Source organism: Nyctibius grandis, chromosome 2 (assembly GCF_013368605.1).
Source record: "Nyctibius grandis isolate bNycGra1 chromosome 2, bNycGra1.pri, whole genome shotgun sequence".
NCBI classification, from domain to species: Eukaryota; Metazoa; Chordata; class Aves; order Nyctibiiformes; family Nyctibiidae; genus Nyctibius; species Nyctibius grandis.
In genome coordinates this window covers 97162579-97306757 of record NC_090659.1, presented here as the reverse complement: position 1 = coordinate 97306757, position 144179 = coordinate 97162579, and the positions used below count along the sequence as shown (strand labels likewise).

The window sequence follows — 144179 nt, the reverse complement described above, 5'->3', positions numbered from 1 at the left end:
TGAACCAAGATAGCTAAGTTTTATTCTTCTGAATGGTCTTGACTTTGTGTAGTCATTCTACTGAATGAGGCATGAGGTCAATGCGATTGCATTTCAACTCTACTCTGAACCCTTACACTGAACTGAATTCAACAGTGTAGGCAATGCCCTAGCTGAGAGGTGACTGCTTAGAGAGATAGGGATCTTACTGAAAAATAAAACACTCAGGCCCTCCTTGGAGGAAAGCACTCCATCTTATGTTGCTGATGCCAGGGTCTCCTACGCTCTCAGTTTGCGTGCCATACTGACTAGGGCCTGGAGTAAAAGAGAGAGCAAGCCAGCCTGGCAGTCTGCTTGTACCCAGAGGTGGCTGTGGGAAGAAGTACGGGACTGTTCTGGTATTTTGGCTGTCCCATGCTGGACAAGCAGCAGCTCGAGACAGTGCTGGAAAAGGGAGCCAGGGGAGGGGACCTGCATGCTTGGACCTCAGGTGCTCTCGGGGAAAAGCCTGATGTGGAGCATGTTCCTCCCTGCTCCTGAATGGCATCCTCCCATCAGGCATGGGGACAGGCACCCACTACCTTCTGCAAAGTTAGTCTGTCAGGGCTGCCGCGTTTCATCCCACCCAGCATGCTGCCCAGGCTCAGGGCAACATTTTGTCATGTCTTTGGCACCAGTTCTGACGGAGGGATGGGATTCGTTTCACCTAACTGTAAACCTCTACAGAGTAGATGTTTCCAGCTGAAATAGTCACCCGAGGGCTGCCCTTGGTATGCACTGCAGAGAAACAAGCCTTTCTAAGGTGAGATTCACCTCACCTTAAAAGAGGTGTCTAAAACAGGTCAAGTGAGTCAGTCTCAACAAGTACCAATTGCTCTCCATTGCCTATTAAGGGAGCGTAGGTGTCTAGTTCAGGTGAGGGTATATGGTTATAGGAGGTTAATTCCATCCCTGGTGACCTCTGGCAAGTCTCCACTTCTGTTTCATCCTCAGACCAGCAATAATGATGCCTACTCTGCTCTGATACATCTTCTCTGAAGTACAATGCTATGTGAATACTGAGTTTTGATTACTAATATTGTTGTCCTTTAAGAAAATAGTAAAAGTCTCTCCCACTTCATGGTGGTGTTGGGCGGGATGTTTGTTTTAGCTGCATTTATTTTAGCTCCTTAATTTCCTGTGCACATATTCAGGGAATGTATTTATTTATATTTATTTTATTTTCATGGATAAAAGGAAGAGAGAGAGAGAACGCACACTCTCCTCAAGTGATGAGACCCACAGTTCATATTTGCCTTCCCTTCTAGCTCCCAAGCCTCTTTCCGTGTCCCTTTTTCCAACCTCAACCATCCCACAACCCCACCATCCTTTCAGCCATGCAGTGATTCCTCCTAAATCTCCCCTTTCCTCTTCCATCCCTTCCCACTGGCTATCCAGCCCACCCAGCCCAGCTCTCCCAAAACTTGCCCCTGCCCCTGCTCTCTCATTGCAAGAGCATTGAGACTGCAAGAGGAGTACAATCACTACTTCCAAAGTCTGTGTTTGGACATGGACATGGCAGGGGAGGCAGCAGTCAGGCTGTGGGGGAATCCATGTTCACTCAGTCACTCCCCTCAGTATGACCATGTGGAAAGGGGCAAAGCCTTTATGGATGTAAGTCACAAAGCCTCACCGAGCCTGCTATTTATAAAAGGATAAGAGTTTTGCAATCACCTTCAGATTTCCACACAGATACAAAGGTACATCCCTAATGCAAGACCACCATCCTGTCAAATTTTGAATCCATGTCACAGTGTGGGGGAGGTAAAAGTTCTCAGAGAAAAGGCCAACAGAGCTTTTTAATATTGATGAAATAATATTTATTTCCCCAGTGTTCCTCTTGGAAATGGATGAGTTTGGCTGGGTGTTTTGCCTTCCACACAACCCTCCACATCAATGTAAAACACTTGAGGCAGGTGAGGAAATTCTGACATGGTTATTAGGACTGTCTCCAGCAACTTCTGTAATAGTGAGGCTGTTCACACTGCTGTTCACAACTAATAAAACACAGCATAGCATCATTTACTCACAAATGTCATTCACCTCCAAAGCTTAGATGACTGCTTCTAAAACTTTCTACTGCTGCTTCCCAATAGGCAAATTCTGCTCTCACAATGAGATGGACTTTACAGCCACCCACACCAAATCTTACATAAATAAGGTCAAAAAATTGCCCACACTGGGTCTTCATCTGATTTATTCCTGGCCCTGGTTCAGCAGATGCGAGTAAGCTGAAACACCGGGTCCACACAACCCACATTTTGGGGAAGTTCAGCTCAGTACATACACACGGTGGCTTGCAACATGCCTTTTTCACAGAAGCCACAGTAGTGTTCCTAAAACTTGTTAGGAGTGCAAGGATGACATAAAGGAAAAGACTTTGAAAAGCTAGGGGGATATCCTCATATACCTTTAAAGAGCACTTCTTGCATGTGAGCATGTCAGTCTGCTTCCTGTGTTCTGGTGCACCACCCTGGCTCAGTTTCTGTTCACTTCCACACCCATGAAACCCTACACTCAGTGTCATATCAGCCATTTTTCTCACACAACATCACTGGGCCAGTCATCAAGTTTCTCCAAAGCAAGGTTACCCCTGTCTGCATACTTCTGAGTGTCCAATCTATGCCAAAAGTTGGGGATCCACAGTTTCCCCACACAACCTCCTGCAGTACTTCACTATCCCCACTGCTAATCTAACCTCAGCATTCCTTGCTGCTGTTTAAACCCAACCTATCATCTTCCCCACCATGGACATGGAAAACAGATGGCTTCGTTCCATTATGCATCACCACTCTTACAGATATCTGTCAGGCCAGACTTCTCCATGCATATCACAGAGTGGCATCATGTCTAGTTCATAGCATGTGTTCTGCCTTGAGGTCTGGGTTGTTACCATGACCGTTAGACCGTTACGGCTCTGTCAAGGCTGTATGGCAGACATAGTGTTATAATTTTAACTGAGGCACTTAGCTTTGTTCATGGCAAGACATGCCTCACCTGGTGGTGAGAGAAACAAGATATGCCTTTCAGGAGGGAATCAAGGAGGGCATGCAGAGTGCACCCTAGACCACCCTTGCAAGGAGCTGGCTAGGAGGCCCCAAGGTGTGACCTGTGATTAAATAGTTGGAGGACATTAGTTTTTTCTTCATGGCATGTAGAATGAGTGCCTTTCAGAGAGGATACTCGCCAGACCTCCCCAGGGAGCTGGTAATCCCCACCTGATGGCACCAGTCAGGCTCATGCATCTGGACCACAAACCATAGAACAGCAGTTTGCCAAGTGGTTCTTTCAGGGCATCGGCGTACGTGGCACGGCTACGCTTACGGGTTTTCTGCAGGCTTCGAGCCTTTCCTCACATCATCCTTTTCTCAAACCACAAGGCCTGGCATATCTCTGCTTCTGCTTATATAATACACCCAAATTGGCTTTCACATTCTCCCCGAACCACACACAAAACCTTTGCCTTACAGCAAAACACTCTTCTCAAGCAACGAGGAACCAGAGCAGGCAGAGGTTACAGGACCGGACTCCCACTGCTCAAGAAGGGCAGCCCCACGCCGCAGCATCCCCTGTGTGCAGGGGTTGGCGAGGTGCATGAGCGGAAGCAGCTCTTCCCAAAACACCTGCTGCTCACCCAGACTCCCCCGCCTCAACCTCAGCATGCATATAAATTGTTGCAACTATGTCAGAAGAGCAGGAATGCATCATGGAAACCCTTCCCCTGTAACCATAGCTGAGTGTAACATTTGCAAGTGTTAAGTGCTTATGTTTGTGCAACAGCGCTTCTGTACACTGTGTTCCACCTGGACCACAGGAAGAGGAGTTCACCATGACCCCATCACAGCATCATATTTAGGCACAGTCACACTCTCCTGCCATGAAGGAGATGAGGGAGGGAGTGAGGAGCTAAAAGCTCCAGCTTAGTGCCAGCTGAAGCAGTTAAGTTGAAGTGACAAAATTCAGGTTTCCACCCACTTTCTTCTAAATTTGACATTTTGCTGCTATAATTTTCCACAATTTATCTCAGGAAAATGTCATTTTATTGATAAATGTGACAAGCAGCAGTGCAGGCAGTTCAGAGGGGACATCAGTAAGAGGGACTTGGGCTGCCAGGACACTGTAGAGGTTGGTGTAGTGGGACTGCAGAACGGAACACATAGTGACTGCCACATTGTCAACAAAACCACTCAGATGCACCTCAGATTCCTTTGTTCAAGGGTGGAATCTGGTATTATTCCAATAAATATGGGATAAACTCTACTTAAGTAAGGGATAGATATACCTCTATTTAATCTCCACTTAAAAAGAGATGGAGAATGATATTATTAGATCAACTAATTGATCTTAAGTGTAGCTACTACATGGCATGTGGCAAAACAAATGGAGGAGAGACCAGGCAGAAAACAAGGCTGAGCACTTACCTATCATTTGTCAATGCTGTGAGACTCGTGGATTGTTTTTAGATAGCCAAAATATACTGGCAGAGTGACAGGGAGTTACTGAAACTAATGAAAATGCTGCACAGATGGAGTGACCTACAGCCAGGTGTTGTGTTGGGGTTTGGGGCCAGGACATGCACTGCAGCCCGAGGGTCCTGGGAGAGCTATGAGGAGGTCTCCCTCAGTCCCTGGCAGAGATGCTTCTCACTGTGAAACAGCTCAGTGCTCCATGGGAGGAAACAAGGCCCAGGAACCGACCCTACAGACTGAGTATCAGAGCGTTTAAGCAGGGATGGAGGGATCCAGATAGCCTTTACTGTTCCAGTTAATCATTCCATGCAAAGTGGAACAGCCTGAACATGAGAAATTGGGAAGAAACCATCCCAAAATGCTCAGCGACCTGGTGACTGGGGGAACATTCAGGTCCCATAAGAAAGCAGAGGGAGCAATAACCACAGCTACTGGATGAAGAGTGGCACATTGCTCCCCTCATCATTTCGTGTATCTCTCAAGAGAAAGTTTTCCATCACATCCGTTCCACTAACTTAAGTCAAATTTGAAGAATATTGGAGTTAGCTCAAAACTTCATTTCTCAATTGTTAAATTATCGGTCAAAAAAAAAAAAAAACGAGGAGGGGAAGGGAGAGGAAATGTGCAATCCCAACCTGCAGCTCTTGAAAACAAATGGAGCCGAAGATGACTTCAGAGAGCAGAATCAGACTCTTCTGCTCCTGGGGAGCTCAGGGAAGTGGAGGCATTGCAGCAGTGTCCTGCTGCTGCTGCTGCTTCACATGACAGCAAAGACAACAGCTTATGGTCCCCCTGCTCTGCTGCAGCTCCAGCTGCAAGGGTGGGTGATACTGGACATGTCTGCCAGGGCTCTGTCAACACTACCACACCTAGAGGTTGTGTGAAACCCTTTCCCATCCGTTCCAGAAGCATTTTGCAAAGGAACAGCTTGGAGTTTTGTTCTACACTTGGCACTTACCCTGCCTCCAGTGCAGTAAAATGTTTTTTAAGATGTAGCCCAGTTGAAAAAACATCATAATCAGAGTTTGTTACAAGCTTACGGATTTTGCCAAACAAAGCCTAAGCAAAGAACACAAGATTTCAGTAGCAGAAATCAGAATTTGCTGTTTGTCTACATAATACCCCATGCAGTGGGGTCCCAACCTATCTGGGGACTCCAGATGCTCTGAAAATAAAATAGGATACTTAAAATATTAATATATTTCAATAAAGCTACTAGTGTTACTGATTATACTGCTATTATATTGATACTCCTACTAATAGTTAGTACCAATAATTATAAGAGTAAAGTAATAATAAGCACAATGGAACTAAAACTGACTTTTTAAAATTGACGTTCCTGAAACCGCTTGCATTTTGAGCTGAAATTCAGGAAGCAGTCCCAGCATCTTTATTTGCTGAACAAATTGTTGTTAGCCTGTGAAGGAGCAGCTCATTTGTTAACAGGTCATCAGAAAGGCTGACAAAATCACTACACCAAGCATTAATATATTTGTAATACTGACAAAGGACAGTATCTGGATAGACAGGTTTAAAGCTATCCTTATACCACCTTTTTTCCTAAAAATAAATCAAAACTGTCTCCTTTGGTAACTAAAAATAGGTGCTCTCAATGGTTTAAAAATCTAGTATTGACCTAGACAGTCCAAATGCAAGAAAAAGTCAACACTGAGAGGGGCCCAAAGCAAAACCTCAGACCTGAATAACTCCAGTTTTAGGGAAGTTCTAAGTCTGGTTCATATAGATGTTTCCCATAAGAGAGAGGTTCTCTCTGAGCTTCCTTTGTCCTGAGGACTTCCGCAGCCCTGCCTACGGTGATGTTCAGGTTGCACCTATATAACAGGCAACTTTCCCAGGCACAGAAACTCCGTCACCTGCACCACAAGAATGGTTCCTGGTGTGCTTTTGGCTCTCAGCCAGCAGCACCCAGGACTGGCTCACATGCTGTCTGTGTTGTGGAGGTCTCTGAATAGGAAAGAGTGCTGCTCCTGGGGGTGGCCTTGCATGGCAGCCACCTGTGTTCCCCCCCACCTGTCTGCCACTGCAGAAATGAGCTCCATGATGTGAAGACCTGCTCAGACCTTCCCCTCACTTGCAGCCCCGATGCTCACTTCAACCTCCAGCTGTCTCCTGTTGTTGTTGTTGCTGCTTCTTTGGAGGATCACGGGAGATGTCACCACCCATGTATGAAAACAAAACTCACTTTATGTTACATCAGTAACCTATTGACATGGAACAGCACAGAAGCTTTCTTGCTGATAAATAAAAATTATTAGCCTAACTGGTTGTTGTATATTCATCATTCTTGATACCAAGCAAACATTCTGGTTGTCAAGCAGGTAATATCTCATACATCTGCCCTGTTGTTTATCTCTCAGGCTACACTAACTCAAGCACCCCGTCCTTGTCTTCATTCTTTGCCCGCTCTCTCAAAAGATCTGATTGAAAGTATGGCCGTATTTGCATATTTTAATGTATTTTTTTAAACTCTGACAGCACTAGGCTAATAGTGGACTTTTGAAAGCTTATAAAAACTGCAGCTCGTACTTAGTACCATTATTAATTCCAACCATTTGCTACCTGCTAATATAATAAACACTTGCTTAGGGCTATATTCAGTCTACCTAAAATAGCACCTAACGCTCCAGCTTTGGAGGCAAAGCTCAGGGGAGCAGGAGCAGTTTACGTTGGCTCTCCACAGAGCCTTTGGAAATAAATAGTCACAGTGTCCACATTAGGCATTTTATAAGTACTGGTTAGAAAACACAGCCCCTATATATCTGTTGGCTGGATAACAAGCCAGCCCTGCAGCCCTGGATAGCAAGCAGCTTGTTCAACTCTCAGCTCCCTTGAACTTACGGTTTGTAACTGGCATGTAAGCGTAGCTCATGTGAGGCTCTCTAAAAGGCAGACAGGATTCTGCTTGAAGGGCCACATTCAGATAAAGCAGAGTTTTAGCTAAGTTTGTATCTAGAATCAATAAAGTCTGACAGGCACTTACAAAACCTTTTCAGGGCAATTTAGAGAACTTACTCAAGGTGCTGAGTGCCATCTTGCTACATTATTGGCATAGATTCAGAAGGTAAATGGTTCTTACATGATCATGACCGTTTTTGATCAATTAAACTGTTCTGTACATCTAAAAATAAAGTAAACATGCCTCTCATCCCAGTTTTCTACTTTTACAATCAACAAAGACAAAATTGTGGTTCTTCACTCTTCCACTAAGATATAACGAATTTTCATTTGGAACTATTGAAAACAAGAACAGCAACAGAAATAACCTTAAAAGAAGACTGGTTTATACACTAATTACTTTAGTAACAACTGGAAAGGACACATGCAAAAATAGAGAAAATCTTCAGTGCTGGGTCTCACTTGGGACTGGGTCTCAGCCTCCCAAAATAGATGCAATGCCATATGCTTTGTCCTGGGATCACTAGTTTTCCAGTTCTTCCCTCAAAATTGCCAGAAGGTATAACATGGCCCCAACCTAAACATGCAAAGACAGAGACTAGGAGAACGCTGATATTTTCAGGTGATGAGCGGACAACGAGTTGTGCCATTCCAAAAGCAGCAGGGCTGCAGGGTAGGCAGGAATAGAGTAGACAGGGTTGTGGGACCAAGGGGAGACAGATGGTCCTTGCTTGCTCCCCGCAGAGGGGAGGCTCTGGGTAGCAGAGCAGAAGGAACAGCATTGTAATCAGCTGGGCTTTTTTGTTTCAGAAGTAGGAACTCTAACGCTATGTGATGCTTCACTGACCATACAACCCCTGACTCTGACATGGCTGGTTTCTGCAAGAAGAAAACATGCAGATGTGCATCCCTTTGGCTGAGCTCATGTCAGGCAGCCATTCTGCACGAACTCCACACTACACCAGGATCCTGAGCCTTTGCTTATAGCTCACCCAGATGGGTACAGATCACAAGGAATCCAGGGAGTCTGTGTAGCACTGGAACCCATGCGTGGTGTCAAACTCTCTTCTCTCGAGCAAAGGGGAGGATGGATTTTTTTACTTCACCTATTATTTTCTCCACTTTAAAAAGTCCTGCCCTTTCATTTGCAAGGCTGTATCAAACGTTCCCATGTCTTGATGACTGGAATGAGCAAGATGATAGAGAGACAGAAATTGAAAGTGTGTAGAAAAATAGGAAGGATAACTGGAAGCCAGAGAATGACAAAAAAGCCTGAGGCTGGAGAAAAAGATGGGGACAGCCCCTCACTTCCCATGACTGACTGTGAAATGGGTGTCTGAGGGAAAGGCAATGGACAACCTAACAAAGCTATGTTGCACATGAGAACTGAGCCTAACTGGGTAGATTCACACTGAGCAAAACACTGACATTAGACAAGCAGCCTCAGAGGGAGACCAGCCCATGGAGCTAATCTGGAGAGATGACCAGGAGCACAAGTGAAGATGGGGAATGACGAAAGGGAACAACTCAGCAGCAAAGAGAAACTGATGGCAAAATGAAAGTGCTACAGTGTCAAGCAGGAAAGACTAGTTCCAGTTAAAACCAACTGGGGAATTTGCAGAGGGAAGTCATTGGAGGACCTGCTGAATGAGGAAACTGGAACTTGAGATAGGAGAGCTGAAGATGAGAGAATGAAGCTGGCTGGACATGGAGAAAAGGATTGGAACAAGCAACCATATTTGGCACAGGACAAGGCAGAAGGATGTGTTGATCCTGTACACTAAAGTAAGCAGTGCTTCTGAGCCCTCCATCAGGAAGTTAAAGACTGTGCCAGGAGATAGACATAGGAAATTACGTTAAGATAAAAATCCAGAAAGAGTCTTCACTCTTGGTCTGACTTGGAAGAGCTGGATTTTGCATCCTTGAAGTTCTTGTAACATGCTTTGTGCGTGTATATGTTTGTACTTTATAGCACAGGATGGGTTCGGTCTATTCTATGCCAGAAGACAAAAGTGCGAAACTAGGGCTTTTCTTCGTGATTTATCGCTTCTGACTCTTTAGCTGGAAAAGTTCATTGGCCTGTCTTGTTTGTGCTCCACATTACAGTACCTAATCTCACATCTGATCAGTTGTCAGACAAGACTTGTCAGAGCTCTCTCATCTCCATTACCTGTCCCCCATCCTAGTTTTTCAAGCTTACTGCTCCACCAGTTTTTTCTTTCTGTGGGAGGAGACCTTACCTCACCTCTAGAGGACTGGCTTATTTTTACCTACATTGAATTTTACTGTGCTATGTTTTCCACATATTTTAAACACTAGTGTATCTCTTACTTATTGTTTTTCTTTTCTCAGTGAGGCTCAGATAATCTGTTTGGTTTCCCCTGGAGATGTCACCTTCAGCCACAAGCCACTATTCATCAGAGACCTTAGCAGACCACTCGTTGGGGGTGCAGGTCTTGGAGGCCACTGGATAGCCAGGTACTAATGCAGTGGCAGAAGAACAGACCTGACAGCAGTACTACAAAGAGGGCAACAGTACATAGAGGCCCAGCTTTCCAGTCCTGCTTCACAAGCAAGACCAAGCTCCTTGTACAGCACACAGTGGTGTGCAGACACATCCCAGGCTGGTCAGAGAACTTGCCCTGGGGCTCCAGGCAATTCCACACAGATCTAGCTATGGATTAGGGGTAGCCAAGCAGCCTCAATGTTGCCACCAAAATGCTCATGGGACAACAGCCTTTTCCTCTCTCCTGCCTATTCTGATGGAATAGCCCCCTTCTTAGCCCCCTTCAAAAGCCAGATCCCCAAGCTGGGACTCCCAGCCCATGCATAACAGGATTTCTGATTCTCTCATTTCCCAAACCCCTACTGCTTCACACACAGCCCCAGTTCCTTGATTCTTGCTTCCCAGCTATTCCTACAATTACTTCACTGAAGGAGCACTGACTGCAGACCTGTTCCATACCCCTTGTCCACAGCCCCTTTTCCTTACTTTCTGTGCCCATCCTCTCCCACATCCCCAGCTGAAAGCATTGACTCTAGCATTAACTGAATTCCTCCCCAAAGTGCTCCTGTCCTGGTTTGGCCTAAACCAGGCCGATTTTCCTTTCAGTGATTTTTACTTTCAGCTATAGAACAGATGTTAGAGCCAAATCTGTCACCTTACACAAGACCAAGTGACCATGTGTGAGATGATCCTTGCTCAGACATAACAGCTCCTTTGCTCACCCGCATTGTCACTGCACAAGAATTTCTTCTCTATCACTATCCTACCGTTGCTAAAGTCCACGCAGTCCCAAGAGAGTAGGCAGGAGCAGCTGATACCTCCTGGCCACCTCAAAACTAAGACATATGGAGAGAATCACTGATGAATTTTGCAATGTATCATGTGACAAGTGCTTTTGGCTCTGGTTGTCTGGAACAAGGGGGAAGAGGTGGAGAGGGTCTCAGATTGATAGTTTTCTAGTGGAGGTTTAAATATGCCTAGCCATGAATCATTCTTGTCTATGCTGACCACAGAGCATCACATCTGTTGTTTTTATGGTCAAAAAAATAAAAAAAGAAAATGACTAATACATCCTTATGTAGACAAGCCACTTGAGTCAAGCCTAAAGCAGAGTCTGCTAATTGGACAAAACCATGGCTCATAATAGCATTTTAACATTAATGTTTGTGTTTGGGTTAGTTACTGAAGGGTGTTAACCTAGAATTGGTCACCACAAGGGTTTGAAGTTACAGTAGCACCCCATTAAGCAGAACATGGCAAATTCATTTCACACCTGGCTTGCCAGTGGTAGCATTTCTCACTCCAAAGGCTGCCAGCCAAGCCAAACAGCAGCACAGGGATACATGCAATGACTGACACTTTTACAGCCAGGAAGGCAAGCAATGTTCTTCCATTTCTTGAAGAAAGCATGGGGGAATTCAGGCAAAGCCTGTGAATCAACCATGTCCATATCTGCAGCTCGGATAGGTCTTCTCTTGCCAGCATTCATTTTACAGGTACACGCACACATGTGCTTCCCGACGGGCAAAGCTGCCCGGTGCATGTGACAATAACAGCAGGGAGACAGTCTTCATACACCATCTGGAGCTCAGCACATAGATTCAAATCCCAACAGTGGTAAAAACACATGATAAAAGCACACAAATCACTGAAACTGGGGCAATAGGTCAAGTGAAAGTGTTGGCTTGTAGGACTCAGCCTCACTCTTCTTTTCTGTCACTGAGTTAGAGGTTTTGATCATGCTCTGGGCAATACTTCTGTGCACTCCAGAGCACTCTCCATGGCTGGGTCTGTAGTTTTGAGTCCTCTTTGCCCTCTTCCCTACTGGTACACTGAATAAATTACATCACTGTGGCCTCAAATCTCCTCTGCTGCCATTTGACCAATAAACATGCAGTAAGGGGGAAAAAAATCTTTCTGTATTCCTGTAGTTCCACAGACTCAGCTCTCAACCTTCCTCTGAAATAATGCCAGCTGCTTTACATAGGTGCTATTCATGTTTTTATTTATGCATGAAAATTTATTTAACCTACAGGGTGGGGTTTGCTTCTTGTCCACCGAATCGTGCCGCCTTCAAACATGCAAACTTGATGTTTGTGGCATCCAAAATAGAAACATTGCTCTAACAGTAATTAGATCAGAGTTTAAAAGGATCAGATACTCATTAAGGCTTTTCCTCAAAGACTTTACAAGCTTAGTGCTTGAAGCTAATCTTCAGTGTCAGCTGAAAGGGAAGCCAGGGGGGTTGAAAGAGGGGAGCAACCACCCTAACTTGCAGTGGTTGCTGTTCATGAAAAGAAACAAGGATTTAGTGCTGCAAATAAATAGTTAAATCCATAAGATCCTTGAGGGAGAGTCACAGCCTTGAGACTCTCTTAAGTATCCCTGCTTTCAAAAAGACTTCAGTGTATTACAAAGCAAAAGCAGAACTGCTGAGTGCCCTGACTTTCCCATCCTCCCTCTCCTCCCAAAGCAGCTGTCACTGCAGGCAGACACATTGAGCACGTGGAATATCTTTGGAAGAAAAATCCATAATAAGGGTGCTCAACCAGCCAGATTTTCCCTGATTTGGCTTAATTCAGTCTTCCAGAAGCTCATCCTCTCTTTTTTCTCTCTGTTTAGTCTTGGTTGTTTCTTCCCATCTTACTGCCACACTGGTGCCCCTTCTTCCACACCCTGTTTCTAAACAGCGCAAATGAGTCATGAAATAGCCTGGTGAGTTAGCGAGGGTTTTATCATTTTTGTTTTATAGATAGAAAACTGAGGGATAGAAATATTAGGTACCTGATCTAATCAGCTCTAGGAACTGTGTGGCAGGGCACAGACCCAATCTACAAAACCATCTTTCCTGTCTCTATCCATTCATTCACACACAACCCATGCACAATATGTTTCTTGTTTACTTTTCCATCCTTACCATTGACTTCCTTTCCTTGCCTCCTGTCTAAATCTTCAGTTTCATTACCCCTCTACTTCTTAATGTTCTTATTTCTTTCTTGATCTTCTACTACACTTCTCACTCCCATAGGTCTTTATTGGTACCCCAAAACATCCCCTTAGCAGGGTTCAGTAGATTTTCTTTGTGTCAAAGCTTTGCACACCCCAGGAAAGCCTTACATTTAAAAGGTATGAAAGGCAACAAGAAACCTAATAGACACTGGCAGATTTATTTCAAACTATAGGGATGTGTTTAAGATACAACTGATTCTTAGGGCCTGGGATTTAATATGGAAGATGAGATGGAGGAAGTAATCCAATTGATCTAAGCCTTAAATATGACCCAGCTCTGCTTGCTAATTAAAACCAATAATTATGCATAACCTATAAAAGCACTTGATTTCATTTTAACGGCCTTTGAAAATTGCATTACTGGATCATTTGTTTACAAGAGCAACAGATTGTAAAACAAATCTGTCACCTCTTACCCCTGTTATCACATTGATTACAATGAGTTGTGCAGGATATAAAACTGAGTGGAAACACATCCATATCTTTGATAACGCTGAACTTCAAATTTCCATCGTATAAAAAGAAGATCAGTTTACTCTTTAATGCCCAAGATGCTTCTGGTCTAAATCTTACAGTATTAAGAATTGTATTTGTACTAGATGAATAACATCAAAATGCTGGTACACAAATGAACTAATTACAAAGATTCATGAGGCAAAGTGCAGGCAATAATTAGGGGCCACTGGTCTACTATGAAGCCAGGATCAGAGCACCCTGCTCCTGAGCCACTGAGTACGTGTGATATTACCCCTTGTCTTACCTCTTGATATGCCTCAAATAAGAGGGAAGCACCTAAAATATTTGTTCAGTGTTGCAACAATGCTTCTTCCACATTACACTTCACTTCCATTTATTAAGATGGGTTATCCACTTCATGCTAAACCCTGACTTCTTTTTAGTCACTAATTAGCTAATTTCCCATCAGTCCTGCTGCTACACAGTTCTGAAATTTGTGTAGTCAGTTAGGCCTGGCCTAATCAGAGTGGTTTCATTGTACAATCAGTCCTCAAAGGTATAAAAGTTCATAAAAAGATTAGAAAGAAAAAACAGAGTGTTACCTCACATTGATTTCAGTGAGTCAATGGGAGGTCTGAATAAAGGCTGGGTAAGAGCCAAGGAAAGAACCTGATAAATCAATGCAATACAGATGACATTGTCAGTCTATAGAAACGCTTTTCCAATAAAATAAAACAAAGGTCTCCAACACGCTGGGAGAAATATTTTAAGTGCCTCCAACTTAAACAGAAGTTACAAATAAAAAGAGATTATGCATTCTGTACAGAAAGCCAAGGATCTTAGATGTCAAAGTGAAACAAAAACCACAGTGAAGGATTCTCTAGTTCATTGGTCCTCATAATGGAGAAGGAGGGGGAAGCAGAGCAGACTATCCAGACTTCACACCCCATCCCTTTTTCCCTCTCTCTGGCAGCCCCGTGAGGATCATAAGGGTTAGCTGAGCCACAGGGAGCTGGAGGCAAGCACGGTGTGGATGCTGCAGTCAGCCCATGGACCAGTCCCATCTCCCACCTTCCTGTGGGATCTGGGGCCAGGCCCACGTAGGGATTTGCCAGAACAGGAATCCAAGGATCACTTCAGGGAGAGAAGGCAGTGTGAGTAGATATTACTGACTGCTACACTCACGGAAAGGTAGAAAGTTTGGAGGGGAGGTTAGCAAGGCATTGTAGAGGTTATGTATCTGGGAAGATGGGGAATGGAGAGGGGGTAAGAGGAAGGAGGACAAATTATTGAAATGGAAATTATTATCCAATTGAATTATTACTGAATTGAAATAAATTCAATAATTCATTATTTTTTTAAATTATTGAAACCTATGTTGAGGAGTGGAAAAAGGAAACCCCAACAGAATTGCTGTTCTGCTTTACAGATGAGCCATTACACCTGTTGAGTGAAAACAAAAGGGATAGGACTGTCACCTCATGCAAGATAAAGAGATGCATCTGCTAAGTGAAATAGATGTTCTGCTCGCAGACCCCAGCTCTGGGCCCAGATCCAACTAGTAACAAAAATCATAACTTCTTTTTTTCTTCTGACTTCTTATTTCACTTTTAAATTATAAACAAAGGTTCACACATTTTGTTTTTTCACAGAATCATAGAAACATAGAATCATAGAACAGTTTTGGTTGGAAAAGACCTTTAAGATCATTGAGTCCAACCGTTAACCTAGCACTGCTAAGTCCACCACTAAACCATGTCCCTAAGCACCACATCTACTCGTCTTTTAAATACCTCCAGGGATGGTGACTCAACCACTTCCCTGGGCACCTGTTCCAATGTTTGAAAACACTTTCTGGGAAGAAATTTTTCCTAATATCCCATCTAAACCTCCCCTGGTGCAACTTGAGGCCATTTCCTCTCATCCTATCACTTCTTACTTGGGAGAAGAGACTAACACTCGCCTCGCTACAACCTCCTTTCAGGTAGTTGTATACAGCAATAAGGTCTCCCCTAAGCCTCCTCTTCTCTAGACTAAACAACCCCAGTTCCCTCAGCCGCTTGCTCTCCAGACCCTTCACGAGCTTCTTTGTCCTTCTTTGGACACCTAATTGGCCCCTAATTATTGCCTGCACCTCGATGTCTTTCTTATAGTGAGAGGCTCAAAACTGGACACTGTACTCAAGGTGTGGCCTCACCAGTACTGAGTACAGGGGGATGATCGCTTCCCTAGTCCTGCTGGCCACACTCTTTCTGATACAAGCCAGGATGCTGCTGGCCTTCTTGGCCACCTGAGCACACTGCTGGCTCATATTCATCCGGCCATCGATCAACACTCCCAGGTCCTTTTCCACCAGGCAACTTTCCAGCCACTCTTCCCCAAGCCTGTAGCAGTGCATGGGGTTGTTGTGCCTCAAGTGCAGGACCCAACACTTGGCCTTGTTGAGCCTCATACAGTTGGCCTCAGCCCATTGATCCAACCTGTTGAGATCCCTCTGCAGAGTCTTCCTACCCTCAAGCAGATCAACACTCCCACCCAACTTGGTGTCATCTGCAAACTTACTGAGGGTGCATTCGATCCCCTTGTCCAGATCATTGATGAAGATATTAAAGAGAAGTGGCACCAACAGTGAGCCCTGGGGAACACCACTCATGACCGGCCACCAACTGGATTTAACTCCATTTACCACAACTCTTTGGGCCTGGCCATCCAGCCAGTTTTTTACCCAGCGAAGGGTACACCCGTCCAAGCCATGAGCAGTCAGTTTCTCCAGGAGAATGCTGTGGGAAATGGTGCCAAAGGCTTTACTAAAGTCCAGTAGACAACATCCACAGCCTTTCCCTCATCCAGTAAGTGGGTCACCTTGTCATAGAAGGAGATCAGGTTAGTCAAGCAGGACCTGCCTTTCATAAACCCATGCTGACTGGGCCTGATTGCCTGGTTGTCCTGTACGTGCTGCTTGATGGCACTCAAGATGATCTGCTCCATAACCTTCCCTGGCACCGAGGTCAGACTGACAGGTCTGTAGTTCCCTGGATCCTCCTTCTGGCCCTTCTTGTAGATGGGTGTCACTTTTGCTAATTTCCAGTCAATTGGTATCTCCCCGGTTAGTCAGGACTGCTGATAAATGATGGAAAGTGGCTCTTGATGAGCACTTCCACCAGCTCTCTCACTACCCTTGGGTGGATTCCATCTGGCCCCATAAACTTGTGTGTGTCTAAGTGATGTAGCAGGTCACTAGCCATTTCCCCTTGGATTATGGTGGCTTCATTCTGCTCCCTGTCCCTGTCTTCCAGCTCAGGGGGCTGGGTACCCGGAGAACAACTGGTCTTACTATTAAAGACTGAGGCAAAGAAGGCATTAAGCATCAGCTTTTTCCTCATCCTTTGTCACTATGTTTCCCCCGGCATCCAATAAAGGATAGACATTCTTCTTGGCCCTCCTTGAATATGGCCCCTCAAAATGGGCCTTTTAGATTTAAAAACTTCTGGAATTTGTACCAAAAAAGAAAGCAGTGATACAAAAATGAATGAAGAATCTGCGCAATGAGACACCATCATCTCAGAAATGCTAGCAGAGAGCTTTTTGCCCGTGCTAATGAGTAGCAAACCAGATCATATTCCTATCTGCACTAGAATCGGGGTACTTTAATAAAATCTTTTCTGCTTGTTAAAAAACAAAAGTAAACAGTAGGGATGAAAGAGGCAGAGAAGTCTCATGGGCCAAAATCTGCTTTCTGAAGCAACCAATGGCTCATCTAGACTTCCACTGGACTCCTCAGAAACGTCTTAGCTCAGGCTGTGCCTGCAAGTGAGCAGGCCCTGTACCCAACATAAATATGCCATCCAGCCAGAATGAGACAGATACCTTTTTGCATGTCAAAACTTATTTAGTAACTAAACAGAAATATAGAGGTATTGTGGAGCACCTTTCATTAACTTCACAGAACCCCTCAGTGAGCACATGAAGAAGTTTGAAAGCAGTCAGATTTTACCTTTCTCTCCTCATGAGGTTTTGCCATCTTACTTCCCCAGCCATAAACACTGAATTTCATCCCTATTCTGGTTTGCTGGGATGCAGCCACCCTGCCACCCAAACGTCTCTTCAGCATCCTGCTGCTGTGACCTTCACACAAAACAAACAACAGCAGCTACCTAAAATAAAAAATGAACAAAATCTCCTCCTGAATTATGAAAACACATGTATTATACATACAACTCTTAAATTGTGGTGTTTAGCACATGACTGTCCTTCACTTTGTCTTCCCTTTGTGTCATTTACACCCATATGTCCCAACCCTGCTGCTGGATCAGCCTGGGAAGACATACACAAGTGAGGAACTCTAATGACACTAATGAGCCCTGGCTCGGTAATGGGAAAGCTGTCCTGAGAGTGTGAGACATAGCTCTTGCATCTTGGTAACATGTGGATTTGTGCTTTGCATGGGGCAGAAGGCCTGCTGAGGTGAATCAGGAGCAAGGAGAGATGGGTGAGAAGAAGCAGGACAAAACCATTCTGGTCACAGCTAACAATTTTAGTCAGGCAAGCAACGTAACAATTTTTAACAGGAAATTTAAGTTTGGAAACTCCTTATTTAGAGGTTACAAAAAAATACATGTACAGAGAGTGGAGTGAACCAAAAGAGGAAAAGTCCCTAAGCCGGGGAGTGCTTTCTGATTGCCCGTGATGGAAGAGGTCTGCACCTCCAAACTGCCTCAGTCCATCGTGGAGGTGCAACCTGCTCTAAAGGAGGGAGAGTGATGGGGATGGGCACCCATTTCTGCCTTCTCCACCTTGGTATTGCCATACACTCACTCCTGAGCACCCACACCCGCCCTGCCCCACTGGCAAAAGTTCACATGGCTCTCCTCTGTGCTGGGTCACTTTTCAGGACACTCAGGACCCCCCTTCCACTCAGGTGCTGTGATTTCTGTCCAGCACTGGTTAAAAGGAGAGATCTCACAGGCAGGTGGCCACACACAGGACTGAATGCCTTAAGTGCTCCACAGCCCTCTGCTTGGGTGTCCCACAGGAGTGTGGTGGGTTGACTATGGCCGACTGCCAGATTCCCCCAGCCACTCTGTCACTCCCCTTCCTCAACAAGATCAGGGGGAGAAAATCGGATGAAAAAGCTTGTGGGTCAAGATAAAGACAGGGAGATCACTCACCAATTGCCATCATAGGCAAAACAGGCTTGACTGGGGGAAAATTAGTTTAATTTATTGCCAGTTAAAACAGACTTGGCTGGGGTGAAACAAAGACAGAAGAGGGAAAATGAGAAAAGAAAGGAGAGAGGGAGAACAAAGGGGGAAAGGAAGAAAAGGGGAAGGGGAAAGGGAAGGGGAAGGGGAAGGGGAAGGGGAAGGGGAAGGGGAAGGGGAAGGGGAAGGGGAAGGGAGGAAAGAGAGAGATAAAAGAAAATGGAAAAAGGAAATGAGAGACAAGAAGAAAAGAGAAAAAATAAAAGAAGGGAAAATAAAAGGGAAGAAACAGAAAAGGGCAAGTAGGGACTAACTGTTGCCTCCGAATACCTTGCAGCAGTGCCAGGAGGGCCCTGTAGCTGGAGCCAGGGGAGGACAAGGAGCAGAGCAGGGCCTGATGGGGAAACTGAGGCACGGTGCTTAAGTTCATTTGGAGGTCTACTCTTCAGATAAGAGAAGAAATCTAATTCACTCTAAAGACTGTCATGATATATGGTTTACGATGATTGTCATTATGTGTTTTGAAATGTACTTTCTTCATTTTAATTTAAATTGATTTGTAGGTTGCAAAGCAAGGCACATTTATTGTTTATAGTATAAATGCAGTAATCTATGAAGATCTTCACCAACTGAACAATTAACATCAATTCTGGCTGCAGGACTAGTCCAGCGCTCGATGTTTATTACTAAAAACACTTTATTAATACACCATCCTGGAAATATGTCCAACATATTCCTGAACAAGACTTTAAGCCCACTGCCAAACATCTTACACATGCACATGGGACACGTGCACGGTGAGCCTGCATGCAAAGCTCTGCTGCCACGGGATAAAGGTGGGAGTTATCCTATACCCTGGGATCTGGAGAGGAAAATATTCTAGCACAAGAGACCACTGATTTTCTGCACAAAGTGAATTTTACCTCAATTGCCACATGAACAGCCTTGCTTCTATATTTCAATATTACACTTTGGTGCCCTTAAGTTGGCAGAGCCTCTTGGGATACAATAGTTCTTTCATATATTTTGAATGAGGAGCTCCTATATAGGAAGCTGTGAAATAAATTTCTGTGTCCGTCATGCTCTGTCTTAAATGATGGGTCTAAGACTCTCAACATGTAGCCCTCTACATCTGAAAGGTCTGGGTAAGAGGTGAAGTGCAGGTATCCCCATGTAACAAATATACTTTAACAGGCCTTCTCAAAATACATTCTCTGACTGCATATCTCTCCCATATGCCCTATAAATGAAACCTCTGGGCAGCAATTAGGCTTTCCCCAGTTTGTTTTTCTGGAATGTGGATTCTCCACATCTGCACCTAAATTCCTAGGTATGTATCTTTGTAGATGCCACTTTCTCTGATGATTCAGATATTTTTTTAAATGAAGTGTCATATACAAAGTGTGCTCTTTATTCTATTTGTACTTTTAACTCTTACAGGAACAAAAATTTGTTCCAATTCCCTGGTTGTGATTTCTTGTTGATTGGTTCATTGTTCAGCTCTAAGCTCTGTGATCAAAATATTCAAAGGGCTTTCAGAAGGTCATCTAGTGGTGCCCAAAGGCAGAATTGACTATACATCTACCGTTCTTGGCAGCTGCTTGTCTAACCTGTTCTTAAAAACCTCCAGTGACTGAGATTTCATCATCTCCCTAGGCAACCTGTGCCAGAGCATAACTATCCTTATCATTAGAAATTTTTTCTTCCCAGTATGTAGGATCATCTACTGGAAGACATATCAGTCACTGAGAAGTGCTTTGAGATAATACTGTGCTGTCATCCAAATCTACCAAGTGCTTACTTAGGCCTAACATTTGGTCAGGAATACACCATCCTTGAAAGATACAGAAATGTTTTTGAGCCACTCCCAAGACAACAACTGATAGCAACCAATTCAGATTCAGTTAGCTATTGGCTCCTTAGGGGCAATAAATATCTCAGTGGCTGCTCCTGGGTATCTTCCACACAATGAATAGGAATGAACTGGGACCAACACTTCTCCAAAATACTTAATTCTTAAAGAATAGCCATTAAGCAGGGTGGGGGAAGTGCTTGGATCAAACACTGAAAGCATCCAGCCCCTGACGAGATCCAGATGGCATTCTGAAACAGATCAGATTGAACTGGATTTGGCCAAATATATATTCCAAGTTCTTTTGCCAATGAGCAGAAAGAAGCAGCTTCCAAGAAGGCCTGCTGAGTCTGCAATTTAAACTGGCACTCCCTGCAACATAATCAAATCAATTTAGTGACAGTCAGCCTCGTGAATGCATGCTTATTTCATGCATGGCTGTTCTAATGCAAAAAAAAAAATAGAGCAGGTTTTTAAATGGCGCAAGGGAAAAGGCAATTCCAACAGTCTTCTGACCAGCAGCTCTTCTTTGGTGTGCACATTTCAAGAAGGAAAATGGAGGCCTGGAGAAACCGATCACTCAATCCATTTTGGCTAATTCAATTTCCCTTGCCTGAAATTCCTGTCTTTAAAAGAAAGAGAGGGAGATGCATCTCATTTCTTCATTAACTTTTGTAAGAAAAATATTGAAGCTGTTCTCCTGCTCTATTGAAAAGGCTTTCCATGGAAACCAGATAATGAGAGTTAAAAAAGAAAAAGAAAAAGAAAAAAAATCACAAACAGAAACTCCAAGTTTCAATCACAAGCCCTCCATTAAAATTTTATTCTATTCAGATCCTAGCACTCACTTGGTCCTTGTCCAAATGACAGCTGAGAGATCCCACTGAGCCATCTACTTTTTTGCTTCCATTATCTGGCAAGAAAATCAGCAAGCTCTGTACTTGTGTGAAGGCTCAAACACGTGCAGGGAGGCTATAATATACAGGAAAATCCTACGACCCCAAGAACAAACCAGATGGCACATGAAACAAGCCAGATGTGAAAGCAGATGAACACTGCCATAGTTTTCAGTGGTCCCACACTGGACTTCCAGAGCACTTGTGCCTGAATTCACCTCCTCTAACTCAGGCACGTAACTGAAGTGCCTCTTCACCCTTGGTGACCTCATTAGTCAGTGGAGTGAGACAGATATTTCCAGCCCACCCACGACCTGCATTGCTCTCAGAGGTCTCACTCTTCTACCACTGTTGACAGTAGAAGTTTGGAGCATTCAGGCTCCTAAATTAGATGTTTCCTTTAAGTGTCCAAAATTAGATAGGATGCAATCAGGGCTTACTGCATGGTGGGATGCAAACAGGGCATCTTAGACAGGCAACTTAATGCCTTGTGTAATGTACGATGGCGACTGGGGGACACAGGAACCTATGAAAGAGTGGGGAGGCCCATAAGCTGTTCTAAGAAATAACCTCTAAGAAAATTTAGAGCTTGACTCCAGAGTACAGAAAGGGCTTTTCACCCCTTTGAGATTCTTCAAGCCTTGGACAACATGGCAATCCTGTCTCCTCAAGACTCAGTTGGAGAAGGGCAATGCAAGAGCCCCCTGACCAGGGTACTCCCTGTGGACACAAGAACCTCTGGGCAAGCCTTCCTCCTGCCTGAGGGCATTTCAGACCACTTCTCCTACAAGACAGCTGTAACTACAAAGGCATGGAGCATTCGGAGGAGCTCCGTCTGGTTTTGGCCATATAGTCCCCATCTTGGCCAGCCAGGTGATCAGTCAATTTCCGTAGCTGTGATCAGAATATGTCAATACGGTAGGTCCTAGAGCAAAACTGAACTAATACCTAGCTAAGGGTCTACTTTCTGGCTCTGTGTGTGTTTGCGCACATATGCTGTCTGCATGTGACTTTCCCTGTGGATTCCTCACTAAGAACCTAAAATACTGAAGTCAAGACTGTCCCCAGATAATGCATCACAGGTTTTAGATTGAACCTCTCATTTTCTGGCAGTAGGAACTTAGTCAGCATTTTGGTAGTGTTCACACATTGCAGACATGATCATTAAAAAAGGCTTACGGTTGGCTGCAGCCAAGACTCCTTGTTAGACCCCTTCATTTTGCAGCGCTGAGGCTGTGTCCTGGTGAGACTGTGGCAGCATCCACTAATCCTCTAAACTCAACCTTTTCAGGCTATCGAGGACAAGCTGTCACAGGACTGGTATGGTTCAGCCTGTGTTTTTTCAGTTGCATGTTGGTCTACCTCTTTTTCACTGTCCCCAGCCCAAGGCTGATATTTCAGTCTGCAGAGGCTCTGGTGTTTACCTCACAGAGCAGTGCCAAGAGGGCAGCTGCTGGCGTGCCCCAGGGCAGTGTCGCCTGGGAGGAAGCACAGCCCTGGGTGCAGGAGAGCCACTCTCTGGGTGAGCAGGATCTGCTGCCACAGCTGAGCAGCCTGGTCTTGAAGCAGCCCCTGGCCGGGTGGGGAGTGAGCACCCAGCTGAGCCAAAGGGCTTTTCCCCTCAGGCACCGGGGCCCGCACCAGCCCTGTAGGTCTGGAGCACCTTACCCATCATCTCCATCCTTCATCCCATCTCAGCCACCGCTTTTAACCCAAAAAGGAACAGCAACTAGATGTGAATGTAGGGAAAGCAGAGGGTCCTCACCTCTCCACAGATGTTATTTTGCCCAAACCATTGAGTCTGTCAGAAGGAAAAAAATTAGAAAGAAGAATTATTTAATCTCAGCTTGGGCATGACTAGTAATTAAGAAAAGCTTTGTATTACCAATCCGTACATTTTCATGAGATCCTATTTCTCAACGATAAACAGAACTAGAATTATGGTTAGACAGGGATATTAAATTTTATTGATTGAAAATATAACTAAATATTATAAGCCTAGAGCTGCCAATTGGTCTGTCTTCCATGTACTGAACAGCAAAAATTGCCCTGGCACTAATAGCTGGGAAAAGAAGAAAAAGAAACAACTAAAGTTGTGTCTCTTTTTCCTTCCCACCATGAAGTCATCCAGAGCCATTTCCTTATCCCAATAAGGACTAGTTAAGAACTCATTTTAGAAAGAAAAAGTATGTATGCTTTCACCTTGTGCCATGATTACTTGCTAATGATAAAAATAAAGTTGTTCAGGAACTTAGGAGGGTTGAGAGTGGCCAAAAAAGTCACAATTTCCCAAAAGGGTATAATGAACAACCGACATAAAATTATTTTCCTATATCCTTGGTGAAAACCAGCACAGCTGCAGGTCTGACACTTTGAAGTGAGTCAGAGCTGTATCATCCCCTATGAGTTCAGCCAAAAACGAATTACAAAAGGTGCATCCAAAGCGAAGCCAGTCAAGTGGGACCTCAAAGATTAATTAATGGGTCTGGTAACTCTCAGCCTCCAGATTCTTCTCCTGCAGATACCAAAGCTGTACAGAGCAAAAATTCGCTTCAGTATTCCTTTCTCCCTTTGCTCCTCACTGAAGGCAGGTCAGATAAGCTTGTTCCATGGAAGGCTGCTTTCCCTGTTTGATGTAAGGTGCTTGTTTCAGTATCACTGAAGCAGGAACTAGTATTAATCATTCATTGCCACCGCAATCTTGACTCATCCAAAACTGCAGGGGTAGGTTTTCTTTACAGCTCAAATTAAAAATAGATGTAGCTTTATCCTTCTAAAAAGGAATCTTCCACCATTCCCTGCTGCGAAGTTCAAAAGGCCAGCAGGTTCCTGACAAAAATGTATTCAAACACAGACACCTGCTAAGATTGGCTTTCAGCTACTATAAAAAGTTTATTTATTTCTTAATGATCAAACTGCTGTTATGATTGGCTGGAATTTGTGTGTTTCCAAAATAAATGACTGGCTACAGGGGATGATCTAATGGGTGGGGGCTGGTATCTAGCCATAAAGGAGTATCCATTTTAAAATAAAATTATATAATTGTAATTGCATTTTGGCTCTTATTCGCAATGGACCAAACCACAATAATTTCTCAACAAGAAACTCAACTATCAACTACCAAGCCCCAAACTTGGACCGACAAATGAATTTGCCCTGAAGGATTAAAGTCAGGAGATCACTTCTGCTAAGATGTGGTGATATGAAGTGTTTCAAAATACAAGCACTGGGACATAAGGTTGGCTTTGGGGCAATTTGCCAAGCAGCCTTTTTTTTCAAAGCCTCACTTCCCACTCACCAGGGCAGGGAGGATCTGATTTGGTGTAAATGTCACAGTTTATGCAATATCACCAGCAGAAAACTAGAATGCACGTGTTCCACACTGACTCAGCAGAATGGGCTTATAGGGTCTGGTGAGGAGGGATCACGCACAAGCTTGGGTCACTGGTTCATGGCCTTCCTCCTCCCAGGCAAACACCCCGCAAGCTGGCAGATACTCAAGGTGCCACATAACCTACAGCCAGGGCAGCACAGCAGATGTACGAGCACTCAGCCACTACTGCCCCCAAAATCTGCCCGTGGGTATGAGACCAACAGCTCAGACAACAGAGACCCTCTTTGTGAGCTCAGAGATGCTGACACATGTGAATCATCCTCCTTCCCTCTTTGTGGGTTATTCCTTCCCTCCCCTGAAACCACTGTCCCTCTGCCTTCCCCCTGCACCCTGCTCCCACCAGATCCATGTCACGAGTGGCACTTCTTAATCCTTTCTCAAGGCCCCACTTCCCACACCTCCCAACCATGAGCTGTTATGTGTGAGTGCAAACTTTGGCTTTTCTTGTGTGTTATGAATTCATGCTCCTCTCTTCCTGAACGTGAGCTCAAAACTCAGCTCGTGGGGACAGCTGTCGTCTTTTTTCATTTTGGTTGCTTGCCAAGGGACCACCCTTCGTGTCTGACTCACCACCTTGCAGGCAGGCCCAGAAGGAGTTAACTTCCTTGTCACCCCGCTTTGAGGTTTCCTGCTTTGATACTGCAAAGATTCTTCATATAGCAACGAAAAGGAAAAGGAGGGGGGAAAGCCCTTCTGATTGTAACACCTGGTCACAATCTGCTTGCATGAATAAAAATTACACTCCCCTTTCTCTCGAGTTGAAGACAATCAGGACTACTTCCCCACAACCAGAATTATATAAGCATACAGCCAGGCTGACTGGGGAATGGGGAACTGCACATCAGTCAGTGTCTGAAACACAAGCCCCCTCAGCTGCTATCATCTTCAGCAGCTCTGTCTATACTGCTGCAGTGGAGGGATGTACAGACCAGCCCACCCTCACAATGCTTTGGGACTAGCCCCTCAATGGCATACAGGTTATGTCTGTACTATACAGAACATGACTCTGGATCTCTGTCACTGTGGTCTCCTATAACAGTATCATAGACTCACAGAATATCTCAGGTTGGAAGGGACCCATAAGGATCACCAAGTCCAACTCCCTGCTCCTTGCAGGGTTACCTAAAACTAAACCATATGACCAAGAGTGTCATACAGACACTCCTTGAACTCTGACACACTTGGTGCCATGACCATTTCCCTGGGGAACCTGTTCCATTGCATAAGTATTATTATTTTTCATGCTTTTCTTAACTGAAAATGTCTGAAGTAGTGAGGATGTGGCTCCACCCCAGGGGCATAGTGTTATGGCACCAAGAGTCCATGTTGCACACTACTGGGGTGGCAAGAAGGTATGTGGGCATGTTTGAGGATACATAACCCTCTGACATAGCACTGGATGACTGTGTAGGGTGAAGGCACGCACACCTGGTGCTCTCCCAGTGGGCAATATGAGCTATTCCCAGGACTCCGTTGGGGCTATGTCTTAGAGGCAGATCATTGAAAGAGTTCAAAAGAGACCCAGGGAATGAGTTAAGCTGTAGAGTCAGTCATGGCTTCAGTGCTCAGGATTCTTTCCCAGTCTTTTCTATTTAACACTATGGACGTGCCCTATGAGGCTGAGGGTGCGGCATGCCATGCGGACACACACCCTCTCCGGGAATGTCCACAGTGACATGCCTGCAAGGCTGTTGTCACTGGGAAAGTGGAGATAGCAAGGATGTAGGTTCCACTTAACCCAAATGAGCTGATCCATGGCAGTTATATATGAGTCTGCTTTCTCTCTGTAGTAAATGCAAAGAGGGCCTGGCTAAACCTCAGTGATAAGGGGGTTAAGATGGGTCAGATTTCCTCCCATGTGCCATAGGGTAGGAGCATGCATTCAACTACCGTGTCCTAGCTGACACTCAATTATTGTGCTACAATATGCTGATCATATGTCTGAGCCTCAAGAAATCATTAACATTTCTGGTTTGATTAAGTGAAGGTCCCTTTTGAAGCTGCAAATGATGCCGCTACAATCTATCAAGCAAATATGTATTTATGAATATTTAAAAATGCTAGTTATGCAAATGTGCACTTAGGGAATTTAAAAATACATGTAATTAATCTCTCTGGGGTTGCTGTGATCTGTTGAGTGAATACATATCTAAGGAGAATAATCAAGCCAATAAGCCAGCAATGACTGTTGCAGAAGTATACTCAGTTGTATCACCTCCCTTCTCCCCAGGTGATGGTAACACACAGTGTCTCTGGAGTAGACAGTTATCTTGTGTCTTCAGTCATTTCTCTTCTGGGCTGCAATAGCTCAGGCTGGCTGATGAAGCATTCCCTGCCACAGCCACAGCTAATCAGGGCATTAAGACCATTACGAAATCATTGCTGAAAAAAAAAAAAAAAAAGAAAAAGAGGATGCAGCATCTTTTCTAGATTAAATACTTGTGTTCACATCCTTCATCCCACCATTCACTTCATACTATGGACTCAAAGGTACTCAGTGTTTATTTTTGTAATGTCTGACCCCACAGCACCCCACTCTCTAGTGGAATCCTCATCCCCAAGCGCATGCACTGCCCAAGGAGTGTGGATTGTCTAAAGAAAGAGGCCCTGGAAACCAGCCAAGTTGGAATTCACTTAAGTTAGCAAAGGCATAAAGGAAAGAGATGGTGCTTAAGGTATATAAGGGTTATTTCCATTATCTAATAGCTTAGCTCCCATGCTTACTCCTGCATCTTGGTCCCCTTGCCACCCATACTGCATGTATATTACTTCACACCCAGGATCTTTTTTGTAGAAGTCAACAAGATAAAACATGAACATAGTAATGGCAGGACAGACATAGCCTAAGAGACTAAATGGACCAGCAGTGTGTGTCTGCTGGCCAGTTAGCATTCACATGCTCACTCGCTGTCCAGCTGCTCTCTCGTGACTTCCACCTAAGCATATCAGCCTGTTCTTCTGGAGCAAACAAATGGCTCTAGGAGCCACACATGGTCTCCAGGCTATACAGTGTAAAGGCCCATTGAAGAAATCTGGTACCTTTGAGACTTCTTTGCATTTGATGAATTTAATTGAAATTCGATAATGGATTTAAAAATTATTAGGGGGCTGGGGGGGGAGAGCTAGCAAGAACATACATGCAGAATATATTCTCAGAAGACTTTTGTATAATTTTCTCAGAAGGCAGCATTTTAAAAACTACATTGCACGTAAATCTTCTTTGTTACTTACCTGGTGATCTGTAGGAGACTCTTCTACCTGAGCTGGAGCAGACTAAACACATCTTCCCTTAAGCTTTCAGACATTCTGGGGTGGGCTTCTAGCTAGAGCTATGTCACTTCTTCCCTTATTCCATGTCAATTGGTGATTTGCTCTATAATCTGCTCAACAGGGCTTTCATCTGAGATGCAAGAGATTGAGGATCAGATCCTCCTCATAACCCATTTGTACAGTGTTCAACAGGCAAGATTAAGAAAGCCTTACCCCATAATTCCCCACAGAAAACAGTCCACCTTGTTACTTAGATGGAAGAGAATGATTTGAACCTGAGGGAGGATGGTTTTGACTGCCAGGGTTCCATTCTTCCTGCCTGCTGGACGAGTAGCCTTCACCAAGATATGGTCTGAGCACACACTTAAGGTTTGACTGGAGACCTGCTGGCCCATGACTGGAGCCAGCTCAGCACCCATCCTGTGTGCACGCTTAGGGTTTGATTTTCTGGATTCGGTAGCCATGATTTTCAAGACACCAGGAAAACTTTGTTGACATATCTTTAGATTCAAAACCTCATGCATAATTGCAGTAATGGTGGGAAAGGCACCATGGCAAGTACTGTTCTCCTATCTCCATGGCTTTCATGCCATGCCTTGCCTGCTTATCCGGTGACAGACTGGTCCATATAGGTCCCTTCCTTGGAATAATCTCCCATGAAAACTCTGAGCTCATGTTCACAGGAGCTCTCACTTGTCCTGGCATTAGTAGCATGTCCCTGCCACACGGCTTGCAGAGGATTCAGCCTGCAGCAGGCCAGCATCCCTGGGGGTCACTGACATCTACCACTGGCCTGTCCATGAAGCCCATCAGCCTGCACTGCCCACACACCCCAGTGGTTAGGATCCTGCATAGGAACCCAAGAAAATTAACTATTTAGTCAGCACTGACTCACACTTGGAGGATAACACTAAGCCCTAAATATTACACACTGTCAGCTCTGTATAAGCAGCATAGCTAATTTTTTATTTATTTCACTTATCAGCTAAGACAACTAGTCAATTTCCAACTCCAGACTTGCCAGAATAAAACAGAAAGCAGAAAAGAACCAGCTAAATTTTCAGTGACAAAACTGAGAATGCAGTACAGGCACTTCAAATAATTGCTTTGAAAGCATGGGGGCTGGGTCCATTCTTCCTGGAAGTGAGGAGAGTATCAGGATCCTCAAAGAGGCATTTAAACAGGCTACAGACCTGGGATACAGAGAGTAAGGGCAAAATTCATCCTCATGCAGATGTCTATGGCAAGTTTGGGCTGCACTGAAGCCACAGTCCACGTAGTCCTGAGTACTCTCCATCACACATGTTGTAACCCTAGCACTCTGCACTTGTGGTAGCCACCCCACACAGGCACAGTGCTGGTCCCAGAGTAGGTTCAGGAAATGTAAGGGCAGCTGGGTACCAATGCTATGCAACAGACGATGCTGTGGATGGTTATACTCACTTAGCGATTCCTTTCTGAAAGCAAGTAAAGGCAGAACAGCCTTTCACAAAACAGTTGGTGAAATCTAGACCTAGGGCCAGGCTTGTGCAGAGAGGTGAAGTTCAGCCTACAGGGAACAGGCACTAGCTTCACAGGTACCTTTATTAGCTGCATCTGAGTCCACTACTACCACACTTGTGACCTCTAACACTTGTGACCTCTAGCAACAATTGCACCTCTAAACCCTGCCTGGAAATCTGATCAGTGTGAAAGGGACCAATGAACTTCCCCACAGTTCAGTAGAACTGACTAAAGTTTAGGAAACATCAGCCTGTTTCTAATTTCAGACATCTGTGAGAAAAGGCAAAATCAGGACAATTATGTTCAGCAGTGCACTGACTGACATTTTCATACGCTAAGTTTCAGTCACAAAACCACTTATCTCTAGTGGAAATATTGACACAGATATGAACAGCAACACTAAATACTTTTGGAAAGGCATTTTATTCCTGAGTTTAAGACCTACTGTTTCAAGAGGCCACAACTAGTAGTTCTCTTAAGCAAATTAAGTCAAATTATCCGATGTCTAAATTATAATCCTCTCCCTCCTCAGCTCCATTTGCAGCAATTTTTAGCACAAGAGCAATAACAGTTATGCACACTTACCTAATTATAGATAATGATCTTTATAAAGAGCTGCTAGAATATGCTAAGCATCTTAGCATAAACATACCCATTCATTCCTACAGCAAGAGTATGGTAAAGCCTAGTGATCATGGCAAATAGTAGCCCCGTGGAAGCAATCTGCTCAGTACAAAACACTCTGTTAGTCAAATGACCTACCTCTTCCCTTTCTTCCATCCCATAAGCTGCAGGTGTTTGTTCCCAGCTCAGAGAGAAGATCTCAGTCCATCCCTCACATCAGCAGTTTTTAGGAAAACGTCCTTTATTGCCTCTGATTTGTGATGCTTTTTCTCTTTGTTGCCATGAGGCAGGCCAGTATGAAGACCCATTTTGTCCCAGACTCCACACTGCTCACACTGTTAGATATACATTAACGACCAGATTCTTCTGCCAGGGCAGATTAAAGGCATCACTTGATTAAAGGCACCACTTGTTACAAAAGGGCCAGATTTCCTCATTATGATTGGGACAGACAACATAATAAACCTCTAGTCCTGCCCACTACTCTTCCTTGTCTTCCTCGATCTTTGTAGTCTGATTCTGGACACTGATATCACATAAAAATTAAATAATAGGTGAACAAATCCTTTTGGTACCCAATGATTGTGGGTGAAACTATATCTGCACCATACCCCATATGCTGAAATTTACCCTGCACATTATAGATTTTTCCCCACGGAAGGGTTCTTCCTGCTAGGGACAGGTAAAAGGAAGAGATCTCCTATCCGCTTGTAAAAGTAGGAGCCTGAGCCCAAATGTGGTGCTTGTGGACCTGTGGGAGACCATGGTCACATGAAGAAAAGCCCTACCTCCAAGCAGCCCTATGTCCCAACAGTGCTCAAGGCACAGCCCTATATCCCTGTGATCACAGAATCACGGAATGATTTGGGTTGGAAGGGACCTTAAAGATCATCTAGTTCCAACCCCCTGCCACAGGCAGGGACACCTTCCACTAGATCAGGTTGCTCAAAGCCCCATCCAGCCTGGCCTTGAACACTGCGAGGGAGGGGGCATCCAGAACTTCTCTGGGCAACCTGTGCCAGTGTCTCACCACCCTCACAGTAAATAATTTCTTCCTAATATCTAATCTAAATCGACCCTCTTTCAGTTTAAAACCATTACCCCTTGTCCTATCACTACATGCCTTTTTGCAAAGTCCCTCTCCAGCTTTCCTGTAGGCCCCCTTCAGGTACTGGAAGGCTGCTAGAAGGTCTCCCCAGAGCCTTCTCTTCTCCAGCCTGAAAAATCCCTTTGGTCCTGATGTCCAGAACCCCTCATCTGGTTCTGCTCCCCAACCCTCAGCAACCCCACAGTTAAAGCAAAAGGCTCCCCAGGCAGCAGTAAGCTTTCCAGGTAACTTCAGGGAGTTGGAAAGGGAGAGGATAAATGCATTGTAAATACAGATTCCCTAGCATCTGGGCAGTGGAGCAGGAGGCTATCCTGACATTAAGATCATGCCTTTGGTTCTCCTGGCATTACATCCTAGGACTTCAAGAGCAAATGCTGTCAGTTGCCAGAATGGTCTGTGCCACACTTTCTAGCCCTCCCTGCATGACAAAACCAGCTTCATCTCACAAAGGGCAGCTACTGGAAAGACAAGCTCTCCTCTTACCACCATGAACTCCCATTGGCATGTCTCTGAAAATACAGAGCTAAAAGGAGCTGAAATACAGCCCCTGCATGAGCAGGAGCTGCCACCAGGGGGCTTGGGGGGTCCTTTGGCCAGTTTTGGAGGACCCAGCCCCTAATGTGCCGTCTGGAGCACACACACTTTTTCACATCTGAGGACCAGGTCTACAAGCTCTGGGGAGGCAGGCTGAGCAGCAAGTGCATTTCCTCCTCTTGCTGCCAGCAGACCTGAAAAACCACAAACCACAGGGCTGGGAGGGGCTGTGGGAGCAACCTCTTCACAACAGAGTGGTCCAGCATCTGCGCCTGATGCAAGAGCCTTCTGAGAGAGATTGTACTGGCCAAAAATTTTCTGCCAGAGTGGTCTGTGCTCTTGCACCTTTGACAGCACTGGCCTCACCCCTGTGAGAAATTCTTCCTACTTTGTGTTGCTGTGAAATAACAAAAGAGAGGAAGCCTAGTGCAAATTCCAGTTCCCAGTCCTGTGCTCCAGCCCATCAAATTGCCAGCGGCTGCCTTGTGGTTTTAGGCAATGGGGGCATGACAGCAGCCTGCGGTAGCAGATTTTGCTACCCTAGTCATCCAGTAGAAACAGAAATTCCTGCACAGGGCGTTGTGAGAACCATCACATAGGACACTTAAAAGATGTATTTCCATGAGTTGTTGAGGGTCTGTATCTCTTGAGAATACAAATAAGCCACTTCTATCACAGGAAACACACGAGGGAAGCACCTTTGCTGCTGTCAGGCGCAAAAAGAGATGCAGCAATAAGAGGAAATTAGAAAATGGCCCCATTAAGGCCTCAGCTGTTTGATGCTGCCAAATTAAAATGTCTAGTCAGAGAAAGGCGTGATGCTGTAACAAAACTGCTTTGAGAGGCCAATCCCACACTTGGGAAAAGCAGTAGAGATGAGGCTGTTACAAAAGAAGTATGTCTGGTGAAGGACCTGCTTCTGCGTGTGGTACGCTATCTGTGTGAATATCAGCTCCAATGCAAACTCATATGACAAGTTACTGCACAAAACCTTTCATAACTTAGAGGTGAGTTTGCAAGACTGCTAACCTCACTGGTGCAAACCTCAACGGTGTGGACAAGCCCATCTCACGGCTGCTGTTTGTAGCCTACAGTCAGACCCTCCCCACTGTCTCCGTACAAAACAACTGTACAAAGTGTTTTTAGGAAAGTCACACTAATAGTGTGCAGAACGGATGAGCATGTAGCTGGTGTGCTGGGTTATGAAGACTTCCTGCCTCTTACCCAGGAAGGGCATGGTCTGCAGGTGTCATCTGGGGTGAAAAATAAAGTGCAGCTCCCAGTGATTTATTCCTAGTTACTGCTTTGACTTTCAAGGTTTGCGTTAGTGAGAGAAGCCACGTTGTATTTATATGGAAATATATATGTCTAGAGAACATGTGATAGTAAGAAAAAGAAGTATCATACCATTTTGAGCAGACAGAGTGCAACTGAAGCTACACACACACAAAATCCCACTCCTTGCAGTGACAGAGGAATGGACAGGCCTGTTTCCAGTGCTGCTGGAAACAACTCTTGAAGATGTGTCTGCAGTACCTTTGCATGACCGACCTTTGCATGCCCCAGGCATGCAGAAATCAGAGATCCCAGGGCTGAGGGAGGCTTTTCACCTCAGCCAGCTGCTCACCATAGCAGCTCTGTGAGAATCACCCAAGAATGGCCTCACCTGGATAGATTTAACTGTCAAGAAAAAAGTCATTTCCTGCTGGTATGAGCAACAGCACTAACTCTCTCCTGCACAGAAATTTATTTGTGCCATTTTACAAATTAAGAAACAAAGAAACAGAAAAGGGCTGTGATTCACCTGACATAGAGTCAGGCCTAGCACCCATCCAAATTGGCCAAGAGTTGCACTATCCACTTCCATGATTCAAGACTTTCTCTTCAAGGGAGTACATCAGCAGAATCAACTTTAATAGTGTCAACGAGGAGCTATTGTCTGGTGAATGCATACAGACGGACATTTTTCAGTACCTGTAATTGCAGATTTTCTACCAAATGAGCTCTGCTAAGTGATCTGAAATACTCAATCAAATAAAATCTTGATTAAATGAAGCTTTCCATAAAATACTTCCTTTGCATAACTAGGAAATGTGAAGGGCACATTCACATGTGTAGATGTGTACACATTTCTGTGTACACAGGCCTCTTGCTGCATAGGTCCAATAGGCATTAATGATCCTAATGTTGACAACTCTTTGCCACAGACTTAATCTGGAACAATAATCCTTACAACGTCCTTGAGTACTTTCAGCTGATTTACCAGAGAGCTCATTCTTTACTTTCACTCACTAATCTTTTTTTCCCCGGTTAATACTATGCTTTGCAGAAAAGATGGTGTGCCTAATTTGTGTTATTACTACAAGTATTTAGGAAAATGGTATTTTAATGAGATCAAGGCACAGTGGGTCAGGTCTCCATCTCCAAGGCCAGGGCTGCAGAGCACAGTAATGTCTGTTTTACTAAGCAAAATCTAAGCTAGCAAGATGAGCTGGCAGCATTGTGTATGGGCATGGGACATTTTCTTCCTCTTATCCTGTCTTTTTCAAAAGAAAAGCAAACCCAGCATGCTCTTCTAACTAGCTGAAAGAATAAGGAAGTTGTTCTATAGCAGGACACATCAATGGGCACTATATTTCACCCAGGGACAGCAAAGAATTCGGCTTCATTACATCATGATCAGTGTAAATCTTTTTATCTACTTCTAAGCACAGTTTTCATCTGTCTTAGTAAACAGATTAAAAGGAAGCAAAGGAGCAGCACCTGCAGTGATTTACAGACTGCTGATGACATCAAACGCGATTGCTCAGAGCAAGAAGGTATCCCTGGCTGTGATGCACTCTCCCGTTATGATGCCCTTGGCAGCACTCTCCGGGCCTCATTCCCCAGCCACCATCTATTTACTCAGTTTCTGGAAACTCCTCAGCCTACAAAGTGAGTATGTCCCTAGCTACACCAAGTGGGAAAGTTTACAAGCACAGTTCTCTTATTTTATGCTCTCTGGTCACATCTACACTCACACAGGCATCTCCAACAGAGAGGTAGAGCCAACAGAGACCATGCAAAGCTGAGCAGCCTAGTGCACACAGTTGCGTGAACATCTTGTAGCCCAGCATGCCCACTCCTTCAGGCCTGTGCAAAATATCTTTAGCACAGGCAAGACATGATCATGGTGTAGCTACATCTGAATACTGTGGCATATTTTGGCCCTTCCATCTCAGAAAGTATATAGCAGAATTGGAAAGGGTAGAGTGAAAGTCTGATACAAAGGCAAAAAAACGAAGCAACTTCTGTATAAGCAATAGCCAAGGAGACAAGAACACTTCTGTCCAGAAAAACAGGGACTGAGCAAGAACACAGCATCATATATAATGACATATATCAAATCCTGAGTGGTATGGAGAAAACAAGGAACTTTTCTTCATTTTTCCCCTCGTATGCGAAGAGCTAGGGAGCAAGCATTTTACAAAACTGGCAGATTCCAAACAAATGAAAGGAAATACTTCACACAAACACACAGGGTTCAGCTGTGCTCCTCACAACTGGCTACTGTGGATGCTAAGCAGTTTAAAAAGCAACAAAACAAGTTCACAAAACTTGTGAAAACTTTGAGAGCTTGGGAAAAAGAAATAATCTATTTACAGCTATTAAGTACGAGGCAACTCCCCTCCCTCCCAGCTGAGGAAGTGCCTAGGCAGATGGACTGTTGGGAAGTCAGGAAAACTTTCCCAGGCAAGTGCACGCTTGCCCTTCATATCTTCATCCTTAGGTGCCCACTCTGAACTTGCTGGGGAGAATTGCCTGGCTACCTTTGGTCTTACCCCTACAGACACTCTTAGTGTGTTTCTCATGACACACAACTCTCTGGTGTCAGACCCTTAGTGAGCTGCTCAGACCATGGCAAGGCAGCCCATCACCTACGGGAGTCACATAGCCCTGCAAGAAATCCGATAACCTTTTCTTCATCTGGAAGAGATATACATAGGATCACAGTTTTTGTGAAGGCCTTTTACAGCCACCATGGTGCTACAGAGAGATTACCCATATGTCACAGTGGGGTACAGAGGGAAGAGGGGACTGTGCTAGATGAAAGGAAATGCTGAGGGACACTTACTACAGGGCAAAATCCACATAGCAGACCACTAACAAGCAGGATCCCAGCCCCTCAGCTGCATCAGGCAATAAATAGCAGACACTACCCTTCACAAGTTACATGATCCCAGATCCACCCAAGCCCTCTGTCAGCTCAGCAGACATCATCAGAAGGGCTGCCATGGGGACTCAGGTCTCTCTCTTAGAGCCATCCACTCTGGGAGGGAGAGGAGAGGTGCTGGGGCAGCCCTTGGGAACACCTTAACCAGTGCAGTGCACATGTGGTCATTGTTTCTCTGATTACAGCTCAAGCATGTTGACAGACTGCATCTGTTCCTAAAGTTCCGCATTTATTTCCTAGTTGTCTTGATGTGTAAACCTTATGTACTACCTTACATGTAAGATTTAGTTATGCAGCTGCTTGCAAAGCTTGTTTCCATTAGCTGTTGCTTCACCATAGTTAAGAATAAAGGACCTCAGAAGGAAGGTGCTGAGCTCCATCCACTTTAATTGACTTAAAAGGAGTTGAGCTGTGATTCACAACAAACTGGAGGTGATGGCAAGTGCATAAACATCAGGAAGACTGTGTTTTCTTTCCAGCACAAATCACTTCACCTGACTAAGTCTCTGTTGGCCTCTTTACAGAGGTGAAAATATTTACCCTCTTTGGAAACCTACAAACACAAAAGCATGAGATAAGTGCTAAATATTAGCTGAAGGATTGTAACACTTCAAAGAGATGTTGCCACCATGCTGGAACTTCCTTTAGCAATGAGGAGAAGATGTTGCCATGAGTAGAGGAGGAAAACATAATTCCTTCTCATTCACTCACTGAAAGGATAAGTGTAAATCACCCTTGACCAGATGACAAGAGAGGAAGAAATGCTGTTTCTAAAGTTGTTTAGAAATCAGTTACACTAGCACTAAATGCTTCAAACAGTTGTTTTTGAACTGGGAACAGTAAAATTACAGTCCTTGCCATGCATATCAGCAATGACAGATAATGTAACTAAACAGCTTCTATCACACTCCTGCAAAATCAATGCAAGTGTTCTCGAAGGAATGGGTTTGTATTCAATCAATGAATAGCCATAGGGCAATTAATTACTGAACATACACAGTAGAAAAATTCCCTTTCTCTGCAGGCAGATGGTTTAAAGTATAGACCCTGCACTGCTACTTGAAGGTGTATGTCCTAAAACCTGTGGCGTTCTGTCCATTTATGCCAATGGAAAGTCTGTCCAATTATAATCAATGTGAATATCATTGTTCGAGTCTCTGTAAAATGCAAACATGCATGCCACAGGTTGGAGGAAATTACAAGTGAGTCATTATAACAATTAAGTAACTGAGCAACCTTTTGTTAAGTTCCAAGTAATTTAATTTTCCCTGGAGCCACGCTGTTGAGTCCATACAGTGAGAGCGGAGGCAAGACAGCAAGGGGCTGGCTGGGAGGGCCCCTCCAGCATGCAAACAGCGTTTCTGGAACATTCACCTCCTTAACCACACTTCCACTGAGCTCACTTTTTAAAGCTACAATTATGTTACACACTCCTGCCAAAAAAAGCAGATGACACATGATGACATTTTAAAGAACTCTATTTGCTCTCTGACTGCAGCATTTGTCCTGCCCCACATCACTTCTCTTGGCAACTCCATCGAAAGTCAGTTTTTCTTTAGCTGGTTCCTGTAAATAAGGATTTGGAGAATGAGCACCTGGCTGCAGACCCCAGGTCTGCCAAACTTTCTTCTTTTAAAGCTCTACTTTTCAAGAAATAAGGAACATTCTGCTGGGACGAAGAACGACATTGACTGACTTCTTTAGATTGAAACTACTTCTTGGTCCTGTTGTGCAGATTAAGAAACCAAGTCTTAAAGATGGGTTGCAATTTAGCTAGGAGCAACCCTGCAGGAGAGGCACATGGAAATGAGCATCCGGAAAAACCTGGGTTAGCATCTGGAAGTGCCTACAATACCCCGTTCCTCTGATTCAACCCCTGAAGTGCCAGTGCCCGAGTAGCACTACTCCATGTGCACAGAAATAACTGCGCAGGACCTACACACAGACCTATTAGATAATTTCAAATGTCTCTCACAACATAGGGAAGTACCCAAAAGGCTGGAAGGAAGGAAATGGGTATCCAAGCACAGGAGGGGTTCCCTTCTCGCTGAAATCAGGTCCCTGGAACCATCATCTCCAACACCCAAGTGCACCTTCAGGTGCTAGATACTTCTGCAACTCCAACCCAAAATGAACTTCAGTCTGTGGGGATGACATCTTCACAAGTGCTGTCCTCATCTTCATCTGCAAAATCAGGTTCTACTCACCCTTTTTTTAAGGGTCATGTGTCCCCCTTAAAAATGTCTCCTTTATCTTGCAGGAATATAGCAGCATCCCTGTAATTTACCTTACATTACATGCAACCATAGCAATGAGATAGTAAAGCCTTCTGGCTTTAACCACAGCCCACCAACTACAGCTGCATAGGCAGACGTAGTTCAGAAGCAAATGAAATTTTAACCAAAGGTTATAAGTGCCACTGTGTCATTTTTCTAAATGGGAGAGAAGCGAACACCATAATTTGCATCTAATGTAGTTTTCCATGTTTTTCGGGAAACAAAGTAAATATTTGGCTATGAAAGTAGATCTGCTCTTTCAAAAAAGATCCGAGTGTCATTTTTTTTCATTATTAATGCTGGCCCATCACCACCAGCACTAAGTCAAAGGCATGGGGAGAGTGCAGATGTTTTCAGTCGAGCAGGGTTAACCCAGCGCTACCTGCCTTTGAAGACCCAGCCCAGAAGGCCCTCCACATGCACAGGCTGTGCAAAATCAGGGCCCAAATAGCAGAACTTCGAAGTGGGAAGGAAGCAGGTGAAGAAGAAACAGCAGTGAGTTTTGACAAAAGGGGAAGTATCAGACTGTAGAGAAGCTACTAATAGAATTACTTAGGGAGCAGCCTTGGCCCCGTCTTGTTTAATGTTTTTGCAAGTGACCTTGATATACAAAGCCAGCATACTGCTGATATTTACTTACAGCATAAAGGAGACAGGTCCCTTTTTTCTAGGGGAGGCTTGCAAAGCCAAGAACTGGAGGAGCAAGGTGAGTGGAGACACAAAAATGGGATGGAATTCAAAGCTACTCAACACAAGATCATATATTCATGGAGTAATAGTGAGAAGTGCTACCATAAGCTGAGAACTCATTAACTGGAGATGACTGAAGAGGAGAAGCAGCAGGGAGCACTAGTTAATTACAGGATGACTTAAGCTACCAAGTGATGCAACTATGAGAAAAAGCAAATGTGATCCTAGGATATGTCAGTCAAGGTATTTCCAGGGGAGACAGGTAATTGTTATCATGGCATAAAGCCATGGTGCAACATGGAATGGTAATAACATACAAATGGCCGTACTAGTTCAGACCAAGGGTCTTCCTAGCCCAATACCCTGTCTTCAACAGTGGCCAGAGTAAGAACAGGAAGAATAAGAATAGGACAAGCACGTGTAAGACTTCCCTCTGATACTCTCACAGCCTCGAAACATTTTCAGCTCAGGGGATTTCCTTCACTAGTTGTGGTTTGGCTATTAAGCAACCCACAATGGATTTTTCTTCCAAATGATTCTCAATCTACCCTTGAGCTCGTGTAAATTCCTTGAATCCACTGTGTCCTTCAGCAAGGACGTCCTCAAGTTTACTGCTTATCACGTGAAGAATCATCCCTGGGGTTTTTTTGAACCTAGTTCCCAATAATTTCATCATGTGGCCCCTAATTCTTGTGCAAGATGAAACAAGGAGCAGTCAATCCACATCAACTGTTTCCCATATTCTGTAGGTCTCTATCAGATCTTCCCAAGTGTCCTCTCTTCCAGGCTGAACAGGCCCCATGTATTCAGTCAGTCCATATCCCTGATCATCCCTGCTGCCCTACTCTCAGTTTCAACACACCCATTCTAAGCTAAGGAGAGCAGGACTGCACTAAGCATTCAAGGCATGGTCAAGCCACAGGTATAAACAGTGGCATAAAGATGTTATGTTCTCTGTTCTGCTCCTAATATTTCCTACATTTGATGTGGATGGGGATTTTTTTTGCTTTCGGATGAATATAAAACCGATGTCTGTATGTCTAATTCAGTCATCCATGACCAAGAAACGTTAGTTTCATCTTGAAGAGGTACTGAAGTACAAAATCAGGCTGAGAGGCATGAAGAGTCCATCATAAATTGAGTTTAAAAGAGTTTAAAAGAAAAGTTATGATTCCTCTCTGTACATATCACTGAAAGCACCAGGCAAGGAGCAGAGTTATTGAGGATGAAAGGCAGTGGTAGGACAAAGAGGTAAATTGGGTTTGGATGTAAATCAGTCTTGGATATTCAGACTGGTGATTAGAAGAAAGCGGGAGACTGGGAGACTCTGGAACAACCTCTCAACAGAAAGGGGGTAAAAAATGAAACTATTTCCAAAATGGGGCACAGTCAGTTTGTGAAAGGACGGTTGCCTGCAGTACCCAGAGATTCACAGAATCACAGAATCAACCAGGTTGGAAGAGACCTCTGGGATCATCGAGTCCAACCGTTGCCCTGACACCACCATGTCAACTAGATCATGGCACTAAGTGCCATGTCCAGTCTTTTCTTAAACACATCCAGAGATGGTGACTCCACCACCTCCCTGGGCAGCCCGTTCCAATGTCTAATAACCCTTTCTGAAAAGAAATTCTTCCTAATGTCCAACCTGAACCTCCTCTGGCGAAGCTTGAGGCTGTGTCCTCTTGTCTTATTGCTAGTTGCCTGGGAGAAGAGGCCAACTCCCACTTCACTACAACCTCCCTTCAGGTAGTTGTAGACTGCAATAAGGTCACCTCGGAGCCTCCTCTTCTCCAGGCTAAACAACCCCAGCTCCCTCAGCCGTTCCTCGTAGGTCAGACCCTCCAGACCCTTCACCAGCTTGGTCGCCCTCCTCTGGACTCGCTCCAACACCTCAACATCTTTCTTGAAGTGTGGGGCCCAGAACTGGACACGGTATTCAAGGTGTGGCCTCACCAGTGCCGAGTACAGAAGGACGATCACTTCCCTAGACCGGCTGGCTACAATATTCCTAATGGAGGCCAGGATGCCATTGGCCTTCTTGGCCACCTGGGCACACTGCTGGCTCATGTTTAGCCGGCTGTCGATCAGCACCCCCAGGTCTCTTTCCGCTGGGCTGCTTTCTAACCACTCTTCCCCCAGCCTGTAGCGCTGCATGGGGTTGTTGTGGCCGAAGTGTAAGACCTGGCACTTGTTCTTGTTGAACCTCATGCCGTTGGTATTCATTCGTAACACATGAAGGCCCCATCTAGGTATGCATTTAATAACATATGAGGTGCTTCACACCAGCTCCCTCTGTGGCTTCATTTAGGCCTTCCCAAGGGTGATGCTGCTTGCTTTTCTTTTAGGATGGAGTATGTTTCCTTGCACATAGACATCCAGAGACCTACCAAAAGAAGTGAAGGCAGAAGAAGCAAGACAGACTGTAAAGCTTGCTGCTGGTTAGGGTTATGAACCATTACCAGATAAAGAATTAGCTTGGGCAGATACATGGGAGTAAGAAACCTACATTAATCCTTCTACTGCAGGGCAAAGTGGTGGGAGGAGCAAGATACATAATCCCTAACCATATAAATAATTCAATACTTATTAAATACTTAAATCATTCAAGCAATTATTTATGGATCGACTAATCCCCTCATTTATTGCTCCTTGTGTAGACAATCCCAGAGTAGCTATTACTGTAAATACCTGAGCTTATAGTAGGTCAGATAGCAGGAGTGTGGAACTAGGCAGTGGATGGACAAAGAAACGGTTTTGGTTTGGGATAAGGGGCTTTTTGGTAGGGATTTTTTTTTCACCAGCCTCAGCATTTATAAAACCTCAGACTACCGCCACATTAAAGAGAAAAAAAAAAAAAAAACACCAGCCTCCACAAGTCTTCAGGCTCACTGTTTTCCTTATCACTCAATATGTGACCAAAACACTAGAGAATACATGTTGGAGAGTTAACGAGTCAAAGGTATTATTGTGTACACTGGCATAATGCAGGCACATTTCGGAGAAGTGTAAGGTGACTTTAAGGCATTTCTTTTCTCTTGGGAGGTCAGAAAACTGGGAGGAGACATTTCCGTATGCTCAAAGAGATCCTGTCTCACAGGCGGGAACAGTACAACTCTTCCTTACTAAATCGCCAGCAGAGACGGCAACTCTGATTCAAAAGAGTGAGACCAGACCTGTAAATCTGTCTTTACCTCAGCTGTGAAACAGCTGCCAGTCTCTTTAATGTCGCTGACAATCTCAGAAGATTCAACCTAGTGACACTCGTTATAATGCTGCGCTTTAGTGCCAAAGTCATCCAGTCTAAATCCAGTGTCAGAGGGGCAAAGATTTAGAGCTGACTACAGGTAGATTTTTTAAATAATCTTAAACCATGAAAATATGAAATATGAAAAAGTAATGCAAGTTTTCTATAAGGTGCATGGAAAAAAATGCATGTAAGAATTGTTTAAAATTATTTATTTGATTGCTTGGTGTATATGGGCAGTGTAAAATACGTTTTTTTCTCAATAAAAATCTATTTTGCCTGTCACAGAAACATGCAAATGTGGGTTTGATAACCACTCTGTATTTTTCTTTCAAGAGTAGAGGAGAGATGGATCATAATGGCAGCTGCAGAGTTTCAGAGGTCCAGCTTCACACCACCCAGCTATAGACACCTCACAAAGAAGCCCCTGCTTCCACATGAATGAAGAGAGATCAGCAGAGAGCAATGCAGCCTCCCTAAAACACAGTCCCGGCAAATTAAAATTCTTGAAATCTTGTTTGGAAAAAAAAAAAGAACAAAATACCCTCATGATTTTTGTTCTGTTCTCACTGGGGCCATGTCATCTCATCATCAAGAATAACCATAAAAATCCATGTTCCATGGAGGGCAGCCTCAGGAGAGAGATGAAAGAATGAGAGGAAATGAAAGCTGACTGACTTTATCACCTTTGGAGTCGGTCCCAAAGATCTCAAATTAATTTAGATTGGTGGGGCAGTGCACAAAAGCTGGCAAGTCCTTTACCAGGGCAGAGCCTTTATGCAAACCAGTGAAGTGCCGTTGTCTCTGGGGTTTTTCAATAAGCCAAATATTTTCATGAGTGCTAAGGACTTCTTCCTTTGGCCATTTCAAGTTTATTATTAGAGGCAGAGGGGAATACTTTCATGTTTTCCTCTTGAATTCTGCAGGGAGCCATCTTTCTCTCCTGAAAGACCCAACAGGGACATTTCTGCCTGAAAACTCTTCCCCCATGGGAAGCTGCTGGCCATTGGCCCTTCCCGTTGCCGGCACCAGCCCTTACCGGCCAGCCGCCCTGGGACAGCATCCTGAGCCAGCAATGGCACCCGCGAGAATCAGGGGCTGCCTACAGCAAATCTTTCTCTCTGTTCAAGACAGCAAAGCCATTCCCCAAAGCTGTGAGTGATGGGGAGTTTGCCAGGGTTGCTGCAGCACAGAAAATCTCCGGGAAGGGACTGCGACCCGAGGGGGCTGCTCACGTGGGGTACAGGGATACCCCTGCCACTGGCTGCAGCGAGCAGCACAAAACCTGACCCCAGCCTCCCATCCCTCATCCACACCAGGGCCACCACAGCTCCTGGAGCTCCCTCCAACTGTTTATTTTTGTCCCTTTCCTAGGAATTGGATTCCAGATGTTTGAGACCAGCCCTCTGAGCACTAGTTTCCCCTCCGGTCTTTCCTCGCAATGCCTTATCGTGTTTCTTTTTCAGCCTTTGTTTTAATACCCAGGCCCTGGACTCCGAGACACAAGACACTGCCCTGCCTTATCCCAGGCCAAATTTCACAGCACCCATGGTACCACATGCCAGAGGGAGAGAGAGACAATCTCCTGACAGACACCTTCCCTTCCTTCACCTCCTTGGCAAGTGACTGCTTACTGGAAACACCCAATTAGTCAGTGGATCCCATTAGCCCTGGTGATTCAAAGCTGTGTCATCTGCAGCTGCAGACAAGCATTGCCTTTTTCCCCTCTGCTGAGTGCAACTGTCCAAATGGCGTGAAGGTGTTAAATCTGGCCTGATTTCTCAGCAGCCAGCAACATGGAGTCTGAGCCTACAAAGCTGGGGAATCTCCCTCAAAATGAGATGCGCTTGATACCTTAATACCTTCTGCATGAGCCATAGGGTGCTTTGAACTGTGTGTTTCAGACAGGAGACAGGCTTTAAAGAGGCTTCCAGGTAGACCAGCGTTCCTCAATATGCGATCGAGCCTCACCACCGAAACCGGAGCCCTATGAAAGGACTCTCTTTTCAGCCACTCACTGAACATGCAACAAAAATCGAATTCCCTCATTCACCCCCAGTTCGACATTCAGCAGGAGGTAAAGCTTCATGAAAAAAATATATTCTAAGGAACAGTTCCTGATCTTCCAATTTAAGTTACAACCTGAGGACTCTCACAAGGAGTCCCATGGGGACTGTACAAAGTTTGCAGATCCTACTGCATCAGCCAATTTTGAAGGCTAAGCCCTGAAAGAAAGCTGCTGTGAAGAACTAAGAAAAGACACATTTATTGCCATCAAAAATCTGTACTTTTCACAAGCAGTTTGAAAACTGCCACTTTCTTTCGCTAGCCCCCTCACCATGTTGTCACACTGGAGGGCAGCTAATATTTGTGTAGTATCTCCTTGCCTGCTGTTCCCAAAGCATGGTGGAAATACATTGTGAATAAACTTAGGCGAGAACTGTGTGCTCAAAAAAAAAAAAAGAAACTCCATTCCCAGTCCATCTCTTGATCCACAGGCATCCAAATTTGCATGCAAATAAAAAAAAAGAGAAAAGTTGTGATTTTTTTTTTAACCATCTGACAACTGTTCCTGGACTTGAATGCAAGAAGTCATTTGTCTCGGCGTAGCTCTTGATGGATAGATCCACATGATCAAAACCGCTTTCAAAAGTAAAGTGTAGTCAGGCTGCTGGCAAGCTCAGAGGACAGAAGGGAAGAGAGACAGAAGGACTTTTCAGCTGCTTTTCCTGGTGGTCAGTTCAGCTGAGTGTCAAAGTACAGCAATAGTCTAAAGAGGAGACGCTGCCACTGGTGCATGGCAGCCTCGCCTGTAAATAAATAAAAGGCATCATTTTCCTCTGCTATGAATCGGGCACTTTTCACCAACACTAAATTGATTTAAAACCTTCCAAAGGAAAGGCCTCAATGTTTAATTTCTCTGGCTAGCCTTAGATTCTTGGCCCTACTTTTATTTTCCATAACATCGAGTTTATTTCTTTTGATGCTTGTTATACTTCAAAAATGCTATTGTAGTTAGATCGTGACACTCTCCAACTATATCCAAACTTAAATATTCCCTTTCATTTAAGACAGTTTATGTGTAAATTTCATAAGATTTTGAACAATGTTATCTTGAAAGCACACAGTGTTCAGAGCTAGGGTGGAAGGAAAATAAACTCATAGAAAACAAAAAGCAATTCAAACTTCTGCCCGAAAACTCAAATTAAACTCTTTTGATCCTCCAGAAAAATTTACTTGGTTTTATTCATTTCTCCATTCTTCTTTCCTTCCCCTGCTCAGACCAGGAGAGAAATACTGAAATACTGCATGAAAAAAATATTTTTTACTGCATTTTCAGCTCAGCAAGGACTCAAATATTAAAAAGAAAGCAGTGTGACACAAAAGTAATTTCAGTTCATTCACCTCAGGAAAGTTGAGGCCATTATGCAATACATTATCTGAAATATGGATCTGTCCATTTCAAACTGGTGCAATGCCACAGACTCACCAGGGATCACCCGTTTCTATGGCCAAATTCATTGCTCCCCAAATTCCTTTGATTTCAGCTTCACATAGTTCACCATCAAATAGTTCTCTCCTATTTTTTCCAGAATGGCTGTGACCTAAAACCAGAAGACTTTGCTTTCTTTTCCGAATTCAATTCACCTGCTGAGGAAACCTCTCTCCAAAAGCAAGCAAAATAAATAGCAGCTGGCTTCTAAAGGCAAAAGGTTCATGCTCAACCTCTGTTCATCCCCATGTACACGTGACTGCTCGGGAGTTTGGTTGGCTCCTCTCTCTAACTGCTGGCTGCCAGCCTTGAGGGTCCCTTTCCATACCAGCATCCAGGGGTGCATCCATCAGCTTCCCCCTGAGATTCCATATGGGCCAGAGACAGGTGCTGGCCTTTGCTTGGGAAAGCTGCATGACCAGTCACCTAAATACAACTTCAAGATGCTGAATTCAGGAGTAAATGAATGCAGGTGGGGGAGTCTCCAAGCTGCTCTCAAGTAAATGCACAAGGAGAAATGCCAGAAAAAAAAACATGGAAGAAAAGATCTTGGAACCAGCTCCAATAATGTTCCCACTGTCTTTGCATACTACTGGCACCAAATTTTAGCAAACCAGTGCCTCCTCCAAACCAGAATACAATGTTACAGATAGGGTTATAAAGAGGTCCCAAGGCAGCAAGACAAGCAACTGAGTCCCAGAGGTGGTTCCTTTTACCACAGACATGTTATGGGGTCCAGCCACAATCACCTGCAGACTATCTGACCTACCCAGTCCTGCTGCTATGCTACAGCCCGCTGTGCTGGGCAGGACTCAGATTTTATGTTCATGTTACAGAATCACAGAATCACAGAATGTTAGGGATTGGAAGGGACCTCGAAAGATCATCTAGTCCAATCCCCCTGCCAGAGCAGGATTACCTAGACCATATCACACAGGAACACGTCCAGGCGGGTTTTGAATGTCTCCAGAGAAGGAGACTCCACAACCTCTCTGGGCAGCCTGTTCCAGTGTTCGGTCACCCTCACCGTAAAGAAGTTTTTCCTCATATTTATGCGGAACCTCCTGTGTTCCAGCTTGCACCCATTGCCCCTTGTCCTGTCAAGGGATGTCACTGAGAAGAGCCTGGCTCCATCCTCATGACACTTGCCCTTTACATATTTATAAACATTAATGAGGTCACCCCTCAGTCTCCTCTTCTCTAAGCTAAAGAGACCCAGCTCCCTCAGCCTCTCCTCATAAGGGAGATGTTCCACTCCCTTAATCATCTTCGTGGCTCTGCGCCGGACTCTCTCTAGCAGTTCCCTGTCCTTCTTGAACCGAGGGGCCCAGAACTGGACACAATATTCCAGATGCGGCCTCACCACAGCAGAGTAGAGGGGGAGGAGAACCTCTCTCGACCTGCTGACCACACCCCTTCTAATACACCCCAGGATGCCATTGGCCTTCTTGGCCACAAGGGCACACTGCTGGCTCATGGTCATCCTGCTGTCCACTAGGACCCCCAGGTCCCTTTCCCTACGCTGCTCTCCAACAGGTCTGTCCCCAACTTGTACTGGTACATGGGGTTGTTCTTGCCCAGATGCAGGACTCTACACTTGCCCTTGTTATATTTCATTAAATTTCTCCCCGCCCAACTCTCCAGCCTGTCTAGGTCTCTCTGAATGGCTGCGCAGCCTTCCGTTGTGTCAGCCACTCCTCCCAGTTTTGTGTCATCAGCGAACTTGCTGACAGTGCACTCTATTCCCTCATCCAAGTCATTAATGAATATATTGAATAGAACTGGTCCCAGTACCGACCCTTGAGGGACTCCGCTAGACACAGACCTCCAACTGGACTCTGTCCCATTGACCACTACTGTCTGGCTTCTTTCCTTCAGCCACTTCACAATCCACCTCACTTCCCGATCATTCAGACCACACTTCCTCAGTTTAGCTGCGAGGATGCTGTGGGAGACCGTGTCAAACGCTTTACTGAAATCAAGATAGACCACATCCACAGCTTTACCATCATCTATCCACCGGGTTATGTCCTCATAAAAGGCTATCAAGTTGGTTAAGCATGACTTCCCCTTGGAGAAGCCATGTTGAGTGCCCTTAATGATCCCCCTATCCTTGATGTGCCTAGAGACAGCATCAAGAACAAGTTGCTCCATCACCTTTCCGGGGATGGAGGTGAGGCTGACCGGTCTATAGTTACCCGGATCCTCCTTCTTGCCGTTTTTGAAGACTGGAGTGACATTCGCTTTCCTCCAGTCCTCAGGCACCTCTCCCGTTGCCCACGACTTAACAAAGATGATGGAGAGTGGCCTAGCAATGACTTCCGCCAGCTCCCTCAGCACCCGCGGGTGCATCCCATCAGGGCCCATGGATTTATGGACGTCCAGATTGCTTAATTGGTCCCTGACCCAGCCCTCATCAACCAAGGCAGATTCCTCCTCTATCCTGACTTCTTCTGGGGCCTCAGGGGTCCGGGGCTCCTCAGGACAGCCTCCAGCAGTATAGACAGAGGCAAAGAAGGCATTCAGTAACTCCGCCTTCTTTTTATCCTCTGTCTCCAGGACCCCCACCTCATTCATCACTGGGCCTATATTGCCTCTAGTGTTGGTTTTACCTGCAATGTATTTGAAGAAGCCCTTTCTGTTGTCCTTGACCTCTCTTGCAAGGTTTAATTCCAAGGAGGCCTTAGCTTTCCTAGTTGCCTCCCTACATCCTCTGACAACAGACTTATATTCCTCCCAAGTGGCCAGCCCCTCCTTCCATGATCTGTACACCCTCTTCTTCCACTTGAGTTTGCCCAGCAGTTTTCTATTTAACCATGCAGGTCTCCTGGTACCCTTCCTTGACTTCCTACCTGCTGGGATGCTCTGATCTTGAGCTCGGAAGAAGCAGTCCTTGAATGCTAACCAACTATCTTGGGCCCCCTTACCTTCTAGTACCCTGTCCCATGGGATTTCCCCTAGCAATTGCTTGAAAAGGCCAAAGTTGGCCCTACTGAAATCCAGGGTTGTGATTCTGCTAGCTATTCTGTTCCTGCCACATGAGATCCTGAACTCTACCATCTTATGGTCACTACAACCAAGGCTGCCCTCAACTTTCACGTCTTCAACCAGACCCTCCTTGTTAGTGAGGATAAGATCCAGCAGCGCTCCTCTCCTAGTTGGCTCATCCACCATTTGCATTGTTCTGGGCATATAATCTCTACCTAAGCTGCTCTAACTGCCATCTAAATCGCAAGCTTGCAGTGAAGGCTTGATTTCCCTAAAGTTTCAGACTTTACACTCAGGATCCCAAGTCTCCCATTCCCACATCTCAACAACCCCACCCCATAACAAGGCGTGTGGAAGTCAGCATTGCTGGAGTCAAAAGGACACCAAGGATGTTTCTTAACATGCTAAGGAGATAAGAATCACTTTAAAAAGAGACCTTTCTTTATCATTCGTACATTCAACATTTAGGAGCCCAAATCAAGCTCCTGGGACTTTTAAAACTGCAGAGAGTTTAAGGCACTTGGCTTTAGAGCGATCACCATAGAAATCTGTTGAGTTGGTGATTTGTTTCATGTTGATTGGTAGGTCTTATAACAGATAAATGGCACATTTTGTAGGTGAAAAGCAGCTGTCTTGGGCCTGCCTACAAAATTGTCCTTCCCCCTTCAAAGCAGACTGCCTTTAACATCCAGTTGCTGGGGTTTGTTGCCCAAACAGTGAGCTGTTCCCCTGAAATCGCTTCCTCTTCCCAGGTCTCTGTATTTTCCCAGTCCAACAAGCATGTTCTGGAGAACAGTCCTGCAATGAAGAAGTAATGAAAGCCCAGGAGGACTCACTTAATCAGCTTGAACTCACCTAATCTCCCCACAGTCAAACACCGACTGTGTCCCAGTGCTCCATATATATTATTCTGAATAGAGTAGAGTAGAGTGGAGTAGAGTAGAGTAGAGTAGAGCAGAGCAGAGCAGAGCAGAGCAGAGCAGAGCATTTCAGTTGGAAGGGGCCTACAACAATCATCTAGTCCAACTGCCTGACCAATTCAGGGCTGACCAAAAGTTAAAGCATATTATTAAGGGCATTGTTCAGATGCCTCTTAAACACTGACAGGCTTGGAGCATTGACCACCTCTCTAGGAAGCCTGTTTCAGTGTTTGACCACCCTCTCAGTAAAGGAATGCTTCCTCATGTCCAGTCTGAACCTCCCCTGGTGCAGCTTTGAACCATTCCCATGTGTTCTATCACTGGATGCCAGGGAGAAGAGCTCAGCACCTCCCTCTCCACTTCCCCTCCTCAGGAAGCTGTAGACAGCAATGAGGTCACCCCTCAGCCTCCTTTTCTCCAAACTAGACAAGTCGAAAGCCCTTAGCCGCTCCTCACAGGACATGGCTTCCAGCCCTTTCAGCAGTTTTGTTGCCCTCCTCTGGACGCATTCAAGGACCTTCACATCCTTCTTAAATTGTGGGGCCCAGAACTGCATGCAGTGCTCAAGGCGAGGCCGCATCAACACCAAATACAACAGGATAATCACCTCTTTTTACTGGCTGGTCATGCTGTGTTTGATGCACCTCAGGATGCGGTTTGCCCTCTTGGCTGCCAGAGCACACTGCTAACTCACATTGAGCCTGCTCTCCACCAGCACCTCCAGACCCTTTTCTGCAGGGCTGCTCTCCAGCCACTCCTCTCCCAATTTATACTTGTGCCTGGTGTTACTCCATCATAGGTGCAGAATCCGGCATTTGGACTTGTTAAATGTTGTCCCATTAATCATAGCCCAATGCTCCAATCTATCTAGATCCCTCTGCAAGGCAACTTGTGCCTCAAGAGAGTCAACAGCACCTCCCAGTTTGGCATCATCAGCAAACTTGCTAATGGTGCATTCAACTCCTGCATCCAGATCTTTTATAAATATATTGAACAGAACTGGCCCTAGAATTGAATCCTAAGGAACACTGCTGATGACCAGTCGCCAGCCAGACGTAGCCCCATTCACTACAACCCTTCTTAGCCCTGCCACTCAGTCAGTGGCCTCCAGTGGTTCTCATGCAACAGCATGAAGAGCAACTAAGTACAAGCCTCGTTATCAGACACACTACCTAATGCTTACGTACTGCATTTCTTAAACCTGCAGGAAATGTTGATTCAGCCTGTACCTAATGTAAAAGCTCCTTAGAGCATAAAAAAAAACCAAAACATTGAAGCATTTTATCCAAACTCAAGAATTTTATCCAAACATTAAGAAACACAAGCAGTTCTCTTTCAGGCAATTTTGGACACCTTTTCTGTAAGATCTTGGTTGCCCCAGAGACAGCTGGTTTCAGAAATTAAGTATCAATTCAGAATCCTTAGGATAAAGCTGTCAGTGAAATCCACAGGTGTTTTACCTCAAGGGTCAAAAGAAGTGACCATTACAAGGCTCTTCTGAAGGTCTCCCCCTTTAAGCCATCTTTGTCTTAGTCCAGTCTAGTCTCTGTGAGCAAACACATGGTAATAGCATTAATCCCATTCTTTGTTGAACAGGTTTGTTTCCTTCCTCTGCTGATACCCAGTACAACTCGCAGCACCAATGCATCACTAGTAGGAAAGGTTGTGAATGAGCAGTAGTGCCAGAGACTTCGTCTGTTCTCACTTTTTGGGACAATGGGGTACTCCTCAAAATGCTGGTCCCACACCTCCCAGGTTGAGTACCCATCAGAGGGAATCCTAGCTCCTCTCTTAGTTTTTCTATTCTGGAAAATCAGTTCATACTGGGAAGAAATTCATCCAGCCTTAGCTCTCCTAGCAGAAAACTTGGAAACACTTTTGGGTATTTTATGAGCAGGTCATAGGGACTAAATGGGTGCCTTGTACAATTCAACTAAGTACAATTCAAATTTTTAAAATGTGTAAAATATAGAAGTGCAAAGTTCCCAGAAATGAAACTGGCCTCTTCTACCATTAGAGGAGTTAAAGGGGATGCGCTTTTCAATTAACAATGGTAATACATCCAGAATGCCCCTGGGCCAAAAATGCTCCTTCAGTTCCTGCAACTACAAGATGGAAAGAATTTCACGAGACATTATCAGAAAGAATTCAGTGAGATAAACACTTACTTCTTCCATTTGTTTTCATTCAGACTTGTCTTGTCACTAATAATTATGACAGAGGATGTGATAAATGTCCGCTCAACATTTGTAAGAACAATATGCTTTACCCAAACATGAGAACACACAGGAAAAAAGGCTAATCATAAACTAATTATTTCTTTCACTAATCATTACTGCTCTGAGTCACTGTTTCTATGAACTGCCTCACTATTTTTCCTTCAGGAATGAAGCAAAGGAATATTTCAACCTTGTTTTGTTCTTTATCTTGCATCTTTTTTCTTTTCATGTTCTTATGTATTTTATTTCTCCTTGTCAAGAGTATGTTGATGTTCCAAAACCTATGTTTGAATTTTCCAGCCTTCATAAATCTATTTAATGGCTAAGAGCAGCTAAAATACCAAAATGCTAAACCTGACTGTGTTTTCATTCACATAAAATGTAGCTCCTTGGGAAGTCACCTTCTTTTCGTGAAGTTGGATGGAGCTTGAATGACAACGTAGACCTGTGCTTTACTCCTCTTTCAGCTTCCACCTTTCCAGGGGATGGAAAAGCTCTTCTGTCACAGAGATAAGACTTGTTCTTATTTTGAGCCTCTGCTTTGCTTTCACACCTCAGCAATGGTTGAAACATCTTGAGCAGACCACCTTCTTACCATTCCTGAATGAAAAATAAATATGATAGTTTCAAAGTCTTGACACTCCGTCCTGTCAGGAGAATGAAAGTTACTCCAACAGCCCTGGAGAGCAGGCACCACAGGTAGGAGAGAAAAGTGGTGAGGAAAACGACACAGACTCTGTTGGAAGATTACAATTGTTGAACCAAATACATTTAGAAAAGTCAACGTTTCACTGAGTCGAAAATTTCCTTCATGAACTGTCGAGGTTCTTTCACCAACAGAACTGTGTAAAGCAGCAAAACTGAACAAACACTTTGGGGTGTTGTAATTACCTAGAAAGTTTCACAAGCACAGAATAACTGCTTTTCTTCTGGGTACGTTCCATAGATCAACGTCGATTGTCAAACCCACCTCCATGCCATCCAGAAATGGGATTGTGTATCATGCTGGACACCTTCAGGTTTTCGTGCTGGCAATTAGGCATTCTGCATATCTTAGGATTTCCTCTTAAAAGACAAATTTGAGATCCAGCAACTAACTGTGTAACTCCTATGGTACTGAGTGTTCTCACCTTCTTTTGGCTTCCTAAAGAGTGCAGGATTCTCATTGCTTTACAGTAGGATCTCAGCAACCTGCTGAATTTAGCCCTTGATAGAAATATACTGTGTCTTAGGTAGGAAACTCAGGTCTGTCATTTAGTTAGCATTCAAGAGATGTGAGAAGTTCTGGATATTGCACTATCTCTGGGGAAAAGAAAAAAAACACCAACCACCAAGAAACGAGGAGGGGCAAAACTAACAAATTGCTCTTTAGAAGCTGCACAATCTGACAGTTACATAGCAATTTGGAATTATTGTCAACAACCCTATCTCCTTGGAGACTGGCTGACGCTGCAGAGAAATATTAGATGGGAAATTAAGGTTAACAAAGGGTTTCCTACTGTTGTTCCTAGTAATATAAGCACTTTACACATCAGTTCTAATTCTGTGGAAGCGAGAAAAAGGAAATGGGAGAAGAAAATTTAAACAGGGACTCTCGTTCTACAGCAGAATTAGCTAGCAGAAACCCCCATTAAAATCAGAGGAACCCCATCCTCCATAGACTCACATTCCCACCAGAAAATCACTGGTGCAGCCTTACTTTAACTTGGTTGGCTTGTTCAGAGGCAATGTTTTGATTGTAATTGCTTTAAAGTTCCATTATTTTGCCATTAGCACAAGTTCAATAGCTGTTTTTCAGCAACGTCTTGTTTCTCTTCAGGTAGAAACACAACATAGTAATTCCCTCAGAGACAGGACAAGTTGTTTATCCAAAAGCTGTCTCAGGCCTGATGCTGAGAGCCAGTGGGCAAGCCTGACAAATGGTGCCACTGATGCAATGCTTGCTCAGCACTGCTCACCACATTGTACATCAAATGTTTCAAATGAATATGAACTCAAGTCTCTTGATAACAGCTGTGTTGTGTTCTGCTTTCCAGCAAGGCTCTGACATGAATCAAGTCAAAGACAAAAATTCACATTTCTCTTACACAGGTGTATCAGTAGTAATGAAAATATTTCAAGAGGTCTAGGAATTAATTTCCATTCAGAGCACGCCTTTTCTGCTCTTTTCTGCTCTTTCGCCAAAGCACTGCAATATTCCCATCTTGCACTGAGAAACCCTCAGGTGTTCAGAGATCATACTGCCAAATCCACATTAGCATGGCTGGTTGTGGTTCTCCATGTTTTCACATGCTTGCGGAAAAAGGCGGCTATTTTGAAGTAGAAGCAGCACAGCATGCCTTCTTAGTGGATCTTTCATCAGGACCCTGAGAAGGAGCTAACAGTTCCCAGGTCAGGTTGCTATCTGAAGAGAAAAGGCTCTCATCCTTCTCATTCACGTGAGGAAGAACGCATCCAACCTTGGACACTGAACATTTTTATCACACTGGGGCCAAACGGACCTCAAACATCAAGTTTTAAGTTCTGCTCTGACTCAAAGACTCATGATCATCCTATGAGTGCTCTTTGCTGCTTCCAGCTCTGCCTCATGGGGATAAACAGGTTTGTAGAAACTCAAGAGGGAGGAAAAAAAAGGTATTTGCTTGCCTCTTTATGGGTAGAAAATAGACTTGGCCTGTGCAACCTCTGCCATCACTGTGTGTGTAGCCACTGCTGCCATGTACCTTCCTGATCCTTTTTATTGCATTAGCCTCCCACTTCATCTTGCTTTCAGACTGAAAGAAATTTGGAAATGGACCCATCTATCTATACAGTATAGCATATGCTGGGTAGAGAACTACACACCATGAGCTTTCAGATAACACCATTATCATTTTGAATTCAAGATTTAGGAAGTCTGAAATTTATAACTTTTCTTCCTTTTGAACAGTATAAGCCTGGTTTAAAAGAACTGTGATAGGGTGGAAACAATGCAGACTGGATAGCACAAAAACAACCTGCCAGTAGCAAAAGAGCTGATAAAATTCTGGATTTGAAGGAGACTCTGAATATATTGGCCAACATTTCCTCCAAACTCCTCCAAAGTGCCTCTATCCCTGTCTGTCTTCCTTACCTCTGGCTCAAGCTATATCATGCTCACCTACCTAGTTGATGTCTCTGCATCCCACTGGTCCTAGTCTACATTCCAGACCACCTCCCTCTCTTCACTGTTTCCAGTTCTTCTTGTTCAGTGTCACGGTTTAAAGCTGGGCCGGTTATTAAACCTGTGGCAGATGCTCTCTGTTAACCCTCCTCCCCCTGCCCCCACCCCAGAAGGGGAAGGAAAAGAGAAAAGGGAGAGAGACTTACAGGTTGGAAAGTTAAAACCGTTTTAATGAACTATAATAATGAAAAAGAGTATAATAATAATAACAGAAATAATTAAATATATACAAATATATACAAAACCAAGATCGAGCTCCCCCAATGTCAGTCACGTCACCACCAGCACTGCAGGGCAGGCTCCGGGAAGGCCCAGGCTGGGCCCAGCGATGGACAGGAACTGGATTCAGGGATGAACGAACCAGGATCGGGGGCAGCAGAAAACAGAGTCCTCTTCAGACACTGGTCATAGCAGAAGAGGGGCGAGAAGGGAGAAGAAGAAGGGCGAGACCCTCGAGATCCCCCCACTTTATACCGAGAATGACGTGTGTGGGATGGAATACCTTCATTGGTCAATTTTGGGTCACCTGCCCTGTCTGCTCCTCCCTGGAGGTGTTACCCTCCTGCAGCTCCTCACTCGTAAACAGTGAGGAATTTAGCAGTGACCTTGATTTCTCTAGGAATAAGTACAAGCAAGAGCCTTTCTGCATAACATCCCTACCAGTGCCTCAGTGATAACTATAAACTTCAAGCGTTATCAGTTCTGGAAGCAGACACTGTCTGCAAAACATGCAGTTAGTTTCAGAGAGTGCAATTACTTAGAAGAGACTTAGCTGAAAGTAAAAATCACTGAAAGGAAAGCTAGTCTGGTTTAGGCCAAACCAGGACATTCAGTCAGCCCCAGCCTCCCCTTTACTTAAGCCATATATCTTACTCCAGCTGCCTTCCCACCCACCTCCCTCTTTGCTAGTTCCCTCAGCCACTGAAACTGAATTTCCCCCCATTCAAACTCCCAACACTGTTTCTCTCCCCTCTTGTCACCTTTACCTTCTGAGGTCCTTATTTTACCCCCCCATATTTGGGTAAGACAGCTTTCTCCTCCATACTACTGGGATGCCAAGAAAAAATCATGAACAGGAGAGATGTTCTCCACCCTGTTCTCACTTGCAGCAGCTGCTCCCAGCTCAGCCCACAGTGGCTCAAGACACAGGCACAGGAGATGCTTTCCAACCCGCCATAGACTCAGATGTTTTGCAGGGATGGACCATACATGTGAGGACATTGCCAGGGCTGGAAGATGGCCAGTGAGGAAGGTATCTTCAGGAGATTTGAACTCTAAAAAGACCTGCAGGTTTCTACCCCAAATTTGTGCAAAATGCAGATTTCACGTGGCTTATAACTTGATCAAGCCTGGAGAGATTTTCACAGGGATGGAAAAGAGACGTCTTTGATAACAAAGCAACCATTTACTACTGTATTTTGAATCTCTGCTACAAAGCGGAGGGAAGCATGGACATAAAGGCATTCCAAAAAAAAATAAAAGAAAAAAAAAAGAAAAATCACTAAAATGATAATAATATTTTTAAAAATTTTTACTTTATCTTGAATTCTCTTTTGGGAAAGGGGAAAAAAAAGCCATTCTGGTCTCATTTCCCTATTATACTTACCTTATGGCAGCACACCGCATTGAAAATTTCAGCCTACATACTTGAGCCTTGAGAACGTGAGTAATAATTAAAAACAGAATGCTGAGCTGCTAGGTATCACATGACTTCAGTGACAGTCAAAGCTACCAGCCCCACCTATAATCACATCTTTAAAAGAATAGAAATGAACCAGCCATTTCTAACCTCTTTATGTTCATTATTGCTACACCATTTTTTTTTCCCATCTGCCACTCTTCTCCAGCTCCTCCCATCCCAGCTGGAGTACGCTGTGGAAAGACCAGTTGCAGCCTGGGTGTTATGATTGTTTTCTGGGACATGTACACAGAAGATTTCATTACAGCTGGCAGTTTAATGCTACAGCACATTGTGCAATAACATAGTGATATTTTCAAGCAACTGTGTAATGCTCTATTCTTTCTGAATCAGTCTAGTTTCATTATCTAAATCCATGTGAGAACACAGGAAGCTGTGTTTCCCAAACTCCTGAAATATCTGCCTCAGGAAGGAAGGTATATTGTCTTTTTGATGCCTCTGTTTTGCTTGTGAGGTGGTTCTGTGTGCCTGTTTTGCAACTGCACTACAAAAGCAAACCTATTCAAATCTCCTATGGAAATGCCATGTTTGCTAGACAGTTTGCATCCTTTTAACTCAAGGATGACTGGATCTTGAGCATATCTTTAGCGTTATCAAAACCTCTATGATCTGGGGAGCTCCAAAGTGCAATCTGTTTGAGCTGCAGTGGGAAATGAACAATATGAAAATGATGCCCTGCATTTCAATCACCCCATGTTTTTGTTTTGAGAAAAGGGAAATATACTTCCTGAAAGTCTTTTGCTAAGTCCATGACAAAAAAAAGAAAACCTACTCTAATCTTTCCTTTTAGTGTGTGAAAAATAATATCTGCAGCAAGGGATGATTTTTGTGACCTCTGAAGGCATGAAAGCAGAGCTGAAATAATAATGATTACCCAGACTTCAATCTTCCTCATTCTTTGCCTACACAAATCCTACTCCAGGCACCAGGAATTTGATCTGACTAATAAAACCTAAAGATATACAGATTCAGCACAGTTAGGAAAGTAATACTAAGCAAGTGCATGTTGCTGACATGATAAATCTCAATCCACAAGTGTAAATCTTCAAAATATTTCTGTGAAGTTTAACTTCTTGGATTTACAAGAAGGTTGGTTTTATAATGCTTCAAAATAGTTTCTTAAAACTATGCTCTTTTTTCTACTCTCTGCTCTTCCTTCCCTACCAACAAAAGACACAGTTCAAAGAAGCACTTACGCATGCACGTATGAGGAGCACACTGTCAAGTCCCACTGGCATCAGCTGGGAAGTGAATTTGAATTTGCACCAATCTAAACTACCCCTTTGACTGCTTCTCTTGCAGAGTGCCACCCTTACTGACCTGCAGGCACCTTCCTCTGATACATCAGTGTCCAGTCCCAGGGCCCTGACCCGTCATGCACATGATTCAGTTTAGCTGCAGGAATAGACCCACTGGCTCACAGTCTTGCTACTGGCTGCAGTAGGCTTTGGGTTAGATCTGGGAAGATTGCTACTATAAATTATCACAAATGCAGGCAGAGACAAGCAAGCACTGAGAGAGTTGTCACAAAAGGTTGGCAAGTCCACTTCTGGGCATTGCTTTGGTCACTAGGGGAATAGCAAGAGGGACAGACAAGTGCCCAAGGAGTGGGGCAGAGCAGGTAACTGAGGCCACCGAGGAGACATCTCACGTGACTCTGTTCCAAAGAGGCATGTGATCAGAAAAAAGTCAACAGTCAGAAACAATCTTTATGCAAGAAAAAGAAGCACTGAGGGTCCTGAGCCATGCTACAGCCTGCCATGCAGACTGGCGTTTGTCCTGTGATGAGAACACAAGGCAGCTGTAAGCAACAGCTCAGCCTTGTGCTCACCAGTAATTCAGGAAATTTTATCCTCACCACATCTACTGTTCTCATACTTATTGGTCTGGGGGAGCTGGCATGTTCTAGCAAGGCTAGTGGGAAAGGATAATACTTGAAAAAGGTGACAAAGGGGGTTTTCTTCTTGAGCTCATAAATGAATGTTTTTAGAATGGCAAGATGTTCCTTAAGTTTATAAGATACCTTCTCCCCCTACTACTCATTAGACTGGATAAACATTTCACAGCAAGAAAATAAAGCCTAGAAATAGCCCCAGTGGGCTCTGGTAGTCCACACCACTTGTTATTCTCTCTCTCAGCTTACAAAGACAACTTGAATTTTTTTTAAATTTCACATGTCCATCTTTATACACAGTCAACATTGGTGTACTGGTATAAAATGGAAAAAAATTCTGAAAGGTTTAACACAGTGCTTTCGGGCCATGTATATTATCAGCTCAGAAATCTTCCCCACAGCAATGTATGGTAAGAAACAAAGAACAAAAAAAAACACTCTTAAAGGCCTGCTGAATAAGGCAGGTAGAACACTTGTTCAGGACTCCTTAATGTGTTTTTTATATTCTCCCACGAATACACTTGTACTTTATAATTCAGTTTCTCCCCTGTCCATTTATCTACAGACGATTTAGTCTTGGGTGGGTTATAATAGGTTCTGCTTCAGTTCAGCCAAGATAGAATCATAGGTGGTTGGTACAAGGCCAGCAGCAAAGGAGTGGCAGATCGCTGAAGTATTTTCAGGGTCACTTCTTATTCTGAGCTTCCTACAGTGTGTCCAAGTATATTGTAATCTTAGCTTCTTATATTCAGCACATATCCAGGTCTGAGGCAGAAATTTTTACTTCCCTGCTGATTTCAAACATCTTTGAGATATGAAAAATTATCAGCTCACCTCTTGTGCGGGGTCCACAGATGGTTACCTTCCCACTCTCCATCCTCCTAACATCACTGTTTCTCTCATTTTTTCAAGATCAGAAGCCAAAGACAATGCTCTCTACTAACTGACTTATCTATCTGATGTACAATCAAGCATAAGAGCTTGGCTTTGATTGTTTTATTTTAACCTTTTCACTTAGGAGGACCAGAACTTGGGGAAATATTCTCTTTAAGTGCTTTTTAAATGACAAGCCTACACTCCACAGTTCATCCAGTGTGATACTGCATGTGCCTGGAAATATACTGAAAGAGGGGTAAGTTGAACGTGTTGAGAGCTCAGTTATTACAGCACATTAATACCACAGACCTTAACTTCTCTGTAATTCTCACATGCAGCTTCCTGTAATATTATAAAGTCCCTATTGTCTTGTGCGCAACAGAGTCTGGTACTTTCCTCTTTTTTAAAATATACTTGACGTTTATAATACCATCAAAATCTTTGAGGTTTTCTGACAAAGGCTCTCAAAGCCTTGCTTCCTGTTCTGATCTACAGGCAGACTTAAAATGCACAGCAGAGCAGCATGTGCACCAGCAAGCCCTCAAGTTTCTAAAGAGTTTCTGTGTTTTAGGGTTTTTTTTCCATTTTGCCTCTCCCAACATGCACTATTAGCTGCTACTCTGTTTGAAAACCAGCATCAAGGTGGTCTTAAGTCCTTCTTTGAGTGAAGGTAGGCTTTTAAAGTATCAGCTGCCAGACACTGACATGCTCTTCAAAGCAGATTCCTGGAGCCCCTGAATGACCTTTTCCATTATCTGGTTTGGTTTTTCCATGATCTCTCCATCAGAGCTAAAATCTGCTGCTTTGGGATGTCGATGTGGCAATCAACATTGTACATCGTGAGCTAGAAGTGATCCAGGTGGTATGAGTCCTTATCCCAAACCAATAGGTTCTCCCTGCTAGCCCTCAATTTTTCTGCCAAACCATAGGAATGGTCCACCTGATTCATGCACACAACACAGGTCCAGCCTCAGTGGTTTCCCTCCAGACTTGGAGTCCCCAGCTGGCAAGAGCACCCTGCTGTGTAGGTGTGCAGGGTGACATGACATGAGCTTTGGATCCTGCCAGCAGAGCCACGCCCGGAGCCTCCCACGGAGAGCACCCGAGCTGTTCACAAACAACTATCCTGGAGAGCAAATATTCCATTCCCTCTACAGGTTTCTCAACATTTCTGAATTTCCTATTGTTCCCAGAGAAATAACTCCTGGATTATAACCCTGCTTGGTGGGGATAACCGCTCCCTACAGCTAGAAATATGTTGATTCTGTGAATAATGGAAGGACCTTGGCAATAACTTCCACCGGATAATATCCATTTCCTCCCACTAAACAACTCCATTTCCATCACAAAATATCCTTAGAGGGATATTTTTCATTTAGATAGTTGTGCTGCCTCCACGATCAACCAGTCAGACAGGTCTATAAGTTTATTCTTTTGTCTCTAGAATCTTTTTAGCCTGATACACCCTTATAACCCAAAGGCTTTTTATAACTAAAACCCCAATATCCACAATATCATTAAATCCCTTGCAAAGGATTTAACTTCAAGAAAATAAACCAATGTACTCAGTGGGCTAACAAAAGCTAGGTTGGCTTTCACTGTCTAGCTTCTGGCAGTGACTCTGCCAAGTTTATTGAGACTGTTTACATTGTAGATGGCCTCTTAATTATGTCTCCAAAAATGCATCAGTGTATCTTAGTCCACACCCTTTTTTTTTTACAGCAAACAGCAATGCCTCTCAGTGCCTCTAAGTGACTGTTCTGTGATAATTAGGCCTGTTTTGAAGAAGTCTCTGGGCTGCAAACAGCTAAGGACACTCAACTTATTCCTCCCAAGAGCTTATCCCCAGGTCCTAGGGCAATCACCAAGCAGCTCTTACACACACCTAGTTCCCAGGGCATTTTTTCCTATGAACCATTTCAGAACCATGAGGAACACAGTAGCAGACCCCATCATATCTGGTGGTCTGAGAGGTATGTCAAAGAAGAAAGTAGCGTGCTGTGATCCTTTGCACGATAGAAGATTGTGCCACGGGGTGAAGGGTCAGTGTTCAAAGGGGCTGAAGAATGTGGGCTACTCCCAGCATGCACATCAGCATCACAGCCTCTTCCCCATGTAAGATGACATCACATTGCAGCTGGCAAATCTAAGGTGCCAGTGAAATACAAAGGGTACTTACCATGGCCTCAGAGATCATTAGGATACAAAAATTACAATTTAGGAACCACTAACTTAGGCTTTAATAATACGAACAGTCCATACATGGCTTAAGTTTTTGTCAAAACTATTCCCCTTTATGGATCTGCAGACAAACAACTTTTCTTGATATCACTGCTCCCATTCTAAAGCCTAGTTTCCAAGCTTCCCACCAAACATTTTCGTGTTACCAGAGGAAGACAATCCTTAACACTACAACTCTTAAGCAACAATGATGTTTGTGGAGTAAGATAATCAAGACAGTTCAAATGCTTATATTTCTGGCTCCTTCGTTCCATAACTTCTGTGTGACTCCACTCAGAATATTAGTGCTATACTAGGCAAGGTACTAGGCAAGCTGAAGACAGAGGTGCATCAGGACTTCAAAACCCCTCAACACTCAAGGGTGGAAGAAAATTGGAGAAAGAGGAACAGCATGGACAAATTGTAGTGTCGTATTAGTACCCCAGGCTAAAGGGTAAATAAATAGGTCAACCCCATTGTATCAGTCTGATACTAACCCTAGTAAAATAACAAAGTGATTGACAAAAGGATTGAGAACGATGTAGAATTACATATAGTTAATGATAATCAACATGGATTTACGGAAAATAAATCCTATCAAATTAAATTGATGTCCTAACATGACACAGTTTTTCATAGCGGTAATACGGGTGGTAGAACTGCTTAACTATATGTAAAGTATTTTGATGGGCACTAACATTTGGACCAGGAAGACAGAAGATGAAGAAATCAATAAAATGCATGATAAGTTTAATCAAAACTGGTAATGTCAAAATATCAACGGCAATAATCATCAAGTAACTGTCTTAAGGGATGCTCTACAGGCAGAGAATCCCCTCAGGCATCCATGACTCTGCCAGATCTTGGGTCATGATTTGATAGCAAACTTGCAGTGCTGCACTTTGGCCAAAACACAAATGCAATCTTTGGATGTGTGAACAGACTTGTACTTAATCCATGATGGGAACCATAGGACTACTGCTGGTTCAGTGTACCCAGCTCTGATATCAAGGGGAATGCTTGAAATCAGAGATGAACTCGAAGAATGACTACAGGGTTTTAGAGATGTGCCTTATGAAGATTCCAGTCAATCACTCCAGTTTTTTCCTCAAAGACCAAGAGAAAAAAACACAGCACTTTGCCAGGGAACGGTCGTTCCTCCACTCTATCAGAAAATATGAGGACAAGATTCAAAGGCTGAAGGTAGCGCTTAGGCAACCAGTGAAGCATCTTCAGCAGGGTTGGTTACTTCAGACTCCCTTTATAGTCAGCAGACAAAAATAGAGTCTTAAAGGATACAGTTCATCTACACCCATTTTAGATGTCTAACTTTGGATGTGATACATCATACCCCAAAAGCACCTATATCTCTTCAATGACCAGAGAGAGAATCTGGGGTGAAGGGAAACAAGCTTGAATCTAGATACCCCTTTTGTAGAGATCTGAAGTTTGGAGGGAGAGAACCCATCTAGCCTAACTGGGAGTCAGATTGACTTTTGACAGCACTGGGACAACATACGAAGAGGCAGAGTAGATTTTCCTTCAACAATGGCATCTAAATCAGGGTCAGAAGGTGCATTGCTGTTGTGACAAGTCCCACGTCCTACGTTATGCAGGTGGTCAGACAGCACTGTTGCAGTGCTTCCTTCTGGCCTTTCATCAATCTACTCTTGGCTAAATTTCTTACAAGGCAGCTTTAACGAGCAATTCCATTTATTTACACCATCAATCTTTGTTCACTGCCTGTTGTCATGTAACAATGGCTATGCTATGAAGGTTTAAATAAACATTGTATGCATGCTGTGTACACATAGGTAAATATATGTGTATAACACGTGTATGTATACACACACACACACAGTTTTTACATTTATGCCTGGATCTTGATCAGCAATGAGCAAGCTAGAGATATCTGTTCACTCTAGTACACTTGGATCTAGGCTGTTGGCGTCTTTCTTCACCAAGGAGCCCCTTGCTTTAGAACAGTTGCAGTTTCCACCTAGGCACTTGCAGTGGTGGAATCACCAGTTTGCCGACATACAGTATAAGAAAAAAAGGCAAGGTTTGTTGATACTGTTTATTGATCCACTGTGAAGCAGCGACTACTTCCTCAACCCCGAAAAGCAGCAACAGCAGACACATATCAAAAAAGACCATTTAAATTGTTTTGCAATCACTGTCACTTTAGGCTCAGTAACTAGACATGAGGTCTTGCCAGCATTTCTTCTTGGTTTGTCCGTGCTCCTGGTAAAAACTGAGATTTTTAGAGAAGATACCTACAAAGGCCAGCCTAGCATCTCTAATAACAACATTCACATCAGTTGCTTGTTTTTCTGCTCTCTGGGTTCCGCCTTGGCACGAAGCAGAGGCTGAATAAAAAGCAGGAGTTAGCTAGGCCAGTTCACGTATTGTGTTGCAACTTTGTGGGAGGGAATACTTGCTCTCGCTATTGTAAATTAGGGAGAATAATTCCTTCAGCTCTGGCTGGGGTGCAGCTGCCACAGAATTGCACACCTTTGCTTTCTGAAACCCAGCCAAGAGCTATTACAGTCCCATGTGTGACCAAGAAGCAAACAATCAGCTTAACCTGTCCATGCTAGCCTGGGTCTGGGACTCTCACTATCCCAGCAGCCCTAGGAACAAAGATAATAGAGCAATGGGAAAAGAAATAGAAAGTGATATGGCTATTTTCAAACTACCAAGTGAAATCTGTTCTTCAATACAGCACATAGCTCAGATTTGTTGGGTCACTGTTGTACCAAATCAGAACAGCTGCTGAACAAGAATCCAATCCACTAACAAATGGTCGAGCTGCCACAGGGAGAGAGGATAGTGTTACTAAGAAAAGTTGCTCAGAACAGAGGATGTCTGGTTGCTTTCTGTATTTTGCCAGGTGACAAAAAAATACTTTATTGCAAGCTGAGGAGTTATTCTGCCACTTTTTTTTTCCCTGTGTTTGCTCTGAGCCCAAAACTTGAAGTGAGCTCAAACACCTGCTGCATTTATCAACTCAATCTTCAGAAATATCAGGGAATGGCCACAGGGCTCCTTCAGTTCTCCTGTGCAAGGTGCTTGTACACACAGACCTCCTCTCTACTGTGTGCACGAAGGTGAGAGGGAAGCTCTAGCGTAAGTAAGTGGCTTCTGTAGGAACAACGTATAGGCATATATATGTGCTTTCATCCGAAGAACTCAAAGCATTCAGAAACTATCATTAACTAAGCTCCTAAAATCTCCTGTAAAATAGGTAGGTACCCCCATGACTTTGGGGACACAGTGTAGAAGCTGTGCAGTAATTCTTTTTTTTCCCTTTTACCCACCCATTTCAGTTGAGAATGAGGTGGCTGGAAGCTAAACAAATGCTGAAGCTGAGACCTTAAAACTGGAACACATTTGTGGATTTAGCAGCTTAAATTTTCCAACAAATGCAATTTTATAGCATGAAGTCTCCGAAGCTGAACATCTCAGACTTAAAGACATTGGGCTTAACCTATCCTGAAAGGTCCCTCAGCACCTGATAGACTTCACAGCTGCTGAGTTTTATTGCTAGAACCAGACGGTTCAAACTGAGGACATCAGCCAGTTTAATAAAAGCACAGCAAAATATCCCAACAGTGACCTATTCCAAGTATCATGTGTTATGGTCATGCTCATGCCTTATCACAAAGTCATGTTTGAACAGGCTGTTAGACTGGAAACAGCAGCTTGCTACACCTGGTTGTGGAGTGCTTGACCATTGCAAGGAGAAGCTGAACTCTCTGAAAGTGAAATCCACTGCACATGAACCACAGGCTCAAAAAAAGTAACAACACTGCACAGTCTAAAGATGGGATGGAGAAGGAATAGGAGGAAGAAAAAGCCTCAGTCTTCTCCTCCAAACAGACTTCTTTCTCCAAAAGAATTATGAGGAGTAGGGAGTAAATTTGAGCATCGGAGTATGTAAGGATAGTTTATTTTGCACAGATCCATCCACGTCTAGAAGTAAAGGGCCTCCTAGAAATCCTTCTATAATGCAAAGTATGAATCTGTTGGTTTCCACTAATTTCTCTAGAGGGTTAAACTGTGGACTAGAGCTGCTGGAGGGTGAGAGGGTGGGTGAAGAAGGCATGTCAGTTGTCATGAATTCTCTCAAACAAATGGGAATGTGGTAGCTAGCACCATAAACAGGGCTAGACTTCTCAGACCAGCATTGGAAGAACAAGCACTGGGGAGTTTCCATGCCAGGAGTAAGTTTAGACCCCAAGTCAAGCAGGGTTGACTGCATTCATTGGAAAATTTAAGCTGCTCAGTTTACAACTGTGTTCCAGTTTTAAGGTTTCAGCTTCAGGATTTATTTAGCTTCCAGCCAGCTCACTCTCAACCAAAATAAGTTGGTAAAAGGAGAAAAAGAACAAATGACTCCAAAGCTTCTGCACCAGGAGCACTGTTTGGAGTTATCTTAATCAAATGGATCTGGCTTTGCAGAGGAAAAATATGTGGCAGGCATGTGCGAAGTAATATTTAAAGCATGGTCTTTCAGGGTTCTCACAGAAGTGAAAGCTTCCTTGTTTGCCAGTGCTCGCTCTCCCACTTGTGTTCACAAGCACAGCCACTGGAGTAGGTCTCAGGACCTGCCTTTTATGCTGGATAGTAATGCCTGGGTTTCCCTGTGCCTTGCTGACCTAGCATAGCTTCATCTCTTAGCCATAACTGCACTTCTCCAGCTCCTTAATCCCCAGAACCTCTCTTCTAGCAAGTTATTTTTTTGGCTGAATCAGCTCCCTGAGCCGGTTCCCTGAGCAGCTGCCCTACATGGTCTGCAAAAGGGCCAGGACAAGTAGCCAGAGTCTCTTACGCTCTGCAGTCACTAACACGTGGAGTCACAGACAGCGATGGGTTTGGCTGGAGCTGAAAGGTGTGTCTCAGCTGTTTGTTTTTGCAGTGAGCACCAGTTGGCAGAGACCACTAACAGCCCCATCCCAAAACTCAGCACTTGGCTACACAAATCGCATTTCCAGTTTCCCTGAAGATGGGCAGAAAACCAGTCCCACACACAGCCCTGACAACAGGTCTTTGAGGGGTGCATGCACCCGCCATTTTCTTGAGACTGTCTCCCTAGACACCACAAATTCATCTGCTTCACCCTGATCCTGTGAACAAATAGGTGACAGATTAGAAGCTGATATACCAAGCAAAGATGTATTTAGCAAAATCTGAGAACAGATTTGATGTCTTGGAAGCAAAACCCAAGATATATCCTTGCTTGTAGCCCCAGGGATTCAGGCAATATTTTGTCTTTCAAACACTGCTTTCAGTTCGGAATAATCTCCATTTCCATTGCCATCTGCCTTATTTTGATTCCACTGGCATCATGCTTGCAATGAGAATGGCTCTACCTGGTGTCAGATTCTTTCAGCGACCAACAATGTGTTCACTTTCATAGTTCACACTTGATCAATCACACAAATACCATTAATGACTCTTCCAGGAGCTGGGAGTCCATGGTTCCCGGCATGGTGGCCAAACACTCTCCATATGTAGTCTAGACTATTATATAGGACTGTTAATACACTCCATAATATTATACAGTTATTCATTCAGCTATGAATACCTCTATTAAGCTCACTATTTGGGGTACTTTTATCAGCCTTGGCATAAAGAGCACGCGCTGCCACATGGGTCATAGTGTCTGAGAAGTTGCTTTGCCTGGATGTGTGACTGAGATCGTGCTCCCCCAGCAATCTTTGCTGGCTCTCTGCACCACAGTAACTCTCAGACAAGGGACATCTTGCCCAGACACCAGTTTAAAAAGCTGGTAACTCTCCCCAGCTCTCTCTGTTCCACACTGACCAGAAACTGAGTTTGCTCTTTCCCATTTCTTTCTCCACCTGGCCCTTACCTCTCCTTCTCAATCCCATTTCATTTACCTCCATTCCTTTCTGCAACTTGTGTCCTTTTGGTTTTCTTTCCCCATAGCTTTTCTCTTGCTAAACACATCAAAATCAAATATGAAAGACTTAGACCATAACACTGGTTGGCAGCATGCTACTCCATTGCTTTTCCCTTTTCCCACCCTGCTTCCATTTTCACAACAAAGACCATAAAGGCTGCAAATCAGAGATGATTTCCTGGAGTAGGTTTTTCCAACACCCAGCCCAGTGGGGCCCCATTCTGCCATATACAGTGCTGATAAGTAGCAGTATAAATCTCTTCAAAGAGGGGAGGACCATAGGAACATGGAGAAAACACAGGTACCCAGAAGCCTAGCACCCCTTCATTTCCATCATCTGTCAAGGACTATGTTTATATTTGCGCTCCACATGATTGCATTTCTTTCAGACTGTGCAATACTAAAAGCAAGTCAACTATTTCTCTGCACAAACCTAAGAACTAAAAGATGTGCCTTGTCCAAATATACAGCTAAAATGTGTTTCAGAATTGTCTATAACCCAAAAGAGCATGGAGGAATACAGATTATTTTTTTAAATTTAAAATCACTGATCAGAGACATGTTTTTGTCTTGTCTTGAGACAAAAAATTCAAAAATCACCTCCATTCTTATTAAACTTATTGCTGTCAATATATTCATATCTGAGCAATAAGCAAATAATTTTCAAACGTGGTAAATGCATCTTGACCTTAAAAATCACACTTTTAAAGTTTTAAAACAGCACTCCCCTAAAAAATGAGAGTTGCCTGGAGAAGTGGGTCATTTTTTCAACAGATAAGAGAGCACCCTGAGTAAACAAGGCTGCTGTCTTCCTATGGTTTCCAGTGACACTGAAGTTAGTTAGAGGTTGCTCTCGCAGCTGCTGAGTGCGATTTATTTCATCTGCACTACCAGAGTCCCTAAGAACCTGAACACACAGAATTGGAGACTGTCCTACCTACTGCCTTTGATGAGTGCTTTCCAACTGGGTAAACGAAATCCTTAAAAAGGAAACAGAAAATCATCACCATCGTGTGCCCTGCAAGGACTGCTTCTTTCGGAGCAAGGAGGGCTCAGGGCTCTCGGTGGGCAGCTCCAAAGAGAATAGAATAGAATAGAATAGAATAGAATAGAATAGAATAGAATAGAATAGAATAGAATAGAATAGAATCAACCAGGTTGGAAGAGACCTCTGGGATCATCGAGTCCAACCATTGCCCTGACGCCACCCTGTCAACTAGACCATGGCACTAAGTGCCATGTCCAGTCTTTTCTTAAACACAGCCAGAGAAGGTGACTCCACCACCTCCCTGGGCAGCCCATTCCAATGTCTAATAACCCCTTCTGAAAAGAAATTCTTCCTAATGTCCAACCTGAACCTCCCCTGGCAAAGCTTGAGGCTGTGTCCTCTTGTCCTATCGCTAGTTGCCCGGGAGAAGAGGCCAACTCCCACTTCACTACAACCGCCCTTCAGGTAGTTGTAGACTGCAATAAGGTCACCTCTGAGCCTTCTCTTCTCCAGGCTAAACAACCCCAGAAGTGGGTTGCGTTGGAGGAGCGATTTACCTAAGCGGAGCAGCCTTCGGAGCTGGGGGTAGCCAAGGGTTTGGCAGTGGGCTAGACAAGCCTGCGTTTCCAGGGTTCATGCTTTCCCTCCCGCCATGGGTAGGATTCACATTCCAGCAATTAGCACAGCAGCACCAGAAACGCAGAGCGAGCAGGGCTGCCTGACCGAGACTCCACGCCTGCAGATCTGCCAGCTGGATTTCATCCTCTTGGCTGCCAGAAACAGCTTTGTATCATCACTCAGTTCACTAATGCACAAAAGGCAACTGTAATGTTGGTATGCAATTGCCTCTTAAATTAGGGAATTATGAGGCGTTCCTCAGTCAAATTATGAGGATGCACAGAAATGTGGTGAATAAGGGAGCTGTCATGGTCAGCTAGGTTGTGGCTTCCCTTTACATGGACAAAGGTGCAAGAAATCATAACATCTGCTTGATAGAAGTTACCACTTCTCCACAGAGCCACAGTAACCAACTGTGTAAATACCACCAGACCATTGTACATGAGGGGGGAAAAAAAAAAGAAAAAAGTTGATACAAACCACCTCCAAATTAAGTTTATTCAGAGGGAGCAGGCTCACATGTTTCACTTTGCCTCTGCAATAGCCTAAGAGTATCTGCACAGCTTCTGGAGTGAGTGGCAGAGAGCTTCCTGACGTTGCTAATGGCTAATGCAGCCAAAACAGGGTTCAGGACAAACTAGGAAACTTTGAGGAGAGACATAGCAGCCTTCAAAACCAGTCACACAAAACCCGTTGCTTACTACAAGTTTTTTGTTGCAAGGTTTTTCAGAACAGGAGTATTTTCATCACCTTTGGAAAATGCTTCACACCTTGCGAACACTACTAATAAAAGCAAGTAAAAGAGGAGCTGCTAAATAATAACAGATGCCCATATAAACTGGAAGGACCTCTGGATGCCCAGTCTCTGACATTGCACCCATGATTTGGGTGTCACTAAGTCATTGCCAAACGTATCGGCAAGGAGAAGGTGGGTGAGAAAAGACAGAGAAGAGGGAATGGATCTGCTTGATAGAAAAGCCTAACAAGTGCTTTATAAAACGCATGATTCTCTATTATTCAATTTGAAATACATTAAAAAGTCGAGGTTTCAGTTGGCTCAGCTGCCAAACATTAAGTTAATTTAAACAACCTACAGGTTGCATTTATAGAGGTTTAGATATCTCCATTTCCTTTTAATGGTGGAAATTTAGAGAAAATAACCACTCGCTCTTGAAAGAGAACATACAGAGGTGACAGCTTTCTTAAAAATTCCTTTTGAATGTTTTGAGAAGAGTCAGCATTGATCAGACTTCATATTTCAAAGCTTCGCAGAGGAAGCAGCTTTGGACACAGATCTAAGGAAAGAAAGCTACGTTTGCAATGCATATGGCAGTCCATTAGCATTATATTTTCAACACTTGAGTGAAGCCTGTGATTTCCTGCATGTTGACTGGTGAGCTACAGCATAAATTCACTCTCACCCAGTATTTATAGCTGCTGGCATTCAAGACTCAGTTGTGATGTCTTCTCAGTGTCTCTTCACATGAAGTCCTATAATGGGCTGCCTCAGCTACAGGCAGGATAACAAGCCTTACCTTTCCTTGCATCTTTAGGTCAGCATTTCTTAATCAGTTACAGTGAGTTAACAAGCCTGGTGTCATTCTGTTAACATACAAAGGAGAGAGCTCAAACTATGGATCCAGCAAGAAAATGCTGTTCTGTCCTCCGCTAGAACTCAATTCTACATCATCAAAATATTTAGGAAGAGATAAAACTGCATATTTCAAGCACATTTCTCTTCGGGCTGACCTCAGCTGTCAGCACTGCAGAAGCTGCTACCACTGACATACCATTACTTCAAGACTGGTTCTGCTAGGCTCACTGTCCAGTATCACTGTTGACTATCTTTGAAAGGCTTCCACATGCCCACATGAATGACTTTAACCCCTTACCTGCCAACAAAAGCAAAAAAAAAATAGCGCTTTAGTCATGGGTGTGGAAGGGAGGCCAGGATTTTTAACACACTATCTTATCCCTGCCCTGAGCACAGCCTCCGTAGAGCTGCTAGGGAAAAGCTGCTTGGGAAGAAAAGAGATTTTGTTTCTCCCTGCTCTGTGCACTTTTTTCTGCCCTAAAAGCTTACAAAATCTAACCAGGTATTTTGCATTTGTTACATCGCAGATGGTGAGAACATAATCTCAGTTGACATCTCTCAGTGAAAGGTATCAAGTAAGACTTCGTACACATAGACAGCCAGTCTTTGACCACTGCCAGAGACTTGAAAAGGGACAAGTGGATGCTCGAAACATCCTCACTGAAGGGTGTCGGATAGTGCTTTCTGGCTGTACCTATTTCCAGCACAACTAAGAATCTGAAGACACCCTTGTGAGGTCAGACCAAAGGTCCACTTACGCCAGCATCTGGTCCCTGATAGTGGCCAGCAGCGGATGCGTAGGAGAAAAGAGCATAAGGAACGGGCCACGGACTGAGTAATCCCTTCCCTGGTACATGCTCCAAGCTTCCAGCAACTGGCCATTTAGAGACTTCCTGAGCTAGAGGCCGCATCCGGACCATTGTATTTAACAGCCACTGACGGACCGTTCTTCTATTAATTTGTATAATCCTTTTTTGAATCCATTTATACTTTTGGCCTCCACAACATCCCGTGGCAATGAGTTCCAAAATTTAATTATGTACTGTGTGAAAAAGTACTTCCTCTTGTTTGTTTTAAACCTGCTGCCTGATCATTTCACTGGGTGCCCCCAATTGTGTCATGAGAAATACTGATTAATCATTTCCTATTCACCTTCTTCACAGCATCCACAATTTTACAAACCTCTATCATCTCACTCATCTATACCCACCCCCACTCATCCCTTCTATTTAGTCTCTACTCCTGGCTCTTCGTAGCCCTGCAATACCCTCTTTGAAAACCAAACAGCATGCAATATTTATGCTATAGGTGCATTTTGCATGTAAGCAGTAGCACAACAGAGTTTTTCCATTCTTTTCTCCTCCTCTTACTTCTACTGCATCTTTTTGTCCACAGCTAATTGTGAGCTGAGACTTGCAAGAAATCCTTCCAATGACTCCAAGATCTTTCTCATGATGGCAGCACCTCATCCAGGGTTCATTATGCATCCATATGCACTAGACTCACTTTTCTCTTCTCCCCTGTGCATTATTTCACATTTATCAACACTTAATCTTATAGTCACAAAATATCCTAAAACCCTTCCACAGCTCTTGGCACAGCCTGACATCTCACCGTCCTGTATAACGGTGCACTCAGTGATTTAGGTCATCAGCCACTTCTGCTGATCATTGTTCAAACTCATTGAACAGCACAGGTCCTTGAGAGGAGGCAATGGCAGCTTCCCTCATTTGGAAAAGCCAAGTATTACGCACACTCAGATGGCCAACCCTTTAAAGCAGTGTAGGCACTGAGAGGACTGCCATTACATCCCAGTTGTCTCAGGAACTTCAATAAGAAACATTTCTGAAGCCACTGAAAATCCAAACAGGTTACACTGATCACCCATGTCCCCACGATTGCTGACTTAGCCACATTGGTGAAGCACAGCTCCCTCCACCAGGGACACGGCCACTGTTTCCCCTCATCACTCCACCCTGTTACCGTGTATGTGTTACATGTTCTGTGAAGTCACCCCACACAAAAGTCAAACCCAGCTCCTCTGATTGTGCTAGGACCTCTTGAAAATACCAGCATCACCATTTTTTTAACTTAATTATCTGGCACAAAGTCCTATTTAAGCAATAAGACCCCTAGCAGTTACATTGGAGTCCAGCATATGCAATATAATTATTTTGAATATTATTATTCAATGTTATTTTTGGAGTCAATGCTAGCCCCATCTGCCTGGCGTGCTGCTCAGTCACCAGCAGGCACTTGGCTGTCTGTACCTACCACATCAGGACCACTGAGACGAAGACAGCCAGCTCCTCAAGGAATCTGTAGGCAGCAGGGCTGCAATTCTTATTTTATGCTGAAAATAAACTTCCAGAAATATGGGCTTACACGAGCAGTTTGCCTGCAGCAGAATGAGACATCTGGGCTGTGGAAACCCTGCTCGGAAACCCTGCTCAGAGACTACTCCTGTGAAAGCCTTGACTTGCAGACCAACAAGGCTCAGTGCAAGAGTTAAAAGACATGGAGGCAGGGTGGGAGAGGGCCAGTGGTGGAGCAGCTGTATGGTCCCAAGGAAAGATCCTTCCTCAGGACTTCCCTGCCACCCCCACGTTATTTTCAATTTAGAAGCCCCCAGCAGGAGGCAGATAAGACTTCCCACCTCAAAGGGCTCCTAGAGTCACCCGTGGAGTGAATCAATTTTGGCTTTGGGTCTCATTTGGGCGTTAATTTGAAAGGTCTGTTGTATGGGCTGAGGGAGGAGGAGGAGGCAAAGAACTTCCTTTGATGGCTCAGCCATCACCACTGGGGCTGAAAGAAGGACGTAGGGCCTTGCCTAGCCCAACTCCTCTGAGCAGGGTGGAAAGATATATTAAAAAAAAAAAAAAACCACAAACCAAAAAAACTAACACTCCTCCCAAGTGCTGTAAATTGATGGGGTGAAGGGGAAGAAAGGGAGGAGCAGGAAGTGGTAACTTATTTGGACTCCTGAAATGAGACTCCAGCTCTCATAGGGTTTCACAGCTTGTCACTTGTTTTCACCTGGTCAAAAAGTCGCAAGCAACAAATGAGCCCAGGACTTTGCACCGTCTGTGGCTGCTACTGGACACAACTTCAAAACACAACAGAGAAGAAGCTCTTGCCTTTCTACATTGAGCCCTTATCCCAAAGAAATCCAGCCCCCTTTGCCCTTGGAAGCAACCACTTGCCCTACTTCATCATTCCAGAAACAGCTCATTATACCTGTAAAATTTCTCATTCCCCCTCCCTTTCCAATATATATGTATGCACTTCTATAATGGGTTTTTCCATGAGCTCCTCTGACTTCAGCAAAATTGAAGGTGATTGAATATTTCAGAAACAATTTAGACATTCCTGCCAAACTCCACAGTTCCCTGGAAACCCAGCAAAGCTCCTGTGCAAGGTCTGGGCAGTTGCCTGCTCAGGTAGTGTCACTCTAGGGCAATGAGAAGGAAATGCAACCACTTGGAAAGGCCTCTTCCTTTAAGGATGATAGAGCAACTATAGATGAGCAGACAGGGTGTAAAATGTTGAGGTTCCACGTTATGAACAAGCTCCTTGACAGATTCTTCACTCCACAGCCCTGTTATACCCATCAGAAGCTTCCTGCAGTGCTCCTCCAGTTGCACTGCGCGAAGCCCTCATGCCTTTTCCCATCATCTCAGTGATAAACACCCACGCAAGAAGTTTACTTGTGAAAAAAACATGCAAAATTTTTGAATGCCCCAGGGTCCAACAGCAAGTAGGAAAACATAAAATAAAATAAGATGGGGCACTGTCCCTGCCTCCTCATTTTAGCTATCATTTTGGCACATGCCAGAACATTACCCCAGGCAAAACATCACCAGGTAATGAACAGGGATTTGCATGCAATTCCAGCAGTGGGCATGACCACAGGCACTGATCAGTGCAAGTTTTTCCTTCTCAGGATGTTCACAAAACCCATCTTTGCACACCAGCTGCACAATAAATGGCTGCAACATCTAATGCTACTTCTCTTTTTAACTGGATTATCAATTGACGTGACATAATAGCTGACGTTTCTGCACAAAAACATGTTTATTACATTGATGCAGAACTGACTCAGAGCACAAGGGTGCTTTGAGGTTTCTGTGCTTGATCAGCAGATTCAAATCCCTTGTTGCCAGATTGGCATAAATTGCTAGCCAGTCCCTTCCCAAGAGACAATCTTTGACTATCTCTCTCGACAGCAGTAACTAGTCATGTACCAATTAGAGGCACATCCTTTCCAACAACGGCTTCACAAACACCCAAATTGAGTGTCTTTGGATCTTACAAGCCTCCCATTGCAGGAGTCAGGCTTTTCAAAATGTCAGGGAAAAACGTGCAAAAACCATTCCAAAACGTACCCTGGAGAAAAAAGGGCAAAGCTAAAATGAGGATAGAACTGCAAAGTACAAGGGAATTTTTTTTCAAATGTCTTTAAATATTCCTATTTTTATGTGCAACGATACTCCCGCGTTCTCTCATGCTCTTTAGGTCTACCTCTGCTGACTTTAAGATCAAACTGGCATTTTTGCCAGCAATTCATTAAAAGCCTGCTCTCTGCTACCCCTCTCCCTCCCCACCTGCAGGCAAGCAGGGATCTGGGCCTCACAAGACTACTGTGGCGTGGGTGTTATTGGCTGGCTGTTTTGGCAGCCTCTCCTCCTTTCTTCCAGCTCTGTTTTGAAACACAATCTAAATTTAAAAAAAAAAAAAAAATTAGACATTCCTGTTCTCTCTGCTCACATCAGCACTCCCGCCGCCGCAGCGTAAAGCACGGCTGCGAAAGGAGCAGCACCGTGCAGGTTGGCCCATATGGCCCAAACGTTCAGCAAGAAATAACTCTTACTCCAAGAAAAGGTACGTACTTCAGGAAGGCAGGAGGGGCAGAGGAAGGCAAGAGGTGAAAACAAGGGAAAAGAGGGCCAAGAGGATTTTGTGAACCGTCTCACTTTAACAGGGGGAGTGGAGGAAAGAGAAAAATGTCTCTCCAGAGCCGGCTCCCTCCCACATTTAATAGCGTTAGGATCTAACGTGTAATTTGGACTAAAAGACTAATTCTTTCCTGCGGTTTGATGGATGTTAGCGTCCCTCTTTTTCTTTCTTCTTTAACAATGTATTACATAACATTCTGATACGCTAATTACCATCTCATGTCATAGCAATTTTATTAAGAGCTTATACTTACAAATACCCATTCTGAAAGGATTTCAGGACTTTTTTTCTCATTTTCTCTGAACTAGGCTTGTTGAAGCACTGGCAACATAGTCTGATGCTGCCTAACACAGCTTCCAGTAACAAGGCGTCTCTATACAAAGATCTCTCGCGAGCCCTAAGAGTCAGGCATGGATTCTTCTTGCGTTTAGTCTCAAAGACTTGTAAACAAGTTACTTTTAGCACACTATGTTGTGATAAAACACTGGTAACACAGCCCTATTAGGTTCCTGTACCTTCTACAGTTCCAATTCCAGAAGCAATGCCAAGAGAGAGAAATTCCTTTATACCAACTAATGGAAAATTTTGTTAATTATTCCGAAGTTAGTGTTTGTTTGTTAATATGGTATCATCTTGCCAGGCAAGACCTGGTACCATGAGGTATTTTTCCGTATAAAATTGCTAATGCCATCAGGATTGTCCAAATGGGATCATCATTATTAAAAAGATTACGTGGTAAGGAAAGTGATTACAACAACATCTGAGTAGAAGGATTACTAATCACAAGTAGAATCCCGGTACAAATCTCATTCTCCGCATACAAGAAAGGACACAAAACCTTTTAAACAGAATTTATATACATTTATGGCTTTATACAACAAACTGTCAGGGATTGTTCTCGTGTGTCTGTAGAAGTACATCAGGCACTTTTTCTGAAAATATCCACGTATGAATTTTAATTCTGCAATGTGACTAAGTCAGAGCAGTGAAGCGTTGAAGAGCTGTCACACCACTCACAAGTAGCACTAGCAGTATGTACATGCCAACCTCTCACTATATTGCTGGTTTGTGGAACACCCTCAAAAAGGAGGCCAGGTTTAATGCCAAGTAATTTGCTTTTTGCTTGCATAAACCATGCTGCATTTTACATTATGATTACCAAAATAATAATAATAATAATGAGAATACCTTATTTAAAATCAGTCATAAATTAAGGATCCTAGCAATTTCATAATGAAAATAGGAATTTCAAATCAGTAAAAAAATAAAAAAGTACTAACATACATCCAGTGGTTTAACAAGTGCAAATTTTATACTGTTTTATAATTGGTCCAATTTTAACTTCTCTTCTTAGGGATGCTCTGTTGACTTAAGCCAATAATAAGCAATATGACTTTTGCTTATAAGTGTAGGCAAATTGTCAGGTTATCAAAGCAGAGCTTTCCAATTAATGCATCTACTACCTAAACATATATCATTTAGCTCTATTATGGAAACAATACATCTTTATATTTAAAATATCTGAACAGCTCTATAATACAATAAACTTTTAATAACAGTACAAACCAGAGAAAAGTCAAAAACAAGGCTGCATAGGTAAGATCATCTGCACAATTCACAAACCAATCATTTACAACAATTCTGACAAACTAAGTTACTCCAGAAACTTGGTACTTTTACTGAAAAAGGATTTATTACTAGAGGTCACATAATGTTTGCTTTCAAGGCAGACAACACACCCCTTCACCAGACTTCACAGTATTCCAGAATTACAATTGCAAAATATTAGAATGGCACCACAAAAAAAAAAAAAAAAGAAAATTTGACCACACAGCTCAAACCTCTGATGATCTACAACTGCTTTCTCAGAATAATTAAAAGGGGCTTCCTACAGACTGTTGTAATTAAGGAATGGCTACATTTATGTTATTCATAGTTATAAAAGGAAATGAAGAAAATATCTGTATACAGGAAGTTATACAGTAGCAGTAAATAATAAACAGGAGGTATACTGTGAAATGTAGCATGTTCAGCTGCAATCCCATGGAGTATAGCATTAAGTACTGCTTTCTTTGCACACAGAGGTGACTTTTACGACTACTTTGGCCTATGCATATCAGTGCCCATTTGGGAACAAACATTTTTGCACACACAGCAGAAAGAAGGATCTTCAGAAACCCACATGTGAGCCCTCCGCTTGGCTCTGCTGCCAGGATTTACCATCACATTTCAGAGACTACAAACGTGATGGTGAAGATGCTACTAGAGATATTTGCCTGTAAAAGCAGGGTGCTTCATTGAGGCTTCGGCACTAAGAATGTTTCGTTTTGCTCAACAGAAGTTCAAAGACCCATCACACTGGGGGAGATCCTGTATCTCTGGACAGCTTAACATCACCTTCTGGAACTGCTGACAACCGCAATAGGATATCTAAAAAAAGTATGACCAGCTGTAATTAGTAGTGATTTAAGCCCAACGGGGAGCTAAATGCTAGTACATCAATAAATACATTGCAGAGCCTTAGGAAAGTCATAACAGGATCATTAAATATATGGCTTGTTATTAAACTTCATTTTCTTGGCACATCCCATTTCTTTGTCCACCACACGCCATCACCACAGGGAAGATATGTTTCAGTTAGAACATTTTCCAGTTGTGGGCTACATAGACAAAACAAAAATCAGTGGAAAATATTTATTTCTCCCCTTCTTCACAACAGCCAGCCCTAGCACAAAACCTGTTCATCCTTCAGTGCATAAAAAAGCTCCAAGGATTTCTACAACACAAACAAAGTGTAGCAACCAGAGAAAAGACAGGTGAGGCCCATTATCCACACATCCATGAAAACCGCATCATGGGATTATAAAAAATCAGAAATTATTTATCTAAGACCCAATCATGAAAATTCTCAGGTAGTTGTCAGTGTGCCTACTCCAACAAGAGCAGGTTTTTCCACAGGAACAAGGCCTCTATCATTAAAGCTCTCCCCTACCCTAAAGCTCATGTATTTGTATAACTTTGTCACTTACTTTATCTTTCTTATCTAAAAAAAAGTAATGTTTTGCCCTGTAATAAGGTGTCACAAAAGTTTTAGCCTCCCACTGAAAAGTAGTACTTTTGCCTCTTCAAACATACTGCATTACAACAGAAACACTGACAGACCCTAAAACTAGTGCTAATTAAGACAAATGACAATTTCGTCATTAATTTTTCTAAAATTATAGATTTTCTCCAAAAGGTACTGCTCTTGAGTGCACAAACATTATGAGACCTCCGTGAAATAAATATAAATGTGAAGCATTGTACAAGCGGCTAACAATGAATACTTAACACTTTGTGGTAGTCAGAGTTAAAATGATAGTAGAAGCAGATGACATTTCTAAAAATGCATATATAAAACTGATTAAATATTTTCTAAACATAAAGTTGTCTATATTTATACATCACACAACAAAAAAAGGGACAGAAATGTTTTGTATTCAAGATACTTAATAAGCTTTTCCTTTATTAGCACTTCCAAGTGCTAGAGAAATTTATAAAAACATGTACTTAATCCAGTTAAAATACTGTACAAAATGAAGAGGTTATGAATGCTGCCAGATCTCAGGGTTTTTTTTTTAAGTTGCCTATGTAACAAAAGTAGACTTTAATTATAAGAAAAATAGCTTGGAAAGTATTCCAAAAATTATCTTAAGTCCAACAATAAAGTCATTAGTCTGACAAAGAAATCCAGATATATTCTTGCATAAATTTACATGAATACAGGTAACTTATCAAATGGCATTTAACCTACTGTTTGCTCTGAATAGTCAGTGAGTTTAGTAGGATCATATTTAACTGGCTATTCTGTTCCCATATGAAATGTGTGGCAATTTTGAGTAAAATAATGCAGTTCATACTGCTGCAAGGCAAGTCCACAGCTATCTCAATTCATAAGAACACAGGTAACATCAACGAAGGTTAAACTTACTTAGGGCATGAGAACATCACAGTATTCTTACAAAAGTTTATAAACTTTTCTTGGACCAAAACAGATAGTCTTAAAAACAATACTTCTACAGATCATACTGTACAAAACCGAAAGCACAACATGTTGTAAGTAAGAGTCTTCGCTGTGATTATATGGTGTAGTGAATTTGGCACTTCAGAGTAATGAAATTTCCAATGGCACAGTTCTTATCTACAGCACCACATAACCTGCAAACCTTGGGCAAACATCCTGTACAGGAAAATACTCTGTCTGCTGCCAACTCTGACGAAAGGAAGAAAAAAGAAAAAAAAAAGACTCAAAAAAAAAGCTAGTGCATGCGCACAGCTTTGTCAAGAAAATTAAAAAAGAAGGTGAAGGACATCTTTGTACTGCTTTTTTCAGTTCCTGCTGTCAGATAAGTCTGGAGAATTTAACCGTAGCCTAGGAAGAAAAAAAAAACAACAAAAAGAACAAATTAACATTCACACCAAAAGATTAAATCTATTCAAGTGCTCCCAAACTAGCTTTAAGATAACTTAAATGGGAAAAAAATGTATTCATTAATTGCTAGTTACCAGCAAGTTTTTTGTTTAAAAAATTAATGGCAAAATATTAGTGCTCAAGATGCAGTAACAGAAGTTGGTAGATGGCAATTCTAATGCATCAGTGCAAACTTGATTTACAAACTAACAAAGGACTAAGAAGTGACTGAGTGTAACAGAGGCACTTCACATGCCAACACAGAAGACCACCCAGATTTTAAGCATTTTGAGATCTCTTTTCCCTTTAGTTATTTTTCAGATTTATTATAAAAAGCACAGCTTACCTCCTACTACATCCTAGCCTGACACCCAACTGTGCGTGGTTGTCTTTACGCTGTGCTGAAAACTTTGGTTAGGCAATACACTGTCAAAGTTAAAATCTAATGTTTCTCCATCCATAAGGTCATTACGGATAATTGACTCCATGTCACAGTCCAACCGTTCAATTAACATGTCATCTAAGTCACTGGGAAGCTTCTCCTGGTGGAGGGAAACAATTCCCACCCTTCCGTAGCCATTGCAACTGTTAACAGGGGCGTACGGGTTCATAGCATTCATCTGCATGGGGTGACTCATAGGCACTTGTAATGAAGTCTTCACTGTTGACAAGCGATTTAGACCTGAAGTATGTGACATGGTGTTCACTGTGTGTGACAAGGCACGACCATTAACTGCAGGTGTTGGCTGATTATGTCCTTGGTGAGGGCGGGTGTTAGGGTTCATCATTTTGTTGTGGGGCGGTTGGCTGCCATAAGTTGGCATCACCGAGTTAGCGACCATCAGCACACTTTGGCTCAGTGCCCTGCCACCAGCCTGGGAAACACCGGTGTCTACTGATGCCAAGATATCATTGTGCGGTGGAGAATCGGAAGTCAGTAACTCCTTCAGAAGTCCTGCGGGACAGTTATATTGGCTCATCGATCCATAGCTTGATTTACTGTCTTGAAGAGTCTGCATAGGAATCTGGGGCAATGAGTTCATGCTAGCTTGAGCATACGTAAATTTCCTGTAGTCTGGATTTGGTGAACCTATACTTGTGGTTGAGGACGCGAATGAGTAACCTGGTGTTTGCTGCATCAGGGTAGCAGATGAAGACTGGGTTGACACAGTCATTGACGTAGTGGGTGACAAAAGATTAAGGTTATCCAAAAGATTTTCCATGTTCTCAGAATTACTCATCTCTGAAAGGCTGGGTAGAGTAGAAGTCATTTTGGTGGCTGATGATGGGTATACCATGGAGTGCACATCCCCATCTCCAAGATCATCTTGCTCTGGCAAAATAGGGGAAAGTCTTCCACTAATCGTACTAGCATTAGAGCTAGTTCTAGGTCGAAATGTACTCCAGTTATCAAAGTCATCATTACTGTGAGGGCTGGGGCTTGCAGGCCACTTCGAGAACTGTGATCCAGGGCTGTCACCATTTCCCTCTTGACCAGACTGAAGGGATGCTTTTTTCTTGGCAGCTCTGCCTCTGCTTTTGGCAAACTTGCTGTTGTTATCCATGGATGCCGCTCTCCTCCTAGGAGACTTGCCACTCTTTCCTCCTTCAGGATTGAGCATCCACCAGGAACTCTTCCCTGTTCCCTCATTCTGCACTCTGATGAACTTGCTGTGCAAAGACAGGTTGTGACGGATTGAATTCTGAAAAATAAAATAAGGTGTAAGAAATGGAGAAAACATGCTTGGCTTATAGCGTACTAATATTTGTCTTTGCAAACATACTCTCATTTTGTTAGAGAACATGGGGAAATCATGAAATGGGAAAACATGCTAGTCTGAAAACATCTTTTATCAGCTCACCACTCAGAACTGGCTGAAACGGGCTTCAAGAGAGTTGCCATGTCAATTTTTCTGTCATGTGGCCCAAAAACATCTGACATTAATAAAAGTTAAATAAAATACTGAAGGAGCTGTTCTGAAATACAAATTCCTCATAAAGGAAACAAAATATACCAGAAGACCAAGACGACAACTGAAGATCTCATTATCAGCTTCACTCTAATGCGTTGAACCTGATTGCATTTAGGGACATTTTTTTTTTATTATTTTATGCAAAGTTCATGAATGCTAGATCCTGGGCTATGGTCCTTATAATGGCATCTCATCATGCACATCCCTAAACCCTGCAAACATGCCAGCCTGTAAGTATTGCCAATGCACACTAGTGAGGTTTATATTACTTGTGTTATGTGACAAAACACGTATAGAAAACCAGTTGAGGATTAAGTTATAATTTTTATAAATAAACATCACAAATGGCCTAAGAAATCATAAGGGAGAAAGTAATGCAAGCAGCATAGACAAAATTGCATTTAAAACCTCAGTCTTAAAACCATCTTTCCCTTTCAAAATCAACATTTTAATATGCAAAATTGACTCTTCTAATACCTGAGGGCCCAAGATTATCTTGGGCCAAGACTGACCAGAGATACTGAAGATTTTCATTACCTCCTCAGCCACAAGTAATGTTCCACGTTTTGTTCTTAAATCCAAAAAAAAAAGAAGAAAAAAAATATCCAAAAATCCAAAATCCAAGCCCCCAGAGTTTGCCCTGTTAACAAGAGACTACCTTTTGCATTACCAAGCTATAGATAAACATTTCTTTCCTCAGGTACTTTTCTGCTGATCACATGTAAAGAACATTATATCAACAGAAAAGCTGTCCTATATTTTGACATAATTGCTAACTAAAGGCCACAAGTTTGAAAAGTGCTGAAACAGGCAGCCATAGATGTTGATAGGAAGGTGGGACAGTAGCACACTCTACATGGGGACCCATGATCTGCACCTAGGACTGCAATTCATGCAGAACAAGTAGGAGGGAACCACAAAACAACACATGAAATTGGTAAACCAGAAATTAGACCTCGATTGCCGAGAAATCAATGATGCAGTAGCTGCCTTCCACTCATAGTCATTTTTAGCAGGTTGTTTAAAGAAAAATTTGGGGGAACAAAAATGGAAAGACTGTTTCTGGAAAGCAGTAGTAAGGCTGATCTTGACCAGCAAGCCAGTAGGCCAATTATCTCAAAACACTAAATGGCTGCCAGACCTCCAAAACCCCTGTTCTGTCTTTCCTGTTTTCCTACCTTTTTCCTCCCATCTGCCTTCTCTTAAGTTTTTAACCTGACCCCCAAGACCCACTACAGCACCAAACCAAGAAGATGATACAGCTCATGGAGCTTTGCATGCCTTGTGAGGCAGACCAGAGGACGAGGGACACAGACACTGCTCTGGTCTCTGGCTGCTTTTCACAGAATCACAGAATGTTAGGGATTGGAAGGGACCTCGAAAGATCATCTAGTCCAATCCCCCTGCCAGAGCAGGATTACCTAGATCAAACGCATCCAGGTGGGTTTTGAATGTCTCCAGAGAAGGAGACTCCACAGCCTCTCTGGGCAGTCTGTTCCAGTGTTCAGTTACCCTCACTGTAAAGAAGTTTTTCCTCATATTTATGTGGAACCTCCTGTGTTCCAGCTTGCACCCATTGCCCCTTGTCCTGTCAAGGGATGTCACTGAGAAGAGCCTGGCTCCATCCTTGTGACGCTTGCCCTTTACATATTTATAAACATTAATGAGGTCACCCCTCAGTCTCCTCTTCTCCAAGCTAAAGAGACCCAGCTCCCTCAGCCTCTCCTCATAAGGGAGATGTTCCACTCCCTTAATCATCTTTGTGGCTCTGCGTGGCTCTTTTGCTGTATTTTCCAACCCAGAATGCTGCCTGTGACACCAGCATCTCCAGAAATGTCTTCCTTCACCTTCTCTGCTCTACCTGTCTACCTGTGTACATCTGCTTTCTCAAAGATGCACATCCTTCCCCATTGCCTATACATCCAGTCGACAGAAGAAAAGGAGCAAAGACCATAAGGAGGCAAACCAGGTGAAAACAGTCAGCTCATGGGGCCTGGCTCAAATCAGAGACAGTAGGCTCAAATTCCCTGTAAGGGCCATGACACATTGTGGACCATGGAAAGCCAACCGGTCAAAGAAGGCCTGGCTACCTGCAGAGCTCAACAGGAATGGTTATTCTGGGATCGAAGAGGAGACCTTCAGCCAATGAGGGCAGCAAGAAGGTGTTATAGTCCTTTAATACCTTACAGGCAGCTGTGTCCTGAGACTAACCCCACAGGAGTGCAGCTTCACCCCAAACAGGGGCACAAGGTGCTCTTTGACAGCAGAAGATGGGAGAACCTGGCGTCATGGCAGCTCGCTGTTCAACCAGCGCAGCAAGGAGTCAAACTGTATGCCTAACCTCAGAAGCTTTTCCAACCTCTCCTTCCCCTCCAAATAACCGTCTTTAACAAATTATTCCACTTAAATAAACACCAGCAACAATTTGAGTGTTTCCTTATTCAATTTTGAAAGGAAGCCAATCTTTCTCATATTAACTAATTAACATAGGACTGTATCTCTTCATTGCAGGTAACCCTGCAATCAAAATCTCATCCTCTATCTAGCTACAGGGCATTAGGGAAGGCCTTGAAATTTTATATTCACCAGGTGCAGGTAACACATCAGGAGAGTAAACCCAAAAATCCAGCTTTGGACTTGCCCGCGGCCCCAAGGGTTGACTGAGAAGCCCCATGAGGCTGGCCGGCACAGCCCGTTGTTTTCACTCAAGGGCCACAGCCGACTCCCCAGCTGACACAACTCCAGCTCTAGAAATGTCGCAAGAAAGTTGTTCTGCACGTCTGTTGATTAAAAAACCTCCTGCACTGGTTCATTTTTTTTATTGTATTTTGTAAACATACCCAGTTGGCTCAAGCTTACTGTTTACTATCAAAATAGGCGTATCAAACACACAAAACATCAGGCAGAGACAATACCGTGCGAAGGCTCAGTTCCCTCTTCTCAGCAACAGAAGTGTTAAATATTTAAGAAATCACTGCTATTCCTTAGTCATCAAAAATGTTATAATCTGGTATTATTGTACTGAGGACATCTGAGGTCGCTCTTTGAGTAACAGAGCTGTCTCCTAACTCTGCCAGCAATGAAAAAAAAAATTTTCCTAACAGGAAAAGGTTTGCGGCCCAGAGCTTGTTACATAAATTCCTGTTTTTCATGCAGCCAGCAGGACATTAAAGAAGCTATGATTTACTAACTTGGAAAAAGTGTTGAAGAGGTAAATCTTGTGAAAATATGCACTGCTGTTAATGATGTTGTGTCTACAAATCTTTGCCAGACACAAACATGACCTGATAAAAAAGTATAGTTTCAGCAGTGGATCCTGGCAGCAGAGGAGCGGTGCGGCTGTCAGCAGCCAGGGCGCTCCGCGGCACCACCGGCCCCAGCACGCTGCGAGACGCCTCCAGCCGCGGCTTTCAGCGGCGCTTCGAAGCAAAACCTCCCACAACCCGGCCTGAATGACGCGAAAAGCAAGCGGGCACAGTTTGAGGCTGGTTTCCGCGCAGCAGCGACGCACGCAAAATCGCTCTGAGAGCATCCGCGCTGGAATTGTATCAAACCCTCGCCAGGACGGCAGCAGGACTGCTGCCACCTGTGGGGTGTTTTCCTGGGATTGAGTTTCCGCCTTTGAGAGCCTCTGCTCCCGTTTGGTCTGCAAATCGACTTCATGGCATCCTTCAGCATACGGACTGGGAAGTGTGGACATGCTTATCGCTACTCCATGATTTAAGAGCCAAAATATGCAAAGCCAGTATCTGCTAAATGCAATATGATGAGCACGTACCAGCTAATAAAACTCGTGAAGCCAAGAAAACGATTCCTTTGAATCTATATATTAATATAATTCAGCTGCATTTCCGACATCTCCTATGGCCGAACCACACGGCCCTGCTTGCTGCTCTTCTAAGCAACAAATAAACTCAAACTGATTTACATTTTAAAACAATTAAAGAAATAATGTCTCAGCCATTTAATCCCTGGGTGCAAGTAGCCCTGCTGATATCTAATATTGCATTGAAATCTAAGATATTCATATTAAAACATGCAACTTAAGTTTAACCTGACTAATTGCTGAAAAAAATCATACCCCTATTACAATTAAAGTTGAGGTTTTCAATTATTTTTTCAGTAAATTGTTTTGGTGTTTTACAAAAGAGAAACACCCAAAAACACAGCTGCTTTGTTAAATCTGACAACGCTGTAGGCCTGTACTTACTGAAGAGAGACCATACAGTCACGCTGGCCATCTTTCCTCCACCCCAGTCCTTGGAGCATGCCAGGGAGAGGGAAGCAGACCAGAGCTCCTGCTGCAGAGCTCCTGTTTAACACCACTGCAAACCTCTCCAAGCAGGATCTAACTGTAGATCTGTGAGTATCCGAAGAGCTGCAAGACCCAAACCTTGTAAAAGCACCTACAAGTGCCCATGATCTTTCCCACCCTCATACCCTCACACATGGGCACAGACAGCACCCGTTCAGCCACAGTGCTGCGATAGCCACCGAAAGGGAGAGCAAGGAATGGATGCAACAGTTGATACATTTTAGAAACATGAGTGGAATTGCTATCAAGGTGCATACGCTGATGGTATTGCAATAAAGCAGGTCATGGCATCTCGGAAAAGAGATTCACCAGTAATTAGTAACAAAGGTAGAAGGAATTGGCCTCTGGAGGTAGATGCAGCCGTAACAAAGTGGGAGGCCATAAGAGGCCATTAGAGCAAGACTGCTTCCATAATACACAGGCCAAGCATTTCTATTAAAATTAACAGCATAATGACTGCCCACCAGTTTTTCATTCAGAAGACACCTCAGCAGTCCACTGCTTCCTACACCTCATCCAAGGGGACAGTCTACAGATGTTGCTAGTCATCTTGCACTACCATCAGCTGAAATGGCTGCAAATACAGACTGGGGCACAGCATCTGACTGTAGTTCTCAGATCTCTCCAAACAATATCTGAAACAGATTTGGAAGCTGGAGAGAAACTTTCAGGGAACACGACACTCAAGACTGTTTCTGCCGTGACCCTCTGAGATAATCACAATTCAAAAAAAAATTAAAAAAAAAAAGGAGAAGGGAAGAGATTGCTCATTCGTTTATTTTAACTGATAGTTTGAGAATATTACAATAGGAACATACTTGGCAAGAAAGTCAGGGTTGAGGACTGGTAGAAGAGAAGTTCAGAGACCCATCAGCTGACATACCACTGTTAAGAGGTGTCTGCCATGATCAGTGGTGTCTGGCACGTGAGCTGGCTGTGTTAGTGTTTCACGTCACTGACAGATTACAGCAGGATTTAGAACCAGCAGAGTCCCTCTGTGGAGACACCACCAAAGCCAAAGCTTTGCAGCAGAGAAGGGAAGACCCCAGGCCTTCCATATGCTGTTACAGAGGACATCAGACCTGTCTCTCGAGGTCTGTATATGGGGACTCTACAGCAGGTCCAGATGTTCAAATCACCCTCCTCTTGAAGCCTCAGTGGCAAGCACCACTCTAAAAAGAAGTCATAAAAAAACCTCCTAGGAAAGTACGCAAAGGACAGGAAGTTCACCAGCACACTTGCTCGAGGTTCCTTCAGTATTAGCATCCAGACAGCAGCAGCAGGGGCCAACCGTGGCAAGTGGCACCACACGGCATCTATCCAAGGCTAAGCTAGACCATGCCTGGTGAAACAGACAGGTCTGCTTGGAATAGTTACACTGCCTGCACCTGCTCCTGTGGTTTCCAACCATCCTGCGATGTTTGCAGGGGCAGGGTGAGGAGGCTAGGGAGAAAAGAGAACATTGATAACTCCAGATGTACCAGAATTTCCTTTGGTACAACAGTCTGGTGTAAGGCAATCCTGTTTGTCTTATCTAATGACTATGAGATATGAGAAGTTCAGATACAGATGCTGCATATGGAGCTTGGGTTTGCCTCAGAGCTAGTGTTGGACACCCAAAAAAGTTTGGTCAACAGATAGCACACTTGTTCAAAAAACAGCCTTAGCCTCATTTCTCTGTCAAAAGCGTTTCTGATACTACAATGTTCATCAACTCAACCGCACATCTGGTTGCAGTGTCAGAGGCTTCAAATGCTGATGAAATAGCTCTTTGCCACCTGATTGCAGCATTCTTTGATTACAGCTCAGAAACATTCCCTGTTGTCAGGTAAGAGCATGGACTGAAAACATGTCACTTAGCCTCAGGTCAAAGAGTCGTATTTAGAAGATGCTGGCAATTTGCCACATGCAGCTGCATGGAGGTGGAAGGGCAGGATTTCCTCCTAAACAGGTTATGCTTTTTTGGGTCCTTTGTTCTTGCGGGGGGGTGCTTTTGTTTGACTTCATTTTTGTCCTGTGCTGTTATATGGTTAAGAAGCGTCAGCTGGAAAAAGCACAGAAACACTTCAATCTCACTAGAGGGACCTTGCACTATTTCTCTGTGCTTTTCACTACAGATGGTGGCATAGCGCAAGTCTTTCCCAGACCACCACCCATGAAACACCATCCCCAAACATGGAGATACTTTCATAGACTGTTTCATTTGGTAAGATCTCAGCAATGCATCCCTTGTTCCCTGCATGTACGTACAAGAATGGGACAGACTCTATGTTATCACTATATGGTCACTATACATGTCTCTCCTGCAGAGTGGGGGGGTCTCCTGTGACCACATGTCAGTGGGATTAATCTAAGTCCTGCGCATTCTGCATTTAAGTCCACAGGTTTATACTCTCCTATGGTTCCTTCTCATAGCTGTACAAGACTAAAAAACTTTGGATACCAAAGGGGCTTGGCCATTCTCCAGGTTGTATCCTGCTGCTACATGTGCCACCAGGGACTGGATGGGATTTCACAACCACTGGAGCTTTCTCCTCTGGAACATGGTATGTAGTAACAGAAAATACATGCACAACTCCAGACATTGATGTTTAAAGGACTTGGCTATGCACACTTACGTGTCAGAACTGGCAACTCTTCTGACATGTATTTGAGTAATTCCCAGCTGCTATCGCTAGATACCCTCCTCTTCATTCTAGGCAGACTCCTTTGAAGGACTTTTCCATAATGGCAGTTTGAACATTTCTAATGAGATGGTTAACACCTGCCTACTTTCTCTACACAGGCATTTAGAAAGAATAAGCATAAAAACCATTAAAAAGGTAAAGCATAAAATGGGAAGTATGCACATACAGGGCAAACACACTCCTGGATACTGTTCAGATGTGATGATCCCCAATCAAAACTTCTTATGTCTCCCAATCAAAATTTCTTATGACCACCCTTACATTTTCTGTACCTCCAAGAGAGAGACAGAGCCACAACTAGGTTAACGATCATTTATATCAGTGCCAACACTCCATTTTATAACTATATTTATTTTTCTAACAACAATACAGGCATGATATAATATCAATGCAGCATACACCAAATATATAAACATTTGCTAGCTTTTCAAAGCCGAGGAAACTAAGTGACCCTGATTAGGAAAAACAACAGATGAAGATGCATATGAAAATTGTGAGATTTTTAAAAGGGATTTGTCAAATGGAAGTTCCTCCCTCTCTGGTAAAATCATCTGGGAAGCCAAGAGAGCCAATAGGTTTGCCTAAAATCTGTTGGTTTTCAGGGGTGAAAGAAAGGTAACAGTAAGAAGGCAGCACACTGTTATTAAAAAAAAAAAGTTGTAAAATGCAGAAAATAAGGAAAGAAATAAATATCAGATGAAAAAATTCAAAGCTAGCAGGGATAACTATGTATTTGGTGATACAGACAAATTCCTAATACTGCCTTTACAAAACTGATGCTGTAAGCTTCTATCCAACAGACAGAAAACAAGTGTTTGACAAATATAAGGGTTCTGTATTCATAAATAAACATTTCTATTTTCAACAAATATTGAAAATATATATATACACACATATACGTACATACATAGCTTATGATGAAGCAGCATCTCCCGAGTTCACTAGTGACACAAGAGGCCAACACTGAGGCTTCAGTGAAGAGGAACATTTCAAAGTCAGGATGTCCTGATAACTGGGGCATCTTCTCCTCCCTCTTTAAGCACTCTCAGACCTCTGGTCCTCGCAAGCAGCCTGTGCTGCAATTACGTCAGTAATGCAACAACAGCAAAGCAAGAGGATAGATGCATAACCTGGGTGCCCTGACATCAGTCCCAGGTGGTATCATAGAAAAGCTGATAAAGGATTCAATTAATAAACCATCAGAGGTCAGGGATATAATTAATGTCTTTCAGAAGAGTCCCACAGAATATAGGCCATCATATGTACAAGGAAAATATCTTTTGTTCAAGAAAGGTAAGATATAGAACACCTGCAGATACGCCAGTGCCACACCAAATGACACTGCAGCCAAGATTCGCACCACACAACACCACTAATGTGCGCTCATCAAAGGGATTAAAACCATTAAAATTATCTGTAGTGCAATAAGCCATGAGGAAGGCTGCTGTGATTCGTGATGGCAGGTAGCTCTCTCACAATTATTCACTGCAGGCTCTAACACAGCAACCAGAAATGCAACTGTAGAGGGGACGCAGGCACCACAGCGGTGGTAAGGGCAAAGTTGTCCTTGAAATGCAGAGCACAAGCCTGCAAGGAAAACATGAATCATCATTATAAGCAAAGTTTATTAAAATAAATAAATAATTTTTAAAAATTTGGGGGTAATAAAGTAGCAGTTCATCCATACAATGCTAGAATGACTAATAGCTTAAACTTTTATTCTGCGACTATAGTAAAGAGAGACTAAGGGGTGTTTATTTTTTTTCAGCCAGTGGGAATAGTTACGATTAGTAGGACAAAAAAATGTTAATCACTCGTTTCCTGTTTAACAGACAGCCTGTTTCACCTCTGCCACTCTCCACGGTTACACCCAATTCATCACAAAGACTACAGCACTGTTTATAGAAAGCTTCCCCCTTTTTTTTTTCTTTCTAAAACTAAGCTGCCTTTTATTGACATTCGTTAGCTCTAACAAAGAGATACAAATGTGTATACATGCTAAATAGACCAATACTAATTAGACCAGCAGATAACGTTAAAAAGAGCACTAGAAACACGTTCTCACAGTAAGAAGCAATAAGGTGAGAAATAAGCCAAAGTCTCAGTGTAAACCACAGAGGTGAGAAACATCATAGTCTGAAAACAGGGCTCACTTTTTTGCATTGACCTTTGTGGACATGCAGAGATCTTTCAAGAATAAAAAAATTAAAAAATTTTTTAAAAAAAGAAAAAAGAAAAAAAAACCTTAAAAAAAAGAAAACCAAATATGATTACTCCAAAAGCTTTAATAGGATGAGCGAAAGATCCCTGACTGAGAAGTCACATAAGCTTTACATGCTAAAAGCCCTGCATAATGACCAAAGCAGTCATTTGCCACATACCTTTACATAGGTAAAGGCACAAGTAGACCTAACCCTAAATGTTTGGTTTCAGTTGGATGCTTTACTAGGGAGCCACATATCTTCTCTTCATCTTCATGGAGTCTTCAAGACTATTCACTTTCACAAAATCACTGGTAACCTAAAGGGTTGGAATGATTGTCATGACCTGATGGATTTAGAAGCAATGGGCTACCCACAACAGTGGACAATAAGTTAAAACTGAGGCTGGTAAAGCAAAGCAGGATGCACTGGAGACATGGGCTACGTCCACAACACTTGCCCCATTCGCTGTGACTGCCCACAGGCTAGCCATGGCTGGAGGGGCTTGAGGACTTATTTCACCTGCAACAACGCCCACTGCCTAGACCTCTCCATAGGGACACAGAGAAGGGGCAGCTGTCAGTTTGTGGCCACAAATTCACGCACCTGCAGTGCTGTGCCCATGACTCCTACAACGCACAAATTCATCTGACAAGGGCAGCAGAGAGATGTTTGCTTGTTTGCAGGAAAGACACCGAAGCCTGTCTGTATTTCTTACCTTGAGGAGCAACATACCAAGGGAATGTACAGATGCAATAATGTAAAAAGTTGGGTTGACTAAGTCTTTGTGCAGATTAAAAACATCAAAAAAGAAGAAATACATCTACTTATTGCACTTGCACCAACATAGCAGAGGAAGCCTTTTCCTTTAGCAAGCAAAGGATTCAAATTCTCCAGACATGGGTGTCACTGAATACTAGTTTTTCAGAAACAGAGTCAATGAAAGCAGCAAGCTTCCTCTGCAGCAGGGTTAGCTGTGCCCCACAGGAAATCCCTGGCTGAAGGAAACTGCAAGTCTTGTAAAAAGAAGGGCAAAGCCTTCCATGTACAGGCTGAACAATATCTTACGCTAATCTCACCATGCATTTGATCTTTATTTTGACTACAGCAAGTGCAAGGATAGGCTAGCAAAATTTTAGTACAGTCCCCAAAACTACAAAAAGGAAAATAAACCAGAGTTGAGCAGGATTTTTTGTTTGTTTTAGTACATCTTTAGAGACTCTTTACTGCATCTAGCGGTAAAGATGCTGAAGATTTCACATTTGTAAGGGGACAATGTCAGCTTAAAAATAACAACCACCCTCTGGATTTCACCTAATGTTGTAAATATCTGATGTTGCTGTAGTAACCAAGAGAAACTGAGGAAAGAAGACAGGGACATTTCTCTTTCCTTTAGTTTCTTTTGTACATGAGTACAGTCCAGTGCATAAATCCACTGGTTTGGCTATTTATTTTTCCTCTAGCCAATTATCCATTTATCTGTCTCACATATAAAAACAAAATAAAATATAATTTTCTTGTTAAAAAATATTAGCAGAAAAAAATAGATTTCTTAAGTTTTTATTAAAATAGCTTAAACAGGATCAGATTTAAGTTCTCTTTAAACGACTGCATCATCTGCAAATACGTAGATAAAGGATATTGCCTTATGCAGTCAATATTTGTTCACTTTTCTTCGTGTTCCGTTTTTCGTACTTGTTCTTTTTTCCAAAGTTACAAGAAGCAAGTACCCATTTTCAATTACTCCTTTTTGTACACCCTAAAGAGCCAGCACATATACTAGGTATTGTGTTTCTACTCAGCTGCTTTGAACACAGTTTGCCTTGGTACTTTTTTACCCCACCACAGAAGCATGCCCGACCACCAGCACACTCCCTTCAGGAGAGCTCTTTCCAATTCAAGCTTGCTCCCATAGCCTAGCAGATTTTATATAACGTGATTTACTACTACAATGCCCACAAAAAGCCCTCAAAAAGCCCTCATCCAAGTTTCATTATAGCTTTGAGCTATATTCCAGCATGCATTGTCCCTCTCCACTGTCTGGCCAGTTGCAGCCACCCCTCTCTTTCACATAAGGTGTGGTTTATACTTAAAGGGTTTTTAGTTTATTTTCTCGCAAGAGGGTCTCAGGACTCAGATGACTCCCGACGGGTGGTTGCACTGTTCATGCCAGCATCGCCCTCTCGAGCACTGCTTTCCGTGACGTTCTCCAGGCTGCAGTTTCAAGAAACACTGGCGCTCATCACTGTTTTTTGACATCTGTTCAGCATTATAAAGCCACAGTCACCCAATCTTGCAAAACGTGTAGCACCAACTCTGAACCAAGTTACACCCAGACATGTTCGCAACTTTCAGTAGGCTACAGGAGGCAGAGTACTATTTCTCAGAGTAAGGTGGGCACCCAGAGGAGGGAAATCTAAAGGGTAATTTCTTCCCTCACACCAGTTTTGGAAACATTCCTATTCCCTCACTACTGTAGGCTGTGCTCTGTACTTAACAGACCCTTATTAAATTAAAGGACTCTTTACAATCTACATACTGGCAAGTCCACATTCCCATAGAATGTCATCTGGCAACAGTGACTTAAACCATCAGCTCTGTATTTACTTGCTTTCCTCCTTCCCAAACAAGAAAAGTAAAAAGGACAAGAAAAAAACATGTTTTTAACGAGAAGAATGGAACTAACAGATTAAAGCCCAAGAGCTCTGGTGCACCGGCATTCATCATAATATCCAAACATCCATTTTTTTAAAAAACAGTAAAATGTTACAATGAGGACAATTAAAAGGAAGATAAGCCACACCGTTGTGTCTCAGGACCTTTTACATACACACCTGCTGCCAGAGAGGTGCAGGACCACAATGGACACAAACTAAGACAGCTCCCAGAGTGGCATGCTGTTATGCAAAAATGAGCTTTGTTAGGCATTTTGGGTGCTATTTTTCTCCTCCTAACTACGTCTAATTAATCTCTCCTCATTACTGTTTTTCTCCATTTGATTTACGCAAGGACACTGGCCTCACTGTGGCTGCTTGGAGCAAACCTCACTCATTCTCCCATTCCCCAGGACAGAGCCTGATACAAGGAGGCTCTGGGCGCACTGAGGACTGCCAGGTGCAACCTTTAGGTGTGCCAGGAAGGACGTTGCCATCACCCTCATCAGTTCTGGGAAGAAAACACTGGTTTTGAAAAGCGTTCCACACCCCTTCACTAATCCCACAAACTCAAAAAGCTCTTATCAGCTTTTGAATTAGGCTCCCTCCCCCGGAGGTCAGTCTTCACTTGGTGCAAACTTCACCATCATCACTCCCAACCTCCTTCAACTGGGCAGCCTGAGCCTGCCTGGCTAGTTATTCAGATTTAAGAACTGCAACATCTAACTTCTCAATCACAAAGGCTGCCATGGGCCTCTCATCCCTTCCGTGCCTTTGCCCAATGACGGGGAAGGCAGAGAAGCTCTCCTCTAGCTTTCCCTAGACATGCACTAAAGCACTACAGCAAAAGCCAAGACAGCGAGCTAAAATGCCCTAATCAATTCAAAGGGCTGCAACAAGAAAGTCTTAAGACACTCTGCAGGGACTTGCTCAGTATTTGCCTCCTTCTGCGCACTTTTGCTTCTTTTAAGTACCGCAGTTTAGTTTTCCCTCTTGCAGATGTTCAGACAACGCAGCCCCTTGCACAGCTCTAAAGATGCGCAAGGTCTTTTCTTGAAAGAATTGGCTTCCTAGGTCAGAATGGGGCACCCATTTCAAAAAATAATCATAAAAAAATATCACAGGACACAAACTCACATCAGATTAAAAATAGCAGGAATGTCAGCAGTAGGAGCTGTCATTTGCAATAGCTATCAAGACACAGGAAGTTATTTATCCTGTGGATCACATAAGGGCCTCTTTAAAAGCAAGGATGAAACAGAAAAAAGCAAGCATGTTTACTGAGGCTTGTTTTCTAATATTATTTATCCAGCCAAGTTTGTTTATGAAGTTTTATAGTAATTTGTCATGGATACATCTATGGGTTTATGTCCACAGATTCGTTAAACTGCTGGCAAACTCCAGCAGACACTGCAGCCCTTGCTGCTCTTGTTTAATTTTTGGATTATTTTCAGTTTTGAAGGTATTACAGGGAATGGTTCCACATTTTCATATTGTTTTAAAAAGAAATTAAAGTCTTCCCCCAGAAAGTCAGGTGTTTTCAAGTATTTTGTTTGTTGATTATTCATGTAGTCATAAATTATGCACAGTATTTGGCAGGCCACACCTTTCTCTGTTAAAACATTTGTTTTTACTTTTTCAGTTATTGTTTAGATCCTGGTCATAACATGCTTCAGGTTGTTTTGAACAGCGAAGAGGAAATAAGCAATATTTTAACTCATATCACACTGAAACAACATTAAGTGCCTACGCAGCAATACGCTGCCTATTCAGTATTTTCAGCTTTCTTCCTGTCCGCTGCTGACTTACAACAGCAAGAAGATAATTCATAATTTTACACAGCTTTGCAATCTGGAAATACAGCTATGATTTGGCTCACAAGCATGGTCAGAAGAAAACACAGACAAAAAGGAGCAAGAAACAGGACATAAAGAAAAGAACAGAATATAAAGTAAGCATATTTGCTGAAAGTTGGTTTTGAAATCATAGGAAAACCAACAAAGCTCTTCTGGAGTCAGCTCACATGCATGCAGGCACTGCAGGTAACACAGCTGGAAGAGGCAGAGCCCCAGCAAGGCACTGTTTGTTTACATTCACCCTGACACTACGGCAGAGAGTTAGAAAAGAGACTTTGAACTACATGCCATCCCCGCTGCTCATCAGGATCACGGTCTGCTGTGGACGTGATTACTAACCCATCGTGACTCCTAAGAATATGCCCTCTGGATTAGAAAAAAGAGAGACATCGTTCCAAAAGTCACACAATTCATACAAAACAGTCTTTGCACCAAAGCAGAAATTACGGAACCACATTTCAGGAATTTCTCAAGGATTTTTTCTATAGGGTTAAATTGGACATTATCTTTCAAGCATTCAATTCTCATGCAGTATTTCCGCCTCTCCTCCCTTAGAGAAGTCTTAGGAATCCCAATAAATAAGAGTGAATAAACAGGACTGTTTCAGTACATGTTCTCCTTTGGCCATCTTCGTGAAAAATATATCTTCAAAATTTAAGAGTTTGTGTTATATTCATGCCTCAAGTCCTCCAAGCACACAGGCTCAAAAAAACAACTCTTTCTGTTCTCAAAAGGCAGAGTGAATGACCTCCACCTAAACCCACCTTATTTTGGATGCCCCTAACACAAACTTTGAAAGATCTCATTTTCTAGGAAAATACAGACTTCTGACTCAAAAATAAAAGTGCTTGGCAAGATAGCTCCCTCTCCCCACAGACATCTACAGTCTACCCAAGCAAACCTCACTGCGCTACAGCCGTCCAAAAATATCCTTCTTGTGGAGGTGGGATGCATTTACCAATTTACCTGCAGAACATTTCTGGCAAACCAGCAACAACAGAAGAACTCCTTCCCCCATCCCCAAATTTCAAGTGTGTAACTAAATGAAAGTACAAGGAGACAAGCAAGAAAGAGTAGACCTCCTTGTCCGTAAATCAGAAGAGCTCATGGACATTTTTGAGCTGTAAATTTCCAAAGCTGCTATGTCAGCCCCTGAAACATAGTAACTGGGGATTGGGCTGAGCCAAGTTATTGCCAACTGGGCAATAATAGTTGGGGCAAAGATAGTTTTCCTAAAGATAAGACCATGTGCATCAATTAATTTTTCTTCCCTTTCTCTTCCACCACCAGTTGTACGTATGCCAGGCTTGACACCAGACATCACCATCCTCTACTTTTATTTTAAATTAAATTAAAGTATGCCAGCTTGACAAAGTTACAAAGGAGCCTCTCCAATAGAGCAATATTGTACTGGAGCCTCTATCTAACAAAGCTGGTATCTGAAGCTTCAAAGATGCAGTGGTAGAAGTTGAGAGTAAACATAAATAATTGCAGTTTATCTGCCTTTACACTTGAGCAATATTGAATGTATCTACTTCACCACGCTTGGCCTTAAACAATAATAGGAAAGCTTACCTACCCTACCTCTTCTCCCTCCTTTCCTCTTCCCTTACTCCCTACTCGCCCCCGGAATAAAAGTAATAAAGTCAGAGAAGATAACAACAAAATAATTATCTACTCACAGGGCAGAGTCTTGACCGCAACATTTACAAGCTAGTTGCTGTTTGCCGCAAGATTAGGGTTTTATCTCTTAAAAAGACTACAGTTAACAACTGCTCTGATTTAACTACATGTTCCTCATTTACCTAGGAGGGAGAGGGAGATGAAGCAAAGAAAAACATTTCTTCCAAGACTGGCTTTGTAAAAAATGTACTTCCAAAACTCAGCTTTGGAGCAGTGAGTGAAGGATCTGGACCTAGAATGTTGAAGATATTGAGACCACCAATTACTATTTTAACAGAGATGAGTATTCCCTTACACACTCTTTTTAATGAAATTCTCAAGGCATCAGCTGAGTTCAGGACCTACCACGTAAAACCACACTGCACGCGTCAGGCCCAAATAATGGAAACTGGCAAAACGGACGTGGGCTCAATCCTTCTTTTTCCTCCGTCATCAATTATTCAAGGACCCCTCATTCACTCTTCTATTGCTGCCTACTTCCTTCAACACCAGGCATCTCTAGGACATCTGATAAGGAAGCTCAGAGTTATCTTGCTCAAAGTTTGCCTAACAACAACAGCCGTCCCTCCACACACACACAGATATACACATTCAACACATTTTACTCATTTTCCAAGGAGAGTAGTAGCTGAGTAATTTTGACAACAAAAATACAAATCTCCTTGCTCTACAGCTCTTCTAAAAAATTAAGTGATATTTTAAACAGAAAGGATATATTTTTTTAGCAATTCTCACCTATTTCCGTCTATTTTTGTGTTAAGTATTCCAACGTGAAAACATTCAAGACTGAGCGTGATCAACCAAAGCATTAAGATATACATTCACCCCTAAGCAGAATTGTAGAGAAGTCTGTGACTTGTATAAATCCCTCAGCTGCAGTGATTTCTACACAGTATGGATGGCTAATAAAAGCCACAGAAGCACGTTTAAAGCAGGCTTAAGGGCCTTTTACCCTCAGAAAGAACTTGCCAGACAGCAGCAGTGACAAGGCGCTTGCTTCCTGGCACAGCTCCGGGCACACCACAACCTTTGCATCGGCTTATGTGACTCCTCTGCATTGCCAGAGAGGCTGCCCACTTCTCAAATAGCCTTAACTGTACAGATCTTTAATTTTTTAATCAAGTCTGTTGGAAAACTTGCATCCTTCCTACTGTGGCTGTTTTCAGCTTGAAACCCACAGACTCTTAGGGCCTCTGAAATACTTTTAAAATCCTTCAGAAGGCAGCTAAGGGAGGTAGTGGCAGTCAAATGTCCTCTCTCCAATTGCACTGGCGTTCCTGTAACCCTGGCTTAAATATACCTGCACCACAGGAAGGGAATAGACAATTTTAAATTGCCGACTCTAGAAACAGAGCAACAACCACTTCAGATTAAACCCAGTCCCCAGACTTTGTCAGAAGGCCAATTTAAAGGATAAACCCGAAGGAGATTAACACAAGTACGATGTCAAAGTACACTCAAACAGCAACAGCTTCTTAACAAACACTGAGGGGTCGTAAAAACCAGAACATTTAAGAAACCAATACTGCAGACAAGAACTCATAACCCTGCAGTCTGTGTATGAAGGAAAGCTCTCCCAGATCGGGTTCTGGCACCTAGTAAACTCCAGCAAACAGTTTTGGTTGTAGTGACGCAGCACAACTCACTGAGCCCACAACCAGAAGTGCAGCCAACCCAGACGACTTCAGAGTAAGAAAAACCTCCAAGACACATATTGTCCAATGGAGAAGGCGACATTGCCATTCTTCCATGCACTTTGGGACCTGGTGGTTCTCCTTTCAGCTGCCAAGAGAAGGGGAGAGACGCAGGTCCCGGATTAGGAAGCTCTGACAGTTTGTGGTCATCTTCTGACAAGAGTGAAAAGACATGGGGGAATAACTCCCACTAACAGCATTAACAGAGGAGGATTTAAAGACCATGACTCATACTGTACAACAGTTTCATCATAGCTGCTCAACGAGCCACAGTAGATAGCAGTCGCTCAGCAACACCGAGGGAAGGAGTGCTGGCTGAATGCTCTCTGGGTTGTCTGGCTCCTCCGAGGCAGTCGTGGGCTTACAGGGTGGTAGGAGCAGTGGCAGCCACCCTCAAGTTAAACTTTCTCAGAAAGGCTCCTTCTTCAAATAGACACCCAGAGAGCATCCCTGTGACAGCTTCAGCCTAACATAATCCTGATTCCCAAGCACTGCTAAGAAATGCGGCCAATGCGACATTTCCCCACACAGAAGGTACTGCTTCACACCTCAGCTGCCACCCCTGAATCTGCAAGTTACCAGACTCAAGCTCTTTGCTGACCAAAATCTTCCTCCTCCTCTTTCTCCTCCTGCCCACACCAAGTTTACTTTATTTCTACCAGAATGATGATGTCTCCAACACCGCGACTGAACACTGGCACTTTCCCCAGCGAAGGAACCAATACCCCACATCAATTCCCAGCAGCAAAAGCTGCCAGTAAGCAAGTCTCAACGATTCAATGTATTCATTATGGACAAAACTTATTCTACTCAAGTCAACAGAAACTTTACCATATATTTATAGAATCACAGAATCGTTTTAAAGGACCTTTAAGATCATCGAGTCCAACCATTAACCTAACACTGCCAAGTCCACCACTAAACTGTATCCCAAAGCACCATACCTACACGTCTTTTAAATACCTCCAGGGATGGTGACTCCACCACTACCCTGGGCAGCCTGTTCCACTGCTTGATAACCCTTTCAGTGAAGAAAATTTCTCTCAGTCATTTTCTATTCAGAGCGTTGAAATACTACAATTAACATTGCTAGTTCTACTCTGTGAAGGTCTGCTCTGCTTTGGTGCTATTTTTCCTTTGCCGACATTTCAATACAATATGCCCGAATCCTTTTGTTTCCTTTTTTTTTTTTGGAAGATGAGTTTATTATCCATCCTACAAGACCCAAGATAAGAGAAAAGGCAGCAAAGGCAGTATAAAGAGTACTTGTGAAGATTAAAGACCATAATGACGATTGCGGGTCACACACAGAGGAGACTGACACCCTCACTGGTATTTTGGTTGTTGACTCTCTAACCACTTTGTAAAAGTCTAACAGAGCAATAACAAACAGCCGCAGAAAATAACTTTCTCTCCCAGATGCAGCTCACCCAGCTGAGTCAAGACAAAAAAACCTGCAGCACGCAGCAAGCTGCCCTCCCTTATCTACAGCACCGCTGCTAACAGGCACTCCCGCCAGCCCAGTGCCTACTCGCGTCTGGAAAGGCAAGGGAGAAAAGAAGGGAGACGAAAAGGTGCCTGGCACCTTTGTCAGACATTCAGAAAACACCATTTTCTCTAGCGCAGAGAAGGAAGCAAACAGCAAGCACCATCCCTCAGCCGTGGCAGCACACACGCACATGCACACGCATTTCCTCCAGCTTCACGAAAACAATGAGGTGTGGGGAGGCTGGCTCTTGTATAAAGTACCTACCAGCTATGTATAAAATTAGGAAAGAAGCTGCTTCAAAAGCTCAGTCACCCTTTTACCATCAATAGGGCTTTAATTAGTACCCATCTGCTTCCTGTTTTATGCTACAGAACTTTCACCTGTTTCGGCAAAACACCCCTTCCCCAAAATGCAAGCATGTGCATACACACGAATACACACAAAAAGCTACCAAACACCGTTACACTTAAGTAATTAACATCAGAAATCCTTGTTCTGAGTACCTGAGCTATTTATTTGCTTTTTTAAAAAGCTACGCTTTGACAGAGTTGGTCTCGATGATCCCAGAGGTCTCTTCCAACCTAGTCGACTCTGTGATTCTGTGATTCTGAGTTATCATATTTCACAGCCTACACCTTTAAATCATGCACATTATATACTGCACCATTAATACTAATTCATTGGCACACAGGGACCCCAAAGAAGGACTGGAGCCCTGTTGTACTGGCACTGTACTACAGAGAGCCTGTCCAGAGGACTCACAATGGAAGTGTGGGTTTTTCCTGAGGTCCGTCACACACATGAAAGGATTTATGAATAAACAATGGTAAGGCTGATAGTTAAGAATGGATTCAAACTCACCCCATTGTTTGAAGAGAAGAAACAACACACAGAAGAAAAATATTACTGAGGGAGGAAATAGCTTCATCTTTGAATTTCCTGACATTTTTCCTCCCACGCTTTTCCCCTTCACACGTAAATTATTTATTTATTTTGCAGGGAGAAGACAAGTGAAAGTTAAGCAGACCAGCAAAGCTACGTGCTGTCAGACCTGCCCACCTCTCCTGCACAGAGGAGCTACCAGCACTTGAAAGCTTGCCAGGCACGTGGTATCCCAAGAGCCAAACAAGAGCAGCCTTCCAGTACCTGAAGGGGGCCTACAGGAAAGCTGGAGAGGGACTTTTTACAAGGGCGTGGAGTGATAGAATAAGGGGTAATGGTTTTAAACTGAAAAAGGGTAGATTTAGATTAGGTATTAGGAAGAAATTCTGGAATGTGAGGGTGGTGAGACACTGGCACAGGTTTCCCCGAGAAGTTGTGGCTGCCCCCTGCCTGGCAGTGTTTAAGGCCAGGTTGGATGGGGCTTTGAGCAACCTAGTCTAGTGGAAAGGTGTCCCTGCCCATGGCAGAGCGGTTAAAACTAGATGATCTTTAAGGTCCCTTCCAACTCAAACCATTCTATGATTCTATGAAAGCACCAGGAGAAATTGCTTGGCAATGGCTGAGCAAGGAGCACTGCTTTCCTGCTCCTAGTCTCACCTATAGGAATGGGAAGAGGGGCTGAAAGGAACAGTCTTTGTAAGGACTCTACATGAATTTTGTGAGTATGTGACGCTTTCTCAAATTTAAAGCCGCTTATTGCAGAAAGGAGCTTTTCTTAGCACACCTTTAGCATCAGCCACCACCTCCAATGCTTTTTCTGCCAAAATAAACCTGGCAACCACTCGACGTGCTCCAGTTTTGGAGCAGGAGGATATCATTCTCTGTTTACAGTAAGAAATCTCATCTGTAACGCCTTTCCCACATGCACAAAGCTGACCTAACTCTATTTATTAAATAGAGTTTTCTCCCATAGCATCTTGGAGCTGCTTCCCAAGGTCTTGGACCTGCCTGTCTGCAGGTTCCATGAGATAGCCTCCAGAAGGCTATTTTGGAAGACTGAGAATTTTTTCCATTCATTTGAAATCTTAAACCATTTGCTAGGTTGGGGATTTAACTTTTCAGAGACTGTCGATTAAATAGGAAAGCCATGAGAACAGGTAAACATACACACTCCAGTATCAACCATGGCAAGTGCATTTATTCCCCTTTCTTTCCCACTCAGCGACAAAAAACAGTTCTCCTGACATCCTCCTCATTAGGGGACTTTTCCATTTCATTCTTTGAGGTTGGAAGAAAAAGGGAAGGATAATACAAACATCTGAAGACTGAAAAGTAAAAAAACAAATAATCCCAGTAAACAGAATTTCAGCAGTTACCCCTTGAACTAGCTACTCATGGTGTTACTATGAGCAACCAGCCTACAGTGTCTTCCTATGCCCCCTATATGATCACCCAAGGGGAGATCACATTGTCGGTAACACCAGAAGGGTCAACACTAACAAACCAACATTGTCAGTTGTAAGACTCAAGAGTATTCAGACTAGGTTCCCCAAGAAATTCATTTGTAGCATACTGCCATTTGTTATTAAAACAGCACATCAAAGTACCGTCTATCTCTGTACGGGCATATACAGGAGAAATGGAGAGATTTGTCCAGCATCACACAAGTCTGATAAAGAGTAAGGATTGTCATTCAAAGGTAAAGATTGAGCCTTGTTTTTAAACCTCCAACTTCTAAAAGTTCTCACCAACTCCTCTCCTGTATCATTGTCTAGCAAAGGCAGGATTTTGTACGTACACCAAGGGAGGTATTACTGAAGGGAATGAGTTCTGTCTCTAGAGGAAAAAAAAATCAAATGAAAACAAACGGCTTCCAGGCACAATGTTCTGAGCAAATGAAATCAGTGAGAAAGGGTGGAGCAAAATGAGCAGCAAATGTGAGAACTCTGAATATTCCTTGGAAAAGAAAAGGTGGCTCACTTCTAACTCAGCTGCTGCAATCAGATATGGAAAGAATAGGTGCACTACATTCTTGGGTGTTTTTTTTGAAAGATTTCAGAGATTTTGTTCATTGATAAAACCAAATAATCAATTTTCTACTAAAAAAAAATTATAACCTTCTGTTTTCACCTAGAAGATTACACCACCACTTAGATATTTTTCCATATCTCAAGCAACGTATTACAAAACTTCATCCAGGACTGAAACAACAGATTGTCTCAAGAGCAAATGACAAAATATTTGTACCAGAAATCCTGGCAACGTTGCTTGCAGATGGGTTTCTGAAAAACGGGGTTCCAAGAATAAGTCACCCGTGGTTCCAAAAATAAGAGTTAAATTCAAACAAAAAGTGGATGTTCACTTAGCAGGGCACTGCAGTCTCTCCCTAGGGTCCCACCCTCACCACACACACGAGACACTTGTTAACCACAAGCCTCTGAAGTCTGAGCTTCAGCTAAATACACGAGACTGCGGGAATGCAACCAAGTCCAACATCCTGGCTGTGTAACCCAGAAAATGGCACGCTACCGTGTGGCCAGCCATTTTACTGCCAATGGACTTGAACCTGAGCATAGGGGCAGCCCCAAAATTGCATGGCCACCATCTACAGGGCTCTGGGCTGCAACAGGAGAGGGACCATCCTATCAAGCAGGGCCAGGAACATCCCTGCCTGTGTTTGGAGATGTGGAGATGTTGGTTGGGTCTCTGAGCCTGCCAAGGCACAGCTGCGACCCTCCAAAACGCTCGCTCTCCCCAAAGAGCCGGAGTGGATGCCACGTGAACTGAGGCACAGAGACATGTCACGCTTCAGTGAGGTCAGCACCGGAGCATGACTGCACCATGGCAGAAACAGATGTCTGACAACTCTTACAAACAGGGATGGAGAAATTTAAAACCTGCAGGTTATTTCTTCTCCTCCCCTTTTTTAACAGGAATCAGAAGAAAAGATCCTTGGATGGTACTGACCTTTTTTTAAACAATTCCTGGGTTTTGGGATGCACTGCTTTCAAAGCTCTGTTTGGTTTTGAGAACCTCACTCAGGCAGACAACCACGTTTACTGTATTTTTTTCGTTTTCACCGTCAATAGCTACTGACCTGATAGGGAACTCCAGGATACTTTGAAACAAGTGTAAGAAAATGGATCCTTGTTTTAAAAGCCATATTTAGTCAATATATTCCCAAACCCCAGAATTTAGAGCCTTCAACAGACTTCTCACCATTAGCTTGTCTTCCTTGGCAATGGTCAACTTCAAATATATATAAATACTATTCATAAAGGCTATGTAAAGCTAGTGATGTTTGGTAGGAGACAGACACACATTAACAGTTTTAGCCTGAGATGAAAAACCTAATACAAATGTTTTGAAATTCAGCATTCAACCAAGACCAAACTTTTTCGTTAAGATGATTAAATAACCGGCTTGACGTATTTTGCATAAAAGACTTCAAAATGTAATATGGATATGGGGGAAGGAGAAGTGAAACCAGAATGGGATAATAACATTTCATGATAAAAGAGAGCACTACAGTCTGGTGCACATAAGCAAACAGTGTCCTGCCTTTCCTTTCTTCCCCTCCACATTTCCCTCTATTTATGAAGTTACTGCTGCCAAGAGGTATGCCTGAATTCACAGGCAAGGCTCTCTGCCACAAATATTTACTGTCCCTAAATAAGCATTCATTGGATCTATTAAACAACCTGCTTACTCAGGACAAGAAGTATTACATGTCAATTCAAAGTTTTATCAAACAAAAGTAGTCAAAACTTTCTATCAGTTAAAAAAGATATTTTTTCTTTAAAGATCTTCTCTTTTCTTTCTTGAAAAATCAGGCTAAATGAGAAAAACAAAACATGCAGCTTTGCACAGTTCAAATAAGGAATAAGGAAAATACCTACTTGAGCACAAGAAAACCTGCAAGGACTTAAAGGCCACTGACAAACAAACAGCCCTAACACTATCTGGTATTTCTTCCTTTAGAAGAGAAGCATGGGAAGGGCCATTCAGTGACAAACTAAAATCAAATGCCAAGTCTGCAGTCCTGCTGGACCCCACGGAAACGCAAACGCTGCTTCAGAAGCTCTGGATTTCAAGGGAGGTGGGAAGAAGGTTCCCTGCTAAAGAGGAGAGATGTTAACATGACCAAGTAAGACCTTACTGCATCCTGCTCCCTTCCTGTCTCACCTGGGGCGAAAGTTCAGCAAAACTGGATGAGCTTAAAAACTGCTGAACTGAAGATGGCTTCCTTTGGTACGGGGAACGGCAGAAGACGGAACCCTGAAGCATGCACGTGCATGCAAATACCAGCTGTATGAGGACACGGGCAGCTTCACACTCATCCTGAAACCTCCTCTCCATACAGCAGCTGAAGACAAGCAAGTGACCTCCTATATGCTTAACTTCTAACAGCAAAAGAATCGCCTTCTACCATCTTTCTTAATTCTGCGTCTGGGCATTGTAATAAGAACAAAAAACAATAAGAACAAATATATTTCTTAGAAAGTCTAAACTTTTAAAAATACTAAGTACATTAAAACTAGCATTTTAGAGCCATCAGTGTAACAGTAATCTTACTGATTAACTCTCAGTTCAGTCAGAAGTTATTTCATAATGGACAGCAACCCTTAAAAAAGAGCTCAGACATTCAAAGCCAACATTTAACTGTTGCTGTGTCTGCGTGACTACTAACATATCCCAAAGTTTGATTTACTGCTGGTAAAACTCTCACGCACAGCTGTGATGAGACATCTTTCTGCATCCAACTAGAAAGGTGACTTTACTTTTAAATGGACTCATTTAACTTCTGTGTCATTTACTTCTGTAGTATCTCAATCACAGCCAGAACACACTTCTGCTTTCTTACATTATAAGAAGGAAGAAAGAAAAATTCATTTTCTGTACTAATGCAACAAGACCACTCACTTTCTCTATATAGTGATGTTACCTATATTACACCTCTCGAAAGGGGGAAAAACATCTTCTAAAAACTTTATTACAGTAGTCACTGGACTCACAGCCACCTAATCTTGCCAACTGGTGGGTGCTTTGTATTACAAACATAACTACACACAGGACAGGGTAACAAAAATGGTCCCCAAATTCAGCTGATCATGACACTGAGGCCAACAGGACTGCATCAACCCCTCAGCAACTTCATTGCTTTTCCCTGCCTCCAGCCCAACCACAGGCAGCTTCTCGCCACCACAAGCACAAGGATGATGTGGGTAGAGTGTTGCCCAAAAGCCAGGGATGGAGTACGCTGGAACACAGACACATGGAGTTATGCCAAAATGCCCAGCAAACAACCTTGCTCTGTTTTATTTTCTGTGGGTTTCATCTGGCTGATCTTCCTCGATAATCCTGCCCAAACTGATTCAGAGCAGCTTTGCGGAGAACAAATCACCCCACAACCATTCCCTCACCCACCCAAACCAAGGCCAGGCTGCAGCATTTTTAAGACTTCATACCTCTTCATCTGACAGAGGTCACCCTACAAATGTACTTAAGATTTTCTTGTTGCCCCATTTTACACATTTTCACTTTAATCCTTAAACCTGGCTGTACTCTTTGGACCACAGGGTCTCCACACAAGGGAGCTGTTTGTCCAAGTTCACCTAGATAAAAAATCAGGTCTCTAAATCATAGATCTACCATTATTTTCTTGTCTTACGGGTTATCCCATCAACATAGGGATTGTATCCCATTCTACTGGGCCTTCTGCAGAGGGAGAAAAATCGTGACTTCTCAGGCAGGGGGTTACAATCTGAGATAGAAGAATATTAAAACAACCAGTGATATGGGAGCAGCATAACGAGGAATCAACGAGGGAATGTGCATCTGCAAGGGAGTAGTAGGAGCACACCAGCAACTGAGCCTGCTACCAAGGTCTTGAAAATACTAAAGACTTGAACTGACCTTTTGAATGAGGATACTGAAGCAATTTTGTGGAAGGTTTCTCTCCAACAAAAGAGGCCATCAAAATAGGTTTTGTACAGATGCATCAAGTAGGCAATGGAGACAGGTACCACAGGCAAACTAGAGGCTTGTGTGAACATCACAGGAGAGAGTAAAAGTGGAAGGGAAAATAACAGTAGGTTAAATGAGGCCCTGAAAGTGAAGATGAGACGCTCAGGTCTGATGCAAAAGACAGAGGAGGGGGCAGGAGGTGGTTAGGCAGGATGCGGTATAGCCTAGTAAGGGGCATGGGGTGCCGTCTTTGGAACCACACCGTGAATGGACACAAGCATGACAAAGGTGTTTTTCTGATGGTTAGAAGACACAGTACAAACACAGAGCAACTTCTGGCTTCTCATCAGTGATCTCCAATTTGTCTGAAACGTGCTTCAGAACCTTCAGCAAAATTGAAAGTGGTCATTTGCTTTCATAACATCACCTCATCACATCCCTGGCACTATCTCCCCTTTTCCCTAGGGGATGACCATTTCCCTGTTTTAAGAAAAAACACCTTTACTGTGATGGTGGTCAAGCAGTGCCAGAAGTTGCCCAGAGAGTCTGCGGAGTCTCCACCTTTGGAAATACTCAAAACCCAACTGGATCTGGTCCTGAGCACAGCCCTAGCAGATCCAGCTGTGAGCAAGGGGCTGGACTAGATGATCTCCCAGAGGCACCTTCCTGCCTCAACTACCCTGCAATTCTGTGATCTCTCCCTTAGCCTATCTCCACTGATGGTCTTATATACCCTGGAGACTCTAGCGCTGCCATAGGAGGGATGGCCATGTACTCTGTCTCAAAGAGCACTTAGATCCACGCTGCCTCTGTGCTCTTTTGACAGCTTGGCCCATGGCAATCCCAAAGGAATTGCACTCTCTGTATTTTATGAAAAGCATAGAAGACTTTCAAATACTTAAATGGAAAATTACAAGGGGCCTCATGTTTCCAAACCATCTTGGACACTGACTCATCACTATCCAAACCTTCCAAAACTATGTCATTGCGGCTCCAGTGTATGCTATCCACCTCTTGAAACAGAGTTGGCTCAGCACAGCTTTGGTTTACCTGCTCTGGAGCAGGTTTCAGTGAGACAATGGACTTTCCCTGAAGAATACAGTAGTCAAACAATGACTTCGCCATAGAGCACAGGATGGATTGAAGAGCAGATGGGTTGAGGAGATGGTACTGTCTCTCTAATTAGCTGCAGCCACTACAAACCGTATTCCAGCTACTGTATGGATAAAGTTTAAATCACTCTTAGAAGGCCTACACAGCTATGAGCATGCATCTGAGAAGCTCTGCTCAAAACAGCAGCAAGCCTCTCCTCACTCTCTCTACACGCTCAAGGATGTCTACCAGACACAAGGCTCCTCTGAGATGATCCAGGGTGCGATGTCAACAGGGGAGTCCAGCTCTTCTAGCTTCAACATGCAAGGAAGGCATTAGGAGGCAACTGAGGACTGGGTGACATTGTTCGTGGTACTTTCAGGCTGCAGGGCAGCTTTATGGTCACAGGCTCTCATTTCGGCAAAAGAAAGACAGCAGAGAAAGTAATACATGGGTCAGAAAAATAAATAAGACATTGGTAAAGCAACTGGTGCTGTGGGTAAGGGAAGTTCACCTAAAACAGCGTCAAAGATTGCAAGTACTAATGTTCTTGATGTTTATGCTTATAAACTTTTTTGGCTTGTGAACTTCTCTCTCCCAAAGAAATTACCCAGGCACAAAAAGCAGAATTATTACAAAGTGATATCCATCAATAAAGACAGATCAGCAACTTCCTTCAAATTCATTTGCATTAAGCATTCCGAAAGCATTTCTTTCTCTGAAGAAAATGTTCAGTATAAATTCTAATTCATTTTCAGCTCATTACCTCCTGATGCATTCAAATGCCATCAACAGATAAAGACAAGAAAGAAGAAATACCATCTCCCTCTTCTCTCATTTATCATTACAGCAAGTTTGGTACAAAGTCTATCCTTAAAAAAAAAAAAAGAGGAATCAAATCCCACAACAGAATACAGAACAGAATACAATTCTTAATGAAAGGAATGCAAATACCTGTCATAGTAGATAGCTTTCACAATGGAGTAATTTATTAATTTAATTTTAAAGCAAGACCATAGGAGAGAAAAAAATAATCTTCAACACTGAAATGAATCAAAGTATCATTTTGATTAACCACAGGTAAGACTGTGCAGTATTACTACAGATTTCTGAAAGAAAATTCCAAGCATGTTCACAAAAATCAGACTATTTTGATTTTTTGCCAGACAGGCTACCTTCCAAGAATAGAAGTGTGGGAAAAAATGCTAGTACAGTGACAGAACAACATCCCTACTTCTCACTCCGAAAAGAGGGACAAATTGAAGATAAAATAAGAGTTGACAATTAGTTGGTGGATCTTAAAGTCCATATATTCCAAGAACCAAGGTGTAGTAATAAGTGATGTCATCTGGAGAAAGCAAATGAAAAGGCGGAACAGAGCATCTAAAAAAGCAGCAGGGTTTTCCTGACATTTATCAATGGCAAATACTAGAAGTAATGAAATTTATGGATGAAGGTATTTTTCTATTAATTACTCCAAAGGAAAAAATACTATTAAACTTTAAACCATACTTTCATTGCCAAGGGTGGTTTTCTTGTGGGGAGGGTTTGATAAATGTATTTCTCCCATTTCTTTTTAATGGGCAATGCAGAGACATCTTTAATATGCAAACTATGTAGACTCAACCAACCTGCACTTAACATTTTAAGTGTAATCAAATTAACATTGTCTCAAGCGTATCAAGGCCATAAATTTTTAAGCTGCTATAAAGCAAGAGTCACTTAATGCAACTTTTTGTTTGTAAGGAACCGGGCAGTACTCAATGGTGTAAACACAGCCACCTGTCTCTCTCTGAGTCTTCACGTATTGCGTGAGAGCCAGCGTGAACATTTGTTCGCCTAAAATGCTCAGCATATGGTTGAACTGACAATTTAATAATATCTCGATAAGGATGTTGCCAGATTTTTGGCGGGAGATAAGCATGTTTTATCATTAAATATTTGTCCTGCAGTAGCACCCAGAGACCTTGAGCAGAAAGGGGCCTCGCTGCGCCAGGCAAAGAGGCTTACCAAGTCAGTGACCCAAAAAGCTGACAGCCCAGGACAACGAGGCTATGAAAAGAGACTGAGGAGGGTATGTACTACATGTACTATACTGGAAAGAAGTATTCTTCCCAAATACACCTGTACCTATCCATTAAGATTTCTCCTAAAAGTCATAACTGATCTGGAGACAGAAATTGGAAGGACCTACTCTGCACCAACCTCCCACCATTCTGAAAAACCATAGTGACTTTCATGGGGGAGAGGACTGGTTTATCTTCAAGACATTTTCTTCTTTGTGCATCAGAAAACCACACTTTGAAGGCAAAATCAAAGTGGGCATTCATCTTCTGGACATAACAGCTAGTGGCTTCATTAACAGCACCACACACTGAAGCTGTGTTTCCTACAAAGTTTCCTTTGAAACGCTGCACGTGAACATTGCTCTGGCATTGTAGATCATCCCACCTGCAAAATTTATAGTGTACTCTTATTCACGGCCCATGATCCAGTGAAAATCCCTCTTCCTCCCTCCAGTTCCATGAATATGATTTTTTGTTTCCAGAATATCGTCTATCCTTAACAACCAAGTGAAAAGCAAATAGAGGAAATGGATTAAGCATGAAATTGGGTCTTGGGATACCTTCGTTCCATTCACACTGCTAAAGCCAAGTTCGTTATATAGACATTACTGAAAGTAATTCTCCCAGCCTGTGCATTAAATCTAGTGGCAACCCCATAAGAACAGCAAACAACCCCCTATATAGCACAGCTGTCTAAGTCTTACCCTTCAAACAGTATTTCCTACTCAGCGACTTCCTATGAAAATGGGCTTTACTAAACCATGCACCAGGAGATTGAAAATAACAATGACCCATGGTACAGAGAAAGATGAGAGCAACAAAAGGTTCTATTCAAAAAGAAACTGTATGTGTGGAAACTTAGCAGCAAGACTGCAAAAATGAAAGACCTTGCCACCAGCAGAAGTGTCTCAAGTCTGATTCACCTTACTCTTTAGAAAATGATACAACGCATTTGCTCCACTTTCACATCCACAACATGAAAATAACTGCTGCAGAAACAGGATTTTAGCACACAGATGTTATGTGTCTCCTAAGGGCTGCATGCAATTAAAGCATCTGCCTTTGCAGCAGCACCATTATTTGTGTATTGGCCATTCTACATAGTTTTGGTTTGGTTTTGGTTTTTTAAATATAAACACATCATACACAAAGTAGCAACAAAACTAATATTTTTATATATAAATATTATACATAGATATATATAATATTTTATTTTTTTTTCTTTATATGTGTGTGTATATATATCCTTAAATGCTTAGATGAGGCATCCTGCAGACTTATATTGCACAACAGCTGGTAACACCTCCTTTTCCCCTTCTCCATTCCCAAAGGAATAAGCAGGGGCAAGGCTCACATAACTTCCTTTCATCTAAGGTTCACACCAACACAGAAATTCTAGAATATTTTTGCCTGGCATGTGTTTTCAATTGCTTTTTTGTGTATCACATGTGCTCTGACTTCACATTTAACCAAAGGTTTAAATTAAGTAACCCATAGTATCTTAATTTGCCTTTACAAGCCCCGTTCACAGCTGACGAGTGAACTCTGTCCTTATTGCTATTTGCAGACATGTCTGTACATGCAAGTCAGCCTTATTCTGCCTTCTTGCTTCTAGGACTTGAGTTACTATAAACAAGACATCATTTCTAAGGAAGTTATAATGATTTTAGTGAAAGTTATTCTAAAAGAACAGAGACCCTTACTGCATTTTTTTAAGACAGCCAACAAGAGTTATTTTTTTATTTAATATTTTTGTGATTACTTCCTCTTAACAAGAAATATGACTGAAAGGTCCAACAGCAGCAAGTACCTTCTTGATGAAGATTCTCAGCTTGTCAAACCTAACAAGCATTTTATGCACACCAATGACAGTAATACTACATCGTATTTTAGGAGCCCAATGCAACACCATTAGCATTATTTGCTATTCTTTTAATCTAACATGACAAATTAGAAAATGAAAATATAATATTTATGAAGATACGTGTGTAACTTGAAAATTCAGTGTGTTCCAGCTATCCATTTACTTTAAGTTATAATTACATGCTTTCCACAAAACAAATTCAAAGCCCTTGCTTGAATGTGAAGGTGTTTCACTGGACAGATGCATCCTTTGATCTTGAGCTCTAAACACAATAGATCCCAGGCAAAGAAAAGACTGGAGCAGAAGGATCTCAGGCCTAATTCACTAAAGGCCATTTTTATATTCTGAAATTCTCTACTCCACTCTCGTGAGACCCCACCTGGAGTACAGCGTCCAGCTCTGGGGCCCCCAACAGAAGAAGGACACAGAGCTCTTGGAATGAGTCCAGAGGAGGGCCACAAAGATGATGAGAGGGCTGGAGCACCTCTCCTATGAGGAAAGGCTGAGAGAGTTGGGGCTGTTCAGCCTGGAGAAGAGAAGGCTCTGGGGAGACCTTATAGCAGCCTTCCAGTACCTGAGGGGGGCCTACAGGAAAGCTGGAGAGGGACTTTTTACAAGGGCATGTAGTGATAGGACGAGGGGGAATGGTTTTAAACTGAAAGAGGGTAGATTTAGATGAGATATTAGGAAGAAAGTCTTTACTGGAAGGGTGGTGAGACACTGGAACAGGTTGCCCAGAGAAGCTGTGGATGCCCCCTCGCTGGTAGTGTTTAAGGCCAGGCTGGATGGGACTTTGAGCAACCTGGTCTAGTGGAAGGTGTCCCTGCCCATGGCAGGGGAAGTTGGAACCAGATGATCTTTAAGGTCCCTTCCAACCCAAACCATTCTATGATTCTATGAAATTCACTTTTAAAACATTGTTTGTCTGCAGCCAGGTAGCGAACAGAGCCTGCAAGCAGACACTTATAAGTGCACTCAAATGAATTGTTTTTAATCCTGACTTTAGGCCTGATGGGTCAAATGCCTCTCGTTCCCATGAGCTCCATCTCACGGATCCCCTGCCATGGGGTACCACCTGCCTCCTCTCTGCACGTCAGTCCTTGCCCCCACAGGTAAGAAAGCCAGGCACAGCTTCTCCCGGACAGACAGCAATACTAGAAGGGGAGAAATCCTTTTACAACTGGAGCTCCTCCCCGCTCCTTCCTCCCTGCGTTCGCTATCATTGTGCTGTAAAACAAACTGGAGGGGAGATGTCAGGATAACAATCGCAGGAAGAGAGCTTGTGACAGCCTGGCCGCAGAGTTATGGTGCCCCGAGACGGGAGGGCAGAGGTTCGCACAGGAAACGATGCTGAGACCAGGACCCTGCCGTGGCCGGCGATGGGCCTCTCGGAGCAGCGAGCTTCGGGGGGCGGAGGGAAGAGGAGGAAGAAATGTATTTTGCTCTTTACCGTTTCAAAGGAATCAAAGTACACGGTGGCGTAGAGCCGCTGTACAGCACAGGCTGAGGGACCTTCACATTTACAAAAGATCTCAAGGATTTGCATTTACAAAAGTTCACTCTGCTTGGGTCTGCGCTGCCGCAAAGCTCGCAGCGGGCTCTGCTCCGCAGCATTCTACCACCACGCGAGGAATTCAAGCATCTCTCTCACTCAGATCAGGAAAAATCTCAGCACCACCTCCCATAGAGGAAGGACTTCCCTGGCTCCCAAGATGGCTTCCAACAGTGGCAACAAGTTAGTTCTTTAAAGAAAAGCATCTGCCAAATCAAAACAGAGACTTGCGGCTTCCAAGGGACTAGGGTGCATCTGGGAGTTGCTGCAGGCTCCACCCCCATTAAACATTGGCTACAACAGAAATCATGCAATAAGGAACGAACTAAAAACGATCTTTGAAAAATAAAGACATTTATTTTAGATGATTCAGAGTACTGTGTGCTCTAAATCAAAGCAAACCTTATGAAAGGATTTCAGATTACACTAACCCAAGCTATGCTCGCTCCTTTCTGGTGACTGGGCTCTCTCTCCTCTCACCTTCTGCTGGAGAAGCAACAACATCACATGCTCCGCTGCAGGTCTGGGACAGGATAGATGTTCATAAACACTCAGTCATGTGTCTATCCTGTTTTTCACATTTCTAACTTCATGCCTTTTATTTACAGGCTTTGAAATTCCAATATAAACATGAGTTTAAAATCCTCTAAAAGGTGCCCATTCTGGCAATAGCAGAGTCTCTGATTTGTTTACCTATATATACTGGAATAAAAATACCACTTTCACTTGTGTTCCCCTACTCCATTTCAGTCAAAACTCCTGTTTGCCCAGACCATTCACAACAGAAACACTGGGCTTTGGCTGTGCTTATTCTCATACTTTTGGTAACGGCTTCCCTTGTATTTTACAGCCCCTCTAGCATGTTACTGCAGCCAGTGACTCCAAGGGTGGTTTTGAACTCATAAATGCCTCTTTGAGAAGCTCTAGCCTGGCACCACTTTCATGCTGATGCATGTGATAGAGGCCAAAGTCTCAAAGCTATAAAACCCAGCAAGCTCAATCACCCGCAGGAGCAGGAGGCACAGCATTCTGCCCACACATTGCTGTAGAAAAAAAGCATACCCAGATTTACTGATCCGATTAGCAATTCTGGCACCAAACTCTCACCCAGAGAAAGTACGTGTGACTGATACTTGCCTAGGACCAGCTCAAACTTTCTCAACAGCACAAGCAAAATTGAATCTGGTGGCATTATCAGGTTGGTGCTGAGAACAGTCCCAAAAAGGTGTTTTCCATTCCCTGCAGCGTGACATCCTCCATCCACCTACCTCATACACATTCCCACTGCAGCATGCCCAGCCTATCATCTCAAATCCAGACTCAACTAACCACATCTGTCTGAGCCGCATTCTTTCTACAACAGCTATTCATCCTCCACCTTGCCCTGCTGCAATGCCTAATCATGGCCAGGAACCTTTAGAGCCGCTGCGGCAGGGAAAGAAGCACGAGGTTGGGGGTTGCTTTGCCTTGAGGAAAGAAGGCAGTGGGATGGGGGGAAAGCACCAGGACTGGGAGTCAGATTTTCTTCTTCTACTGCAGTCTGACAAAGTTGGAGTGATGACTGTTGCTACCAAAGACAGCTTTCCTCCCACCAAAATGCAGGCTGCTCCTCCCAGTGCGGCAGAAGGCTGTGTGGAAGAACAGTAAAATAAGCCATCTGGGCACCAAGTGAGTCCTTGCAGTCTCTGGTTCAAACAATGCTGTCAGCCATCACCATGGCTTCACCAGCCAGCTTCACCCACACCATAATTGACCCCAAAATCCCCGTGTGACTTGTGCAAGGGCTGGCATCTGGGGACACGGGGAGGTTCCCCCCTGCCCCAGCTCTGTAGAGACCATCATTAGAAGGTCCATTTCCCAATAGCTACAAAGCAAATACCACTAACTGCAATGCAGAACCTCCTTCTGGGAGCAGCTCTTTAGGGTGTGTATTTTATAACAGAGGGAAGGTAACAGGAATGCTGCAGCAAGGAAACACAAGCCATTTTCAAAATTTAAAGAAAAGGGGAGGGGGCACAGTTGCACAAAGCAATCGAGTTAGTTCTCCATACCAAGCAAACCACCATGTGCAGGCACTACGCTTAAAAAAAGGGGTTGTTTCCATGTCCCAGAAAGAAAGAAGACTCAAAACCGCTCCCAAATACTTCCTACAATGCAACTGCTTAAGACTTCTTTGCTGCCTTCTCTGATCTTCCATGGATATCTCCTTGAGGGGCAGAGGCTTTTCAGCTGGATATTCAGGGATGGGTTCACAGAGCAAGCAACAGCTCAAAGAGATGAGGTGAGTGGAGACCCAGGGGCAATAAGGATCACACCATGGCTTCTCACACGTTATGGTTTGAGTTTTCTCTGCACTGTGAGCCCAGTGCTCTCACTGCAGTCTTTTTAACAATATAATATTCTTCCTAGAAAGACCCTTCCTATTAAATATTTGGGATAAATACCACAAATAAGCTCTAGCAAAATACTGCTCACAGAATTTTTTCAGTCTCGATATGTATGACAAATCCAGAAGTGGTGTTAGAGATTAGTGTTCTTAGAGGAAAAATTCAAATTTTCATTAATGAATGCTCCTAAGTTTTCCCCAGAAATATAGGGTAAAACATACATATATATTCAGCTACAGTTTCTCAACAAAAATTCTCATCGGAAAGCAAATGACTTGAGAGAGGCCTACATACTTGAGCTTAATACAAATCTAGCTTTATAAGTTGATGGGGAGATGAGGCTGGTAAGATTTAATTCATTCTTAGCCTTAAACCAGTCTTTCATAATAAGTGTGAAGCTAATCATATAAAATAACTGTAGTAGAAAGAAGCTTGGCACATCAGAGTAATCATCAGTACATTCCTGCTTTATGATTATAACGCTGCTCATTATCCAGCACTGTGCATCTAAGGGAAGATGAAACCCCTGTATTTTTCTTTACTAACTTGGATTTAAGTACCTAGAATTTATTCCTGCAACTCTGAGTTGACCCCATTTTTATCTCAACACTTTCTCCCAAAATATGTGCAATAACATCTTTCCAATTTCATAAGTAATTATATGCATCTGTCTTTTGAAGTTTAAAGGGAACTATCAAGCAGAAAGCTCTCTTAATTACACATATAGGAATTTCTACCCCTGCCAAAGTTAAAGACCTTTTTTTATTACAGTCTCTAATCCACATTTCTAGGAGAACACCTCTTCAATCTTTTCCTCTACTACTCCTCCTCTACCGCCTAGCTGGACATTCGACTTGCCTAGAAAAGAACTTGGGGTAACAAACATGCAATGTGGTGCTACAGCCAGACTAAGTAACAACAGGAGAGAAAATACAAAGTATTTTGACAACACAACCTTCCTAAAAAACACCTTGTAACTCCCAAAGAACACCTCCTTATACATTCTTTGTTGATACACATACAAGACTAATTTCTTACTCTAAACATCTGGTTAAATCAGACAGCTCTTCCTACTTACACATCCACACAACCCCTAAAAGCACCTACCAACTACAACTCCATCTCCAGACCTGCAAATTCTGTCTCACACAGGAGCTCCAGTTCCATTCACATGGTAATCCTGTTCTGGGAAAAGTCCTCTGGTTCTGCAAACACCACAGTCAAACTCCATTCAAAATCTGTGCCTTACAGTTTTCCCTTCAACATGAGTTCAGGCCAAATTTAAAAAGCAATAGTAATCATTCATTAAAGTAACTGACAGATTACCAACATGTTTCATATGATGAATAAAGGCTTCATAATATAAATTCTTCCTTGGGCCCACATCGCCTTTCAACTTGCAGATTTTGTATAACCTCTTCCCATACTGTGATTTTTCAGATTACAGATGCGAGTATTTTAGCCTAGAATCTAGTATTCCCTCTTCATCTTGGAAGATCTGGGCAGACCCACAGCACTGGGACCTGACGAGCTTACAGAAAACCAGGTAAGATTTTGGATCCTTGGACAATTTAAGGAGAACTACACTGAAACTTTTGTTTCTTCTGTATGCAAATATGCAGAGATTATGCATTTATGAAGCAGCAGCTTAGAAGATAGACTTCATACACAGAGCTTCCCTGTCTCCAAAAAAAAAAAGAAAAGAAGGAAAGCAAGGAGACCAATAACTTTATTTACCTCTTCTATCATTCAGTAAGTTATGAAGTCTGGCATTAACATTTACTTAACAAGAAAACTGCATGTTCACCACCACATTTTTTCTCAGGAAGTCTATGCCTTCAAGCTGTCATACATTCTTACACACACTAGAGCTTAAACACAGCTAGTAAAAAGTTCCTGGGCTACTCTGATGAACTGCTTGTACCTCCCATTTTGCCACTTCCAAGGAGCCTGAAGGTATCAGATTCTCTGCTAAGTTTTAATCCATATGCTTCCTTCCGTCCTAATTTTGACAACACATTAAGTACCACATACTCCCTAAAAATGAACCTCCAAGCAGAATTTGCAATGGAAACCTACCAGGCAGTCTTTTTGATGGCTTGCTTAAATTACCCTGCACAGCTAAGTGGGCAACCTGCATTGGTTAAGCAACCAATTCTTTTGATTCCAATCAAACATGCGATATTGCATATATCCAACATTGCAAGACACGAATGCAGCAACACTGGTGTACTTTCTGAGCACCAGGAAGGGAAGAGACAAGAGAGTAAAATATGTGTTGAATAGAGGATTTGATGGTTAACTACAGAATGCTGTTTAGTAGCAGGCTTCAAGAAGACATGAGTAGTCTTCTCATCAAGAAGAGATGTGATGAAGCAATTAAAGGGCAGTTTAAGAGTGGATCATTCAAAGCCTAACTTCTTCAGGAGATTAAATGGCAAAAAGGTAGCTCTTACATGCATAGGAAGTCTCATTGAATCTTGATTTCATATTTGTACTCAAACATGTACTCAATACCTGGCAAGCGAGAGATTATACAGTTTGTCAAATGAGCTCAACAGCAAATGTCAGTGTAAGCTTAACTCTGAGGTTAACTTTGTCATCTTCCTCATGCAAAACCAATTCAAGCTCTTGTGCACATGAGCTCCAACACAAAATCAAGGGGCTAAGATCTTCAGCCATGTCAACCAGCTCTTCTACCTGCAGTTTGTTTCTTGCAAGTAACTTTTGCTTGTGTTAAATGGGTAAGGGCACATCTGAATCACTTGATTTGTCACCCACTGACAAAAATCAAGTCAGCACGAGAAACTTTCAGCTACGCAGCTCAGGGAACACAGTAGCCAGATACCAGACTAAACAAACTGATCAGCAAAACCCAATCTATTGGATCGCCGCCCACCTCCTCCCAAAGAAGCACTTGGCCTCAAGTCAATGCTGTTGCAAGAAAGAGCAATGAAATATTGGCAATGCCTCCATACGTGGAAGGGGGTGCAGCACCTGCCTCAGCATGCCAGCCTTCCTCCCAGCACGGTGGGATGAAGTTGTCTGAACACCAAGGCCCAGAGCAGAGCACTGGCTACACTCTTATTTTTGAAGACACTCTCAAAGTAGACGTAACTTTCTGACCTACTTTTCTACTTCTCTGATTCACTCTACACATCGACCTGTGGGTTTGAGTAGACTAGAGATACCCAGTCACAGGTTGCCCACTGTGATGCTCACCAAAGAGACTACCTACTCTGCTTAAATAGCTATGTGGGAAGAGTCTTCTTAGCTCATCCTCTAATAAGGAGCTCAATATCCCTTTCCCAGTCATCTTTCAATGCATTTAGCTATCAAAAGCCCGTGAATCTCACAGATGCCCTCATTTATCAGCAAATACAACAGTATTCACAGGCTGTTACTGAAAAAGTAGAGTACAAGATGATCTGTCATCATTTCATAGTAAAAGGAGCATTTTAGGAGTTGGCTTGGCCAGTCAAACACTCAAACTCTGGTTATTTTTATTCCCAGGCCATATATTTTGAAGCTATTTATACAAGTGCCAAGCATGACGGGACAGATGCTTTCACGAATGCAAAGAATGAAACCCTGGACTTATCCAAAAACGCACCAGAGCATTTCTCGAGCTATAGACAAGCACGAGGATAAAGTCACTCACCCAACGTCAAAATACAGTTATCTCCAAGGTGCGAGGAAGCAGCCGCTCCGCTTGAACGCATCGGGATTGTTTATAAAAAGGGAAACGAAGCTCAACTTCTCCAGCTGAAGCTGCAGAGGAATTTGAGGCAGGCAGAAAGCAATTATTCAGCTGGAGTTTGGCCAGGACGCTGGAGTTAGCACTGCTGTTCTGCAGACTGTGTCGGGGGACTATGCAACGATCACCAGCACTGTCTACTGAGTCATCAGTGCCGCTTCCCGTAGAACCTGGGTTCTCCTTGGAAATCTCCCATTTCTGTGTTGAGCAAGCCCAGCCCCAATTAGTTTGGGAACAATGCAGGACGAGGAGGAAGGGCGAGAAGTATAACTATTAGTGTCACTTTCAAGAGCAGTAAAATTTACATGGATTAAAGGGATGAAATCTTTATATATAGTAAAAAGGATAATTACAATGAAGGCATTTGTCTAGCTGGCACCACCTACAGCAAGACCTGCAAGCAGTAATTGTACAATAACAACATAGTGTTTAGTGTGAGGTTTAGGACATTATGCCAGAAAACCTAAAGTATCTAGGTTGTAAAACACTGTAATAAGTAGGTAATCCCCAGCCTGGCGTCCAAGTTACTGCCCTAACCTGTTCCTTATGATTATAAAATGTCTCGGTGTCAGCAGGTTCACTGTGAGTCAGAGCTGAAATAATAAATGGCTTATTTTCCATCCTGATGGAGGAAATACATCACGGCTCATTGTGGCTCACTTACTGAGGCTTTTTTTTTTAAACAGGAAAATGTAAAAATAACCAAGTCATTCTCCCTTATTGCACTTATTTTTGATTAACAAAGCCCTTGTTACAATCAAATTAGAAAAGAAAAAGCAGCATGTTTTCAATATGATCTGCAAAAACAATACCTTAGGAAAAATACAGAAGAAAAACTACTGAACAAACAGCCAAAGAATACAAAATTTGTGACAAATAGCCTCTTTGCCAAAGTGATTCCACCACTTCATTCCTGTAAACAACAGGTTGCCTGAGCTGAGGTAAAGGTCTAAGCTCTAACCCCGCCTGCACTTTTGCTCCCAAGAAGCTCTCTTTAGTCAGGTTCCAGTACTCACAACTACTCAGTCATGTGTCTGTACACTCAGGACCTCTGGTTGTAAACTCCAGAGGAAAGGTGCTATCTTTGGCTTCGTGCATTGCCAGCAAGCAAATAGTGCCCTACTTCTGGCAGGTCCGCCCAAACACGACATACAAACCACACAAATTGTCCCACTGAAAAGTATTAAGGGACAGATGAAACACCAGCATCCCAAATATACTCATTCTTTACCTAACGCAGAAATACATAATAGGAGGAGTATTGCAAGCAAGGTGCAATCAGTCCTTACACCATTTGCAAACTAAAAGTAACAAGTAGAAGAAAATAAGCATCGCTGTTTTATGGACTTAGACATATTAAGATGGCTATTTCAAGCTCAAATTTGGAGCATGTATATTTTTATACATGCACAGAGTGGCCTATATACATAGAACGCTTAAAACAACAGAATAATATAGAAAAAAATAGAATAGAACAATATAGGAAAATCTATAAGCAAATTATATATAAAAGTCTTAAGTAGCGTCCATTTTTAAAAAAGAAAGAAAAATACCTAAAATAGTAGAAAACACCAATAGACTAGTGTTTGCACAAACTGTAAAAGGAAAAAATCTGGGGTGAATATCACAAAGACAGCTCTGATTGTTTCCAGGGGAAATATCTGTCTCAAGGAACTGCAAGCTCTATGACTCTGCATATTTGCAATATACAGTAACTGACATTAGACACACAAAGAATGCAGAAGTCTTTGAATTAAAATAACATGCACTGAGAATATAAAATTTATCCAATATTTCCTTGTAGGAAAAAAACCTGACATTTTCTGCATTATATGTAGAATAACAAATTGTAAACTAATGCTTTAGACTGGAGTGTGAAAAGCAAATGTTAATTCCTGGAGAACTACTGCTAATAAACTGGTAATCAATAACTACTAAGTTATGACCAAAAGTCTAATACTGTACCAAAATGCAGATAAAAGTACAAAGTTGCTTTTAAAATAGTGTCTCCTGACTGCAAGTTTTTTAAACGTACATTTGAAATGTACAAATGAACAATTTCCATTTCTTGCATATCCTTTCTGCAGCTTCTTATGCATGCTTCAGTAACTCAAATTTATCACGACCTTTAAAACCTGGAGATCCTTTGGGTAACAGTGGTCAGGACTCAGAGCTACAATGGCAGCAGCAGGCCAGACTTTTTCTTCCCATGCACTTTTTACCTTGCCAGAGTTTGCCTGTGAGACACACTGCAGTGTTGGTTTCCACCCCCTGCTGCTTTCTAGCTAAAAACCCCGAATAATTCGAGTTCTGTTCTGGTGCTATCCATCAGCCCTAATTCTTGGCAGCCCTTAAAGCAGCTACTTAAAAGGACTAATGGTCTTGCAACGCAGTCATGGGACTTTGACTCACAGTCCCAGATTCAGCTCCAGGTTCCACCACCAGCCCCCACGCAGCCCCAGCCCTTTCCTTTGCCCCGTGCTCCTCCTCAGCTGCCCCACCACCGCCAGTGAGGACACAAAAACCCCTCTCCTCTTGGGCCTCCCTAGCCTTTAGACTATTTTGTGGAGGTTTCTGATACTTTCTGGGCTGCCTTTGCTTGCAATTGCTCTTCTCAGCTGTTCTCAATGCAAATACACACCAAAATAAGTGAAAATATTGGCATGTGAAAGGTTGATACACTAAAGCTATGTAAGCACAACAAGCCATGTCATGGTTTCCTGCAGACCTACCCCCCCACCACCATGTCCCACACAGCCTCCCATGGGCATAACCTCAGCCCCACAATCTGCATCCCCTTTCCAACTTAGGTACTTTCACTCCTTTATCTTTTGCAACCCCCAAATACTGCAAGCCCCCAGTACATGGCCACCAAACTGCACAGCACCCTTCGGCCCCTCCTAAACAACATCCCTTGGGGAGTCCACCAGGTCCATGACAGAGCTTGGACCGGCCAGCAAGTTGCTACACACCAGGAGCAAAGCAGGACATCCCAAGCAAGGCCCCTTAACTCTTGAACTGAACCTTCTTTTTTTTTGTTTGTTTTATGACATTTAGCCATCATGATGAATATTCTGTGATGAGCCAGAAGCTGGATTCATTAGTGCCTTGTGACTCATTAAAGGTTTTTTCTAACCTGAGTAAAGTTTCCGTAATTTTTGGGCCACATTTCACATCAGAGCTACACTTCCAAAAGCATTACAAATCAAAACAATTTCAATGACAACACTACAGGGAAGCATAAGCACCCAGCATTTGGGATGGCAAGAAATTAGGATTCATAAATATCCCACAGATACATTTATAATTTTTTAATCCTTTTCACACTTTGGATTTCAACCCTTAAAAATGCAAGAAAAATGGTTCATTTTAAGCTTCTGGATTTTTTTTTGATTTACTTCCATTTTGGCTTGTGAACAGATCCGTTCAACGACATTACACAGCACTGCCTCTGAAAGCAAAAGTCTGCTCTTTTCTACGCTACACTAGTAAGAGCAAAAAAATCTTTTCCTTCTGACCCAAAGATCATGGAAAAGAATACATATGTCTAAAGACAAGACTTGCAGACAGACATCATACCTTGTACTGGAGAACAAAGTTGGAAAAAGCAGACAAGCTTTGAATTATACAAGCTCTTCGACTCTTTTTTTATTTTCATTTTCTGCATGGGAATAGACATTTTCTTAAATACAATTCATAGCAAGTTACCTTCCCAATTAATTGCAGTTTGTTTATAACATTAATTTAATTCTGTATCTTTTTCTTTTATTCTCATCTGCGCTTACAGTGTTATTGAAGAGTTCATTCTTCCAGGTAAAGATTGTTTTTTTGAACTAATAGGAAATCCTATAAGGTCTTACTGTTGCAGTTTTTCTCCATAACAAACCCTTCCATTACGTAGCAGATTACACAGCTTTAAGATATTCCTCCTCTTTGTGACACACATCATCTTCTCTTCAGAAAGTAAAACTTTCCTTGCTAAGCCTCAGCAAGTGAAAGCGGGATTTTACAAAGCAAAAAACAAGAAAAACATAACAACTCACGGCACTCACAATTTAACTCACATTTCAAAGTCTTCTCATTTACTCTCTCACCTTTTCTTATAAATACCACAACCAAAACACATTTGTTTGCTTTGATTTTCAAAACTCTACTACTCCCAAATATGAGGAAATTTCTCTGCAACCCACTGAGGTTACCGGCACATTACAGCCTTTGCCCCCATATCGAAACCATCCAGCCTTCGCAGACTTTCTAGGAAGCACAAAACAACTTGCAGTTCAGATATTTCTTAGTCTCTCCTGGGAGTGGGCAAGCCTGAGACTGACGGACGTCACGGCCATCTCCAGCTCAAAAAGCATATTTCATCATATGCAACCGGGATGCACAGCATACTGCTCTGTACCCCTGGTCTTGCTTTCAAAATGGAAAAGGGGGGGAACCCTCTCAGACTGTACACGTATGGAAGTTATGCTGTTTATCTGAAAAAACACACCTACACTATTTGTGAATTGTGTGGTTGTGCTGTCTTTAAGAGACCAGAGTTAAAACTTCCCAGTGCTGGCAAGGAGGGAGTCAGGTGCTGGTTAAACCCACCTAAGACTGTCATCTTTCCACCTCCTTGGAGGAGCAGACTGCTGTTACTGCAGGTGACACCTGTGACTTCTCTACCGACTAGGAGATTCTTGCTTTTTTAATCCTTCTTTGAGAGCTTTCTCCCCAGTCCTTTAATGGCCACTGTGGTATGGGTAAGAAGACACCCAGAGCTTGGTTTCCAAACCAGTTTGCCAAAATATAGCCCATACAGAGAGAATCCCAGAAGTTTTTAAACTCTCAACATCTGCATGACAGGGCGAACAGCCAATCCCTCAATAAGCCAAAATACCAAACCCTCACATGAGCTGGAAACAACGTGGTCTGAGATACCACCTTAGTCCCATGCACTCAGGACTACAGGCTTGAATGCGATGAGGTTGTTTTGTCAACACTTGAAACTGTCCCTTGGCCTTTTTCCTAAACCAATAGTGTCTTGGAATTTGAGCATAAAAGGACCTCTGGGGATGTTCACAAGGGCTGCCTCCTTTCTAGGGGGTTATTCACTGTGCCTGATGAAGTTTCTCCTTGCAAACAGTTAGAGCAGGAACCTATTCTCCTTCACCGAATACTGATCCCAAATAGACCAGCCTGCTAAGCTCAAAGCAGACCACGTAACCCTCTTCATATCTAGCTGTCTTCTCTCCCTTCTCCTGTTACCCAAGGGCTTTCCTTGCAACAGCAAGAGGTACTTTGAATCACAAAAGTCAACACATGCAAAGGAACCACCAGGCTTAACTAAAGGCAACTATTAGTCTTTCTAACTTCAGGCAACCTCACGCAGAGTTCAGAAGAGGACTGTGGTCTACACACCAGTTAACCAGTCAAGGACAAAGAAGAAACCTCTCTTTCCTACTTTGAAGCTTCAATGCTGCACAGGAACCTCAGAACCTCATCGGACTCTTGCACAGCCGGTTCCCAGCAGCAGTTACACACTTGATCTTCATGTTGCCAGTACAAGATGAAAAGTCAAATCTTAAATGGTAAACGAGATGTACTTTTCTCACTGGTCCTACCTATGTGAACATTAACGCAAGTTTTACATGGCAGGGAAAAATGGTGTTAATGGGGAGAGGGAATATTCAGGTCAGTACAGATATGTTTTGCCACTCTATTTCTATTCCTCATATAATAAAATTCAGTGTAAGAGGTACTTTAGTAAACCAGCAGCACAAGCAATAAAGCTGATCACAAGTTTCTGACAATAAAAGCATATGCTGCCCCCTGATTTTTTTTTTCCCCTTAAATTTGGAAGTTTCACATTTCAGTATAATTCAGAACATGTTAAAGACATTTATAGGAAAAGGCACGTTTACTACAGCAAAGCTCATTTAACAGTCACTTAACAGCAACAAACGTAAAGCCTTGGCTGGCAATTTCAATTTCTCCTCTGCATGATTCATTTATCCCTGGGATAGGCCTGAGCAAGGGATTCTCCCAGCGAAAGACAGACTAATCAAATTACTTCAAGTCAGTCAGGTATTCGCTTTATGCCATCCAGCCCCAATGGCAAAATCTCTTGTAACAGCAGATCTCCCAATGTTAAGGAAAAAAAAAATATTCACAGGCTAAACACTGGCTTAATCAGAGCTAAGAGGCAAAGCTCCTACAGCCAGAAAGACATAAATGCTATCACTCTCTCATTCTTAATCTTTCACACTGCGTTGGAAAGTAGCTTATAGGGTGCCTGTATCTATTTTTTTTCAGACACACACTTGACAGAGCACAAAATTACCCCCACATACAAGGCAGCATTATTACATTGCATCCCAGTGGCTGGCACGGTGAGGACGGATTTTTTGCAAGATGCTGAAAAGGCTTGAGGCTCTCCACCCCTCCTTCTGAGCAGATGGGCCATCCGCATGTATCCAAACATACTTAATCCAGAAGAGCAAAATCCTCCTTTCATGTTTCCTCGACCTCCAGCGAGGAAGGGAGACAGGACTCAAGTCAGTCACCCCAAAAGTTTACAGAGGGCAGCACAGCAAACTCCCCCATCATGCCCACATCCCCAGCTGCCGTCAGGCAGGGTCACCAGCCGCAGGGCCACCAGCCGCAGAGCCACCAGACACAGAGCCACCAGCCGCAGAGCCACCAGCCGCAGGGATGCTGCCCCGAGAGCTGGCTCACGAAAACGAAATGCTGCCCTGGGCCACAGCTGCAAGTTCAGCTGGTGTGTTACTAAACCCTGTTGTTCAGCAGAACAACTGGAGCAGTTTGGAAACTTCTGCCTCAGAAGGTCTCCGCAGCCACGGCACTGGCCTGTGTCGCAGACGGGATAATGTAAAAGGCCCAAAGACCTTGGCAGAAGTCATATTTTAAATGTCGTTTGCTGCTACTTTTACACAACATGCCTAGCTAAAGACACCTAACCTGGTAAGTGATTTTTGGTGTAAATATTTCTTACCTCTGTCTCAATGTGGATTATAACTTGAAAATTCAGATGTTTGGTGTGCTTTTGCTTCAGCCTGGTTTCCAAAGGACAGGCTGCAGCAGCAGTTCAACTGCCGGGTATCTGCGCCACGTGGTATGGCAGCTGGCTGGCAGTGAAACAACACAGCAAATACCAGCTCTTGCCCCAGGAGCAAATGGGAAACATGGTGAAAAGATCAAGCAATGATGCTGATAACTACGGTGGGTTATTCTCTTCCTCCCCTCCCACCGACCCCTTCAAGCTCCAACAGCTTCCATCTCTTTATCCCTTGGGAGAACCACTCAGCCCTCCACCTCCCCAGGTGCCCTTTCTCTACACACACCAACAATGCTCTTGCTCTGACCATCTTGGAAAACGAAAATGTTTCTTCTCAGCTGTATATAGTTTTGAAGTCAACGGCTTTTACTTCACACACTAAGAACCTCCTGCACTCCTGAAAGCTTGCCAGCCCATGGTACCCTTGGCTCTAAGAAAAGGCACTGCCTCCTTCAAGAGCATCATGACGACACTGCCGCCGCCACCGCCACGATTTCCTATGTTCTCAAATCCAATGCAGAGGGCAGTCACATGTTCCTGTTTATACATCCCATAATACAAGGCCCCCATTTATCAATAAATGCCTTGAGGTGCAGAGCAAAGCCCAAGCTAACAAAAATCTGCTAGGATTATCTGCTGGTGTTTCACACCAGCAACAGCAGTGGCCAGGGAAAAGTGAGGGGAAATGAGGATGCAGCAGAGAGAGTCCAAAGAGTAAAAAGCAAAAGGAAGGTGCTGCTACAGGTATTTGAAGAGTTGAGGAATGAAGAGAGAGGAGAAGGCAACAGAAATAGAGGTCCAACTTTTTTTTTTTTCCTTTTTTTTTTTTAACCTCTAATCCAAGGCGTTAAAGAATGACTTAAAAAAATACACAAACAGAGAAATGTAACGTTTTGCTCAGTAAATAACGAACCATTGGAACCCATGGCTGCAGGATAACTACTGGAAAATAACTTGCAGTGATTAAAAAGAGATTAAATGGGTTTATAAACAACAGTATCTGTTGTTAAACATGCTAAAATAAAATTACAAGAGTTAATAACCTATTTGCTTCAGGGCATAAACTAATCCTCTCTAAGGGTAGCAGCGATCTGCGTGCATGTCAGCTCGATATCTGGTGCAACAACTCCTCTCCATAGGCAAGCAATCCTTGCTTTTAATTCCTGGCATTTAAAAATTGTCTGTCTTGCCTGAAAAAGAGAGCATGCTGTTGTTCAGGCCTTCAACTGACCTCACATAATTAATTCTGGAGTTTACCAGATACATCACTTCCTTGAGGGGCGGGGGTGAAATGCATGAAAAGGGAATAAAACAGTTCAACTGCTCCGCACTTCATTATCCTGCTCTCAATTTCTTCAAATATGGTTTGTCAGGGCACTGAAACCAAGTGCATGAGATAAAATTCTCATAAAAAGCTTAAAGACTTGAACAAAGCACAAAATCTATTAGTACTTTTTGGTGCAATAGTTCACCAGTCAAATCATAGATTCATAGAATGGTTTGGTTTATGAGAAAATTAGATCTTTAGGACAGGCAGCAAGGGAAGATTTTTAATATACTGGAACAGAAGAATTTACTCTGCCTGGTAATAATTAAAGCATTATCTAATATCATAGCCTATTCTCAAAGATGGGATAGGGTTGAAGTACAAACTCCTTGAGATTATGACTCTAGCCCTCTCCAAACCCAAATCCAAACCCATGAACCTTACTAACAGATTGGCTAGTCTCCCAAATAATTGCTTCTGGACAAAACACGAGATGGGACACAACTAGTCCAATGCTCCACTGTGGTTATGAATTTTTGGTTTCAAATGCCAACTTGCTCTTTCCCACAGGTAAGATGGTTGCGTGCTGGGGATGCTCCTCCCCTGGCTCAGGAGAGCTCCTGGAAGAACAAGTCTTGAATATCAGCCCTATAGAACTCATTCCACAAGTGACCTTTCCCTTTACACTGCCAGGCTATCCGCTCCAGTTTCATTTGTCTACAACATTTTTATTATTATTTTTTATTTTTAGGGGGTGCAAATTACAGCTGGCTCAGTTTGGCAGTCCCAAAGGTCAACATTTGAGCTCTGTTTTCAAAAAACGACTTTGCAATGCTCCACTTCAACTCACTGGCAGTCCAGATCAAGCGTGCCCTGCGTCTTGGGAGTCTCTGCAAATTTTGCTACTGACCACCCAACAGAGCAACATCAGTGCTGGAGCCATATGTTAAACTGATAACCAAAGCAAGAAATATAAAATGCCTGCTAGGAAAAAAAAAAAAAAGCTCTGAAACTTAAACTAGTTTTACAGTGAATGCAAACATACTGTTTCAGACCACTGTCTGTATATATTCCCTCTCCTCCCCTACTGCTGAAACAGCAAAGCATGCATGGCAGATGGCATGATTCATCTGAAAATTACTCTAGCAGCACTCTATTAGCCTCTAAGGAGTAAACTAGGATAAAAATATTCTGAATGTTAACTTAAGCTAGGCAGTTGTCATGAGGAGGCGTCAGGTCAGTCTACTTGCTTAGTTTGCAGAATTTTTCTTTCAATCAGCAATAAGCATTACATATGAAGATATCGTCATTTATTTGTTCAACCTACCAGGAATTAATACAGAAGGAAGAAGGGAAGCAACCAAGGGACAAAAAGGTTTATTTTCCCACACATAAGTAAAAAAGTACCAGCCAAAGTCAGGCCAAGAGCCACAGCACATCACGTTAAGGACAGCACCAGCCGTTGCTGCCAAGATGGGATAGGTTCAGTTTCTAGAGACTGCACATCTTAGCTGGGAGAACAACCTCCCACAGGCCCAGTAGCTGAATGTAAATCTGCTCAGTTGAAGACATGGAAGGAACCTCAGGAAGACTATCTCCTTCCCCAAGGCATCAGCAGTTAAGTCCAAGACATTTGCAAGAAGCTGCCTGGTAATAACATCCACCAAGGGAGCCACCTCCCGCCCCAGTCGCAGCCCCTCCGCTCACTTGCAGGTCCATGGAGGACACAGGTAGCCAGCAGACATCCCCAAAGGGTGAGTGATCGCAGTGAGGTGCACCACATCTCTGCTCGACTGCGGTCCCACTCTGGGCTCCCAGGGCAGCACTAGCCACCAGCCTCCATGACCCGCAGGTAACCTCACCAGGGAAGTGACAAAAAAAATGTCTGCGTCACATTCATCGTCGCCTGCCCCAAAAATGCATTTAGAGCACCGTGCCACCAGTCCCCCTCCTTCAAAGGAAAGGCAGGAGGCAGCAGTGTCGCGCGACTTCTTCCAGAGAAATTAAAAACCATAGGAAGTAAGGAATTGGGTTCCCAGCTGCAAGGAATGCTGAGCACTTGCTCACGGATCTGTTGGACTACCACACAATGCCTCCAACTGAAACTCCATCGCTCATTTGAAAAAATTTAAAAAAAAAAAACAACACACACTTAAAAGATGGTTTAGATTATGCTGACCGTACAAAAACTCACTACGGTGCAGGACACTTCCCCAGGAGTAACTACTGTAACATTAATTGCCTTGACTCTGGGCCCCAAGCTAAAAAACTCCTTCCCAAATAAACAGTCTACAAGAACCAATTTATTTTTTTGCTCCATCAATGATAATCCTCCATCAACAGAAGCTGGATATTTGGTGTGCTTTAATAGTCAGGTTAACCAGCCAGGGGGTGAAGCGAGTAACGCAGTTGCCCTCATCTTTGGGGAGAAGGTGGTGAAACTGTGCTTAATGTCATCTCTTCAAAAAGGCGTTTTCTCCATATGTATACGCTACCACGTCAGCCTCATTGCATAACCAGGTTGTGCAATCATTGCAAATTCATTTACATCTTCATTTTTGTTCCAGAGCTCCAGAAGGGGAAGGAGGGATTACTATCAAAGGACGGGGTGGACTTTGCAGAAATGGTCTCCTTGGCCACAGAAGGATGGTCTGAAGAGGGGTCAGAAGCAGTGGGAGGGTGCCAGGCCCTCACTAATGCCACTACCGCTCACTCAGAGCAGATGTTTGGGGCAAAGTCTTAGTTAGAAACCTCAAAGCAAAGGATGACTTCATAGCATCAGGGAATGACTAGCGTTGGCTTGGACTGCAAGCAGAGAAGATTATGGTTTCTCCTTTTAATACTTATTACTATGTCATTGCCACAGAACTGTAAAGAAGAAATAGGCAAGAGTGCAGTATCAGGTTTTCATAGCCTGAACAAACTGGATTATTCAAGAGCGACTCAAGTTTCCTAACAAGCATGGAAAAGTCTGCATTAAGATAGCACCTCTTGATTTTTTCCCAAAATCAATTGCAACAGGCTGCGTTTTAAAATACTGCTTCAAACTCCCGTCCTTGTTTTTATTTCAAGAAGGCATTTACCGGATTTACTACATTTGTGGGTAAGGGTGCAACACACCAATGGCACCAGGGACCAGACCCTAGACCAGCATTAATACTGGTCTAGGGTCCACCAGCTAGAATATATACTCACACAATGTTAGGAGAGACGCTCAGCTCTTGCAGCAAAGGCAAACCCTCAGCCATAAAGACTTGACACCATAGTTTTACTCGGAGGCTGTGTATATTCATCATGGAAAAATGGGAAATAAGGCAAAAAAAAATAATCCCCCAACTTGAGCTGAAAGAGAAAGCTCCTGGTTCAGCCCTCTCCATCCCTCTCTGAGGTTTCCAAGCATTGTGCCACCTGCATTCAAAATGCAGAAGTACCTTCCAGCTCAGCCTTAATGCCATCCCAAGGATGGCAGGGCCAAGATACCGTAACAGCTACGAAAAAGTGAAGCTGCTCTGAGTTAAACATGCAGTCACACTCTGAGTTTTCACATCTAAAATAAAATTACCCCTTTTTTTGGTATTGCTTCCTTCACTATAGATTTCTAGATAATAATCAAGATCTACATATATCTAGCTAGACAAAAATATGTAGTGTGTTTTTATTTATGTTTGAATTATATAACACAACTTGATCAGATCACACATGAGGCTGTATCCTCACCCTGAATTTCAAATAGCTTCTGGTTTGAGCTGCAGATCCAGCAGCTGAGCAGAGCTCAGCTCAAAGAGGCAGGGCTGAAGTAGGGCAAGTGTAGCAGTGGCAAAAGGCAAACAGCAACTGCAAATACCTGAACCAGATCTGGCTCTGGCAACTTAACCTTCCTTAACATCACCACAAAGCTCATTTAAAAAAAAAAAAATTAGTAGTAATACTAAAGAATCTCATCAATAAATATTTATCTTGGAACAACACTTCCATCGTGAATCTTTCACTTCAGCACAAGCATTGCTTTCCTCGCCTTGAACCTCTGGAAGGCTGAACCGCGTTACTGAGGAAGAAACGCAGCAGCACGGTGTCCTCCGGGAAGGCCAAGGGACGTACCTTAACGGTCTGCAGTAGCGAGGAACCTATATGGTGAATCACTGCAAACGTCTCCCTGTAACTGCTAAGAGGAAACGGGATTCCTTTCCCTGACCTCCCCTTCACACCTGAGCAGCAAACAGAGAAGCACCCACAAACCAGCCACACAGACAGCAGCATTTCAGCCCCCTTGCCAGTGGACTCAGCTCCGGCACGGAGCGGCTGCCGGGTCACGGCTCCAACACCCGGAGAAATCTGCACAGCAGCTCCCTGCCAGCGCCGGGGCAGAAGTCAGGCTCCAGGCTCTCCCGAAAAGCCTTCTGCTCACACCTTCCCACCTCTTCATGCCTTCCCACGCTCGCATCGGAGAGGGACTGCTCTTAGGGGCAGCTGGGAGCAGCCCTCGGACCCGGCCCCGCAGCGCTCTGATGCTGGAGCCTCACAGGGCCGTGCTGCAGGGGAAGGGGGTGAAGGGGCAAGGAAAGGAGAGGGGGACTAAGCAAACAGTTACAAATTACACCTGCTAATTACACATTTCCAGAGGGGAGCCAACAGCAGGAATAATCCTCTTCCCTCAGCATGCCACCAGGACGCCTTCAGAGCCAGATTTTCTGGGAGAAGGGGTGGTGGGGGTTGCAAACAATTACATTTAATTTGAAGGTTCACATTTGAAGAGAATATTTTTGGAAAGAGAAATCAACACGTTAACAGCAAGCAGGAGCACAGAGCACATAATTCTTTCACATCCTGACAGGGGAGAACTGCGGAGGCCCGCTATGAAGCGTCTCTGAATAACAGCATCTTCATTTTTTGAATATCTAATTAGGAGCTTCTATATATTGCAAAGCATCACTATAAGATATAATTTAGTTGGCAAACACTAAAGATCTCTCAGTCTGCAAGTATGCTTTTGGCAATCAAAATTTAAATCTGGATATATATCCGAGATATGTATGGCATAGGTACTTTTTTTTTTATTCTAACAATTACATCCAAATTAGCAGATTAACTCAAATCAGTTTTAAGCAAACACAAGCTACAAGCAAATCAGCCTCCACCACCACCACAACAGTGTATTTTTGTATTGTTAGCATCCTTACTCCTGTTAGCAGCTTCAAATACATTTAACATATATTAAAGGGCAGCAGACAAAGCGAAACAAGTTTTGTCTAAATCTAAGAAGGCTACAGATGCCAGAACTTAGCACCCACTCGGACTTGAAACTCACACATGCCAAAAAACATTTGCAATTGCGCTAATTCCCACTGTGGGAACTGAAAGGCAGCTTCATATAACACAACAGGCAACAAATCATCCATTCCTTTAATTTCAGTCGCCAAATCTTAATTAATTTCCAACCAGACAAACATTAAGCATTTCTGCTGATCTTGCAGGACGTAAGTTCATTTGCACAATAAATGCGGTCTAACAAGTCACCACATTTAGAGCAAGTTGCTTCAGTCTTATCTAACTGCGTAGTTTGAAAAGTCAGTGACGGGTAAGTGAAACTCCACCCACGTCACAGTTTCTGGAGTTAAGCATAAGAAAACTGAAGAAGTTGCTACCTTCTTATTGCAAGTGAGACTGCCAACAGTATTTGCACAATTAGAGTCCATATTCTGAACTATGTGTATAGCCCTTAGGAAGGCAAAAAAAGCACGCACTTTGCACTTTGATTTTCTCCCACAAGATGAATGTCCATATTCCAATGCTCAAGAGTTCCCCTTCCCAAAAACAGCAAAATCAAAGACCCTCTGCCGCCCACTCACAGTGACTGCCAAAAAGAAAAAAAAAAAAAAAAGAAAAAAAAAGGGAAAACAAATAAAAACTCAAACTAAATTATATAAATGTAAATAGGTCAGCATATAAACAAAACAGTCACAAGCTCTGCCTGTGCCAGGAGGCACATATCACTGCAGCATTAAAGCAGAGACCATCAGCAAGAACAGGGATTTCCCAGAAAGTGGATCTGCCAGGAGAAGGGGCAGCAGGGCAGCCAGGGACACAGCCTGCACGTAGCAGCTGCTGCCCATCTATGCACAGCCAGCTCCACTGAGGAGATTTAAGACCAGGTGAAGAGCAGTGGTGTAGGGCCCCCCCAGATACAGCACTTTTGCTCACTTGCTGCCCTCCTCCTCTGCAACATCAACAGCGGAGCAAGAGAGCGGTGCCCCGGCTGCTCAGGTACCCAGCTGCAGAGCTGTGGGTCAGCCTCACCAGCAAGCAGCTGCCCTCTGCATCTCCTCTCTTTATGAAAACCTTCCACTTTCCCCAAAACTACAGTTTCGACGAAGACCACAACGGCTGCTTACATGTGTAACTCCTTCATGTATGCACATCACTCATTTCATTTAAAAAAAGTTTTTAATTTCCTGATTTCTGCACATGATGAAAATTTCATTCTGGTACTAACTAAATTAAAGGTGGGGTGTCTAACATTTTTAGAGGGAGACAGAGAGCAGCCCACTTCATCCTTTCAGATCTGGTGCAAGAAAAACATGGAGACCTGGCATGAAGTGTCCTCTGAATGATAGATATAAAAAAAAAAAAATGAAGATATGAAGATGCTAATGAAATAAGAGCTCTACATATTACAAAGCACAGTTAGGAGATATAATTTAGTCGGCTAATACTATGGGTTAAGGGCACCTCTGCTTGCAAGCACTTTTTTCGCAATCAATCCAAATTTAAATCTGAATATGTACGATTTTAGAGACCATGTCCCATACATTCTCTCAGGTATGCAAGTGCTAGGCTCCAGAAATTACACCCCTTAGACCCAGGCAACAAAAACTGCCTTGACAAAACAAAAAAGGAGCCCCACATGCTCACACCGACGTGAGCCTGGGCTGCAGTTAACACACCAGCAAAGCACTCGGGGAGACACGGGCTGCTTAGAAATGCCATCACAGCCATCCCTGGCACGCTGGCTTGAAGCGGCAACAGGACTGAATGCACTTCCAGCTGCATGGATTCCCAGCATTCCCAAAAATGAAGTTTCTAAGGCTAGAACAAGAGAAGAGTTGTACCTTTAAGTTTAATTAACTCTAGAATAAGACATATTTTTAAACAGAACTATGACATCGATACTGTGCAGTGACGCAAGATGCCTGTAACAACAGTAAGCTGTCTAAGCAAATGGAGTGCTGTCCCTCACTCCTTCGGCAAATTTCTAATCTCTGATGCAGCAGCTGTCAGAGTCCCAGGAGATTTTCAGTGACTACATTTTTAAACCTAGCCACTTCTAGTCCCCTGTATCACAAAGCAAAGCACTCCTAAACCTTAAGCATTTACTGCAGAAGTGCTTCAAAACTAAATACATTTGCCTCTTTAGGTATGATTTTAAGTGATCTGGTAAAGAACAGTATCCACTATTGAAATCTAGCACAAGTACGAGGCCTAACGAAGTTCTTAGCAGATAATCACCAATCCAGGAAAAGCAGCTGACTTCATTCTTTTTATTCCTCCACCTCCTCCATTAGAAATGGAGACCTACCAAGAAACTTCATGACACAGATGCTGCACTGCTAACTTAAGACGTCCGCGTATCACAAACTACAGTACAGGAATGAAGCACCTTTGTTTGATGAACACACGTGAATAACATTCACTAAGAAACAATACTTAAATGTGAATAGACCTGGTCCTCGGAGATCAATGTAATTCATGCTGAAGCTCTCTATGGAGCAGCAGAGACGCTGTGTGACTCTTCCCAACACACTGTATTTCTGAAGTGCAGCCTATCACCACGAAAAGCAGTGTTTCCCCAGTATTTAAAACCCATTTTGTCAAACAGATGTACAAACAAAAGGCTACAAAATTCATTAAAATATTAGTATGCACTACCATATGCTTAACTATGATTAGCTGCAGCCAGCACCAGTGAATTTGAAGTTCCTTCTTCATAGGAGTTGACAATAAAGTAAATATATCAATCTTTTACATATTTCTGAAAGAGGAAAACAATAAACTGTTTACCAAGTATCTTCACTATGTCTTACTTCAGTATTCATTGCTCAAGGTTATAAAATCATTTCCATTAGAAATCCTTGTTTCATATACGAACTTTCTCCCAAAACAGAAGAGGCTGAAGGCTGAATCTCAGTAGCCACAGCCCTACATATTTCACAAATCTGTGGCTGCAAAATGTATCAGCATTTTTGTTCCAAAAGCCAAGCACTCATTTTACAAAATACGCACCAGTTGTGTAAACAGAGGAGCACGTATTTAGGTAGTATTATGCTTTGGAAACTGAAAAAAGTCTGAACAGACATCTCAAAAGTACATAATTTCTGGAGTCTTATAAAAAACCTAAAACACTAAAAATATTGCCTATTATATTGTTGATCATTATATTAAAAAAAACCTCACATACCTTACCTAAATATCTTTATTCCCTTGTCCCACACTGCTTCCCCTTTCCATCCCAGGCAGCAAAAGCCCCAGTTCCCTAAACCACCAGCTTCACTGGCAACTTGTGAAACATTGTAAGTGATACAAAAATGCTGATATTAAGGAAGCAGCTGAGCAGGTCGTAAGGAACACCGTGGTAAAGAGAGCAGTTACCTTGTTTTTGTATTGAAGTTCTTTAAAGTCAGGCACTTCAGGAAAATTTAGTTCATTATGTCAGTACACAAAGCCGCTAAGACATTTTGGTTTGGTGTTTAATCTCGCCTATAATCATACAATTAACTGAACAGACGTCACAGCACATAGAAAACGGGCAGAGAAAATGAAGAAAACAAAGAGTATTTCCAACACGTAACTCAAGGTCCTGCTGGGAAGCTCAAAACCACCGATGAACACCAGGACGCATTGCATCAGTGCGAGCTGCTGGCAGCGGGTGCATCTGGAGCATCCTGGATGCTGAGAGGCAGCTCGGTCCCTCCTGGCTGCAACTGGGACGAGGCCAGGGATGCTCACACACCGCCCCAAAAACAGGGCAGCGACATATAGGTTTGAGGCCAGAATGGGCTTTTTTTCCTTCAAGGAAGGGCTGAGGTCAAAAGGGCAAACATAAAAGGAGAAATAGAATTATAGTTTTAAAAGGAACAAACAGTGAAGGGCCAGCATTGTGATACAGTTTCGCCGTGAGTTATTCGGGCACAGGCGAGGAGAGCACCTTGTACCTGCAAAGACTGAGCTGAACTTTCATCCCTGAAGCTTCTCACTTACTAAGCAAAACACAAGCTGGTGACTCACAGACAGACAAGGAGGGCTGCTACAAAGGACTTTTTAGTGGCAGTGAGCAGGTATGCAAGCCACTAAACAGCAAAACTCACACTGGGGTGGGCAGAGGCTGGAACTGGTCAGGCCATTTCTCCAAGCGTGCCTCTGCTGAGATCAGGCATCGTCGCAGAGTAGATGCAACTACAGCTTCCAGCTGTCGAGGCCATTACTAGTGCCACATGTAAAAAGGTATGACTGTAGTCACGTTTAACTTGGCAGAATCCAGAAACAGAAAACCAAGCATAAATACTTATATATGCATATGCATGCGTGTGTGCTGTATGTATGTATAATATAATGCATGATGCTAGGGGGGTCCACAAACCACCTAGGGAAGCATCTAAAGGGACAGAGGTAAATGCCTACAGGTATGTAACCAGCATTGAGGGAACACGCAGCAATTCTTCAAGGCAATATTCAATTGTGATATTTCCACAGAGAAAAACAAATGTGTGATAAAAACCTCACAAAGATGTACTCATTTCACTTTAAATAAATCGTATAAATTTCCGCGATTTAAATTGTTCACTGATCTAGAATCAAAAGGTTTGAACAACTTCTGTGAGGATTATTCTTGATTTTCTAGTCTTTCGAACACTTCATACCACGTGTGGCTTTTGAATCAAATACACCACAACACAGAATTTATTTTGCATGGAGAGCGATTTACTACAGAAGAGAGTCATGGTCACAGAGTAGTCCTCTGGGAAGGCCACCCAAAGCAACCGTCCCACACTTGTTTTGTCCTCAGGCTTTCAAGTTTACATTCATTCATCCTTCTGCACTTAGATATCATCTATTCTCATTCCTTCGGCAATGGCAACAAATAAATTTAGGTGATCAAGTTTCCTTGGGACTAGAAGTCGAGGAGGTGTAAATACCCATGCAACCTTAACACCTGCCACTGTGAAAAATAAACAACACATCCACCTCGAGATGACTGCCACCAAAATCCTGTTTCCTGTTTAACAAAAATCACAGGTTTTGATTTCAGCCCATTTTCAAAAGCAGGCTAAAAGGATGAGACTATTCAAGGAAGCTTAACGGTGGTAGCTCCTTTATGATAAATCTCACCGATCTTGCCATAAAGCAAAGACATCATGAAATATGCACCCCATAGAGATGTTTCATATTTTATATGTGATGATTAGCCAAAAAGCTATCAGATTTGAGTAAAGGAAGAGTTAACTACAGCAGCAGAGAAGTTCTCTGAGGACTATAGACTGTCTTAAGGCCCGTGTCTCCCACTAGCACAGGTAAGGGAAAACGTTGATTTCACATGACTGCTACTAGGAGAAAAGTTTCATACGTCCATGCAACTTTCACAACAATTTCTTTGTTATCTCCGAAACAGATCTTGTTCTTGCTTCAGCCTGCTTTTTTTGCCTTCCTGTATAAGGGCTCTCGCACTCGTTCACGTTCAGTAATAGAGCAGGTCTGGCAGAGCACATCTCAAGTGCTTCATTCAAGGTAGCCACTGAGTGGGGGAGTCATGCGGACTTTGCTCCCCTAAAGTTCAATGTGGGGGGTTGTTTATAAAAGCAGAGTTTGTGCTAAGAAAATCTGGAATAAATTACTTTGTATGTACAACTGAGAACAATTTTACCTACTTGAATAAGCTACTATTAATAATTTTGTTACTACCTTTAGCTTCTACTCTTACTTTAACAGCCATTTTTATTTGAATGTTTTTATTCGGAAGAACTTGAATGCTACTTTGAGCTCCTAACAGATAATGTTGACACCATTGAACTATTTTATGCAACAGAAAGTGAAAAAGGAGCGCTCAATATCAGACATTAAATCAGGACTGTACATATTCACAAGCATTAGAGCAGTGAGCTCGCATCTTCTGGGTGAGAAACACAGCCTTGCCACTGTGCAGAAAGTGCGTTTTCTTTTTAATTTCTTGTGTATTTCATAGATTTTGTGTATAATTTGAAAGGTGTTTTGTTGAAATTACGAATATGCAAACTCCAAGAAGATGAAGCGTCTCGAAGCTTTATTTAAGGGGAGGGGGGGAAAAAAACCCACCCTCTCTTCCTCAGACTGCGAAACACCCGCACACAATGTACTCCGGACCCAAAGTCGTGCCAGGCTCTACCGCGAACCCGCACTCCCTCTGTCAGCAGAAAAGCCCGTCGCTGGTCTGTGCTCATGGCTGGAGCGATGCTCCTCCTCTGCTGGGGCCCTCGGCTGGCTCAGGCTTCGCTCCCAGCCCTGCGCCCGCACCTACAGCGGGGTCCCCGGCCCCCAGAGCACAAGCAAACCAACAGCTCCCAAACTGAAAAATAAAAATCACCCTTACTCAAGCTAAGCCATGGATAAATGGTGATAAACGAGGCAAACGGGGTGCACGCCTCAGCCAGATTAGCCGTAGCACTGACACCCGGGGGCTGCCAGGAACTAAACTTGAAAATGTGTTTAAGAAATGTTGCACTTATCTGGCTCGAGTGGCAAAACCTGCAAGCGTATAACTTTCTGAGCAGCCTGGCAGTGACACAGCCGAAGGAAGGTATTAGGGCAAAGTGTCCAGTGCAGAATACAATAACTATTTAATTGTGGTAGGAGAGTACACATGTATTTAACCTACTGCACCCTAACAGAGGGTTCCATGGCCAAAAAACACCTCGGTAACGGCTCTCCCTGTCATAGCGGAGGTATGTGGGCATAGGAAGAGCTCAATCTGTCAGAGTGAGGTGCGCAAGACTTCTTATTTGCTGAAGCACCACAGGAAGAGCAGCAATAAAATAGGAAGCATCTAATAAGTTACACAGCTAGCAGAGATTCTTACTTGCTCACTTGAATTCGGGAGTTCTTTGCTTTGATTTTATTTTGGTTTGTTTGGTTTTTAGTTCTCTTCTACTCATTCTGAAAAGGCACTTGATGTATCTTGCTTTTTTCAAGGAGACTGAAATACCACTGGAAAAAAAACACAGCATTTTCAAGTGACAAGTTACCTTATCTAAAAGTTAGCAGCTATCAATCATTTCACTCCTATTAAGGGTTTTCATGAAAGATGTCTTTGGATAATTATGCTTTAAATTTTTTAGTCAAACACATCGATAGAAACTAACAAATTACTTTTAAAAGCCTTAAAAGCCTTCAGCTAAAAATGAGTTTAAGATTAATCTGCATTTCCTCAGCATGACATTGCTTACCTCTAAAAAAAATAAATTTACAAAAATCTGATGTAACAAACATTCCAAGCTATGCAATTAAAAATACATAAATACAGGATTTGAGTTGACCCTTTCTGTTTTAAAAAAGGCAAATAATACAGATAATAGAAAGTGAAGCAAAGAGTTTGGCTGGCCCTAACTGAAAGTAAGTCACGAACACAGGAGAACATGCTGATACTGTGCTCAGTGCGTGCACCTCACGCATTTATTGCCATCATTTAATCCCCCGCAGGGCGGGGGATGCTCTGCCCTTACGCAGATGGCTAAAGCTTATTCCGACAATGCTCTCACGCAACAGTGTCACAAAACTACGCGCTCTACCTCTGCCGCGAGCAGGGGCACAGGTGGCTGACACTTTCTTGACAGAGGCCTTGGAGGATTTGTTCGCAGTAGCATTAAGAATTCGCCACGCACAGGGATGAAGAGCTAGAGGGTACTACGGGTCCTGCACAGCCACCTCCACGGTGGGCGAGGGCCAGTGTGGCCACGTAGCCCCACGCAGAGCAAAACCAGGCTCAGGGTCACCTGCCTGGGAGGGCAGCCAGTGCCCACTGGGCTCCCCCGGGACCTGGCGATTGGGTCCCCCCGCTCCAGCAGCTGGCGTTATGGCCTGGCTCTAAGCAGCACCAGCCACTCCGCTCCAGCCTGCGCAGGGCTGAGCACAAATCCCCACTGCCAACAGGTCACAGCTACCAGCCTGCTATGGCTACAGAGATTGTGCTGCAGGAGGAAACTCTGTCCCATTATTTAACAGGAAAAAGACGCTCCCGCAACCCAAGTTTAACAAAGCCATCAAGACAAATACAGCGGCTTACTCATTAAGCACACGGTATTTTTGCAACCCTTGTCCTGCCTCCGCTCTTTCCCCATCCCTGTTGCTTCTGCCCCCGCTCTGCCGCCCCACGGCAAACCCCGCCGCGCCGGGAAGGCTGCCGGCACGGCCCCCCGCCGGGGCCGGGCAGCCCCAGGGGACGCGGCGGTGCCTCCGCAGCGCCCAACGGCCACCCCCACGGCACGGGTGCTGAACCCCGGCCCCGGCCGGTCGCCCCGGGGGAGACGGAGGCGGTGAGGCTCCCGCCGGGTTTGCCCGGGGACGGCGCGGTGACACGGCGTGAACTTTTGCTTTCGGCGGGACAGGGCGGGGGGAGGGCGGAAGGCGGAGAACAACCGGGGGGGGGGGGGGCCGGCCCCTCCTGCGCCCCACGGGGGGAGGGCAGAAACGCTTTTTTCCCTCAGGAAGGGTGAAAATAGTAAAATTTTAAGGGGAATTAAAAAAAAAAAAAAAAGCGTGGAGCCGGAGCTCTGCAAACTCGGCGGCGGGCAGGGAGCAGCGCGGAGGAGGGCAGCGTGCCCAGCGCTTCCAGCGCCTCGGCTCCCTGCCTGGGCGGCAGCGTGTGCAGCGCCCGGCACGGCGCCCGCAGTCCCGCGGCGGAGCCTCCCGGGACCCCCCTCCGATGAGGGGGTCCCACACCACCCGCCCCTCACCTTCCAGCCGGCCGAGCTGTTGCTGTCGCCCTTATCCTTGAAGTAGGGAACGCTCTTGACCATCCACTCGTAGATCTGGGAGAGGGTGAGCCGCTTCTCGGGGGAGCTCTCGATGGCCTTGGTGATGAGGTCCGCGTAGGACAGGTTGCCCCAGGCGTTGCGCCGCGACGAGCTGCTCTTGCGGGGCTGTCCGGCCACGGGGCCCGGCGACAGACCGGCCACAGCCGGCGGCACCGGTGGCACCGGCGGCGGCCCCGGCGGGTGGAGACGGCAGCCGGCCTCGGGCGCCGGGAAGTCCCCGCAGCGGCAGGCGGCCGCCTCCGGGGGGGCGGCGGCGGGGGGCAGCGGCGCGAAGTCCTCACTCTCCTCTAGCAGGCTGAGGTTGCTGATGAAGTCGGCGCTGAGCCCTCCCGAGGCGGCGGCACCGGCACCGGCCGCGGCCCCGGCCGCCCCATCGGGCTGCCCGCCGCACGACGGCGCCGGGCTGGAGGTGGCTGAGCTGGGAGGGTTGAACTCCGGCCGCGGCAGGGGCCAGGTGCAGGAGCGGGGCCGCGGCAGCGGCTCAAAGTCGGGGTCGATGTCCACCAGCTGCGGTGCCTCGGCCATGGCGGGGCCGGGGCGGGAGCACGACGGCGGCGGCAGCAACAGCGGGGCGGCTGGGCTCAGCGCCTCCGCCGCCCCATGCAGGCTCCGGGCGCGGACCGGCGCGGCCCCGACGGCGCGGCCGCCAACTCCTCTCGCGGCTCCGGCCCCGCCGCCCTGCCCCTGCCCAGCTCCCCGCTCCCTGCCCTCCGCGGCGGCACCAGCAACGACCCGGCCTCCCGGCGCGCACCGACTGGAGCGACCGCCCCGCGCGGGCCCGCCTCCAGCCTTCCTCCTCCTCCTCCTCCTCCCGGCGGGGAGGGACGGCCCGCGCCGCGCCAATGGCAGCGCCGCGCCGCCCGCCCGCCTCCCGCCGCGGGGCCGGTTTGGCAGGAGGGTGCCGGTGCCCCCCGTGCTGTTTGTGGGTGGTTTTTGTTTTCCGGCGGCGGCGGAGGGGGGTGAGAAGCAGCGGGCGGCCCGCGGTGCCCCCCGCGGCCCTGGTCTGCGCGGGCGGTGCCGGAGCTCCCTTGCCCCGCCGGGGAGTGAGCGCCCTTCGGCCGCGGGGTGCGAAGGCAGTCACTCCGCTCGCACGGCGAGCTGCGGGGACGTGGCCACGGCAAGCGCCCCCGCGAGTGTTTCTGCCTGGGTCGCTGCCGGCGGGGTCCAGCCGCCCGCATCGACGGCCCCGCTGCCTGCCGGGGCGGCTGGGGGTGCACGGGGGGGTCCGGGCGGTTCCCCGCTACCTCCCCCCCGCTCCTCGCAGCCCGCCGGCGCGGCTGCCGCCCTCCTGCCCGCCGCCTGGGGGCCCTGGCAGCCCCCGCACCGGGGGACGGGACCGGGGGCTGCGACAGCTGTCCGCCCTCCCTCCCTGCCGCCCTCCCAGACGGGCTCCTCGCCAGAAAGTGTCTGCGCCTCCCGAAGTGATAAACCACTCTTTCGGCTGAGAG

The 144179-nt window shown here is 43.7% G+C and overlaps 1 protein-coding gene across 1 annotated transcript; it reads right to left on the bottom strand.

Annotated features, from left to right (window-relative positions):
* Positions 1-76080: 76080 nt before the first annotated feature.
* FOXO1 (forkhead box O1) lies at positions 76081-143288 on the bottom strand. The gene is made up of 3 exons (XM_068395448.1): positions 142651-143288; positions 80575-81931; positions 76081-80189 (listed from the first exon to the last, which is right to left on the bottom strand). Exons 1-2 carry the CDS (start codon positions 143254-143256, stop codon positions 80588-80590), a joined length of 1950 nt encoding a protein of 649 aa, XP_068251549.1. The 5' UTR covers positions 143257-143288; the 3' UTR covers positions 76081-80189; positions 80575-80587.
* Positions 143289-144179: the final 891 nt, after the last annotated feature.

What these genes read in the sequence shown, in the direction of transcription:
- FOXO1 (XM_068395448.1), bottom strand. Translation starts at nt 143,256, where the DNA reads ATGGCCGAGGCACCGCAGCTGGTGGACATCGACCCCGACTTTGAGCCG. An exon ending in ACAGCTCGGCCGGCTGGAAG is followed by an intron (nt 81,932 to 142,650) that starts GTGAGGGGCGGG and finishes TTTATTTTTCAG; the next exon opens with AATTCAATCCGTCACAACCT.